This window comes from Ursus americanus, chromosome 2 (assembly GCF_024610735.1).
Source record: "Ursus americanus isolate L20-20 chromosome 2, mUrsAme1.1.p, whole genome shotgun sequence".
Classification (NCBI taxonomy): domain Eukaryota; kingdom Metazoa; phylum Chordata; class Mammalia; order Carnivora; family Ursidae; genus Ursus; species Ursus americanus.
The window spans coordinates 3936677-4075230 of record NC_142128.1 but is presented as its reverse complement, the minus strand read 5'-3'; the positions used below and the strand labels follow the sequence as shown (position 1 = coordinate 4075230).

Genomic DNA, 138554 nt, shown 5'->3' with positions numbered 1-138554 from the left:
CTCGGCACTGCCCTGGAAAGGCCTGGGCGCGCCCTTGGAGTTGACTTGGAATTGACTGCGTCGATAGGCTGAGCCTCCAGCATTTACCTTTCCTGGTGGTGGAGGAAAGCATTGCGGAACCCTGACCTTGCAGGGCGGAGGGTCTTCTGGGAGCTTCTGTGGCCGCCCAGGGCCCCCGCAGCGGTCAGGTGGCGAGTGAGTGAGTGAGTGAGTCTCCTGCCGCAGATCCCAGGCCAGGGGGTCCCTGGTGTCAGGGAAGCTGCTTTCCCTTGGACCTTTCCCGTTCCATCTGGCGCCTGAGCCACGTGAAGTTGCTGGGAATGAGTTGCCCCTTCTCCCCAGCCGTAGAGGCCGCACCCGGCACCGCATATGGAGGTGGGCCAAGCCAGGAGCAGGGCCTCGGCGAAGCCCTGAGGACCAGCCACCCCAGTGAGGAAGGAGATGGGGGCCCTGCAGGAGGGGTGCAGCCTCGGAACCCCCTGGGCTTGCTGGGCGTGGCCCACAGATCACTGCCCTCACTCCCCCCACCCCCACCTGCTCACACTTCCACCCCCTGAGGAGCACAAGCACAGAGTCACAGTGACATCCACACACACGGCCACTCACGCACAGATAGCCCCGTGCATTGTAATTCACACTCACACGCTCACACACGCGTACGCACATTACTACACACACATTCTCGCATACCTGCATCACAGCCCACCCCCCAGCCATCACACCCGCGTGTCACACCAGCGCTCACACCCTCACACCCGCCCACACGCACACTGTATTTCACGGTGTCGTGCTCACAGCCACACTCTTACACATTCCCGTTCACACCCTGACGCACGATTGTGGACACGTATGCTCACGCTCGCACAAAGGGCGGGGCTGCTTTGACACCCCAGTGACTTAATACAACCAATTCAATTCAAGGTAAACTTTCCTACTCTGTTTATCCCAGAAAATTTGAAGAATTCGGGGAAGTAGAACAAAGGGGAAAAGCAGCGACCCACATTCTCGGCAGCCACAGAGAACCTCTGTTGATATTTTAGCTAATGTCCTTGGAGTCCTTGTTCCGTGCTTTTAAAAAATGTCCTTTGGCTGCGATCATGCGACTTAGGGTCCTGCTTTACACTCACGATGATGAAAGGATCCTGTGTCCTTCCAGGCGCGTCAGTCTAACGATGCGGTTCACTGTCACATGGACGCTGGTCCCCTGTCGTTGGACAATTAGGTTGTCTCTAATTAGCCACTCTTCCACAGAAAGCTGCCCTGATACCCTTGCGCTGGAGTGTTTCTCTATATTTAGAATTCTTTCCTTAGGAGAGACTCTCGTTAGTGAAATTTCTGGGTCTACATATGAATTTTTTAAGGCTGGGAGGCGCCTTTAGGGGGCTGTGGAAGTGGAGTGGTATTTTGGGTGCGGGCTGAGCCTCCTTCCACAGGATGGTGTGGCTCGCATGTCAGTCCCTGGCTTCCGACTCCGAGGTCACCTCCAAATGCCAAGTTCCCTGATTCCAAATGTACTAATTACCCAGGACGTTGATGATTATTAAGGCATATAAAGTAGCAAATGCAGATAAACTGAAATGAATAAATGTCAGAGGATGTCAGTGCTCCCAAGTGGTGTTCCCCCCCACCCGCCAGGTTTGCTTTTGTGTCCAGTGGAGCAGTACCCTCCAGCTGGCCGTTCCCAAATTGAGGGGTGTGGTCCCTCCCTCCCACAGACCACCTGCACAGGGCTGGGCCCGGGGCCTGGCAGTGTCCCACCAGGCCATCTGTGGACGTAGAATAAGGGCTCCCAAAGGTGTCTATGCCCAAATCCCCAGATCCTGTGAGCACGTTAGGGTCCATGGCAAAGGAGAGGTAAGTTCACCCATCGGCGGGCTTTGGGACGGGGAGACTGTGTAATCTCGAGGGTCCTAGAAAGCGGAAGAGGGAGAGCCTCCGGCGTCACTGGAGGAAGGGACCAGGACCCGAGGACTGCGGGTGGCCTCCTGTCGCTGGGAAAGCCAGGGAGACGGGTTCTGCCCTACAGCGTCTGGGACGAGCCAGCCCCGGTGACACCTGGAATTGAGCCAGTGAGATTCGGGTCAGACTCCTGACCTCCAGAACCATACGAACATTAACGCCTGTCCTTGACCACAGTGTTGGCAATAGGCAAGGAAGTCCCCGCTGCCTCTCTCCCCCGCCCCGACTCCTGACCCGTCCTCCCTGCGCGCCGAGCGGCCGGCCAAGGCATGTCCGCCAAAGGGAAGGATTTCTGGTGACTTTGTTTATTTTAATTCTTTTCGGTGCTTTTCCAGATTTTCTACAATGGTCACGGAGGAGCTTAATTCTGATATGTAAACAAAACAAGACACACACAGGGAAACAGAGTGAATAAAAATAATTTCATGAGAAACATAGTATGGAGCTCTTAACAAGAACAGATCACAGCCCTGTGCGGTAGGACGAAAGGTTGTTCACAGAACATTGACCCCAAACCAAAGGCAAGTTGCGGGGTACTACGCAGCTGTGATAACCAGATCAGGATAAGTTTGTGCAGAGCAAAACCGGGACCCACACAGGTACACGCTGGCCTTCGGTGGAGGGGTCTTGGTGGGGAGTGGGTGACCCACCGTGAGGTCGGGTCCAGGGTCCTGGGAGCTGGTGAGAGGCAGTTTGGGCCCTTCAGACCCGCCTGAGGTGGACATGGGCTCTCCTGAGGATGGGATGAGGGGAGCCCAGAGCCAGCCCTTGGGGTGGGCCCAGGAGCCCCTGTCTGGGTCCAGGAGGTGGGAGCCGTTCACAAAGCCTTGGTGGGGCTTTGAGGAAACCCTTCGAAGGCACCAGCTGGGTTTTCTACTCTGTCTCTGTAATCTGACTGCTCCTGGGACCTCCTAGAAGAGGAATGATTCAGTGCGATGGTCTAAATGTTTGCGTCCCCCCAGATTCATGTGTGGAAATCCTGCCCCCTACTGTGATGGTACAAGGAGGTGACTAGCTGAGGGAGGAACCCTTAGTGCCCTAGTAAAGGGACCCCAGAGACCCTTCCCCAGCAAAGATGTAAGATCCAACTCTGTAGGTGCTTTTCAAAGCCCCCATGGACCTCTCAGCCCCCAGCTTCTCCTTTTGGATTGGTCTGCTATTTATTTATCTATAATTTTGGTTAGTCTATTGTTTGCCCTGACTGTGAATTGATCGCCTCAGGCCACCGCTACACTAAAACACTTGTTCGTAAATATTTTCAACAGATGCCCCCCGAGGGAGAGGCTTTTAGCAGGAAGTGAGCTCTGAGTCAGGTCAAATAAAGAGAATTTCTCCAGTGGGGGCTCCAGGGACCCAGCAGCCGTGTCCGAGGTTGCCGGTTCTTGGAGAACGAGGCTTTGGAGCCCCTCTGCTCCTCCCGGCTCCTCCGGGATTGGGAACATGGGCCGTTGGTGTTCAAGGCTGCTTCTGAGCTGCCGAGCAAGAGATGGGACAGGGCAGTCAAAACCCCACAAAATGCTGTTCCTATCGAGATTCAGTCCTTTTTCTGGAATAAACATTCCCCATGCTGCAGGCCTCTGGCTGATTTCCAGAGTTCTGAAAAAGTGGATTCTGATCATTTTTTTGGCCAGTTTTTTCCATGGTTTCTGTGAGGGGTGAGTTTTCAAAGGTTCCCACTTGGCCATTATTCCTCCTGTCACCTCCTGTCACTTTTGACAGCTGGGTAATATTCCACTGTTGCCGTGTTAGGACTTCTTCAGCCCATCCCCTATGGCTGAATTTTTGACGGTTTTCCGTCTTCTGCTCTTCCATACGGTGCTGCATATTAACAATATCGCTTGACTATCACTTTACACGTGTGCAGGGGTCTGTAACAAATTCCCGGGAAGGAACCGCAGGCTCAGAGAGCATATGCACTTGTCATTAGAAAGGTACTGCCCACGTTGTTCTCCACAGGGGTGGGTTAAACCAATTTACATTCCCACTAACGATGTCCAACAATCTCTGCTTCCCACCATCTTGCCAATAGAGGGTGTTCTCTAACTTTTGAATTTTGCCAATCGGGTGGTGAAAAATAGCATCTAAGTGTGATTTCACCGAGTATTTCTTTTATGAGCGAAGTTGAGCATCTTTTTATATATTTTAAAGGCCATTGAGAGTCTCCTTTCTATGTTGTTTTTTCTTTAAAGATTTTATTTGTTTGAGAGAGAGCGCACGCTCGCATGAGCAAGGGTGGAGGGGCGGAGGGAGAGAGAGAATCTAAAGCAGACTCCACACTGAGCGCGCAGCCCCACGTGGGGCTCGATCCCACAACCCTGAGATCATGACCTGAGCCGAAACCAAGAGTCAGCTGCCCAGCCGACTGTGCCCCCCTGCCACCCCTATGTTATTTTTTTTTTACTGATTTATAGACACCCTGTCTATAAGAGAGATGAGAGACTCTATATCCTTAAGAAGTGCTTCGCCCCTGGGACGCCTGGGTGGCGCAGTCGTTAAGCGTCAGCCTTTGGCTCAGGGCGTGCTCCCGGTGTTCTGGGATCGAGCCCCACATCAGGCTCTTCCGCTGGGAGCCTGCTTCTTCCTCTCCCACTCCCCCTGCTTGTGTTCCCTCTCTCGCTGGCTGTCTCTCTCTGTCAAATAAATAAATAAATCTTCAAAAAAAAAAAAAAAAAAGAAGTGCTTTGCCCCACTTCTCACTGTGCCCATGTCTTGCTCTCAGGGGACCTGGAGACCGTGGAAGCATAGACTCCGTAAGCAGTTCCTGCCCTCTGGGGGCAAGGCCAGGGCCCTGGGCCCTCTTGAGGGCCTCGGCTGTCTGATGAGCCAGCCTCAGGGACCCACCAGGTGTCTCCTGCCCGTCCCTGTGCTGTTCCCTCCACTACTGTAGCCCTGCTCTGCCCGTGACGGCAGAGACTCCCCCGTGTCCCTCAGCATCCAGCTGCCTTTGACATTAGCCTCCCGGGGGACCCTCTCCGCCTGACCCTGGCCCTTCCAAACAGAAGCAACCCCCTCTCGTCCTGCGTGACTCTGGTATCTTGTGCAGATGTCCCTGTTAATTGCCATTATTGTCCTGCCTTCTTTTTTGCAAGCAGTCTTTCTCTCCTAATAAAATAAAGCTCATTCGAGAAACAGCCAGTATAAACAAAGGAACAATAATGTAATCCCAACGTTAATATTTCAGAGTACAATGTTTTCAGCCTTTGTCTTCAGGCTGTGGAGATGTGGACGTAGGTATCGAAGAGGTTAAAATGGGATTATATTCCACAAACGACTTTGCCCAGTGCGCCTTTTGCTTCTCGTGTATGCGGTGCACCTGTTTTTGCCCCCTGTAATCTGCTACACCACGACCCGTGACAGCTTTATTTACCTGAGCTATTTAACTGTTCCCCCATGATTGGGCAGTTAGGTTGCTTCTAGATTTTTTGTTTTTATTTTTTATTTTTATTTTTTAAAGATTTTATTTATTTATTTGACAGAGAGACAGCCAGCGAGAGAGGGAACACAAGCAGGGGGAGTGGGAGAAGAACCAGGCTCCCAGCGGAGGAGCCTGATGCGGGGCTCGATCCCAGGACTCTGGGATCACGCCCTGAGCCGAAGGCAGACACTTAATGACTGAGCCACCCAGGTGCCCCGATTTTTTGTTTTTATAAACAGACCTGCAGTGAGTGTTCTTATAAATGGAATATGTGTATGTCTTTTTTTTTTTTTAGAACAGAAGGCATTCCTAGAAATAAAATTTCAGGGTCCGAGGTGTTTAGAAGTTGAAGTGTCTGTACAGCTGCAGGAGGAACAGGGACCGGCCCCCCACTAGCGAATACGAGTGTGGCTTCCTATCTTGCGGCTCACGTGTTCCCTCCATAGGCGAGGACATTCCCCGGGGAAGATGCTGGCCCGTCTGCCCTGTGCAAGCACCCGGTCTGGGCGCGGGCTTAGACCCGCTGTTGAATGTTTGGTGACGTGCATTCAGTCCAGAGAGAGAGAGAAGGTAGAGACTCTACCTTCTGGTTTGGTTCAAGTCGGTCTCCGTGGAACACTTGTGTCTGGGGGGAAAAAAAATCTGAGGCTAAGGATTTTTGTTCCTAAAATGTGTTTAAAGCCCTAAATGTTAAAAAAAAAAAAACAACCAACAACCAAGAGCAGCAGCGAACTCTAGACACGGTAAGGCAGTTGTCCTTATGCACGACCGCCTGTCTTGACACAGCTGTGGGTCCTTCTGGGTGGAGACGCCCAGGTCAGCTGTGAGTCACAGACCCGTGGGGCAGCCGAGAAAAGAAAGGGTCCAGACCCAGCAGTGCTGACCCCCTCAGCAAGGACAGGGTTGGTGCAGGGCCGGGTGTGGCCGCCGGGCTGGGCAGCATGATTTCCAGGCTCCCACCCTTGTGGGGATCTGAGGCCCCCACCCAGGCCTCTCTCCTTCACTTGCCCTTGGCCTCCAAAGCAGTCTGAGCTCCTTTTATGGCCCCGGGGGCCCAGCCCCACGGTGGGTTGTTAGTGACCACGTGAGGCTGGGGCTGGTAACCATACATGTGTGGTTTCCCCTGAACAGCTCCCGAGCCAAGTCTGTGACCCCCACTTCGGGCTGATGAAACCGAGGCCTGGAGCAGGCCGAGGGGGCCTGGGGCTGCATGTCTAGCCCCCGGGGCCTCAGCAGCCCTGGTGAGCATGCAGAGCGGCCCCTTCCCCGACCCCTCCTGGGCCCCCAGCCCAGTCTGGCTTCCCCACCTCTCCCACCTCCCTCTTCCTGGACCAAACTCCCGCTGGGACAGGATGGTCACCGGGAGAGAGGTTAGGCTGAGGACGACCGTGCACGAGGGGCGATTCACACATAAACACAGCACTCGTGTGTGGAGTAAGGACAGTTTCTTTGCAGCAGCAAGACTCTCGGCTCTGGTTCCAGACGCGCCACAGCTCAGAGCATCGCTGCTCCTGATAAAGAAAGAAAAAATAGGCGAGGGAGAAGAAAAAGCCTTTCAGTGGCCGACCAGTTGTTCTGGGGCTGCTTCGGGGCTGGGGGCTGTGGGGAGGGGGGGCGCAGGAGCAGAGGGCAGGGCTGGCATGGCACGGCAGGCTGCGGCCCCTGCCTCTGCCGTCAGACTGGGCCACGCCCTGCTGCGGGGGCTTCGAGCCCCTCACAGACACATCTGCGGACGGGGACCAGCCAGGGATGCTGATCGGCATCTGCCACTCTGGCGGAACAGGCTGTTTTGAAGCAGAAACAGACATACTCGCCCAACAAAAACCTAGGAAACACACACACACACACACACACACACACATAACACATGCGTGTACACGCAGAGTTATGTCCGTAACCGTCCTGACACACACCCACAGGAGTAAAAGCCCCCCTCCTCGCCTGGCCTCCCGTCACCTCCCTGACCTGTTGGCTACGGTGCCACAGGCCTTTGTGAGCCCCACACGTGCCCTGTGCACCCCGCTGGCCACACTCACCATCCAGTCAGCTCCCCCCCAGGCTGCAGCCCTGTTGGTCCCACATGTCCCCCCCCCCGCCCCCATGAAGACAGGTGGGGTCTGCCGTGTCCCCCAAGCTGGGCACAGTGCCTGGCATGTGAGGACAGCCACCACTGTGCAGGGACTTGAGTGTGCCCTGCTCTCTGCTCCAGGTTCCTGGCAGTGGCCCCTGGTGACTCGGCTGGGCATGGCGGGTCAGGGTGAGGCCCTCCCTCCCCACGGGACCAGCTCCGGAGGAGACACGGGTAGGTCTGGGCTCTCTTCCCAGGTGTCCGTCCCTTCCATTCGCGTATGTGGCCCCCAGAGTCTGATGGATGGCAGGGGGCTCAGCAAGCCCGAGGCAGAGCGTCTGAGGGTCCCAGTCCTGACCTCTGTCTGCTCAGAGGTCACACCCCTGATCAGGTATGTTCACCTGCCTGCCGCCGGGTGCCGTGCACGCTCCCTCTGGGTCCTCACTGGGGCTCTGCCATCTTGGTCCTCAGCCAGTGGCTGGATACCGCCCAGGCCTTAGCTCCTCTGCTTGCCCCCCTTCAGCACGTGAGGACCAGCCTGGCCCAGCCCACAGCCCCCTCCTCCGGGCAGGCAGCGGGATTCTGGGAGAGCCTAACGGAGACACTACTTCCACTGAGCTCAGGGGCACCGTCCCTTCGAAGGTGTGCCCTTCAAGTCCCAGCCTAGGGTCTCCTTTACCGCCGGGCAGCTGCGGGCCCCGAGGGATGCAGGACAACTGTGGGGGACGGACTGGGGACACCCCCTGGGGTGTGGTCACACACGTTCATCTCCTGCTCCTGGCAGACCCACAGGGACACCCCGTGACCCCCACTTTTCAGACGAGGCTCAGGGAGGTAAAATGACTGAGCCCCGGGCTGGGCAGGGTGGACTTCAGGGTCTCCAGGCCCTACAGCTGGGGTCTTGAGCCCTCTTCCCAGAAGCCGAGTCCGTGCAGCAAAGACAGTCCTGCACCTCTGGACGACTCGGGGGACGGGGGCAGTGCTGGGTCCCCCACACTGAGGAGGGTCTCCAGGCTGCCCGTGAAAGGCCTTGCTGGGGGTGGGTGTGTGGGTTCTTGCCCTGCTCAGTCCCACGGTCTGTCCCAGTGCAGGGCCTATGGGGCCCCTAGTGTGCACCACACATTCTCTGGGCCGACCGAAGCCCACACCCCATGTGTCCGCCCCGCGGCACGACGGGCTCGCTGGCCCCAGGGCTGCGGCCTCCTCGTGTGGACTCTTGTGCGCCCCTCAGCCAAGCTCCCGGTCACTTGGGCACCCCTGGACTGTCCCTTCAGGCCTCACTCGGCACCGTGGGGGTTGTGGGGGGCAGCACTGTGGGTGTCCCCCCCCAGGAGCCTGTGAGAGCACCTCGTGTTTGTCACACTTTTCTTCTCCCGGATCCCCAGTAAGACTGTATTTGACACCATAACCTGGGCCGGAGAGCAGAAGACTAGTAACCCGAACTAGATCGTCAGGAGGCAGGACTCACCCTGAGCACGAGGGACGCACACTCATGTTTTATCTTGTCGTCTCTTGTCCTATTATTTTGTCTTTCACTGAAAAGCTAAACTTTGGTTGGATGGAACCCACTAAGTTCATTTCATGGCTTCCTGGTGAATTTTCCACACTGGCTTTTGGGAAGGACGGTTTACCACGTGGGGTGACATCTTATGCCCTTGGGACGTTAGCTTCCCTGCCCCCCCGCCCCTGCTCAGTGCCAGGGATGCACCACTTGCCAGGAAAACCAAAGCCCCCAAACATTTCCAGATTCCCCCCGGGTGTGTTATCGCCCCTGACCCCCTGAGCAGAAAGTCGGCTGCCCGTCCTCAGGCTCCTCGGGGGGTATGTTGGGTAAACTAAGGTTGTCCACATCCTCGTCAACACTTGGTAGGGTCCGTCGTTCGTTTTAGCCATTGGTGTGTGTGTGTGTGTGTGTGTGTGTGTGTCTGCTATGAACACAAGCGTACAAATCTTTGAGTTCTTTCTTTCAATTCCTTTGGGCATCTTCTTTACTGAATCATAGGGTAATTTCATGTTGAAAAACATTTTTCTTGGGGCGCCTGGGTGGCACAGCGGTTAAGCGGCTGCCTTCGGCTCAAGGCGTGATCCCGGCGTTATGGGATCGAGCCGCACATCAGGCTCCTCCGCTGGGAGCCTGCTTCTTCCTCTCCCACTCCCCCTGCTTGTGTTCCCTCTCTCGCTGCCTGTCTCTATCTCTGTCTAATAAATAAATAAGATCTTAAAAAAAAAGAATTAAAAAAAACCACAAAAAAAAACATTTTTCTTAGTACGCTCCATACCTAACGTGGGGCTCGAACTCACGACCTCGAGGTCAAGAGTGGCATCCTCTACTGACAGCCAGCCAGGCGCCCCTGCGTGTTGAATTTTTGAGGACCCGCCATAGTGTCTCCCGCAGCGAATGCACCATTTGCGTTCCCCCCAGCAGTGCACGGGGTTCCGATTTCTCTGCGTCCTTAGCTGCGCTTGGGTGTGAAGTGCTACCCCATTCAGTTTGAATTTCCCTGATGCTGAGCGATGCTGAGCTTCTTTTCACGTGCTTATTGGCCATGGGTATGTTTCTCTGGAGAAGCGTCCATGCAAGGTTTTTGTCAGTTTTTGAATCAAGGTGTCTTGTTGTCGGGGTGATGATCCTTTCTTAGTCTCATTCCTCACAGCTTCCAGCTGTCCGGCTCCCCGAAATCGTCTCCACTGAGTGCCATGTGAGCGACCCCTCTTGGAAGGGGAGCCTCCGGTCTAGTTGAGCCTTTTGATGACCGAAGCCCCAGCCAACAACTCGACTGCCATCTTGTGGGAGGGCCACTGGGTTAAGGGGCTTCTGGCTGCCTCCCCCCACCGGAACAGTGTGAGATCATCCATGCTGCTTGTGTGGAGCTGCTGAATTTAACAAGGAACTCGGGCAGGTGTCTATGGAAATATCCATCCCCAGGGAGGCAATGATGAAGGCCACTGGAGACGGACAAGGAAGTCCTTATAGGATCTGAGAGGAGGGGCGGTGATTTCCACGCGCAGGAATCAGGGGAGGCTTCATGACAGAGGCGAGATCACTAACTGCCCTAAAGCCAAGGACGGCAGGGTCACTGGGAGGGGGGAAGAGGGTGGGCGGGGACAGAGGGGAGGACAGAGGCGTACAAGGGACAGATGTCATTGCGCGTGTGTCTTCAGCTCTCCGCCTTTTTATTTTAGGAATGTTCTTATGATTCTATTACATTCATGAAGCTGGAATCGTAAATTTGGTAGTAGTAGCTTGTGTTTGTGGGTTCCTCACTATGAATCGGGTGCCGTTTGAAGCCCTCTCTCCATGAACTGGTTTAACACAACCACATGACCTGTGAAGTGGGTGGTGTCATATTCCCCAGTCTAACCAGTTGATCCCCAGCCTGCGCGGTCACACAACCCACAGAGGGACGGTGGACCCCCACCCGACACCAAGCGCCCTGGCGGGTTTCCTCGGTTGGGTTGGGTTGGGGGTGGTGGCAAAACGAATGTTTTAATTTTTCTGTCTCTCCTGGCTTTTTGGATCGGCTGTACATTTCATCAGGCAATTTCTGTACTTTGTGCCAGTTACCGATGAATTCGTGGACCAGAGCTGGGTCAAGGCAGAGCCCTGTAGCCTACCTCTGCAGACCTGCCTCCAGGAGATCCATCAGCCAGTCGGGGTTCCCAGGTCAGACGTGCATTTGCCTCTGACTGCTTTCAGGGTGCCCCGCCCCGCCCCGCCCCCCGGGGCCGTCGCTGTTGGCCCTTCTGCCCCATGAACACGTTGTTTCCCACCATTTCCACACAGGCAGGCTCCTCTCTTCTGGTCCTCGTCCGTCTGGGCTCCCGAATACTTAGGGATGAAACCTCTAGAATGAGAAAGGCCCTACCGAGCCCTGGGCCTGCTCGTGCCCAGCTATCTTTGTGGGGGGCAGTGGGGGTGCCCCGGAAATGCCGTGCACTTCTCTCCTTCGGCTCACTGCCGTGTTGCCCGGCAACTGGCTGCTCCTTATCAGCTCCCAGACAAGCTCCAGCCAAATCCTGAAACGGCCCCACCTGTTTTTCAGTTTGTGGTTTAGGGTTTTTTTATTTTATTTTAGGAAGTGAAATGAACAGCACTCATTCTGGAAGGGGAAGATAAGGCTCCGATCCGCCAGAGCGATGTCTGCTGGAAAGAAATCTCTTTTAACTTGTGGGCAATTTTCCAGCATGGCTCGGGTGGTGCGGAGGCTGGCGGCACAGTCGCCGGAGAATTGGATGGCGGACCGTGGGCACAGGCCAGCCAGGCGTGGTGGCTGGGGTGGCATTTCACCAGGACATGACTTGGAGATCCGCTGAGCATGGGGTCCTGGACCCCATCGCCGAGCCAGCCACCTCCCCCCTCCCACCCGCCCACTCGAGCATTACAGTGCTTTGCTCTCCAAGGGTTAAATTTCCCAGACCTTCTGTTGCTTTTTAAAATATAGCTTGGTCCTCCTTGACACTGGAGAGGCATTCCTTGCTTTATTGCCATCTGGAAACTGTTCTGTCTGGCTTCTGAGGTGGCCTCATTGCTACATTGAGTCTCTGGGAGGACACATTCCCAGGATGTATTTTGGTAGCAAATACTAGAAAATAATAGAAAACCTAGTGCAAAATGGCTTCATAATAAAGGGAATTTATTTCAATAAAGAAACGGTATGGGTAGACTTCAGGTCAGGATTGATCTAGCAGCTTAATAGTGTCTCCAAGGACTCAGTTTAGGATGGTGACTGGCCAACTGGGCTGTGGGATTCCTTGTTTATTCCTACCCCTGAACCAATTACGATGACCAGGAAGATGAGAACACCCTGATTTGCTTAGACCAGTTAGGACCAGCCCAAACCATGGGGGCTACTACAGAATGCGGGTGGGACAGATTGGATTTTATGGAGCACATGGTGTCCACTAGATCCTTTTCTGACCCACAGGTATGATGACTGTTGTGGATCTGACCTGAGCTGATCTGATCTGATCTGAGTCGCAAGTCTGTGTTCTTAGAGGGGCTGACCGTGTTCTAGGTCTCAGCATCAAGTGCTGTCCCTTCCGCATCTCACACCCTTGCCTCTGTATATCCTCTGCCACACCTGTCTCCCTTCAAGCCCTCTGTTGCACTGTGCTTGGTCTACCACAGGGCCTTTGCACAGGTTGCTGTCTCTGCCTGGGGTGCCAGAGACAGAGAGAGACAGAGAAGCAGAGAGAAATCAGACGAACAGATTAGCAGGGGCAGGGCGCCTGGCCAGCTCAGTCAGTAGAGCATTCCACTCTTGATCTTGGGCTTGTAAGTTTGAGCCCCATGTTGGGTGGAGAGAGGACTTAAAATCTTTAAAACAAACCCAAACCAAACCAATGAACGGGGTGGAGAGAGGAGGAAGAGAGGCCCACAGTGTGTTAGGAGGCTAGATTGGTCTGCTGAGCAGTCCGTGGGGCCTCCCCGACCCTGACACGTGGCTCTGGTCACCATGGCCATGGCTATGGCCAGACTTGGCCAAGATGCCCTGACATCCTGGCTGTCTTTCTGGGTCAGGAGGGCCAGGAGGCACTCAGTGCTGCCGTTGGAGGGGCATGCGAGGCGGGCCCAGCCTCCCCTTTAGGCCCAGCTGAGCCTTAGGGAGCTTCTGGGCACCGGTGCAGGGGCTGCCATCAGCTTTCTGGGTGCAGGACTGGGAGCAGGCACTGGACCAGGCCTGCAGGGTCTGAGCGGTACCCAGGGCATGGTGGGCATCTGAGAAGGGCTGGTTTCCCCCTCGGCCACCACGGTCTGCCCAGGCATCACCAAGTTGTCAGAACCAGATGGGCCCAATCTGTTGAATACAGATGGGGAGACTGAGGCCCTGGAGGTGGGAACCAACCCAAGACCCCAGGCCACCTTGGGGCAAGACCAGGGCTCTTTATCTTCGTCCTTCTGGCCCACTGCCCCATCCTAAGGGACCAATAGAGAAGGTGGCCCATTGTCCATCACCAGCCCCCACCACGGAGCGGCCGTCTCAGAAGGCCTCCAGAAGGGTCGCTGCAGCTCCCCATTTCTATGTATTGAGGTCCAGTGCAAGGCCCTGGGGGCAGGCAGCCCCGGGTAGGATGTGCTGTGCGTGTGGTGTCAGGCTTGTGTCATCCCATATGGCATGGCCAGCAGGGGCGGGAGAGGCCAGGAGGCCCCCAAGTCAGCAAACACTTCCCAGTGCCGGCACTGGGCTCAGCCCAGGTACCATGGGGACCCCACAATCATGGCAGCACCACTGGGGCACCATGGTGAGGGGGAGACACAGTCCTCAGGTAACGGCAGGGCCCAGAGAGGTCACAGCTGGTGGAATGTCCTGGAAGGCTTTGCTGAATAGAAATAGAGGGAACTGGGGAAAACATTCTGGGAAGAGGGATAGGCTGCTCAGAGCCCCCAGGTGGGAAAAGCAGGTCTGTGTGGCTGGCCTGAGGGAGGCTCTGGGACTTTCCCTATGGGGCACACACACATGTGGCTTTGGAGGCCACGGAAGAGCAAGGGCCCGGGGCTGGGGTGTGACAGCCGCCCAGGTGAGGGGTGACAGCCACCTAGGTGAGGGGTGACAGGCACCCAGGTGAGGGGTGACAGCCACCCAGGTGAGGGGTGACAGGCACCCAGGTGAGGGGTGACAGCCACCCAGGTGAGGGGTGACAGGCACCCAGGTGAGGGGTGACAGCCACCCAGGTGAGGGGTGACTGCCACCCAGGTGAGAGGTGACAGCTGCCCAGGTGAGGGGTGGCTGGCCCGGGCCCAGGCATAGAGGAGATGGAGTGAGGTGAATGCAGGCCAGCAGTATGGAGGAGGGAAACCCAGAAGAGTTGGGATGGGTGGGAGACCCCCCTGCCTACCTTCTGGTGGTCCAAGTGGGATGGGAGGGGTCATGGTGCCCGACATGGGAACCCCTGCAGCCTGCACCCCTGGACAAGTCCTGAGGTGAGGACTGGGGGCTGGGTGCAGACCCTGGCTCTGGGGAGTCTCTGGGGCGGAGGGGTGTGGAGGAAGGAGAGATGAGGCCAGGCAGGGTGGGGGCACAACATTTTGTGGGAATAATGGGAAGCTGCCCCTGGAATTGGCATGCCATTCCTGATGGGCCCCACCCTTGTGTGTCTGTGCACACTGTCCCATCGGCCCTGGGCCACCCCCACCCCATTCACTCCTTGCTGGGGGTCGGGAGGCACGGCCAGGGTTGCTATGGTGATGGGACGCGTGGCCAGCAGGTGTCAGCAGAGCCTGCAGGATCTGGAGGAGCAGGCGGGGGGGGGGGGGGGGGGGGGGGGGAGGTTTGCAGGCGGGGCGCCCTTGGCCCCTCTCCCGGGCTTCCTCCAGCCCTGGGGGTGGGGGGTGCTCAGAGCTACCCCTGCCAGGAGCCTTGGGCAGCTGCCCTGCAGCGGCCGTGGGGTGCACCGCCAGGGATGGTGGGGCCCCGGGGCGGGGCCGTGGGGGGCCTGGGAGGAGTGTCTCCCCTCCATAGGCCAGTGAAAACCCAGGCTCCACTGTCATGGGCTCTGGGGTGAGGCCCGGCTCTCTCTGAGCTTCGGCTCCCGCTCTGTAGCGTTGTGCCACGGAGAGACGTCAGGGGCTGACCTGGAGCAGTGGCCCATGAAGAGGTTCTGCCCTAGCCTAACCCTCAAACCTGGAAGCATCTGTGTGTCAGAAGCCACTTTGTCCCAGGAGTCCAAGTGCATGCTCGGCACACACACCCCTTCCCACACGCCTGTGGCCACGTCCACACCTCACTTTGCAGTCCGTGACCCTGTAATCCCATTGTGCAGAATGGTCACTGAGGCCCAGGGAGGCAGGAGCCTGGGGCAGCCCTGGCTTTGCTGCTCCCTGCTGTGCCCCCTCTCTGAGCTTGTGGGGGGGGGGGCGGCGCAGGTCTCCTTGGAGGGGGCCCCTCGGGCCTGCCCTCAGCCAGGCCACAGGACCAAGACTGTGTGGCTCAGAGCTGGGGGGCTGGAGGCGGGCTGGGCCTCTGGTGGGTGATGGAGGGAGCCGCCGCCGGGGAGTGATGCCACACAGGAATGAGACGAATCCACACGCTCCCTCCTCCCGCTCCCCTTCCCAGGCACGCTGCCAGCGCCGGGAAATGCTGAGGCCTGCTCTTTTTTAAACAAAGTCTCCGCTGCCTCCCTTAGCTTATTTTCTGCACAAATTAAAGATGCTGCAAAGGGGCCGAGTTTGGGAGAGGGGGGTGCTGCTGCCACCGAGTGCGTGCACCCCTCCAGCGTGGGTGCTCTGGCCTGGTGGTCTCTGGGGACTGTGTGGGGCCCCATCTGGGGCAGGGAGGCCCCAGCCTGTGTAGATCAACTTGTAAATGCCAAGCCCGAGACTTGGAAGAGGAAGGAGGACGCCCTCCCCTCCCCAGCCTCTCCGGAGGGCTGATAGCCTGGGGTCGCAGGCTCCCAGCTGTTACCTGCCTGGAGCAGCCCCCCTCCCCAGCACCCAGCACTCAACAGGGGGGCAGCAGGGGCAGTAGCCGAGTGCGGGCACAGCGTCCTGCCCACCCTGGGGAACCTGCTACCTCCCCTCTCTGCTCCCCTGCCCTGGCTCCCTGGTCTCAGAGCCGCCGGGGGGCAGCAGCCCACTCTCAGAGGCCCTTGCCCACGTTCATTAGAGAAAAATCAGGAAGGACAGAGAATGCCAGGAAAAAAAAAGGAAAAACCCTCAACAAAACACAGAATATCCTCCTCCCCCTTTCCTTTCCACCCTGAGAGTCTGGGCATTCTCTTCCAGACGCTTTCCTTGGGTGAGAAAAATGAAATTCGGTTCAAAAGAGTGTTTATGGAAAACAGATCCTGTGCCCAGTGCGGGAGCAGCGGGAGCTTAGCCCTTGGGAGCCGGGAGCCGCCCTGTGGATGCAGGCAGCGAGGAGGCCCCTTCCTCATGTCCACCCCCCAGGGCTGGCCAGGGCCCCCAGCACAGAGTGGCCGAAAACAACAGAAATCTCTTCCCTACCCCGTGGAGGCCAGAAATCTGCGATCCAGGTGTCGGCCGGGAGGTTCCTTCCCGAGGCTCAGGTGGGACTCACTCCAGGCCTCTTTCACATTCTGGCGGCTGGGGCTTTCCTGGATCGTTGGCGCTCCCCGGCTTGTGAAGGTCTCCCTGCGACCTCTGCCCCCACCGGCACACACCCCTTGTGTGTGTGCGTGTGCGCGCGCTCCCGTGCTCTGGTTCTTTATAAGGACACTCATTGAATCTAGGCCCACCCTAATCCAGGGTGATCTTTCACGTGAGAATCCTTACCTTTACTGTATCCCCAAAGACTATTTCCAAATAAGGGCATATCCTGAGGTTCCTGGTGAATGTGTCTTTTGTGGGGGGACAGCGCTTAACCCACTACACCACTTGGTTGTGGTGGCAGGGCGACCAGCGGGCTGGGCTGAGGGGCTGCCTGGACGCAAGACGTTGAGCGATAAAAGTGGGACAGTCTCAGGCCGACACTGGCAGGGAGTGGGGGTCTGGGATGGGGGATTTTGTACAGTTGGTTGCTGGGCCCCTGACCACCCAGCAGCCCCTCCTGGAAGGAGCGGTGGCCACTCACCAGTCACGGTTGTGGGCGCCCCACACCCCACGTGAACGGGCCGCTGATGGGGCCGTGGGGTCTCGGAAGCCCGAGCCTGGAGCGGGCACATGTCTCTTGTCCCCGGGGGTACAGTGGGGGAGGCTCGGGACTTTGGAAACCTCCCGTTCAGGGCTAACACGCTCCAATTAAAATGGGAAGCTGGCATCGCCTCGGGCCAGGAGCTGGCCTCTTCCTTGGCAAGTTGGAAGCTTTTAAATCCCCAGAAGGGATTAGGTCTCCAGGGACAACCTGGTTCCAGGAGAAGAACCAAATTAAACTCCCCACGGAGCCCTTTCCAGGCAGCCGGATTCCTGTAGGAGCACAGCCTGCCCCCGCCCCCACCCAGCTGGGGCCGGCCCACGGCCCATAGCCCATGGCCACGGCCACAGCCACGGAGCTCCTCTGCCCTGCAGGCCACAGCTCCGTGACGGCGGGTCGGGCAGGGGCGGACGATGGGGGCTGTCTCTGGAGACCGCGGCGGTGGCAGATGTTGATGGGCTCAGCCGTGGGTGCTGGTGGTGTTTGGCGTGGACTGTTGTGGGTGCTGGGGGTGTCCCGGTGATGCGGTGCTGTTGAGGCTGTCAGGCAGATCGTCGGTGCCCACCCGACCCCCTTAGAGTCCACCTTTTGGGTTTTGTTTTTTACATTTAAAGAAATTCTGGTAAAATAGGCACAAGATAAAATGTACTATTTTAACCATTCTAAACGGTCCGGTCCAGGGGCGTTCGGCAAGTTCACACCGCTGTACCTCCAGCCCCGGCGTCCTTCTCCAGAAGAACTCTTTTCATCTTCCCAACCCGAAACTCTGGCCCCATTACACAGGCTTCCCACCCCTCTCCCTTAGCCCCAGTCACCTCCAGCCTACTTATGACTTGGAGTCTGACCTTAGATCCTTTTGACACCTGCACCTTTCTCAGAGGCCTGCCTTGGGGTCATGGTGGCTGCCTCGCGGGTGTGGCAGAGCTGGAGCCAGATCCCTGGAAAGAATCCCCCCACCTCGGGGCAGCCCCGAGCCATGACCGGCTCAGCCTGGCTTGGCTTCTCCCCCTGCCCCCTTGCCAGTACCCCAGGGACCCCCCTTAATGAACTGGGTCAGGTCCCCAAACAGAGTAGTCACTCCTCTCAATGCCCCCCTCCCCCCGGTGGCTTCCACGGCCCACCCAGCCAACTCAAGCTTCCAAGCCCTGACCCCCAGAGCCCCCAGAGAACCAGGTGGCAGGCCAGGGGGACTTGGGTGGCCAAAGAGCTCCAGAGACCGGCCAGTGAGCCTCAGGGTGTCTGAGTGGACGTGAGGTCCGGGATTAAGGCTGCCCACCTGCTGTGTGTGACCTTAAGCAGCCTCCCCTCCACTGGGCCTCGTTCCGACAAGAACACTAGCTTCTCATCAAGCCCAGGCCGCTCTGGGCGGTGGGTGATTGTAGTGGGCCCTCCGGGCATGGCAGGGGGCATGCCCCCAGGCCTGTGTCCTGCGGCTCCTCCCTGCAGACCATGGCCCTTGAGGGGAAGGACAAGAGGGTCCTGCCCACCGCTGCATCTCCCCCCACCCCCGACCCCTGGGGTCAGAATAGGAGCTTGACACATACTTGCTGAGTGTGGGACTGACCCCAGAATTTTCTTTGCTCCCAGATGGTCCCCTTTCTTGTCTCCACTTACAGAGAGGGACACTGAGGCCCAGAGCCTCAGCGAATCCGTGCATCAGCGCAAGGCCTGTGCAGCCCGTGCCCCAGGGTGGAGTGGAGAGTGGAATTTCAGGAACGAGAGGGCAGCTGAAAGGCATTTTTAGAGGGAGGAGGAGGTGAAGGAGAAGAAGGAGGAGCGGGGTGAAGAGGGGCGGGGGAAGAGGGGACCCTGGTGCCCCTCAAGGCAGCCCAGGCCCCTCTACCTGCCCTGGCAGTCATCAGCACCCCTGGGGCCCCCCTTTATTTAGCGAGACACCTCCTCCTCCCCTGTCCCCTCCTCTGGCTGCAGACCTGTCTCCCAGGCTGAGAAATGCCTTGGAATCCCCTGGTTTCTTATTTGGGAGCCTGTGTTTTAAAAGCCATGGGATTTGGGATCTTTAACGAGCACGTTCAGGTCTCGGTGGAGATGGGGAGGCCACACAGATCCGGGGCTGGCTTGGCCGTGCAAGGTCCTCCCTCCCCGCCAGCCTCGGTCCCCCATCCAGGAACTGGCCAGCTGTAGGGCCTGGGCAGGGCCTGGGGCGGGGGGAGAGGGGCAGATATTTGATGAACTTCATTGGGGCCTCAGCCTGCTGGAACGTGCATGCAGGAGGTGCTCAATGTGTGTGTTTCCTTCCCGATTCATGCTACCCTTTTAAATGCTCACTGCCCCCCTTCCCCCCCGAAGCTCTCAGAGAGGAGGCTGGGCAGGCGAGAGGGAAGGAGGAACCAGCCAGCTCAGTTGTCAAAAAGTACGCAGCATTGACGTGGGGGCCAGCTGTTGCAGCCAGCCTCAGCTGACCCCTTGGGGCCGCCTGGGGGGCAGAGAGGGCAGGAAGGGCAGACAGTCGCTCTCCCTGCTCCCCTGAATCACCCCATGTCAGCAACATTTCCTGCATGCCCACCATGGGGTGTTGCTTCCAAGAGGTGGTATCTTCAGCCCCATTACAGATGACAAAGTCAAGTCCTAGGGGAGCCGTGGCCGGGCTGGGCTCCGTGCCCAGTGCTCCTCCTGCAGCCCTGGCCGTCCTTCGCGGGGACAGCTTGCAGAGCGTGGCCGGCTGCATCGTTCAGAGGTGGACATTGCTCAGGGAAGCAGGTTGGCATGCGTGTGTGTGCGTGTGAGCGCGCTTGTGAGTGTGCATGGGTCTCTGCTGTTTTTGGGCGGGCCCAGGGTCTCTGTGCCATGTTTAAATACCAATGTCAAGGCCAGCTGAGAGGAGCCAGGCGGGCAGGGCTGCACGGCAGACAAAATAAAGGCGTGGTGGCTGTGTTGTCACCGGGGCCCCTGGCCAGCCTGTCTCAGCCCCTCCGCCCTGTGTCTGGGATGCTGTGGGCAGGGCAGCATTCGGCGGGGGCCAGGAGGGAGCCCAGAGCCACGCAGCCCCTGGCTCCCATCGAGGCCCTGCCGGGGGCTCTCTCTCCCAGGAACGGCAGCCACGGGCAGCTCCGGGAGACCCTCCCAGAGGGCAGTCGGTGCTGTGGCTGGCCTCCCTTCCCTTCCGGGTCCGACTGGAGTGAATTCTCCCAGCCAGGGGGCGGGTGTGAGGTGCTCTGTCGGGCCGTCTGCGCAGCCCTGCATCCCGTTTTGAGCGTTATCCACACTGGGCCCAGTAGCTGTTCTAGTTACCACGGCTGTGTAACAAATCAGTACAACACGCAGCCACTTAGTACCAGCTTTTTTTTTAGCTCAGGATTTTGCGGGTCAGGAAATCAGGAAGATGCTCAGCACGGTTCCCGCCTGCCGTCTGTCACGTGGTCACAGTCAGATGACCCCGGGCTCTGCGGTCATCTGAGATCTTGGCAGGCCTGGATCCAGGGAGGCGGGTGGCACAGGCAGGTGACGCGGTGACGCTGGCAGGGGTGGGGAGCTCAGCCAGGGCTGCTGGCTGGGGCGCCTCCTGGTGCCGCCCTCGCAGCATGGTGGCCCTAGGCCGCTGGGACCCCTCACCTGGTGGCCTGCCCCCGAGCTCGCCAAGAACCGAGTGAAGTTACACCGGATGATGGCCTTTCCCCACCAAGCCCTGATATCCTATGCACCAGTTCTGCCCTGTTCTTGTGGTCAGGAGCCTGCCTCGGCTCAAAGGGCGGGGACTCAAGGTGCCGCTCTTGATGGGGTGTGTCAAGAAGGCGAAGGCAGGTTTGAGAACCGTCCATGGCCGGAAAGAACGTCTGCTCAGCGTGTGGATGGTGGTTTGCGCTGGTTGCCAGTTCTTTGCGCGGCTGGAGCCCTGGGGGGGACCCTGGGTGCCTGGGTTCCTCGAGCTGCCCTAATACCACAAAGTTAGTGGCTGAGGGATGTGTTTTCCCACAATTCCAGAAGCCAAAAGTCCTAGATTACATGCTCCCTCAGGCCCGAGGAGAGAACCCACCCCATGCCTCCCTCCCAGCGTCCAATGGTGGTTGGCGGGTACGTGCACCCCCAGCCCGGTGTCTGTCTCTGGTCACATGGCCCCCTTCCTCAGGGTGGGTGTCTGTATCCAAAGCTCCCAGTTCTAAGAATAGTAGTCACCGGATTAGGGCCTGCTCTAAAAGTCCAGTGTGTAAGTAACTAAAATAAAATAAAATAAAATAAAATAAAATAAAATAAAATAAAATAAAATAAAATAGATAAAAAGATAAAAATAAAAATAGGGGCACCTGGGTGGCTCAGTGGGCTGGGCATCTGCCTTCCGTGCAGGTCATGATCCTGGGGTCCTGGGCCTCAGCGCCGTGTTGGGCTCCCTGCTCAGCAGGGAGTCTGCTTCTCCTTCTCCCTTTGCGTGCCGCTCTGTCTACTTGTGCTCTCTTTTTCTGTGTCAAATAAATAAACTAAATCTTACCAAAAAAAAAAAAAAATCCAGTATGACTGCATCTTAACTACATTTCAATTATAATCTTTTTTTATTTTTTTTTTATTTTTATTTATTTATTTATTTATTTATTTAAAGATTTATTTATTTATTTATTCGACAGAGACAGAGAGAGCCAGCGAGAGAGGGAACACAAGCAGGGGGAGTGGGAGAGGAAGAAGCAGGCTCATAGCGGAGGGGCCTGATGTGGGGCTCAATCCCACAACGCCAGGATCACGCCCTGAGCCGAAGGCAGACGCTTAGCCGCTGTGCCACCCAGGCGCCCCTATAATCTTTTTTTAAAGATGTATGTATTTATTTGAGAGAGAGAGAGCGTGGGAGGGAGGGGCAGAGGGAGAGGGAGAGAATCTCAAGCAGACTCCTTGATGAGTGTGGACCCCGACGTGGGGCTCGATCTCACAACCCTGAGTTCATGACCTGAGCCAAACCAAGAGTCAGATGCCCAACGAACGGAGCCGCCCAGGTGCCCCTCAGTGGTAATCATCTTAATGACATCTACGAAGACTGTGTTTCCAAATAAGGTCCCATTCTGAAGTTCTGCAGAAATGAATTTTGGTGAGAAGCTACTCAACCCAGGAGGGAGGTGAGGTGTTCTCCACACCGTGGCCCCAGGAAGACGACTGACCTGGTTCCCGACTGGAGGCTTTTCAGGAGCCCCACCTCTGCAGCATCTGACGGGGCTCCCTGCCCAGCCTTCCTTCCCTGCCAAGTCACTTCCTCCTAGCATCCTCGGTTTCAGGGCTCTTCAGTCGGGGCCAAGCGGGTTACGCCTCTGGACCTCTGTCCAGGCTGTTCCTCCACGTGGAGGGGGTGTGATGGGCCGAAGAGCGTCCCTCAAGACGCATATGTTGGAGTCCTAACCCCCGTACCCCAGAATACGGAGCTGCATGGGGGGTGGTGTCTGGGACCTCTGGGGAGGGCCTTTAGAGGGGTAATTAAGGCAAAGTGAGGCCATTCGGGGGGACCCTAGTTCAGTCTGACTGGCGTCTTTGTGAGAAGAGATCAGAACACAGACACACACAGATGGAAAGCCACGTGAGGACGCCGGGACAAGACGGCCAGCTATGCACCGAGGAGAGAGACCTCAGCAGGCACCAGCCCTGCCGACACCTGGATCTCGGGCTGGTGAGGAGGCTGGCGAACAGGATGCTAGGCCTCTGTGGAGGCCAATGATGATGATTTAGGAGTATTTACACCACAGAGGCTGGCTTCCCCCCCAGCCACCGTGGAGAGCCCGTTGAACATCTGCGAGTTGACCACCGCAGGGCGGCAGACAGGGCAGGTCTGGGCAGTGGCTACACGGGGGGCATCGGGCCCCCACAGGAGCATATGTGACGTAGCCTAAGAAATGTTTCACCGGGCGTCTGGGTGGCTCCATCGGTGAAGCGTCTGCCTTTGGCTCAGATCGTGATCCTGGGATGGAGCCCCACCTCGGGCTCCCTGTTGCGTGTTTCGCGGGGAGCCTGCTTCTCTCTCTCTGCCTCTGCTGCTCCCCCTGCTTGTGTTCTCTCCCTCTCTTTGTCCCTCATGAATAAATAAATGGAATCTTTAAAAAAAAAAAAGGACATTCTTTCCACCTGAACCCCGTGTTTTACTTAAACCACCCCAGTACCGATGGCTCAAAACCAACGACAGTCATTTATCTTGCTTGTGACTCTCGTGGGCGTGGATCTCGGGAAGGACAGCTCCGCCCGGGCCACGAGGCGCCCACCGGGGCGGGTCCCAAGGTGGCGCCCGGCCCAAACGTGCATGCAGGCTGGCGACAGGGGTCACCCTCCGTGCGGCCTGCTCCGCGGGACTGCTTGGGCCTCCTCTCAGCATGGCGGCTGGGTTCAAGGAGTGTCACCCCAAGACACAGGAAGCAGGAGATGCCGGTTTGGGGAGGCCTGTCTCGGACATGGCACCCTTGGTTCGGTCACATTCTGTCGAGCCGTCGTGGAGGCCTGACTGCCTCAAAGGGGTGGTAGAAACCCCACCTTTCAGTAGGAGGAGTGTCAAAGGCTCCTAGGGCCATGTTCTCACATAGTGCCCCAGAGGAGCAGAGGCTGAACCCTTCTGCGTTCATTTTTCTTTCAGCATCTCCGCCCCCCTCTTTAGGGCTCACAGACGGCCCCCTGCATGCGACACACAGCTGGGCATGGGTGGAAGGCAGCGTGGTTGGTGTCCTGTACTAAATACTCCTGTCAACACCCATTTTTCATATGGGAAGACTGAGCCCGAGCAGGCTCATGGAGGGGAAAGGGACAGAGGTGGGATTTGTTCCCTGGTCACCTTCCTTGTATCCCTTCCCTGTCCCCCCTGTCCCTGGTGACTCCGGGGACCATGACCCACTCAGGCCCTTGCTGCTCCAGCCAGACTTGGCTTCTAGAGTATTCCGAGCCTCCATTGCTTGATGCTTGGGAGCAGCCTCCGATTGACGGTGAATTGAACTGACACATAATTTGTACCTTGTGTACAAAGATGCGGTCATTGCCAGAAGAGAACCGAAACCAGCCGTGAATAATTCCTGGGCTTTCAACAAAAGCACCAATAAAATGCAAGTTTGAATAAATAGTGCTCAACCCACCCAGGCATGAAGGGGAAAAGAGATACCTAGAATCATCTAAGCTGGGCTCCTGTGGGCGGAGGTGCTGGGGCCTTGCTCCTTGTGGAGGCTGGATGGGCCGTGGCTCAGGGGTGGGAGGTCAGCAGGTTGCCACAGGGCCACCGTCACCTGTGCTGACCTGGGGTGGCTAGTCACCTGGGGGGGTGTGCCTGGCTCTCCCCCTCCCCCAGGCCCAGCATGCTACTGGGGAGCCAGGCCGACCCTGCTGGGAGGTCTCTAAGCCTCAGCATAGGCTGTTCCTTCAGCCTGGAATGTCTGTCTCTGTCTTCTCTGCCTAGCAAACTTCTATTCATCCTTCAAAACCCTACCGGGATTATGTCATTTCATTTGTTCATTGGGTGGAAGTCCACTGAGGTCTACTGGGTTGGACATGAGGGAGAGGATGATGATAAAGCAGGGGCCTCTGGTGTGGGCTGTATTATGGACTGTGTGTGTCCTCCCAAATTCATATGTTGAGATCCTAACCTCCAATGTGATGGTATTAGGATGTGAGGCTTTGGGGAGGTGATTAATTCCTGAGAGCGGAGCCCTCAGGAATGGGATTAGTGCCCTCATAAAAGAGGCCCCAGAGAGCCCTCTTGCCCCTTCCGCCACGTGAGGAGACAGGGAGAAAACAGCCACCTATGAACCAGGAGAGGTTCTCACCAGACGCCGAGTCTGCTGGTGCCTTGATCGTGGAATTCCAGCCTCCAGAAGAGATACATGCCTGTTGTTTAAGACCCCTGGGCTCTGGATTTTTGTCCAGCAGCCCAAAGAGGCCCAATTACATCCCCCGAAATGTGTATGTTGAAGTTCTAGCCCCCAGTACCTCAGAGCGCATCTGCATTTGGAGACAGGGCCTGGGAAGGAGGTAATTAAGGTAAAAGGGGGTCGCGAGGGTGGGCCGCCATCCAACAGGACTGGTGTCCTTATGTGAAGAGGCGGTTGGGACACAGACACGCACAGGGGGATGACCACGGGAGGACACGGGGAGAAGACGGTGTCTACACACCATGGAGAGAAGCCGCAGGAGAAGCCGGCCCTGCGCACGCCTCGATCTCGGACTGAGAGAGACGAGCGCCCGATCCTCGTTACCGTGGCGCGAGTAGACTGATGTGGGCTCCCGGGCTTGTAGGCTGACTGACCCGTGGGAGGCAGTAGCCGGGTCAGGAGGATAGAGATTCAAGACCTTCTCATTGCCATCCCGCCACGTGACCTTGGACAAGTCACTTCCCCCGCCTGGGCCTCCGTTCCCGCTTCATGACAAGAGCCCCAGCTCCATGGCCCCCCTGGAAAGGAGAGGCAGCCACACCATCCCCTCCAGACACCACACCCAGACAGGTCAGCACAGGCCATGCGGGCGGAGCTCTGGTCCAGGCGCTCTCTGCCGAGCCCCGGCTCTGCCAGCCGTGGCCTGGGTGACATGGATGGAGGCAGCCTTTCCCGGGTCCCTGCTGGCCTCTCTGGGGTGGAGACCATGTGGCCAGGGCAGTGTTTGCAGGAACCGGCTGCCGGAGGGGCCTCCAGGAGCAGATGGGAGGGCAAGTGCTTTATTTGGGGGTGACCCTCAGAAAGCAGGGTAGGGGAGGGTGACAGCAAAGGGAAGGCAGCCAGAACATGGAGTATCATAGTCCAGCTACCACGTGGCCAGCGGGGGCCCAGTTCTGCCAGGGTCCTTGCAGGGTGTGGGACACGCAGGGGGAGGATGGCTCGACTTGACGCAGTCACTGGCCGAGGGTTGCTCAGGTTCCTGGGCCTCCCCAGGCGAAGCCTCCAGAGTCACAGTGGCTTTGGGCTGGGATCCCCCCCAGTGAGGGCACGTGCCAGGGAACGTGTGCCGAGGGGAAGTGGGGGGTTGCCAGACCTGTCCCTCGTGCACGAGGCCTCAGTCTACCCCTCTGCTTCACGGAGGGCTGGAGGACCCCATGCCTTCTGAGGGAGGGGCTTCGGTTGTGTCCTGGTGGTAGGAGGGGGCGGAGGGGCAAGGCCCCCAGGTCGGGATGGCGGATTGAATTTTGTGCCCCAGAAAGACAAAGTGCTGACCTCTGGAAGCTCAGAATGCGGCCTTATTTGGAAATAGGGTCACTGCAGATGTAATCAGTGAAGATGAGGTCCCACTGGGGTACAGCAGGCCCTTAATCAACTATGACTCTTGTCCTTATAAGAAGGGGAGAAGAGGCACAGAGACTGACCCATGCAGAGCCGAGGAAGCCACGTGAAGACAGACCCAGAGCGGAGGCCGCCTTGTGATGGGGGAGGCAGAGGTCGGAGGGGCTGGGACTCAAGCCCAGGAGGGCCGAGGAGCGCCGGCCTCCACCAGACACCTGGAGACGCACCTGGAGCAGACTACCCACCACAGCCCCCAAGGGAGAACCAAACCTGCCGACACCTTGCTTGGGAACGCCTGGCTTCCTAGACTGTACGAGAAGTGTCTGCTGTGTGGAGCCACTTCGTGCGTAGCCAGGTGTTATGGCAGCTGCGGGAAAGCCATACACAGGCTTCCGTCCTGTTCTGGTCAAGAAGCATTGGGACAGTGGCTTGGGGACCGGGCTGTGCCAGCGTGAAAGCACCCTTCCCTGGGCACCTGCTTGGTACCCAGGCATCACTAGTGGCAGGAGCGAGGCGCTGGTCACCCTGGGGCTCGGGATCCTAGGCCCCCGTGACCATCTGAACATCTGCTCGTGATCAGAAAGATGAGCTCATCGGCCACCATCCGCCACCCAAGACAGGCACACACGCCGTCAACTGATCCCAAGAAAGGAGTGATGTTCGCCCCACTTCGCAGATAGGTAAACTGAGGCTCAGAGAGGGGAAGTGACATTGCAAACATCATACATCAAGTGGGTGGCAGAGCCAGGACTGGAACCCAGGCCGGCTGGCTCCGGAGTCCAACCAGTTTCCTTTGGTGGTCATTCCAGCACCCACCAAGGAGGGCAGCTGGGTGGGGCGGGGGGGGGCAAACAGAACTGGGTTCCAGCCCCTGCTCGGCCACCCTGTGCATGACCCGGGCTGTCACAGAGCCCCCGAGCCTCACTCGTGCAGCTCTGAGGAGGCTTCTTTTTCTCTCCTGCTCACACACAGGAGCAGGTGCTGGCTGGGGGCAGGACCTCACCCAGGCGTCTGTCCCTTGGAGAGACTACACAGGGCCTCAGCATGTGGGAGGAGTTTCTTAAAGCTTGGTGGCCTCGGGCAATCCAGCTTCTCACCTGCTGGCTCAGGGCTCCATGTGAGCCCCTTAAGACAAAAGGGTGACCTGTGTCTCCTCTTCTGACCTGGCCTTGGAAGCCATGCGGTGCCACTTCAGGCATCTTGTTTTAAGACTCCACGTTGAATGGGAGGAATGTCAAGGTCACTCTGCAGCAGGGAGAGACCGCATGGCCATCGTCAGAGGTCACAGTGGGTGAAGACAGTCGCTTGGAAGGCCGGGTCCCGTGCCCCATAGTGTGGTATGTTCTCATCTGGAGTGGGATTGTGACCTGGTGTGCAGGTGGGCGGGGTGTGCAGAGACACAGGGAGGGAGAGACAGGTCAGCAGGCACACTGAGGCTGAGACAGGGAGGTGGCTTTGCAAATGTCACGGTCAAGCAGGTGGCAGAGCCAGAACTTGGACCCAGGGAGGGGGGAAGGGGGAGGAGGAGGGGGGAGAAGGAGCACAAGGTTGGTGGCCACTGCAGGCCCCACGGTGACATTCTCCTGAGCAAGGCCACACGATGGAAATCTGTCCGTCAGTCATCCCTCAGGTCTGATTCGATCTTGCCCCCAGAGAAGCGCTTGATGGGGGGAGCGCTCACTACAGTCTTTCTGCCCGGCGTTCCTCCTTTTACTACCAACTCTCCCCGTGTCCCTTTGGGGAGGTCCCTCTTTCTTGCTGCAGATCTGAGGTTGGCCATAGCCCACCGCACTGATGTTCCAAGGAGAGAGAAAGGCCAGTGGAAAGGGAGGGAGAATGGAGGGGTTGGGGGAGAGGGAGGGAAGAGGAAGAGAGCGAGTGAGCTTGGTCCAGCCATCCCCACGGGTGCTCTAGTTCCGGGCCTTTTAGCTGTGGGCCCCAGTATTTGTTTTATTTAAGGAGGTTGTGTACTGGCTCCTTCTAATATCTCTTTCCTCCTGCGGGCAGAGGGCCTGCCTGGTCTCGCCCCTGTCCTCCGCTCCTCCTTGCCCATGCACACCACACTCTTTGTGGGCAAAACCGTCCCACTCCCTGGACTGCAGGCTCCCTGAGGACGGGACTCTGGGCCACTCTGTACCACTTTATCTGGGCTTGACCCGGGGAGTATTTGTGAAACAAACAGGAGTGGGTAAATGCGAGGAAGTAAGTGTGTGGCTTCAGGAAAACACTGACCTTTAGCAGTGTCCTGATGATTGGGGTGGTCTGAGAACTGGGGACCCGCAGGTGGCCCCACTCAAGTGTTCCACTTTGGTCAGCATGGTGTTAAAAATAGGGCCAAAGACAGAAAACAAGACAAACAACAATTGAAAGCATTGAATACGGGCAAACTTGCACAGACTTTTCTCTAACGAAGATCTACAAATGGCTAACGAGCACACAAGAAGGCGTCCAACATCACTGGTCATCAGGGAAACGCAAAATCAAACGACGAGATACCATCCCACACCCAGTAGGATGGCTACAAAAAACACCCCCGTACCTGTCAAACGGCAAGCGATGGCGAGGATGTGGAGAAATTGGAACCCTTGTGCCCGGAAAACAGCATGGAGGTGCGTCCAAAAATTAAACGTAAAAATGCCATCAGGATCGGGCAATTCCAGTTCTGGGTAGAGACCCCAAAGAACTGGGAGCAGAGACTCGAGGGGTTATCTGTTTCTAGCAGCGTTATTCACAGGAGCCTTAAGGTGGGGGCAGCCCAAGTGTCCATCCACAGACGAATGGATCAACAAAACGTGGTCCAGCCAGACAATGGGACATTATTCAGCCTTAAAAAGGAAGGACGCTCTGACGCCCGCTGCAACACGGGCGAACCTTGGAGACATTATACAAAGTGAAATACGCCAGACACAAAAGGGACAGATACTGTAGGATTCCACTTACATGCGGTATTCAGAGGAGTCCCATTCACGGGGACACGAAGCAGAAGGGTGGGTGTCGGGGGGCTAGGGAAGGGGTGGGAGCTGCTTTGTGGGGAGGGAGTTTCAGTCTGAGATGATGGAAAAGTTCTGGAGATGGATGGTGGGGCTGGCTGCACAGAAACGGGGGTGTACTGAATGCCACTGAACCCCGCACTTACAAATGGTCAAGATGGCAAATTTTATGTTATGTGTATATTACCACAATTTTTAAGAAAGTGCTAAGGTTAGGGGCGCCTGGCTGTCTCAGTCGGTAGAACACGAGATGCTTGATCTCAGGGTTGTGAGTTCGAGCCCTGAGTTGGGTGTAGAGATTACCTAAAAATAAAATCTTGAAAAAAAAAAAAAGTTAACAGATCGGGAGAGGTCACATTCCAGCTGCGGTGGACATTGCCTGTGCTCACCCATCTTAGGTTTTCCTGTCCCTCCTGGGCACGGGGTGGGGGGGGAGGGGGAGACCCACGTTCTAGCACTGTTTCGTTGGGTGCGGTCACATGGGTGGTGAGCACAAGTGACGTAACGCTTCTGGGCTCTGGCCGTCAAACCCCCGGTGCGATGATCTTCCCTTCCCTGTGATGGTCTCACCCCGAGGTCCACAACTCGTGGATTCCAAGTGGCTTGGGTGCTGAGGAGTGTCGTCACGTGGGGCTCAGAGCAGACGATGCATCAGGGAGAATACATTTTTATGTGTTGTGCTAAGCCTCTGAGATGTTGGGGTTTTTGTCACTGCAGGATAACAACAGAAATTTACTGCCTCCGTTCTGAAGGCTAGAAGCCCAAGATCAGGGTGTGGCCAGGGTGGGTTCCTTTGGGGGCCATGAGGGGGTCTGGCCCACGCCTCTCCCTTTGTCTCCTAGATGGTCGTCTCTGTCTGTCTTTTCAGGCTTCCCCCTGTACCTGTCTGTGCCCCCCTTTTGTAAGGGCCCCGGTCATATTGGATTAAGAGCCCATCCTACTCAATTAGGACCAATGTCATTTAACCAATGATATCCACAAGGACGCTGTTCCCAAATGAAGTCACACTTTGAGGTACTGGGGCTAGGACTGGAACATAGGAATTTGGGGGGTATTCAGCCCACAACAGGGGGCCTCCCAGAGGAGGGTTGGATGGAGCAGGGCTGGAAAGGGGAGCGTGAGGGAGAACCCAGACAATTCAGCAGGAGGAACTGAATGAGCAGGCCTTTCTGGCAGGGGTGGCTCTAGAAGGTTCTTAAGAGACTCCCTGCGGCCACAGAAGGTGTGGGAGTGCATTTGTGCATGTGCTGGGGGGCTGCCTCCTGTTCATCTCCAGGGTGGAGACAGGCTAAGACATGCAGAGAAAGTGGAGGGGATGCAGAAGGGGGGGCTGTCAGGTTTGATCTTCAGGGTTTGTTTTTGACTTTCTGCTGACTCTAGAAATGGACCCACATGGGGGTGGGGGCGAGAGAAAGGCAGAGAGAAGAAGGAAGCTTTCAAAGCTGTAGCCATGGGAAATGTTTTTATTTTCTGCTTGAAAGAAAATGCCAAAGAAGAACAAAAAAAAAAAAAAAAAAAAAAGAGGGAGGGAGGGAGGGAGGTGAAGAGAGACGCATTGTGTGTGTGTGTGTGTGTGTGTGTGCACGCACACGAGCGTGTGTGTGTGTGAGAGACAGAAGTCCTGGGACCCTGTGGGTGTGGGAGACTCCCAGGACACCTGGAAAGGAGGTTGGGTGCTGCTGTCCTCTCTCTTGAGATGCCAGCATGGGCCCCGGAGCACCAGTGAGGAGCCCGGAAGGTGGAGGGCTGCGCAGAACTGGGTTCGGTTGTTTGTGGCCACGCAGGCTGGGTGACCTTAGGAAGACCACCCCATTTCTCTGGGTCGCAGGGCCCCTCGTGACGAGTGTATGTGACAGGAGCACAGATGCACGGGACAGAACGCATGTGCACGTAGCAGCAAGAACACTTACAAGAGCACTCAGAGATTGTGATTGTGTGTGTGTGTGTGTGTGTGTGTGTGTGAAACCACATGACCCCGATGGAGATGGGAAATGTCATTGTCCAGGTGTGTCCAGAATCTATAGCAGGTGTGGGGGACCCGGGATCCACTCCCCTGAACTCTTGCCTGCAGCCCCCTCCAGCCCTGGAGTGTGGAATGTGGGCCCTGCTCCCAGGGAAGGCCTGACCTCACCTGCCCATACCCCAGGCCCAAAGGACTCCCACTGACCTCTGACCTCTGTCGCCTCCCCCTAGGTGAGGGCAGGAAAGAGGCGCCAGGGAATAGAGAGGATTGATGAGGAAGGGCTGTCAATGTGGCAGGGGGTTAGTGTAGTTCTCTAAGCTGGTCTTGGTCGGGCTGGGGGCTCCCATGGATGCTGGGGCTCCACATTTGTATCCCCTTGCCTGGCTTAGTTGAGGGTGTTTGCTGCCACTTCTGAGCTGTGTGAGCTTGTCACCTCCCCTTGGGTTTCTCGTCCGTCGAATGGGCACTACGGTACCACAGTCAGAGGGCTGTCAGAGCTGGCATGAAGCAGGAGCCAGTTTGCATCAAAAGAAATTTCCAGCCTGGAGAAGAAGAAACTGGGAGTTGTCTGCCGTGGATGGGGAAGGGCCAGCTTGGATGTGCAGAGGCAGAGTGGGTCAGGGGAGTGGAAGGGGGCAGAGGTACGTTGCGGGCCAGGGCTGTGCTGGAATTTGCTCCAGAATGTCGGCACATACAGGCCTGCGGGGGGGGGGGGGCTCACTAAACAAAGCTAGGAATGGGCGGCCAGAGAGGTGAACCCCTAAAGACCAGGCAGGAGGCAGCCTCCTCCTAGAGCCGCGACTCCCCACCTAGGTGCACCCCCTCCTCCCCCAGCACACGTGCTGCCAAGCCCTCCATTAGTCACCCTGGCACTGACATACATAAATCCCATTAGTCACACCCGCACAAACTCGCCTGCGAGCACACCCAGGCACACCCAGACAAAGAAGGAGGCCCCCAAAGAGGCCGTGTTCATCCTACAATAGTGTGGGCACCCCAGGCACTTAATGGACATGCGGTCAGCCTCCCCCAGAGCAGCCAGCTCCCACAATAACCCCTACCAGCCGGACACTCCCAGCACCCCCCCAAACACTCCCACGGCCCCCCGATTCCAATCCTTCCAAGCACCCTCTGGGCACACAAGCGCCACAATAACCGCCCACGAATGCCCTTGGCCATCCCCTCTCCTGCCTCTCTCTGGAGGGGGGCACAGGGGGCGCAGGGCACTGTGGCCCTTTCCCCACCGTCGGCCTCCGCGGGGGTCTGAGCAGGAAAACCATTCCCCAAGGTCAGCAGAGCTCTTCAGCAGGCGGCCCGGGAGCTGATTTATTGGCGGTTTATTTGGAGAAATGCTATCGCTCTTGGATTCCGGAGAGGAAAAAAAAAAAAACACGCTGGTGGTGGACTTTAACCTTGGGCCGAAACCGCAGCGCTTTGTTTTCGGAGACGCTGCCTGGGGCGCTGCGGCGGGGCTGGGGCCAGCGGGGAGGCATGGCCGGAATGCGGCTCTGCAGCCTCTCCGCTCCCGGGCGGCGGGGCGAGCGTTCCATTTCTTCCAGGCCCTGCCGGAGCCCTCTCAGTCCCTCCAAACGGGCTTCTAGAAATTCTAGGAAGGAGCCAAAGCTCCTGCAGTAAGAGAGTCTCGGGGCGAGGTTTACAAAACCTTCCGCCTCCGGCATCTGCCACGGGCTGTTGCAATGGTGTCGCTGCTACAGCGAGAGGGAGGCGCCTACGAGGGGGTGAATGCCTCCCCCTTCCGCGGCGGGTCCCCACCGAAGTCCTGAGCAAAGAGCAAAGACCGTTCGGAGGTGCTTGCCCCGATCGCACGCACGGCCGACTCGGCTGCTGCGAGGTACCAGCGTGAAGGCCTGTTCCCCGCCCCTCTGGCAAAGAGGCACACAAGGCTGGCGACATTAAGCGTTATTCCTGCAAATGCACCCTTTCTGGGTCTGTCCCCCAGGTGCTCCGTGACTATTGAGGTAGAAAGACTGAACTAGCGCTCGGCTGATTCCTGGCTCTCCCGATGGTTCGACTCTGCGCCAAAGCCGGTGGCAGATGCGGGTGCGGACACCGGGCTGGGGCGAAAAGTTCGGGGTATCCCTGGCATAGAGGAAGAGATGGGCTGGCGCCGGGTGCGGAGCTATGAGCCCCCGCCTCCCGGCACCGCTCCCATACACACCCTGCATGGTCCTCATCACGCAGGGGGAAAAAAAAAAAAGGGAAGGAAGGAAGAAGGAAGGAAGGAAGGAAGGAAGGAAGGAAGGAAGAAAAGAATAAAGAAAAAAAAGCCCACCTCCCTATATCGGGCACTGGCAGAGGACTCTGAGGGCAGAACGATGGCGCGGGATTAAAGCAGGGTCTGCGGAGAAGGGTGGCTGGCTGAGCTCTGGAAAGACGCTCTGACCTAACCCTCGTGTCGTTCCTTAATGGCGCAGGAATTGGGCTCAAGCAGGTGGCCGTGAGCCCATTCCCAGCCTCACCGAGCCTTCCTAGGAGTAAGTGCCTGGCCGGTGCCCCTACCCCCAGGCCGCGATCCGGTGAGGCCCAGCAACCGCCGGGATGGAAGGTGATGGCACTGAATGGGCGAGTCGGTTCCTCTCTTTGGTGAACGGGGAATCTCCTGGCTTGCCTCCCTGCACCATCTCAGGGGCCCGGGCTGTGACCGGGAGAGCAGAGCACCCGGTGAAGCCCGGGACGCCAGACCGGCCAGGAGCACCGGCCTGTGAGCAGCGGGAAGGAGGACCCGCATGGAGATTTATGGCCGCATCCGGCCCCCTGTGCACCGAGCACGTCTCCGACCTCTCCGAGCCAAACAGTGGAATGGAAGACCCGACCCGGGGCCGGGAAAAGGGGCCAGGGCCGGAGGCGGAGCCGAGATTCGCCGGGATCCGCTGGGGCCGAGCCCGGTGCTTCAGCCCGGGCTCTGCCCACCGATCGAGCGCTCTTGTCCCTGTGGCGTTCCAGCTTTGGCGCTGCGTCCATGATCTTTCTGGAGGGTTGGGACCCCTCTTGGCTGCGCTGGCCGAAACTCGACTCAGCGCCCAATCGTGGCTGAGCCAGTCGCAGAAAAGGGATGGCGAGAATGGATGTCCCGGGCGCAGCCTCTCCGGGTTTTCGCAGTGCCCGGGCCGGGAGCTCCCTGGTTGCCAGACCTGGGACCTGAAAACTGGCTCTTTTAAGCCCCAGATCTGGCCGGGGCTTTCCGAGCGGGCCACAGAGGCCAGCGAACGCTCAGGGCCCGCTTCACCGAGAAGCTGGCACAGCGTGGGGACTTATGTCCCCACTGGGAAAGGCGGTTTGGGGCGATGGGTGGAGGTGACTGAGGTGTCCTAGCCAACGAAAGGATGCGAGTTTTCTCTGGGGAAAGGGTATGGGGAGAATGTATCCACGTGGCCAGCAACACCAGGGTTCCAGAAGCGGCGGGTTCAGCCCCGAATAGAATAGGGCAGCGTTCGCTGAGGCGCAGGGCTGAGCAAAGGCACAGCCGGGGAGAACCGGGCTCAAAGTTGGCCTGTTCTTTGGGTTTAAAACAAAAGGGAATAATTTTGTCAGTCGGGTTGCGTGCACGGAGCCGGAGGCCTAGAACACACAAAAGGCCTCCGCTCGGCGGCCCAGGGTGGCCGCGGACGGCAGCGCGGGCCTGGGCCGGTTCTCCCGGAACTGAGGTTTGGGTTGCAAGGAGGCCCCCCTCCCCGGCCGATTTTCCGCCCAGTCAGTACAAAACACACACATACACACACTGCGTCAACACACTTTTTGGCCACAGATCCCGCCGGGTAAACAGAAGTATGCGGGGGGAGGGGGAACTGAAGATGGCGGCCAAACCCGGGCGGACCGCGGACCGGCGCCTCCTCTCCACCCCATGCAGGGCGCCCAGGCCTGGCTCTGACAGCTCAGTGTAGTCCGCCAGAGCAGCGAGGGTGCTTCCCCAGACCCCGAAGCTTGGCAAGGGATCCCCAGAGGTGCCCTACGAATGCCAGAAGTCTCGGCAGGAGCCCGGGCTGCGCCCACCACTGGGCCTGGGATCCATCCCCCCCGCCCCAAGATGGCTCCCGGACGCTGTTTACCCAGCGAATGCGGGGGCACCGGGGCGCGGGGCCCAGCCGCGAGGGGGGGGACGTGCAAGGACTAGGGTGCGCACAGGTCGGCCAGCTCCTCGGCGGGGCCCGCTGCTCCCCCACGCACTCTGCGCTCCGAGAGCCGGCGCGGGCAGGCTGTCCTGGGTACCGCGCGGCCAGGACCCGGGAGCAGCCGCCGCCGCCGCCGCGTCCCCAGGCCCTGCGCCCGGCTGGGCTCCGGCGGTGACTAGGGCGGCCGCGGGCGTGAGTGTGTGCCGAGAGGGCGGCGCGAAGGGGCTGGGGCCCACAAAGGCCCAGGAGGAGGAGGTTGGGGGAGGGGGGTCTCGCCTGCCCCGAACCGCGACCCTAATGAAATGCAGGCTCGGTTCGCCACGCAGACAAGGCACATACTTGGAAAATGCAAACGCCATTGGCAAATGCAGGGCAAACAGACAGAATTTTTATTAGCAACTAAATGATTTATGGCACACATACCCCGCCATCACAATTACGGCGTCTTGGAGCATCCAGGGGTGAAAACATTAAACATTTATAAAAATAGGCTCCCCCCCCAACCCTCAAGTCCTTTGTATTCCCCACCTCAACTTTCTCAAGATACGTATTGTTTGCTTAAGCTATACGAAAATTAAATACCCCCCCAAACAAAAAATCCATTCCAGATCCAGGGCGGGGATATTGGGGTGGGGGGTTCAGGGTCTGGGCTCCGAATACGGGAGGGCAACCAGGGGGTGGGGAAACGATGGGGGCTCAGGCGTGGGAGGGCTTATTAGGAACCCACAAAGGCCTTCGGATAAGGCTCAAGGGTGCTCGGCGCCTACCAGAGCTGCGCCCCCACGCACAGCCCCTTCCCCTGCCTCGGCTTCCAGCAGCCCCGCGCACTGCATTTACTTTATTTCTGCAGTCAACCCCCTCCCCCAAGGCACACAAGACACAATACCTCCTTTCTCTAACCCCCCTCTCCTCTCCGTCTTTGCTCCTGGCCGTCCCGGGGCCGCACCGGGAACCTCCCGCCGCCCCAGCCGCCACTGAGACCTGCGCGCCCTGCTCCAAGCGCGGACACCGCCGCTGTTCCCCTCGGCTCCGGCTATTTTCGTTCCTTTCTTTACTTCTCACTCCTCCCTCCTCCCCCTGCGGAGCTCCAGCTTCCAAAAGAGGGCAGCCTCGAAACCAGCGCAGAGGCTCCTGGAAGGGCAACTTGAAACTGCCCTCAAGAGGATGAACTTTTTTCCTCAAATTTATACTGGAATTAAATTAGACACCCCCAGTTCGCTTTTTCCAAGCCTGTCCCCCCTCCTCGTTTTCTTCTAAAAGTGGAGAAAAGAAAATAGAACGAACGGGCGCGCTAACTAGCTCATTTTTCCCCCTCCAGAAAAGTTGCTTAAAAATGGATTAAAAAAAAAAAAAAAAAAAAAAAGAACCAGCCAGGCGAAAACGCTGAGTCCGCAGCGCGGGGCGAAAGAGCGGGCTTCTCTTGTTTTAATTAAAATCTAATCACCGCGGTTGCTCTCCGAGGCAGGATCGGCAAGGATTTCTGCCCCTCCAAGCTTCCTTTTGAGGGTACGTAATGGCCAGCCGGGCACGGGTCCCTGCGGGCTGCAGAGAGGGTGCGGGGGCCCCAGGGCGGCCCCTCGGACCGTGTCCGCAGTCCTCGCGCCCGCAGCCAAGTAGGTTGCCGCGGGCAGCTCCCGGCGACTCAACCCAGAAAGGATTTTGCTGAAAGCGCAAAATAAAAGTACAAAGTCTGGGGGATTGGGGCTCCCCTCCCCCTCCGGCCGCCGCGGCCAGCCAAGCACTTTTTGGGCTTGGCTTCTGCTTCCTCTGAGCTCAACAGATTTTTTTTTTTTTCCCGGTCTCGCCCTCCCTGGAGGGGGCGCGGCGGATGGAAGGCGAGAGAGGCCCCCAGCCAAGAGGTTTTTAATATTACACTTTAATAGGTTTCAGAAGGCCCCGTGGAGAAATGCTAATAGGCTGAAATGTCAGAATCGAGAGGGAGTCAGTTCGCGCTCAGCCGATCTAATCCTTTTTTCTGCTCTGATTTTTTGAGGGGGGGGGGGTAAGGGGAGGGGAGCGCCCACGCAAAGAAAGGCTTTGGGGAAGGGCGCGCGGTGCAAAGCGCCACAGCCCCGACCGGGGCCGAGCGGGGGGCGCGCCCCGGCCCGCGTTTCTATAGGAACCCCTTTTAGAAGATTAGAGACTCACCCGCTACCCGCCGCCGCGGCCTCTCCAAAATATTAATCAGTAACCATCTGACACCGCGTTTCAGGGAGGGACCCGCAGGCCGAGGCTAGGAAAACGGCCTTCACGCCTGCCCATCCCACCCAACCGCGCTGCTGGGGAAAAAGGAATGAATCGCTGCTTTGTTTTAAAAGGGGGAGTTAAAAAGGGAAAAAGCAGCCCTTGTCTGTTTTGGCGTCTCCACCGCGCGTTCTAGAAGGCGCGCCCCAGGGGAGGTAGGGGGCCGGGGCCCGGGCGCGGGGTGCAGTCCGCCGGGCCCCAGACCCTTCCCGGCTCGCTCGGCTTGTCACCTCCTCCTGCGAGCAGGAAGCTGACAGGCGGCCCATTAAACCGCGCCTTGCAAAGCCCTGGATTGCGGCGACAACCATCTTCCTCTATTTTGATCACTCAGCCTAGACGCCGGGGGAGGGGGTAGGAAGAGGGAGGAGAGGGAGGAAAGGGGGGGTCCGAGCTGGTGGAGGGGGAGGGCTGCCTAGAAACGGCCGGGAAAAATTCTCACCACCAGTTTTGATCATTCAGCCCCGCCGTGGGGAGCCTGGAAACTGCTGGAGCCCCTTGGTCCGTAATTGGTTTTATAGGAATGGCTGAGGGCCAAGGTGTTTACATGCGCGTGATTGGCGGTGCACGCGGCCAATGGACGGAGGCCGGGGGCCGGCCTGGGGGGGGAGGCGGGCGCCCGGGAACAATGCGTGTTTCTTCGCTGGAGAGTACTCCCCTCCCCCAGCCACCCCCTCCCCCCCCCGCTGGCTTTTTTTTTTTTTTTTTTTTTTTTTTTTTAGATCCAGCGAGAGGAACTTGAAAGGGGGGTTGTGTAATGTACCTTTTCCAATCCCGGGCTGTATATGGAGATTTGGGATTCTTTAAACCGGCGCTACCTGGATTTTATTAAAAAGCGGGGAGCTCGGCGGGAGGAAAGCTGGCTTTTCCGGGGGCTGCGGGAGCCGGGCCGCGGGAGGGCGGAGGAGTTGGCGCGCCGAGCGCTCGGCCCGGGGAGCGGTTTTCTACCAAAAAAAGGAAAGGCGGGCAAAAAGTGTGAGGCGGCTGCGGGTGGCGAAGGGGAGCAGCAGCCGCGGGATGGCGGGCAGCACGGGCGCCTAGCTGCGCCGGGAGCCGGGGCCACCACCGGAGTCGCAGTCACCGGAGCTCGGAGCCGGGAGCCCCGCAGCGCCAGGTACGCCGCCGGACCGCCAGTCCGTCCCTGGCCGGGCGCGACGGTCTCCAAACTTCTCCAGCTGACCCCCCACCCCGCCTCCCCCTCGGGGTGCGCGGGGGGATCCCCGCAGCTCTCCGGCCCTCTAGAGCTGGATGGGGGACCGGCGTCCGCGAGGTGGGGGCGCCCTGGGAGGGGTGGGGGCGGGCCACGGTGCCTGGGGCGCCCACCTGAGCCCTTAGCCCAGCTCCAGCCCGCCCAGCCGGGCTGAGGGGCGTCGGTTCCCTTCTCCGTTCCCGGCAGGCGGCGGGGGAGCCAGGGACGCCGAGACGTTTTCGATTATAGGCTGTTTTTAATTAAAAGCCGGAATTCAGCCATTTTAACTGCATTTAAGAGGGGGAGAAAAGTAGAGAGAACGCAGCGGAGCCCGCAGATGGCCGAGCCAGCTTCTCTACCAGAGCGAGGGTGTTCCGGGGGCCTTCACCTCGACTTCCCCAAAGTGGGGCGTCGGGGCATGCTCCGAAGCATTAGCTCTTAAAAGAAAGCTACACAAAGAACATTTTTAAAAAAATCACGGAAAGCTCATCGCCTGCTTAAGACATGTATCCTCGGATGTGGCGATCTTAGATTTTTCTAAAGTAAACGCGGATCTGGTAACCAGAGCCTGATGGGAGTGAGCGAGGGAGGGAGGGAGGGAAGGGGGTGTTTGTAACGAAAACCGGGTTAAAATAAGCACCCTTAGCAAAGTTGGGGAGGGAGGCTGGAGAAGGAGGTCGGGGGGTTTGCGGCTGAGAGGGTCTGCAGCTCTGGGGGCTGGGCGCCGGTCTCGGGGCGCAAGGCGGGCATCCAGAGCCCGTGGCTTTTGCGTGGCTCCGCGGCTCTAGGAGCGCCCGGGCCTCCCGGAATCAGGAATCCGAGCTGCTGCGGGCTGACGGAGAGCGAGGGCAGGGTTGGCTCCAAGACCCCCTCCCGCCCCCATGGGAATCGGCAAACGACAAATCTTTTAAACAAACAGCTTTAAACTGGAACTACAGGGGGGTTTACCCAACGCTGGGGGAGGCGCCCCTTGGTCGGCCCGCGCTGCGAAGGTTTTCTTTGTAGGTTATTTTTGGGTTGGGGGGGGGGAAGCTAGTGTAGGAGTAAGACCCTCGAACCCCTTGCTTCCCTTCTGACCGCCCCCCTCCCCCCAAACCCCCCGCGCCAGGCCACGTCCTCGGGCCGCAGGATTCCCAGGCCAAGGCGTTGGAAAATGAAACCAAAGCTTGTTTTGAAGGATTCTTTCCAGTCCTCGGGCGAGAATGCCACGTCTCGGGTCTTCGGACTCAAACTCTGCGACTCACAGTGGCCCGAGGGGGGCGGCAGGAGGAGGCACGGAGTCTCTTTAAAAATAATAAACCGGCTTTGCACCCCCTTTCCCGAAAGAAAAAACAAAACACTAATTGGCGGCTCAGGGCGACCTTAGGGAAAGCAGACTCAAAAAAGGCAGGCCAGGGGCCAAAAAGGTTAAATATTAAACTTTCCGGATCAGATAGTGACACAGTGTTTAGGGAGACATTTCGAACTGCTCATGGAAAGGCTTCACGGTTTGAAACCCCGGAGCATGTGACGCCCAGGAATCAATCCCACTTGGGAGGTTTTGTATTTATGCATCCCGGGCGCGGCTGAGGGGCCTTCCCCAGTTTCGGGAGGCCCCGTAAGCCGCCGAGCCAGTCTGGGCTGGGGCGCAGCGCGCGCCACCGGCCACTTCCCGAGCCGGGTCCCCGGGAGCCTGAAGCCGCGGGAGGAAGGAGGATGGATTTTTACTTTTTATGGAAAAGGGGTTACCCCCGATTTCATTTCTGGCCACCCGATCCGCAGTCCCCGACCCCGAACGGCAAGACGACTTTCTGAAACTTTGTTTTTTCCCTCCTCCTTTTTCCTCCCCCCCACCTCTGTTTCTTCCGCGGCCGGTCTCCTCTCCCCGCCAAGACGCCGTGTGCGCCGCCTCGCGCAGCTCCGCCTGGCCGCCCGAAGGGGCCCCACCGCCGGCCGCCTGTGCGCCCCGGGCCGCGGGCCCGCAGCCGAGCGCAAGCCCCGCTGGCCGCCGCCGCCATGCACGCCGCGGAGCCCCCGCCGCCCGAGGACTCTGGGACTACGCCGAGGCCGAACTTTTAGGTCCCACTGAGCGAGGCCCGTGGGCCGGGTGGGGGGCTGGCTGCGGCACTCCCGCGGAGGATGGATGGCCGAGACTTCGGGCCTCCGCGGTCCGTGCACGGCCCCCCGCCGCCTCTGCTGTCCGGCATGGCTATGGACAGCCACCGCGTGGGCACCGCTGCGGCCGGACGCCTGCCCGCTTCTGGCTTGCCCGGCCCGCTGCCGCCCGGAAAGTACATGGCCGGCCTCAATCTCCACCCGCACCCGGGTAAGTGCCCTGCGCCGTGGCCGCCCCCTCCGGTCCCCCCGGGATCCTGGGGAGGGAGGCCCGGGAAAAACTACTCGGCCTATTCCTGGGCGTTCTCGGCAGGGACGCGGCACCTCCCTTTCCCTCGGCGGGTCCTCGGGAGTGCGGGCAGGCTTAGCTCCCAGAGCGGGGAGATTCCCGGGCCCGGGACAGAGGCCAGTCCCGAGGACCCGGCGGAGAGGGCTGCGCGGCTCGGCTGCTTTCCTTGGTGCCAGTGCCCTTCCAGAGCACACGCGTCTGCCGAAATCGGAGCCACCGGGGCGATTCAAACCCCCGGACCCCTGCGGCTCCAGGTCAGGCTGGGGTTTTCAAAATCTGGGCAAGAAAAGAATAAGCCAGCTCCACACCCTCTGAGACACCCGTTGCCCGAGCTCGAGCTCGAATCCTTTTCTTGGCAAACGCCCTTGCCCGGCGTCCGTGGGCCCGGGTTCCTTTCCTAGCTCCTCCACTCGCACCGCGCGGGCTCTCCAGGCAGCCTCAGAGCCTGGGGCTGTGGGGAGGACGGAGATCTCGGCCTCTGGCCGGCGGGTGGAGGCCCTCGGGATCCCCTTCGGCCTGCGGGAGGAGAGTGGCTGTCCCAGGACTCACACCCGGGCAGGAGCGCAGCAGCCCTGGCCCCAGGAACCCCGTGTTTTCTGGCGGGCGGGCGCGCGGCGCCGTGGGGCGCAGAAACTGGGGCCGCCGCCATCCCGGAGCTAGGGGAAGGAAGCGGCGTGGGAGCGGGTCTGGCCGGCCCCGAGCGGTGGAGGGAAAACCTTGGGTCTGACATGGAACCGCGGGGAGGAAATGGCCGAGAGAGGGCCCGGAGGCCTCTGCCGTTTCCCCGAGACGGGCCGCTCAGGCTCACTAGGGACGGCACCCGGGCGGGAGAAGCTTGTCCTGGGCGGGCCGAGGCCGCTCCAGTCGGGCAGGGTGGGAAGGGAGACGAGGGGACCTCCAGACCTGCCGCCGAAGGACACCCGGTCCCTCCTCCCCGGCCGCCTCCAGCTTCTGTGCCTGGCCTCCTACGCTGCACTTAAAAAAAATCCACCTCTCCCACTCCAGAGTGTAGTCTGGGACTCTTGCGATTTCTCGGGGAGCCGCCGACTCTCCCTTCGGCCTTGGAAGGGACACCTCCGGCCACCTTGGCTCTGTCCCACCGATCCTGCCCGCTCGAGCGAGGCGCGCTCGCCCGGTTTTGCCTCTCTCTTTGATTTTTCTCATGGAACTTTTCAGGAACCGGAGTCCCGGGGCTCGGCGGGACAAAGGGCCTTTGTGAAGCGCAGGGCAGGGGAGGGGCACACGCCGGGCGGCGAGCGCAGACATCCCGCCCGCGGGGGCGCGAGGACTGGGTCTTGGCCTCGGGGCGCGCGTGCGTCCCCCGCAGGAGCTGGGGCCGCATTCCGCCCAGGGGGCCGTGATGGGGGCTACGGTTTTCTCTCAAAAGGTGCTCTGTGGGCGAGGGAGGGGTGCCGGGATCCTGGAGGAGGGGTGGGGGCGGCCCGGGGGTACAAAGGGCCGCTTGGGCCATCCCCTTTTGCGCGCCCCCAGAGGCCACGGTAATTTTTGTGTTTGCGTGTCTTTTGAGCTCATCCGGTCACTCAGTCCGAGCCAGGGTGGAGGACAGAGTTCTTCCGCCTGGGAGTCAGAGCCTGGGTCTTCCTGGCTGGCAGGGCCTTCGCTGGGCTTCTGCCTTCCCCGAGCCAGGGAGAGGGTGCTCCGTCTCTGGTCTGGTTCTCTTGCCCGGCAGAGGCCAAGTGCCCTAATGAGCAGCAGTGAAAACAGCCCCTATCAAGGAGTGCCTCGGCCTGCTTGCCGTGAGCCAGGGCCCTGCTGAACGTAGCTGCAGTGGGCCGACTGCCTAACACCCATTAGGTAGATGGGGAGGCTGAGGCAGGAGAGGTGAAGCACCCCCCCCCCCCGGGGGGCGGCAGGCAGGAGGAGGAAGTCCAGCTGGAGGTGGCTGCAGAGGCCCATCTTCTGTGCCTCCTGTCTTAGGAGCTGCCTGATTCCTGCGTGCTTGGCAGTTGAGGTCATGGAGGAAGTAGCAGGCAGGCTCTGGGAAGCGCTGGCTGGCCTGTGCTCACCTGGGAAGGAAGGGCGGGAGGGGGCTGGCTCTGCCCCTTGCTACCCCCACCTTAAGTGGCCCCTGGGAGACCCTGGACCCTAGGCCAAAGCCCAGAGCCCAGCCCTGTGCTAATCCCATTAGCCTGGAGGTAGAGAGCTGCTCCCCATTCACTGCTTGGGCGGGGTGGTCACAAATTCCTCAACCCAGCACCCCTCCCCCTCTTTCTTTGCTGGGTGCAGGTGCTAAATTTTCTCTTTCAGGCGCTTCTCCTACTTGGCTGTCAGCAACTTAGGTCTGGCCAGCGTTATCAACCCTATCTTTGTTTGTTTTTCTTCTGGGCAGCCCGGAGAGGCTGAGCCTTTTGCCCTGGGTCACACAGCAAGGCGGTGAGAGGCCAGGTTACCCCTGGACCGCTTCCCAGTCTGCTCGGCAGAGTGGATGGGAGTGCCTGTGAATCCAGCCCTCCTAGACAGAGGGAGTTGCCCCACTGGGAGACTCAGAGAGAGCTCCGGGGCTGGAGGGGGACCCTGACTAGGGCTGGGCTGGGACCCCATCCAGGCAGGTGTTGGCAGGGGTTGTAGTGAACGAGGGTCTCCAGGAGATGCCTTTTTTGCAGGTTGGGTCTAGGCTGAGGGGTTTGGCTCTTTCCTGTGCAGCAGAGGAGGTAAAGAATAAATGGGATTTGGTTGGCCATTACTTTCCCCATAACCTTGAGTATTGTTGCAGTGTGAGCCCTTAAATGTTTGCAGGAGTCAGTGAAATGGACAAGTGACAAGCACCTGGTAGGCTTGCCTCTTGGCTCTGGGGTTGGGAGGCCTGGACTCAGGTCCTCCTCAGGCTGCAATTAAAGACCTATTAGCAGGATTTTGTACTTGGATGTTTATTCTCCCTGCCCCCACTCCCTGGGCGGCTGGGCCCTGGAAGATACGTGAATAGGGGGTGGAACCCAGGATGAGGACTGAGAGGCCGTGCACTTTGGACTGGCCGGTGGACAATAGGGGGCCACGGGTCTTCTCCAGGGTCCATCAGCTCTATCTCTGGAATCCAGCCCATCGGCCTACTGGGATTGATTTAAAGAGATTAATCAGTGGGACTGGCTGGTGGAGTGATGCGATCCAGAGATAAAGGAGATTTGCTGGGTGCTTCCTCCTCCAGCCGAGGCACAGCCGAGGCCTGGGGGAGGTTCTGGACTCCGGAGGGGCCTCCCCGGCCCCCTGGCTCTCTGAGCCTGCTGGTTCTTTGGCTGTCAATCCAAGCACTTCCTTTCTTGTTCATTTACTCAGCAAACCATTTCCAAGTGCCTCCCGCGTGCCAGGCACTGCTCTGGCTCTGGGAGTCCGGCAATGACCAGACAAAAATCTTTGCCCTCATTGGAGCTCCCATCCTAGCGTGGGGCCCAGGCACTAGGCACGCAGATCAGCAAAGGAAGTAATTTTAAATAGAGATACAGGCTGTGAAGGAAAGAGAATACCCAGGTTCTGTTTGGGCTGGAATGAGGGGCACTAGGAGCAGGGGAATGGGGGGGCGATGACGGGAGCTGGGGGAGAGGGGAGGAGGGGGACGCTGCAGGTCCCTGAAGGCCAGTAATGAGGTCGAGGAATTTCACGCTGAGGAATGAGCAGGCAGTTGAGGGTTTTAAACGGAGGGAGTGATTCGAAGTGAGGGGCGTTTTTACAGAACTGGGCTGGACTCTTAAAAAGTGTCCGTGGCGTACAAGACAAAGGAAGGCCAACAACTGTTCCTGATTAAAAGGTAGAAAAAAAATGTGACAGCAAAAGGCAACGTATGGCCCTCGATTGGATCTTGGATCAGGGAAGGAATTGCTCTAAAGGACATCCTAGGGGCAATTGATGAAATTGGAATATGGGCTGTAGATTAGCTGATAGTATCAAATCAATAGTGGGTTTCGTGAAGTTGATAACTGTACCGAGCTTACGGAAGAGAATGTCCTTGCTCTTCGGAAGGAAGAACGCTGACATGTTTAGGGACAGGGGACGCGATGGCCACGACTGATTCTCAGGAATGGCTCGGGAGGAGAAAAAGTAATACCTGTAATTTATATATGTATGGGAGACATGGATAAATCACTGACCCGGAGTGACATAGAGGGTGAGAGAGTTCACAGCGCTGGCCCCGGGCAAGGTCATATATGGCAGGTCATGGCACTATTTCCAACTTTTCTCTGAGTTTGAAATTATTTCAAAATAAGCATTTAACAAAATCAGTCTGGGCTGCCAGGTGGAGACTGTCTGGTAGATAGCGGTGAGGAGGCGGTTAGGGAGGTGATAGTGACCGGGGAGGGAGACTGGAGGCAGCCAGGGTTTGGGGCCTTGCAGAAGTTGGGCTGCTAAGACCGCCGTGGAGGGGCAGAGAAGGAGGACGAAAGCTGGATTTGGGGGGAGTGCTACTTGTGGGGGAATGTGCAGTGATTTTGAGCACTCTTGATTTGGATGTGACCAGCTCGGGGTGCTTTTGCTCTGGCGTGGAGCAAACTTAGCTCCCTTCCGGTCACACGTAGCCCTGTCTTCCACCCAGACTCCAGCCCCATCACTGTGACCACCCCTGTCCTTGACTTCCAGCCCAGGTTTTGAGGGGACCCGTGGGAACTGGTGTCTGGACAAGTCTTGGGCCTCCCCAGGGGCTGCTGGGAGCCCTGGCCAGCGGTTAATCCCCGCCCCCCCCCCCTGCTGCCGCCCGCCACCAGCATCTGACTCGGGAGGATGTCAAGGCTCTTCAGTGGGAAACACCAAAGCCCCATGCCACCTTTGCAGGCCGCAGACTCCCCCATCATCTATATCCGAGGCTCCTTCATGAGTTAGTGAAAGTGAACAAAACATACTTCCCATGCACGCTCACACATTTGCACATTCTGGGCCTTCTCCAGCCAGCTGAAGATTCCACCCTGCAGTCTCTGGATAAGGAACTGTTTCACCTGGAGGCAGGTTGGCCTAGGGGGCTGAGGTTAGATTGCTGAAGCTTTCCATCTTGCTCCTCCACTTACTGGGTGTGCCATCCTTCTCTAAGCCTTGATTTTCTCATTTATAAAATGGGGCCATTTGTGGTACTGAATTCATTTGGCTGTTGTGAAGTTTGAATGAGCCAAGTGCCAGCTAGGTGCGTAGCATAGGCCCAGCCCTCTGCAAAAGTTACAGTAAAAGTGATTGCTGTAATTACTGTTATCATTAACGATGACTCAAGTCAGAAGCTAACAAGTTAGTTCCCTGTTCTAGTCCAGTCCTCTTCGGGGGGCCTCTGGAATGGTGTGTGTGGCCCGTGGGCTCCCGAGATTCCAGGGTCCCAACCTGAACCCATCAATTTAATGTCATTTTTCTCTTTCTTTTCCTTTTTCTCTTTTCTTTCTTTTTCTTTCTTTCTTTCTTTCTTTCTTTCTTTCTTTCTTTCTTTCTTTCTTTCTTTCGTTTCTTTTCTTTTCTTTCTTTCCCTTTCTTTCTTTCTTTCTTTCTTTCTTTCTTTCTTTCTTTCTCTCGGTGTAACAGATACTGTAAAATGCTTCAATCGTGAGCGTTTAGAACATTGCGTATTTATTCAGTCTTGAGCCTTGAGAACGTCGCATATTTACGAAATGAACACACCCATGTAACTACCAACCAGCTCAACATCAGGATGTTTCCAGCATCCAGAAGGTTCCCTCACGTTTTCTCCTAGTGACTATCTGCCCCACCTCCAATATCATCCCAATTTCTGCTACCTTGGATTCGTTTTACCTATTTTTGAACTTTCTATAAATAGAATCATACAGCAAGCCCTCTTTTATTTCTGGTTGCTCTCACTCAACATTTTGTGTGTGCGATTATCAATCTTACGGTGTGTGCAGTAATTGATCTTGTTGCTGTGGAGTATTATACGTAAAAGTAGCACAATTCATCCACGCCCGTCGATGGACATTCAGGTTGTTCCCAGTGTTTGCTGTGGACAGTGCGGTTACGAAGCCGGTCTTTGGTGCACGTGCGTCCACACGTCTTTGGATACAGTATCTAGGAACGGATTGCTGCTCACAGGGTCTGTGGATGTTCAGCCTTAACGCTTGTGATTTTTCCAGTGGTCGCACCATTGTTCATTCTCCGCCGTGGCATTCTGGTGCCCCCGTGCCTTTGCCTTTAGTAGGATATTGTCAGTTTCTTCCGCTTCTATTCATTCCGGTGGTTGTGTGTTAGCGTCTGATGGTGTGTGCATTTTAAAACTTTTTTTCCTCTTTTATTTTTTAAGGTTTTATTGAGGAATATTCTTCCTACTGGGAAGTGCCCCCCCTTGAAAGTGTACAGTTCTGCTTTACGCTTAATATAAACCTTAGAGTAAAAGTTCCGCATCATTTTAAAAGTCAAATGGTGTTATAAGGATTATGAAGAAAACCAGCCATTCCCTGCTTCCTGTCTTCCTATTCTTGATTCCCTAATTTAAATCTTTTGGCTATTTCTTGTGGCCTTTTCATCCATATTTCTGTGTAATAACCTGCTTCTACTACTGGTTATTTTTCTCTATTGATTTGTGTGGAAGATGAAGATTTGGCATGGGCTGTCTGAGTCTGAGGCCTGACTCTCCCGTTTATTAATGTGAGACCGTGGGCAAGTTTCTTTCCTTCTCTGTACCTTGGTTTCCTCATCTGTAAAATGAGGGAAAATAATAGTATCTACTTCATGAGATTGTTGTGAGGATTAAATAGTGAATAACATGAAAAACATTGAGAACAGTATCTGGAATGTAATACGCACTTAGGAAATTATTATTCTTGTTATATCACCAGCACCCCCACCCCCCACCATGTTTATTTTCCTTATCCTCCCAGTATACATGAAATACAGTTGTGTTTCAACCAGGTTTACTGTTCTGGCTTTGCCTTTGTAAATACTGTTCACATTTGAGCCAAGTAGTATACTAAAACTCACTTTTGTATTTCCTGGAGTTATTAATTGCCTTTAAAAACATTGCTAGAATTTCTTAGAATCTTTGTCTTCTAATCACTTAGAATACTTTTCATTTGGGCAACTCTACTGCCTGAGCTGCTTCTTTTCTTTGAGATTTCCTTCCTAGAGTTTTCCGTCTTCCTGTTCTAGTCTGGCTTGCTTGGTGCTCGGGCCTGTTGTAGAGCCATTTATCCTTCAGACTTTTTTATTTCTGTGCTGCGTTAGATCTCCTGTTTCCTGACTCCCTTGCCTTCTTTTTTTCTGCCTTACTTCCTTGTTTTGGTGGAGCACATCCTATAGTAGCTTTCTGTGAAACAGTCTATGGAAGGCAAGTTTTTTGGAGGCCTAGTATGCCTGAGAATGCCTTTAATTCTACCTTTGTACTTGGCTGGCATTTTGGAAATAATTTCCCCCTAGTATTTTGAGGGAATTGCAACATCACCTTTTACAATCCAGTGTTACTGGAGTGTGATGATACTTTGATTCTTGACATTCGTTTGTGAGCCTTTTTAAAAAAAATTCTTCTCCAAATGCTTAAAATCTTTTGGAACTACTAAAATTCATGTTTTACCACATACTGGCCATGTAGTCTTCGACATGCTTTAGTTTTGTTTTTTTGTGAAATGAGGAATAGTGCCTGCCTTTTCTATGAAGACTAAATGGGCTTTTTTTTTTTTAATATTCTTTTTTTTTTTTTAAGATTTTTTTAAAATTTATTTATTCGACAGAGATAGAGACAGCCAGCGAGAGAGGGAACACAAGCAGGGGGAGTGGGAGAGGAAGAAGCAGGCTCATAGCAGAGGAGCCTGATGTGGGGCTCGATCCCATAACGCCGGGATCACGCCCTGAGCCGAAGGCAGATGCGTAACCGCTAACCGCTGTGCCACCCAGGTGTGCCCTAAATGGGCTTTTTTATGTAAAGCCCAGAACATTGTTTGGCACAAAGTAAGCTTGGTAGATAGATACTAATACTGCTGCTCTTCCTTTCATCACTGGTGTTCTGAGATTTCTCATGGATGTGACTTCCTATGGTTCTTTTGTATCCCTGTGTTGGGTGCTCCTTAGGCCGTTATTAATCTGGAAACTGAGGTCCTTCAGGCTGAATTTTTTTTTTTTTGTAATTTTTTGGAATTAATATTAATTCTGTTAGTGGTTTGTAATTTTCTTCCCACCACGTTTGCTGTTCTGTCTAGTACTCCTGTAGGTTCAATATTGGGTCTCCTAGACTGATCACCTTCTTTGCTTATACTTTTCTGTTTTCTATCTCTCAGTGTTTCCTCTGATTTCTAGAAGATGTTCTTAACTGTCTTCTAACCTTCGATTTAATATTTTTAATTTCTAGGAGCTCCTTCTTATGATCTGGATAGTCCTCCTTTTCTTTTTCTTTTTTTAAATAATTTTTCAAAAAAATTCGAGAGAAAGAGAGCATAGTGGGAGAGTGAGAGGGAGAAGGAGACTTCCCACTAAGCAGAGAGACTGATGCGGGGCTCAATCCCAGGACCCTGGGATCATGACCTGAGCAGAAGGCAGATGCTTAACCAACTGAGCCACCCAGGCACCCCTCCTCCTTTTCTTTTTTCTTTTCTTTTCTTTCTTTCTTTCTTTCTTTCTTTCTTTCTTTCTTTCTTTCTTTCTTTCTCTCTTTTTTTTTTTTTTTAAGATTTTATTTATTTATTCGACAGGATAGAGACAGCCAGCAAGAGAGGGAACACGAGCAGGGGGAGTGGGAGAGGAAGAAGCAGGCTCATAGCAGAGGAGCCTGATGTGGGGCTCGATCCGAGAACGCCGGGATCACGCCCTGAGCCGAAGGCGGACGCTTAACCGCTGTGCCACCCAGGCACCCCTCTCTTTTTTTTCTTAAACATTTTTATTTGTTTTAAAAAGCATGCAAGGGTGAGCAGGGGAAGGGTGGAGGGAGAGAGAGAGCGGGTGAGAATTTTGAACCAACTCCACGCCCCAGCATGGAGCCTGACACGGGGCTCGATCTCACAATCCTGAGATCCTGCCCTGAACCCAAATCAAGATTCAAGACAGTCAACCGACTGAGCCTCCCAGAAGTCCCAGGAATTGCTTGTTTCTTGATAATGTCCCCTCCCAGGTTTAGGTTCCAAGTCCCTCGGCTTCCCACCCCGCCAAGGTATACCTCTGTGGTCCCTATTTCCCTGCTTCCAAAATGTTGTGAGGGTCGTCTCCTCTTGTCTTGTTTTGTTTGCTCTCTGTTGTGAACCCGCATGGCGTTTTCGTGAGGTTCTGGCATTTGGGAAAGGGTTTTTCTTGACAGATCTGTGTTGCCCCCACTTCTGGGATCCAGCCCACTCTCCTTCCTCTGCCCCCCCTCCCCCCCCATGCCTGGGGAGGGGGGTGGAGACCGCGGTCCTCTGTCCCTGACATTCCCGCTCTCAGGTTTCCTAACTTTTGTCCCAGTGGTTCTGGAAGGCGCTCCTTAGACCTCAGTGAGGGGGAGGAGAAAATCAATGGGGAAGTCCTCTGTAATTGCTGTAGACGTGAGACTGTCTGGAGCCCTGGGGCCATGCTGGGGTGGACGCATTTGCATATCACGGGCCGGGGTGAGGCCTTGACCCCTCTGGGCGGCTTCAGGATTCCCTTTATTTAGACTTGAGTACCTACTTTGTGGGCTGGGTTTCCGGTTGGGGCCGGGCTAAGTCCCAGCCCACTGGGGTCCCTTATTCGGGGCTGGAAGTGGGACTGGAGTTAAAGCCAGATTGGCCTTTTCTGGTGGCAGGGAGATAAAGGTTGCCTGTGAGGGGCTCAGGGTTGGCTCCCAGCAGGAGGGGAGGGAGGCCTGGTAGCCCTAGGCTGAGAGGGAGGTGGAGGAACAAAGCCCAGTAGCAGGGGCTGGAGAGGAGGGGGGCTGGGGAGGGGAGGTGGGGTGGGGCGGGCCCAGTTGGACTCCTCCCTTTCGGGCAAGACAGGGCTGGAGTGGGTTGATCTGGCCTGGTGGCTCCTGCAGCTCCCAGGCCTCTGCTTGGTTTGGGGGGACCGCTGCTACTCGAGACTCAACAGCGGCCTCTGCCACACTGATGGGAGCCTGGGGACAGTGGCAGTGGCCACAGGTCCCGCGGCCCAGCCACAGCACCAAGAATATGCAGGGTAAGCCCCCTCGTCCCCCCACCCCAGCCTGGAGCTCTGTCCCTCAGCCTTGCTTGCCTCCATCCAGCTGGGGAGCGCCGCAGTCACGGCTTCTTTCCTTTCCTGCCACCTTCATTTTACTTTAAGAGGGAAGTAAGGCACAGAGAGGTTGTGTGACCTACTCAAGGCCACACAGCTGGGAAGTGAGGGGCTCCAGGAGCGAGGCCGGAGCTCTCTGCTGGAAAGCCGGGGTTGAGGAGAGCTAGGCCCTTGGGAGGAATTGCTCTTTTCTCTTTCCTTTCTCCTTTCCCTGCTCATCTTAATTTCTTTACTTGCTTCGGTTTGTGCAGATTTTGTCAATGTGAGCGTTCATAAAAATCACTCAGAATGTGATATTTACTGCGTGAGGGTTCAGATTGGCCTCTCCACCCCCACTGACCTTTCTTCTGCGGTAGTTGTTATTGGGGTAAGATACACAGAAATGAGCACAGATCATAGATGTATGGCTCTATTATTTTTTTCACCCCCCCCCCACCGCCGCGGCGTAACCCTGGGTCACTTCCCCCTCCCCGTTCCCAGGGGACCCCATCGAACCCCCAGAGATTTGAGCTGCCTGCCCGCACCCTCCATGTGCCGTCCGAGGAAGCGCGCAGTGTATCGTGTGTCTTTTGTCACGAGACTTCCCACAGCCCTGGTCCGGTTGGGTGGCCGTCTTGCTTCTTGCGGGAGGTGCTCACCAAATGGCCATGTCACAATGTGTTTACGCAGCTGTTGATGGACGTGTGGGTTGTTGTTGGGTTTTGACTATTACTGGTGGTTAGACTCTTAAATTCGGACTGGCTGTGCGCATTTCTACGCCTCGCCCTTGGGTGTAGACCTGCGAGGGCACGGCTGGGTCAGAAAGGTTTGAACATTCTGCCAAACTCTTCTCCGGAGCGGCCGTACTAGTCTACGCCTCCTCCAGCCGTGTGTTAAGAGTTGATACTGTCCATCTTTCCTTGCTGACGTTTGCCCCTCTGGTGGGCGTGCGGCAGTTTTCATTCACGTTTCCTCCCTGGTTGGAGATGCTGAGTACTGGGGCGCTGGGAGCATGGGACTCTTAATGCTGGGATCCTGGGTTTGAGCCCCACGTTGGGTGTAGGGATGACTAAAAAAAAAAATTAATAATAATAAACTAAAAAAAATGCCAAAAGAGGCCGAGTAGTCATTTTACTGGCCATTTGGACAAATTTCCCCCTCCTGGTGCCCATTTCTACATTCTGTTGTCGTCTTTCTCTTACTGATTTGCAGGGGCTCTTCATATGTTCTGGGTACAAACCCTTCCCTGCTGATGTGATGTGCACAGATCTGTTTCCATGGGGTGGCTCACCTTTTCTTTCTCCTAATGGTGTCTTGTGATGAATAGACATTTGTCGTTTTTTTTTTTTAAAGATTTTATTTATTTACTTATTTAGAGCCCAAGCAGGGTGGGAGGGGCAGAGGGAGAGAGAGAATCTCAAGCAGACTCCGTGCTGAATGCAGAGCCCAGTGCAGGGCCCCGAGACCATGACCCGAACGGAAATCAAGAGTCAGACGCTTACCCAACTGAGCCCTCCAGGCGCCCCTAGATATTTCTCGTTTTAATACAATCCAGTACAACAGTCTTATCCTTTTGGTTTGTGCTTTTTATATGGTCTTTAAGAAACCTTTGTTTGCCCTTCGGATGTGAAGGTATTTTCCAGTGTGTTCTTCTAGAAGCTTTCCTGTTTTGCCTTTCACGTGGAATTCCACCTGGAATTGATGTTTACGTGTGGTGTGAAGTTAGGGGGTCCAGACTCAGGGCTTTTCCCGCGTGGATGTCCAAGCTGGCCAGCAGTGTTTATTCACGGCACCATCTTTCCTCTACTGTGTGTGCTTGTGGGGCTGTTTGTGGACTGGCCTGTCCCAGGTCTGTTCCCACGTATGCTGATGGCGCTCCAGCCTCGCTGTCCCAGGTGTATACGTTTGGGTATTTGATAGTAAAGGCCTCCCACGTTGTTCCTCATCTTCGAGGTTGCCTTGGCTCTTTTTTGACCCTTTGTGTTTCTTTTATTTTCTGTGTAAGAATTTATTTATTTGGGAGAGAGCAAGACAGCACAAGCAGGGGGAGTGGCAGAGGGAGCCGCAGAGGGAGAGGGAGAAGCAGGCTCCCCGCAGAGCAGGGAGCCCGATGCGGGACTCAATCCCAGGACCCTGGGATCATGACTTGAGCCGAAGGCACATGCTTAACCGACTGAGCCACCCAGGTACCCCAGTCCCTTGTGTTTATATAATTTATTTTTTTAAACTGGTGAAATGCATACAGATTTACCATTTTTACCATGTTTAGGTATCCAGTTCTGTGGCATTAAGTACACATTCACACTGCTGTGCAACCATCCCTGCGACATTTCCATCATTCCAGTTTGAAACCCTGTCCTATTAAACAATAACTCCCCACTCCGGCTCCCCCAGCCCCTGGCACCTGCCCTTCTACTTTCTGTCTCTATGAACTTGGCTACTCCAGGGACTTCATAAAAGAGGCATCCTACTTTCGTCTCGGTTTTTGTCTTTCTATGTCTGGCTTATTTCACTTAGCATAATGTCCTCAAGATTCATCCGTGTTGGAGCACTTGTCAGAGCTCCCTTTACTTCTAAGGCTGAATCACAGCCCGTTGTATGGATGGACCACATTCTGTTTACCCAGTGGATCCTTGGGTGGCTCCCACCTTTTGGCTCTTGTGAATAATGCCACTGGGAATATGGGTGTGCACAGACCTCGGAGGCTCTGCTTTCCGTTTGTATGTAATATTTGTGGACTGCGCGCGCACACACACACACACACACACACAACTGTCGAGATTTGGGTGGGAGTGCATTGAATCTCTCCATCAATTTGGCTGCAGTGAGAATCCTAGTAAGTACATCTGGTGATTTCCTTGGGAGGGACCCCCAGAAGTGGGTCTGTGTCTTTTCCTGGCCTTGAAGAGTTCTGCTGATTTGCTTTCCAAAAGCTGGCGATGGGTTGGCCCTCTACTCACCCTCCCTGGGCTGCTTCCCACCTCGCCCCCGCCCTCCCCGCAGCCAAACCCCAAATGTGCTCATTCGATAGATGAAAATGACATCATCCCGTTTTAATACTTCTTTGTAATCCTAACGACACATTTTTCACTGGATTCAGCCATTTACTGTTGTTGGTGATTGGCTTGGGATTCTTACTGAATGATAAGACTCTTTCTTTATACAGGGAGGGCATTAACCCACTCCCTGGCTTAGATATTACAGAAGGCCCTGCGTCTCGGGATCAGTGGGAGTCTGAAGGTCATTTCATCCGGAGGGTCCTCACACTATTTTCAGCTGTCATAGCAACGCCTTAGTCACATGTCGGTGCTCTGGGCTGGGATGAGCTCTTTTCTGGGTGATAACCCTGATCTGATCGTGCTGATGAGATGCTCTGATAGCCTTTGGTGACACCGTAAAGGATGCAGCTCCTTTCCGAGGCCAAAACCTTTTAAATAGAAAGGTGGTTGGGGGAGGGGCCTTGTGGAGCGAAAATAGGAAAATAGGGGCTAGCGTCTGGGTGGTGTGGCTGAGTGGAAGAGTGTAGATTTTGGGTCAGAGCCTCAATTCCTCATCTGCAAAAGGGTTAAGAACCCCCCCCCCCCCGCCAGGGTTGAGGGGGGTGGGGAGACAGAATGAAGCAAAACCTTGAAGTCTGTAGCAAGCCCTGTGGTGGCTGTGAAGTTGGGTCCCAGGAAAGGCCCCCCTCCTTTCTCCTTCCTTCAGCCCTAGCTGATCATGACCTTGCCCATCCCTCCCACCCATAAATACTAATCGGGAACCTACTGTGTGCAGCCTAGAGGGCACTTGGGGTGGAGTGAACCCACATTGTAACGCAGGGGCCTGCAAACTGGCCAAATTAGGTCCACCTCTTTTTTTTTGTTTTTTTTTCTTAAAGGTTTGATTGATTGATTGATTGTGCTAGCCAGGGGAGGAGCAGAGGGAGAGGGAGAATCTCAAGCTGACTCTGCGCTCAGGACGTGGGCTTCGATTTCAAGACCCTGAGGTCAGGGCCTGAGCCAAAATCAAGGAGTCAGCAGCTCCACTCCACCCCAGTGCCCCACCTCCTGTTTTTGTAAATAAAGTTTTATTGGAACAAAGCCCAGTAGTTGAAGTGGTGTCTGTGGCTGCTTTCCCTGTAGCAGGCAGAATAGGCCCACAGTGCGTAAATGATTTATTATCTGGCTCTTTCAAGAAAAAGTTTGCTGCCTCCTGTTCCAGTGGGTGGAGGGGGACAATAAACAGGGAGCTACAATAAAGAAGGAACTAATGTGTATTTGGTATGATAAATGGTGATAAGCACTATGGAAAAAAATAATTCAGGAAGGGGTGTGGGGGTGGGGTGGGTTGTGATCTAAAATAGCATGGTTAGCAAAATAAATAAAACAGCGCGGTTAGGGAAGGCCGTATTCATCACGTGTTATTTGAGGTGTAAGAGAAGGGAGTGAGGTATATACATGGATGGGAGTTTACAGATAATTTGCCATATCTGGAGGGAGGAATGGATTCCAGGCTGAGGTGCAAAGGCCCTGGGGTGCAGCCTGTGGGGCTGTGTTGTTCCATGTTCCAGCCCAGCCCATTGGCAGTGATTAAAGTCCTTTACTGTTGACTAAACCTTTGTACCCACCCTGATCTCGCCAAGTACCCCTCCCTGCTCCCACCAGCGAGGTGCCCATTATATAGTGAGCTTCTAGAAGGGTCCCCAGTGACTTTATCTTTATAGAGGCAAGATGCCACCAGCCAACTGAGGTGGCCTCACTGTTACTCTGGGGGGCGTCTACCAGCAGATGGACATAGCAACAACCCCTTACAGAACACGTCTGGATGGGCTTCAGTCCCCAGCGCTTAGCACACGGTAGCCCTGCATAAGCATGAGTGCTCTGCATAAGCCTTCAGAGAGGGAGGGAGGGAGGCAGGGATGGGCAGATGGAAGGATAGACCTTGTCTCGATTCGAGTTTTGCCTTCTCGTGACCTTGGCTAGCCTCGGAGTCGGAAACTCCTGAAGCCCTTCTTGCGTTCCAGGTGTCAGTGAGGGGGTGGCGATGGCTGAAAGCAGGCTTGCCAGCACCCCCAAATTCATGGCTCCCTGCTGTATCCCTGAGGTGCTTGTCCATGGCTGGCAGTATGTGGGGTGGGAGGGGTTGGGATGTTGGTGGGTCTCAGCTTGGGGAGGGCCTGTTAACTCAGTGCAGGAAGGGGCACAGACGGGGCTAAGGTCCCCTTGCCCAGCTCCCTGCCGCTTATGTTCCCAGAGGGACCCTGAACCCCTCCCCTGGCACAGTGGAGGGGGCCCACTGCCCCGCAGTTGAGCCTCCGTGCCCCCTTTCTTGCCTCTCTGCCCTGGGGCACCCTTGCTTTCTCCCTGGGCGCTGGGGACCAGAGAGTGAGAAGACCACTTTCTAAGCACCTCCTGGGGGGGCTTCCCTCACTTTCCCTCTCTGAAGGCCCAAGGAACAGTGGCTGGACTAGAGCTAAGGGCCCATGGCAGGTGGGACTGCCAAGCCGAGGGCTTGGGAGTGGCAGTGTGCTGGTAACATTGTCTAAGCAACACCGTCCCCCAGGCATCAACCCCTGAGCCTCAGTTTCTCAGTCTGTAAAATGAGGGTAACAAGGTTCCTGTGTTCCCAGGGCTCCCGCTCTGCCTGTGGCGCCTGCCTCACTCTGGGCTTTGGGGCACCTACCTGGCCCGGTGGGGGAGGCTCAGTGCTGGCATCGGAGGCAGAGAGCAGAGCTTACCTGTTGTTTTTCAATTCAAGGTGAAATTCACACCGTGTGCAATTAGCCATTTGAAAGTGTGTGTTTCAGTGGTAGTCCGTGCATTCGTAATGGGCTATCACCAGCTCTCTGGTTTCTAAATTAAAATTAGATTTTAGGGGCGCTTGGGTGGCTCAGTCGGTGAAGCGTCTGACTCTTGGTTTCGGCTCAGTCATGGTCCTGGCAGTCGGTGGATCGAGCCCCGAGTCAGGCTCTGTGCTCAGCGCAGTCGGCTTCGGGTTCTCTCTCCCTCTCCCACCTGCTGTGCTCCATCACTCTCTCTATCTCTCTCTCAAATAAGTAAATAGAAAGTAAAGCTTTAAAAAAAAATAGTACAAATAAAATTTGATTTTAAGGAAGGACAGATGGAATTTGGGTAGAGGGAGCAGTCCCTCTCAGACCCTGACCTTGAGCAGTCTCTCTGCTTCTCTCAGCACCAGGGTTTGTCCGTATAAATAAAGAGTAAACACACTAGCCCAGCACTGCCCGGCCCTTCACAGAAGCATTTTACGGATCACCTTTTACTCTGTGGTCCACTTCACACAGCCCGGGGGAATTCAGAAATCCCACCCAGAGTCACAGAGCAAGTGGGCAGTGGAGCCAGGGATGGTCTTTCTGTTGTCCCTGGGGACCCCTCTGTCACCTCCTTTCCCATGGTGGAGGGGCTGGCTTGTCAGAGGCCCCATTCCTGCCCTCACTCCGGTTTCCAGCAAGGAGGAGCCTTTGCAGACCGTGGCTAAATGAAGCCTAAATTAATTAAAATTTAATAAAATTAAAGATGTGTTTCCTCACCAGCCACGCTTAAGTGCTCCGTGGCCACAAGTGGCCCGTGGCTACTGTAGGGTCCGCACAGATACAGAATGTGCGTCCAACACTGTTGGTTACGGGGCCAGTTACCTGGTCTGTTCGGGAACTTGCAGGAACACTCTGATGGATACCCCGGTGGCCCTTGCGTGGCCGCCCCAACTGCTGGACTCCCGGGGTCCAGCTCTGCTCCTGGCCCAGTGCTGTGTCATTTGGGATTGTTGGTTGTCCTCAGGTGGGCGAGAAGATTCTGTAAATGGCAGGTATGGCAGTGAAGTGGTTTAAGCACATGTGATGCCCGGTGCCTGTCCGTGTTGGTGGAGTGTTCGCCGTTATTCTTCCAAAGTGGTCATTTGTGTGTTGTGGGTCTCGGTGTTCGCTTCCCAGGCGTCCGGAGAGCAGGTGGCACCCTTAGCCACCAGGGGGCAGCCTGGGACCAGGGTGGGGGCAGACCTGGCGCTCCGCCCGGGGTGGGAGGGAGCGAGACCCCTCCCATCTCAGGCTGTGTTGGAGGATTTCCAGCCAAGTCTAGGGAGAGCCCAGTGGGTCCCCAGGGGTGGGTGTGAGGAGCAGCAGGGGTGCGTAGCTAGACTGAGAAGAGCACCAGGTTTGCTGGGGTGGGGGCGGGGCCGCACAAAGCCTCCCGGAGACTCTGGTGTGGGGTGGGGGGGGCCAGCAGCCTGTCCTCCACCCCAGGGAGCCCAGGCAGGATGTCCTCGGGGGTCAGGGGCTGTACCGACCCTCCCTCCTAATCTTGACATGTGTCTGTTTGCTTTTGCCCCGAGGGGATTAGAAACAGTGCTCACGTAGTCCGTCCCAAAGTTGACACCTGCTGCATGCCGGGCAGGTCCTGGGCACTGGGTGTGGCGGGAAGTGAGGCTGACGGAGGGATCTGCGTTACCAGGTGTCATTGGTGGAGGCTTGGATGGGGTGGCTGGGAGGGCCCCACCTGGCGTGGAAAGGAGCCGGGAGGGGTCTTCGGGGAGACCTGGGGGCTGGTCTGACATGGCGCTGGCGTGCCCTTTGGACAGAGTTATGAACCTGCTGTCTGGGAGGGCACACTGGCCCACGCTCTGGCTGGGGCACTAGCATCCCGAGGGAAGGGAGTTTGGGCACCGTTGAGCCTCTGTGGCGGGCGGGAGCCGTTGGTGGCATCCGGGCACCAACGCCCCACCAGGCCTTGGGTGCTGCTGGGCGGGTTTCACAAGCCTGGGCAGGGGCAGGCCTGGGCCACCCGGCTTCCGTGCGGCCCGAGGCAGGAAGAGCTGGTGGCTGATGTAAGCCCTTGCGCAAACCTCTGGCTGCTGGCTTCCGGAGCCTTCTACCCGCCTGCCTGCCAAGGAGGAAGCCTGGGGCCTAGCAGGGCCCAGAGGCCCTGCCGCCCGGGCTGGGGGCCACATGGGTGTACTGACCGGCCACCATGGCTCTGGGTCCCGAAGGCTTGGCGCTGGAGTCTGGTGAGGGGGCTGGATGAGGCTGGGCTGGAGTTTGGGGGGCTCCCCAGATGCGGGGTGCTGGTGATGGCACATGTGGCCAGAAGGTGTCCTCCTCCTGCCTGCTGCTGTCTCCGCTCCGGAGGACCCAGGCGGAGGCCCTGCCCCTTGCAGCCTTGGTTCCCCCACATGTAGCACAAAGGGAGTGGGTGGACATTCTGGCATCCTGTGCCCCCGGGAGGTAGTGAGTGAGCACCTATTGTACACGGACCCCGCATATGGGGCTGCTGGGGACCCAGAGATTGGACAGTGGGCTGGGCCCCCCTCCCCCCGAGTCACTTCTCTGGGTCATTGCAGACAGTACCTGCTTCACAGGGACGCGGAGACGGTGGCCCGAGGGGGCACACAGAGAAGCCCTTAGCTCCGGCTGGCCAGGGCGGGCTCCCGCTGGGTGCCTGGTGACCCTCATGCTGAGCTCTGTGTGTGGGCCGCTGCCCCTCCTCCTGGGGCGTTGGGGGAGGGTTCAGAATCCCCACAGACAGTGCGCTGCTGCTCTGTTATTCTTGTTCAATGCGTGCTTCTCTCTTCACTAGTTCTTAAGGGAGGTGTTAGTGACCCCATTTTGCAGACGAGCAGACTGAGGCCAGGGAAGGGACGTCCTTTGCCCAAGTATCACAGGCCTCCCTCTGGCCGGTGACCTGGAGGCCCGCTGGGATCTTCCCCTGAAGGGTGGGGTGTGTGGCTTTTGAGGACCAGTGCCCCTGGGTGGTGACAGTGAGGGGCTGTCCCTCCTGGCGTGGGGCTGGCCAAATGGGGCGTGGCAGGGGTAGGTGCTTTCCAGCCAAGCCCCCAGCACATTGCTCTTGCAAGCAGCAGCTGGGCACCCCCCCCCCCATCTGAGCGACCTCAGGTAGGAGGCCCCGTGCTCTCCTTCTTGCTCTGTTTTTCTCGCTAATTCGCTGTAGTCCTGGGATGTTGGCTGGGTGTGTATTCTGGATCGTGGCTCACTGGCTGTGGGACCAGGCACTCCCCCCCCACAACACCCCAGCCTCAGCTTCCTCATGCCTTAAATGGGTGCATGGTTCCTCCCTCACCAGCTGGCTGAGGCTGGCTGAGCACTCCTCAGAGCTCAGCACAGCTGCTCTGGGGTCCTCAGGGGGGTCATTCTCTGACTCTTGGGATCCTCCCTGATTCAGAAGCTCAGAGACCCTGAGCCCCCCACCCCCACCTCGCTCTGAGGCCTCAGGAGGTCCTTGCCCCCAGCCGTGCCTCAGCTTTCATCAGCACATTGGGGGACCGTACCCTCCTGCGGAGCGCTGGGTGGCTCAGAGGCTAGGGCCTTCCATGGTGGTGGGCTTCCTTCTGGCTGTTCCTCTGGGGCTGCACTTGCACGTCTTTCAAGTACTGGGTCTGGTCGAGGTGACAGATCCATCCTGAGCCTGAAGGTTTGGGGTGGGTGGGGTAGAAAGCTTTCTTGGGTGTTCCTGCCGGTGTCAGCTCCTAGAAGTGGGGGAGACATGGGGAACTCGGGGCATTGGGCTGAGCAGTGGGGCCTGGTGAGTGCCTGACAGCCCCCCCCCTTCTCTCTGCAGGCGAGGCCTTCTTGGGCAGCTTTGTGGCCAGCGGGATGGGGCCCTCAGCCTCGTCCCATGGGAGCCCCGTGCCCCTGCCCTCTGACCTCTCCTTCCGCTCCCCTACCCCCAGCAACCTGCCTATGGTGCAGCTGTGGGCCGCTCATGCCCATGAAGGTAAGGAGTGTGGGGCAGGGCTGAGGGCTGTGGGCCACTGTCCCTGGCACCTCTCCATCCTGCCCACTCCCTTCCACCTCTAGTCATCCCTCCTGCGGTGGCTGGGGGTGGGGGGCAAGCCCTGATCATTCAGCCTCCCTGCTGTTGTTCAAATGCTCAGTGCTTCCTCTGGTCCCTGCCACAGGGCCTTTGTACAAGCCAGTTCCCTCTGCTGCAGCCCCTAAGTCACCCACTGTTCATCCTTTTTTTTTATTATTTTTTTTTAAGATTTTATTTATTCATTTGACAGAGAGAGAGAGAGCCAGCAAGAGAGGGAACACAGGCAGGGGGAGTGGGAGGGGAAGAAGGAGGCTCCCAGCAGAGGAGCCTGATGTGGGGCTCGATCCCAGGACCCCGGGATCATGCCCTGAGCCAAAGGCAGATGCTTAATGACTGAGCCCCCCAGGTGCCCCCCACTGTTCATCCTTTAGGGCTCAGCTGACACCCCCCCACCCCCAGCCATTTCCCACTTGTGAAGACAGATATTTTCTTACCAGGGTGAGTGCTGAGGGCAGGGCCTAGTTTGTTCTGCTTACCACTGTTTCCCTGGGGGCCCTTGATAATCACTGTTGGAGCAATGGGACCAGGGCTGTAGGGCTCTCCTGTGGCAGTTCTTTCGTGGAGCTCCTAAATGTGGGTTTCTGAGAGCTCTGAAAATTCTGGACCTCCCTGGAGCCTCACTTGCCCCTCTGTCGGTGAAGAACAGGCCTGGGGGACCCTGAGCTCCTTCCCCGCCTCTGGTGGACTTTGGATGCTGGGTCCTGGGAGCACCCACTGCAGGCTGATGGCTTTCCTGGGCTTTTCACAGCACACTGTCTGCCCATGTCCTCCTCTGTGCCAGAGTCTCCCCAGTACCCGCCATCATGTGTCCCCCCACGGGGGGGGGTGGTCCTGCCTCTCTAGGCCTGGGATGGTGGGCAGCCCTTTGGGGCTGGGGTCCTATTTGAGCCTCCCACTTGAGCCAGCCAGGGCAGAGCTGGAGGGGCCTGAAGAGCAGGGGCTGCCTGGTGTCTCTGTGCCACGAGCTTGCGCCTCTGCCCTTCCTGACTCCTTTTCCTTCTGTGTTGCAAACACTAGTAACCTAGTAACGGTTCCGAACCCAGCGGAGCTCACTGTATCCCCACGACCAGCTGGGGGAGAGGGACTGCTGGGTCTCTTTTCCCGATGAGAAAGCACAGGGACCCCGTGCGATGTTTCGAGGGCATCAGCTGGTCTTGATTATTCAGTGATTGTTGTTTATGCCATTCTCAGGTGTCGCATGGGTCCAGTGAGGACCTGGCCACACAGGGCCCTGGGTCCCTGGACTCACAGGGAGCAACTAGGGGCATGCAGGGCCTGCGTCTCAAGGTCCTCCTATAGGCCTGTGGTCCGGGAGGACCCCAGCCCAGGCAGAGCATCAGGACCATCCCCCAGTGCCCAGCGCCTGCCTGCTCGCTAGTCGGCCTACCTTTCTGGGCCCTGCTGAGCGGCTCTTGGGCCTCCATTCCCCGTGGACCCTCTGAGGAGTCTCATTTCTTTCTCTGTGGCTACCCTCCTGTCTTCTCTGTCCCACGAAGTCCTGGTTCTGGGCAGCACTGGTGGGGAGAGACTGGGAGGCATTCCTTCCTGGCCAGGGACACCCGACAGCTGCAGGTGCTGGGTGGGCTGATATTCAGAGCAGGCAAGTGACCTGCTCGGGGTCACACAGCAGAGAAAGGACTCGTTAAATCAGTAAACTGCTCCACGGGGGGTCTGTGTTGGGCTGAGGGTTAACAGTCCCAGTAACCTCCGTTCCAAGTCAGGCTCCTCTGCTGTGTGACTTTGGGCCCGTGGTCCTCCTGAGCCTGTTTCCTCATCCAGAACGTGAGGATATTAAGAGTATTGCCTCACAGAGTTGTGTTTTGTTGAAGTTTAAATCAGAATCACAAAGGCAAAGCCTCCAGGCAGTTTGGCCTGTGGTTAGAGCCATCACCACCACCACCACCACCACCACCACCACCACCACCACCACCTTCCCCTGCCTAGCTGGATCCATTCTGATTTGAGAGCCCGAGCTCCTGGGGGCTGCCTGGGCCTGGAGGGAGGCCTGAAGTGCCAGGGTCTGGAATGGGGGGACAGGCCCGCCCTGGGGAGCTGGCCGTAAATCTCAGGGCTCCCTGAACCAGGGGGCTGACAGAATATTTTATTTTCCAGAAAAAGAGAAGGATGGAAGGAAGTTCCTCGTGGGAGTCCATGCGGTGGGACGGTTCAGTTTTTCTCTTCTCTTTTCCAGGCTTCTCCCATCTGCCCAGTGGGCTGTACCCATCCTACCTCCACCTGAACCACCTGGAGCCCCCCAGCAGCGGGAGCCCCCTCCTCAGCCAGCTGGGCCAGCCCAGCATTTTCGATACCCAGAAAGGTATGATGAGGGGGCAGGAGCAGGGAGACTGGGCTTGGGGGGGGGGTAACTTCTGAGGGGCTTGTCTGGGGCCCCCACCACTACCCTGTATTCCAGACAGCAGCTAGCTCCCTTTTCTGAAACCTCTGCCCCTAAGCGCCCCCCCCTCTGGTGCCTTTTAGTGCTGTGCTCCCCTGACCCTCTTAAGGCCCTTAAAACAACGCTGGCCTCCACCCCTTTCACAGATGACGAAACTGAGGCTCAGGAAGCTTAGTCATTGGCCAAAGCGAGATTGTGAACTCAGTACCCTCCATTTCCAGAGTCTGCCCCCCAAGGGCTGCGCTGGGCACGGCCCTCCTTCTTAACCCAGGGGTTGCGGGGCTCCCCTCAGGGACCCCGCGGCTGGCTGGCTGGCTGGCTGGCTGGGGGGAGGGGGCACTCACGCCCATACTCTTTTCCCGGCAGACGGCTTCTACCTGCCCGCCACGGGGGCTCCGGGTGCCCTGCACTCTCACGCGCCCTCGTCCAGGACCCCGGGAGGCCACTCCTCCAGCGCCCCGGCCAAAGGCTCTTCGCGGGAAGGTCCAGCCAAGGAGCGGTCGGGCCGTGGCGGGGAGCCGCCCCCACTGTTCGGCAAGAAGGACCCGAGGGCCCGCGAGGAGGCCGCGGGAACGCGCGGCGTGGTGGACCTGACCCAGGAGGCGCGGGCGGAGGGCCGCCAGGACCGCGGGCCCCAGCGCCTCGCCGAGCGCCTGTCGCCCTTCCTGGCCGAACTGGGGCCGCCGCGCGGGCCGGGCGCCGCCGCCGAGTGCAAGGGCAAGAACCCGCCGCCGCCGCCCCCGGCGCTGAGCCTCTGCAACGGCGCGGGCGACGCGGGACTCCCCGCGCTGGTGGCCAAGGAGGCGGCACGCCAGGACGAGAGCGCGCGGCTACGGCGCGCAGAGGCCCTGCTGCCCGGGCCGTGCCCCTGCCCCTCGCCGCTCCCGCCGCCGCCCAAGGGCCCGCCCGCGCCCCCCAGCGCCCCGGCCGGGGCCTTCGCTGCGCCGCAGTCCGCGCCCGCCGGCGTCTACACCATCTTCCCGGCGGCGGCCGCAGCGGCAGCAGCGGCGGCGGCGGCGGCGGCGGCGCGCGAGCCGGGCCGCGAGCACCGCGTGGTGGCGCCCACCTTCGTGCCTTCCGTGGAGGCCTTCGACGAGCGCCCGGGGCCCATCCAGATCGCGTCGCAGGCGCGCGACGCCCGGGCCCGGGAGCGCGAGGTGGGCAGGCCCGGCGTCCTGCAGGCGCCGCCCGGGTCCCCGCGGCCGCCCCCCGATCGGCCCGAGGCGCTCCGCGAGAAGAACTCGGTCATCCGCTCGCTCAAGCGGCCGCCGCCCGCGGAGGCCCCGCCGGCGCGGACCGCGCGCGCCTCCCCGGACGCCCGGGCCTACCTCCCCGCCAAGGAGCTGCTCAAGCCCGAGGCCGAGCCGCGGGCCTGCGAGCGCGCCCCCCGCGGGCCGGCCGCCGCACCCCAGCAGGCCGCCAAACTCTTCGGCCTGGAGCCCGCGCGGCCGCCCCCGCCCGCCGGCCCTGAGCCGAAGTGGAAGCCTTTTGAGCTGGGCAACTTCGCCACCACGCAGATGGCGGTGCTGGCCGCGCAGCACCACCACGCCAGCCGCGCCGAGGAGGAGGCAGCCGTCGCCAAGAAGGCCTACCTGGATCCCGGGGGCGCGCTGCCCCGCACCGCGGCCGCCTGCGCCAGGCCCGGCGCCGACGTGCACGCCGCGGCCCACGGGCCTGGGGAGGCCTCGGCCATGCAGAGCCTCATCAAGTACAGCGGCAGCTTCACCCGCGAGGCCGTGGCCGTGCGCCCCGGCGGCTGCGGCAAGAAGAGCCCCTTTGGAGGCCTGGGCACCATGAAACCCGAGCCTGCCCCCACCACCGCGGGCGCCCCGCGCACCCAGGCCCGCCTGCCACACCCCGGGGGCCCTGCGGCCAGTGGGGGCCGGCAGCTGAAGCGGGACCCGGAGAGGCCCGACAGCGCCAAGGCTTTCGGGCGTGAGGGCTCTGGTGCCCAGGGAGAGGCAGAGGTGCGACACCCGCCAGTGGGCATTGCGGTGGCTGTGGCCCGGCAGAAGGACAGTGGCGGCAGTGGCCGGCTGGGGCCGGGGCTGGCAGACCAGGAGCGCTCCCTGTCGCTGAGCAACGTCAAAGGTGGGTCTTGGGTCCCACCTTCTCCAAGCTCCGCCCTGGCCTCCCAAATCCTGTCCACCTTTGCTTTCCATTTCTACCTGTCTCAGCCTCCTCGCACCCCCTCTGCCTGCCCTCCTGCTACCATTTGTCCTTTATCCGCTTGGGGGCTGCGGCTACTGTTTTAAAGTTTATTGCTTTTTCCATTATACACATAGAAAAATATGGAAAATGCAGGAAAGGAGGAAGAAGGGAAGGAAGGGATCGTGCTGTGTTCCCAACACCCTGAACACTTTCAGATCTTTACCTGGATTCATTTTCCTTTGCGATGTGCTTGTTCCTGCAGGGTTCCTAGAGCGCACCCAATTCTGGTCCCTGCGTTCCCCACGCTTACAGTGTGGGTTTTCTCCTCTCCCCCCTGTTGTGAAATCTTTATATAATTTTTTCACGACCTCTACTGTTCTGTCTAGAGCACACACCGTAGTTCAGCTAACCATCCCTCTCGTGGGCATTTTTTTCTCTTCCCTGATGTTTTTGTGTTTAGAACGTTGCATTGAATATTTTTGTGCGTTTTACCTTCCTGATATTTTGAGTCATTTTCTAAGAATAGGTTCCTAGGAACAGGCTGGCTTTAAGTACTCAGCCCTCGGCCCTTGAGGGAGTAAGTGCCTTACTTAGTTCATTGTTCCCTGTACCTAGTGTGGGACCTGGCGCATAGTAGGTGTTTGGTAAATGAGTGACCGAGTGTGATGATAGAAACTGGGTCCCAGTGTTCTCATGGGTCTTGACGTTCAGTACCTTGGCGCCTAAAAAAGACTATGCTAATTTTGGTGGGGAAGAATGGTGTGTTTCTTTCAATGATTGGTGAAGTTGAGTGTTTTTCCAGAACTTGGTCAACTGTGTTTCCTTTTGTCCCTTGCATATGCGCTGTTGGAATGGGATTTTGGAGGGTTGATATTTGTGTCATTTTGGTTGGAACTGTGGACTTGGTCTGCCCGTTGTTGAGCCAGCGACCCTTCCTGTAGGTTGGGTGGACACTGGCCAAACCCCCCACCTGGATGGTGTTTAGTGTGTTGTGGTGTGGGGTTGGGAGACTGGGGTAAGGGCCCAGGAAGGCTGTGTCCCACTGGCCTTGCTCTTGTGACTTTGCAACAGTAGACCTGGATTTCTTCCCTATGCCTCTGTTTCCAGTGTCCGACCAGCTTCCCATATTCAGCCAGTTGCGAGCTTAGGCGTCACCCACGCCCTGGGCGCCTGTCTCTGGCACCCACATGGCCCCCTTCCCTGCACCTCCCAGACTTTACTCCTGGAGGTTGCGTGATGATAGAAACTGGGTCCCAGTGTTCTCATGGGTCTTCACGTTCAGGCATCTTGGGTGAATGTCTCCTGGGACCCTGTCCCTTTCTTGGTCTGGCCCACCTGTGCCCACCTGTGCTGACGACTGGGTTTTAGCCTCGGTCCATGGTGGGTGGCCACTGTCCTGTCCCAGCCTCCCAGACCCACTCTCCTAGCCCTGCTCTCCTGGATGAGCCCAGTAAGGTACAGGGCTGCGCTGGGACCCCTGCTGGCCTCGCCCCACCAATTTGCGTGCACACTGTAGTGCTAACGATCTTCATCCGGCCTAGAGGGAGTGACACTTCCTGGATGTTTGTTGAATGACTGAGCCCATGGTTCTTTGTGGAGCCTGAGCCAGGGAAGCCTGTCCTGTGACCCGGGGCGGGGGGGGGGGGGGCTGGGCCATGGCACTGCCTCATTCTGGGATTGAAGGAGTGGATGACAGCTCTTGGTTAGAGGTGGCCGGCTTGGTGGTGGACAAGCCCTTCTGCTAGGACAGAGGTTTGCCACCTGGGACCCCTCCGGGAGGCTGGAGATCTCTTTGGGTCCTTTCCCTGGAGGAATGCTCATGTGACATGGTGTTTCACCCATGTTGGGGGCTCATAGTCCCCTGAGTACCTACTCATGTCCAAGGGACATGTGTCCAAGGGTCCTGTGTGAGAGAGAGAATGTGTGTTTGAGGGTGTGTGTGAGAAGGTGTATGAGAGAGTGCCTGTGAATGTGTGTGAGATGGTATGAGAGTGCATGAAGGTGTGTGTGTGACAGTGCGTGACAGGATCTGTGTGACATGGACAGAGTGGGTGACTGTATGAGTGTGTGTGTGAGAGAATGTGTGTGACAGTGTGACCGTGTGAGATGGTGTGTGAGACAATATGTAACTGAGTGTGAGAGAATGTGTGTGTGGTGCCGCACGTGACAGTATGTGTGACTGACTGTGTGAGAGAATGTATGACTGTGTGAGAGCGACCGTGTGTGACTGTGATGGTGAATGACAGTGACTGTGTGTATGAGTGTGTGAGAGAATTGTGTGAGACAGGGTGTGTGTGAGAGAATGTGTTTGAGTGACAGTGTGTGTGACTATGACAGTGCTTGTGACTGGCGATGACTGTGTGTGACTGTAGGAGCGTGAGAGAATGTGTGTGATGTGTGTGACGTTATATGTGACAGTATGTGTGACTGTGAATGTGTGACCCTGACTATGTGAATGTGACAGTGACAGTGTGACAGTGTGTGTGATAGTATGTGTGAAAGTGACAGTGTGTGACAGTGTGTGACTGAGTGACTCAGAGTGACTCTGTGTGTGTGTGTGTGTGTAACAGTGTATGTGTGTGACAGAATGTGTGGAGGGAGGGAAGACCTGACGGGTTTGGGATGAGATATTCAGGCATTGGGCTGTCCCTGCCACCCATGGAAAAGTAGGCTGTGTTCTTTTCCTTAACACCATTCCCATAAGTGGTGGTTTTTCCAATACTGGCGCCCTTGGGGGAGGGCAGGAGTTGGGGGCACCCCCTGGCCAAGTGGGTGGTCATCAGCCTGGGTCTCGGTCTTTTCCCGTCTTCCCCATCTCCTTGAATTTTTGGAGCGAGCCTTCTGCCGGTCAGTTCAAATCTGGTCTTTGCCTCATCAGCGGTGTGACCTTAAACAGGAGGCCTGAGGCTTCTGGGCCCCGGTGTCCACGTTGACCGTGCGGCTGTCGCTGGGCACGTAGTAGGTGCTTCACAAACAGGCCTGCCTTGTGTTTGCTCGCATGCAGCGTGTTGGGGTCTGAGAGCTTCTGACAGTGCCCATGAGTCCTAGATCTTCTGGGAAATGTCCCCGGGGGCCCACACGGGCCAGAGGTGGACTAAGGACAGACGTGACCTACAGCCGTGAGCCCCAGTGCCCATGGTGCGTGTGCTCGGAAGCCCAGCACAGCGGCTGCTACTCAGCGGGAGAACCCAGTCATGGGTGGAACCAGCTCAGGCCCCTCGCAGGAAGATCTGTTGTTCTCGCAGCTTCCCCCATGAGGAGAGCGGGCCCTGCAGACGCGAAGGCCCCTGGGCTGGAAGAAGCGGGCCGACCTTGAACCCTAGGCCCAGGCCTGTGGCTCCTACCTCTTCCTCTTCCCCACTGGCCTCACCTCTGTGATGGAGGCATGGCGGGGGAGGGGGGAGCTCTGGTGGGAGGGACCACGGGGGTGCGCCCACGACGCCCCAGGCAGAGCTGGGGTCTTGCAGGGGTAAGCAGCGATGATGGCCCCACCTCCTAGAGAGAGCTCAGTCAGCCTGAGCTGGTGGCGGCTGGATCTGCCGGAATGTTCCTGGAGGCTGGGGTGGGGTGGCCGTGGGAACCAGGCCTCCGCAGGGCCTCTGCCCAGATTGGAGAGGCTGTGGCCCCATGGCTTGGGGCCCCGGGGCAGGCTGCAAGTACTTGATGAACTGCCGTTTCCTGAGCACCAATTCCTTGCCGTCTCTGTGGGAGGTGTGGAACCCTCGGCGCCTCAGCGGTCAGGACGCACTCAGACCCTGATTCCAGGCAGGACAGCCTCCCGGTCAGTCAGGGGTGTGACCTGGGCAGGTCGCTTTGCCTTCCTGTGCCTCAGTTTCCTAATCTAGAGTGGGATGAGGGCTGGGACCCACCTCCTGGGTTGATGACCCCTGAGTGAGTGAATGCATGGAGATCTAGGGTCCTGTTGGGCACAGAAGGGCTGGGGTGAGGTCTTGCGTCTCTGGGAACTGCCCCACATGCCCGGCTCATGGCGAAGCTGGTCTCCTGCCAGCCTGGAACTCAGCATTGAGGGGCGAGGGGCCCTCTGGTTCACTCTTGCTCTGGCTTCCCCTCGTACCTTGAACAAAATCTAAACCACGTTCCCTTCCACAGCCTCCAAGACCCTATAGTCTGTACCACCCACTTCTTCTGTGGTCTCATCTCCTGTACCTCTCTTGTTTATTATTCTGTCTAGCCGCCATGGTCTCCTTGATGTTCTTTGGCATACTTCTGCCCCAGGGCCTTTGTAATTGCTCTTCTTGCTGCATAGCTCATTCTTCCTGTAGATACCCACAGGTTCCTTCCTTCCTTCCTTCCTTCCTTCCTTCCTTCCTTCCTTCCTTCCTTCCTTCCTTCCTTATTGAGCAGCTTCTGCTGTGCCAAGTGTTGTGTAGAGAAGAGGTACACAACCAGGAGTGGGACTCCTTGAACCAGAGCGGTACATAGGCTCATGGAGGAGGCAGATTGGTGAGCAACCAGCAAGCAGGATAGTAGCATGTTGTCAGTGCTGGGAGGGAGATAGATAAGGGAGCTTCATCGGAGAGAGGTGGTCAGGGAGGGCTTCCTGGAGGAGGTGGCATTTAAGCTAAGCTCTGACAGGAGAGGCTGAGTAGCCTAGGGGAAGGGCACTCTGGGTAGATGGAACAGCATGTGTGGCCCTGAGTGTGACGAGTATAGAGAGCCGTGGTCTCAGGGGCATGGTTCTGTGGAGCTGGTGTTCTGCGGGCGGGACAGGTCTGAATAGGGGATAGAGGTCACAGGTTGATGCGGAAGGATCTGTAGAGAGCTGTAATCCAGCCAAGCCTGGGGTGAGGTAGTGGGAGGCATGTCACATTTCTTCAGAGACTAATCAGACTTGGAGGGAGCTGTCTCGGTCTCTGACTTGAGTGACCTTGGGGTTGGTGGGTGCTCCAAGATGGGTGGGTCTCCAGACAGGTTTGTGGCGGGAGGTAGGGCCTGCAATGGGAAGCCACTGATACCCTGCGTGGTGACAGCCACAGCAATGGAGAGGCATCGGGCTAGAGGACAAGAGACTTGGAGCCAGGCTACCCTGTGGGTACTTGTCCCTTTAGGGGACTCCAGGAAGTCGTGCCAGAGCCTGTCCCTGAATCCAGGGTGGCCCGGGGAGTGGGAGCCATCTGAGATCTCTGGGAGAAGGAAGCTGGGGCACACACGCTGATTTCCCAGCCCAGTCACAGGACTCCGGGTGGCCCTCCACACCTTGGTCCTGCCTGAAGCCTGGGCTGCCCTTCTGGACTGTACTATCCCGGGGGATCCCTGCACAGGGCCCCTTCCAGTCCTTTAAGTGGGCAGGTGGCTCAGGGTCCCTTTGATATGGGAACCACATTGACACTGGAGGCCAGGGGAACCCTGGCTGGGTCTCACCCCAGCCTGGCTGTGGCAATCATCTCCCACTGAGGACCTGTCCTCTGCCTGCCACGGACCGGGAGGGGCTGCGGTGACTTTGAGCTGGCATAGACGAAGTCTGCTCAGTGCCTTTGCCGTCCGCGGCCTGCGTGAGTGGTTTAGCAGGTGGCCAGGGATGTGCCTCGGTGTCCCACAGGGGTGGGTTGTGAAGCCGCTCGCTCCCTTGCCCGCTCACACTCCTCTCTGGCTGCTGGATGTCCCCGTTGTTGGCTTTTCCCTGCTGAGTGCTCACTGTGCTTCCCTGTTGTCCTGGCCCACCTCCGAACTTCCGGGCCACCCTCCCAGGTGCTCTCGCTGTCCTAGTGTCTCCAGCTGCCTCTGGGACCCGGCCTCTCCCCACTGCTCGGCTGCTTGCTGCCCCCCTGTGGACCTGGTCCATGAGCACGTGGGCCTGGGTTGCTGCTGTGCCCTCTCTCTCGGAGCTCCTGCCCTTCGTCTTGGGGCTGGTAGGCTCCTGCCTTCGCAAAAGGACAGGGAGAAGCCCCTGCACCCCTCAGCCTCTCCTGGGGGCTCTGTTCGTTGCTGGCTCCTGGTTTTGGGGGTGCAGAGGGGAGAAATGAAGGGGAGATGCTCTATGGTAGCATTCCAAGGGGGGGAAGTCCTTGCCCACGAGGGTCATGAGTGTGGGGGCCGCTGCTGGACCCCTTGTCTCCTGCAGAGTGGTAACACCTGCGTGCCGGGGGTGCTGGGCGTGGCCCCCTCCCTGAGCACGCCTCCCAGCGCTGCTGGGTCTCAAGATGCGGGTGAGAGAGCCTCAGCTGCAGTGAGTTTCTCTTTTGAGAAAAGTCTCAGGTGCTTTCTGTGTGGCCTCTGCTGCCTCCCATGCGCTGGCTGGCCCCGGGCTGCCGCACGTGTCCTGAGTTCTGGCTCGTGGTATAGAAAACACCGAGGAAGAGGGGATGGGGCAGGAGCTGGAGGAAGGTGGCAGGGCAAGGAGGGACAGAGCACACGGTGGGTGCCCTTCTCGGGCTCCTGCCTTGCCACCCCCCTTTAGTTAACTGGCTGTGTGCCGGGCTGGACTTGGGGACCCGTCTTCTCTGCTCTGAGGGGTCTCGGGGGGCCGGGCGGCTGGTGCATGCTGAGCACCAGGGCAGGGACGGGGGAGCCCCAGTGGCAGCTCCCACGTTTTGCACTCACCCCCACGTGGATCGTGTTTTCTCTGGTTTTATTTTCCCGTCTTGATTCTAGAAAGATGAGCCGCACGTCTGTAAGTGCCAGAACCGTGACGGGGCCTCAGTGGGGCTTGAGGGTGGCTGCTGATTCCCTGGGACCTGGGTCTGCTCTGCTGCTTTTTTGGCTTGGGGTTTCCCCTCTGTCCTACCCACTCCGCCCCCAGAACCTGGCCTCCCGGCCATGAAGTGGGAAAGCCTTGTCGTGAATGCGCTTGGCGTTCTCATGTGACCGTCTCCCGGCGTTTGGCTGCTGTGCCGACAAGTTACAGATAGGCACCTGTGGAGGGGCCTGGCGCCCAGGACGACTGGCCGGGGGCGGGAGGGGCTTGCTGGGGCCCCGGGCTCGGGGCTCACCGCTTGCCCGCTCCCCTCAGGGCACAGCCGAGCCGATGGTGACTGTGGGGACGAGAGGACCAGGCACCGGGAGGAGCGGCTGCTGGGGGCGCGGCTGGACCGAGACCAGGAGAAGCTGCTCAGGTGAGGGCTTGGGGGCAGCCTGGGGGCTGGACGTGGCCTCTCATCCCCGACCCTGATCCTAGGCCAGATGGCCCCACGGCCCCTCTCCCATGAGCGTGGGTCCCCTCTCCTGGGGAAGGCCCTCGGAGCAATTCTTTTCTGAGCCATAGCTGGTTCCTCTTCATGCTGGGGGCCCGCTGGGCATTCTGGGTGATACCCCTTTTCTCCCACATCTCCCAGGCCCATGGGGCTGTTGCCAATGCGTGCTTCCCTTCCAGAGAAAGTAAGGAGCTGGCTGACCTGGCCCGCTTGCACCCCACCAGCTGTGCTGCTAATGGCCTGAACCCCAACCTCATGGTGACCGGTGGCCCATCACTGGCAGGCTCTGGGCGCTGGTCCGCCGACCCCGCAGCCCACCTGGCCACTCACCCCTGGCTGCCCCGCTCGGGCAGCACATCCATGTGGCTCGCTGGACACCCCTATGGTGAGTGTGGGGTGACAACTTCCCCCTTATCTGGTGGTTGATGACAGAGTGGGCCCGATGGGTTTCTTGCCCGGAGCTCGGGGCTGGGGGCTGGTGCCGGGGCAGGACTGCGGGTGGAGGCCAGTTGTTTGTGGGACCCACGCCCGGATCTAGCTCCTATCTCCCTTTGGCTAGGGCTTGGGCCTTGCTTCCTCTCCCCACACCTCGGCTCCTTCATGTGTCTGAAGAGGGCAGTTACTAGGACACTCGCCTTGTGGGGGTCCCTCTGCTGAGCCATTTGGAGGTGGTGCCCAGGGATGGGTGGCTGTGGACATGCTTGCAGCCTGTCACCTCTCAGTTTCCTGCATGGAGGCCCCAGGAGGTGGGGGTCGGGGGACCAGACAGAAAGGGGGTGGGCCTGGGCCCCCAGCCCCTGGCATTGACACGGGCCTGGGTCTCCCCTAGGCTTGGGCCCCCCACCTCTGCACCAGGGCATGGCACCTGCCTTCCCGCCTGGCTTGGGGGGCTCCCTGCCGTCAGCCTACCAGTTCGTCAGGGACCCCCAGTCGGGCCAGCTGGTGGTCATTCCCAGCGATCACCTGCCTCACTTTGGTAAGTGGCGGCCTTTGGGTGGAGGGCAGTGGTCGTGGTAGCCTCACCTGGAGAGACTGATCCAGATGCTAGGGGCCTTCTTGGGGGGGGTGTCCATCTAGAATAATGGGGTAGGAGGCAGACCGGGGCTTCGAGGATATTTTATGTCCGTGGTTTCCCCGTGTCATAAAGCCATAGGGATCCTTGTTTTGATGAACTCCTACCCAAAACCAGTGCAGACTCTCCTCCCTGGGGCCTGGACCCCCCACCCTGGTGCCTCCGGTCCCTCGGGAGTCCCACTTGGCAGACCACTGGGGGTGGGGGGAGGAAGGCTTGGAGTCCCCATGTTGGCACGCTGCCACTGTGAGGGCCACACCTGGGGTGTAGGCAGGGCCCGTGTCCCCTGGGCCGGGGAGGCGGGTGCAGAGGGAGGCCCGGCCCAGCCCTGCCCCCCCTCTAGTGGGCCGACAGGGGCGCTGGGCGGCGGGTGCAGCCTCACTGTGCGTCCTGCCCCTAGCGGAGCTGATGGAGCGGGCCGCGGCGCCCCCGCTCTGGGCCGCCCTGTACCCGCCGGGCCGCGGCCCCCTGCACCACGCCCAGCAGCTGCAGCTCTTCTCCCAGCAGCGCTTCCTGCGGCAGCAGGAGCTCCTGTACCTGCAGCAGCAGGCAGCCCAGGCCCTGGAGCTGCAGAGGAGCGCCCAGCTCGTGGTGAGTGAGGGTGGGGTGGCCTCAGGGGGAACTGCCCCAGCCCCCTGGGGACGGAGAGGCAGATGGGTCCACAAGCAGAAGCTCAGCAGTGACGAACTGGGAGGGAGGAAAGATGGCGGGGGCTGGTGGTCAGGGAGGGCCACCTGGAGGAGGGAGCGTCTGCCCACAGACCGGAAGGAGTTGACCATGGACGGTCCCTTTGGGCAGAGGGAACAATGTGAGCAAGGCCCAGAGGTGGATGGAAGCTGGCAGGGGGCAGGGTGCGGGGAGCAGCGGGGAAACCGAGGCAGGAGAGGCAGCCTGCTGGACTGGGGAAGTTTGCATTGGATGCTGAAGAGATGTCAGGGATTCCCGCTGTTTCCTGAGCCCAGCCTGACCGCCTCCTCGAGCCTGCTGGCCGGGCTGCCTGCTCCGTGGTCCTGGCTCCCTTGTCAGGCCGGGGTGGCCTCTGACTGCCACATCGACCAATCCCATAAGATGGGAGGCACGAGGGGTTCCCTGTGTGGGTGAGCTCCGCAAAGCCCACAGCCCTCTTGCCTCCTTGTGGGCGTTCCAGGACGTCTGTCCTCTGCTTGGCCTTGTCCCTTTTCCTTTGTGCAGCGGCCACTCCAGACGAGGCCGCCGACGTGGGCCCAGGCAGCAGACAGGGCCCGGGCTTTGAGCCTTAGCTCTGGCATACGTGGCTCTGTGCCCTTGGGTGGATGACTTCACGTCTCTGGGCTTGGGTTTCGTCCTTTAGAAAGCAGAGATGGTAGTATTCGCGCGTCATCAGGGTTGTTCAGTGAGATTTAATAATCAGGAGAGGGGCTGGTGCCGGGAGCATTTCTTCCCTGTGTCTTTTTTTTTTTTTTTTTTTTTGTGCTGACTGCCTGGCTCCCTGCCCCCCAGCACTGGCTGTCCTCAAGCAGCCCCCTCCCATTGCCTCAAAGGCATCAAATGTAGGAAGAGGATCCTCCTCCCCCACAGGTATTTCGAGACCCAAAGGTGATGAGGTAGGAGAGCAGTCAGGAGGTAGTGAGTTCTCCATGAAGGTAGCTATCCTAATGCCGTCCGAGTGTGGGGAGTGGGGTGGCTCCTTCATCATCAGGAGCCTCATGCCTCCGGCCTGCCCCCCTTGTCCTGACTGCGAGGCTCCCAGCAGGGCCAGGGTCTGGACTGGAGGCCCTCCCCGGCCCCGTCTGGGGTTCCACAAGGAACGCTGTGCTTGTTACACGCGAGTCCTGACGGAATGTCTGTAGCAGGGTGGGCAGCCTGCACCCTGGACCCTGCTTGAGGGGACCCCGGGGACAGGGCAGGTGCTGGGTGATGGCTCCTGCTGCGCTCACCCTGCCTGCCTGCCCCGTCCCCAGCAGGAGCGGCTGAAGGCCCAGGAACATCGTGTGGAGATGGAGGAGAAGGTGAGCAAGCGGAGCCTGGAGGCTGCAGGCAAGGCTGGCCTGGCTGCCGCGGGCCCTGGGCTGCTGCCTCGGAAGCCCCCCGGCCTGGCCGCCGGCCCCACCGGCACGTACGGCAAGGCCGTGAGTCCGCCGCCGTCTCCCCGCGCTTCCCCTGTGGCTGCCCTGAAGGCCAAGGTCATCCAGAAACTGGAGGACGTGTCCAAGGCGCCCACCTACGCCTACCCCGCCACGCCCAGCTCCCACCCTAGCAGCCCACCGCCCGCCTCCCCACCGCCCACTCCTGGCATCACACGCAAGGAGGAGGCTCCTGAGAATGTCGTGGAGAAGAAGGACTTGGAGTTGGAGAAGGAAGCTCCCAGCCCCTTCCAGGCCTTGTTCTCGGGTAGGAGTGTGGCTCAGACCCCTGGGGGCTGCGTGCTTTCCAGACTGGAGTTGGCCTGGCTCTGGCAGAACTGATCCCCGCCGGTGCATTTACCATCCATCTGTCCAGCCCTTCCTTCCTTCCTCTGTCTCTGCTGGGCACCTGCTGTGCACCGGGCCTGCCGCCGGACACTGGAATGAACGCATGAACGTGGGGCAGACCCGGCCTCTCCCACCGCACCTCAGGGGCACAGTCAGGGAAATGGGTGCTACATTAGACCCTACCTCGGGGGTGCCTGGGTGGCTCAGTCTGTGAAGCCTCTGACTCTCGATCTCAGTGTCATGAGTTCAAGCCCCATGTTGGGCTCCATGCCGGGCTTGGAAGCTACATTAAAAAAAAAAGATGCTGTTTCTGAAGGACTTGTTGTGAGGGTTAAGTGAATGAAGTTAAGAACCGTAAAAGCACACTGTGCCTGGCCCATGGGAGGTGCTGAGTTGTCACAGCAAGAACAGTAGCACGGGGACTCCCATTCTGGGTGCCCCCTGGCCCCCCCCCCGGGGGCACAGGTGCTCTCGGCCCAGCCTGCACCAGTGAGATGTGTAGGCGGGTGGCCCTGATGGCGTCCCTCCTCCTGGTGGCTGTTAGGAGTGAGAGAGCGTGCTTGGGAGGATGTGAGTTCGCATTCAGGTTCTGCCACCAGAATGCTGTGTGACCTTGGGGCAAGTGGCTGCCCCTCTCTGGGGAGATTGGATGCCACGCGAATGTCTGGCACTGAGCACGTGCCTGGGTCCCGGGGCTGGGTGTGCACCCATTTCCCCCTGGTCAGGTTCCTGTGGAGCACCTGGAGCTTTCCCGGGAGCACTGCAGAGATCCGCCCGCATACCATCCTGCTCTTGGGAGAGGACACTGAGGGTGGGAGTTTAGAGTAGGAAAGTGGGGGGAGGACAGCACTGTGTTACTGTTACTTCTTGAACAACCTGGAGGCCCCAGCTCTGCTTTAATGGGCTGGGCCGAAGTGGAGGACCAGAGATGCCCCCCGGCTGGGGAAGACCGTTTGCGGTCTACTGAGCATTTGCTTCTGGGCCAGCCTCGTGCTGGGTGCTGTGAGGTTGGGGGCTAGAGAAAGAAAGCCATTTATGGTGTCTGCCTTTGAGATCTGAAGCCCCTTGGGGACAGGATGGTGGCTGATTTTTCTGTCTGTGGTTTGGGCATGCCGAAAGGCCCCAGGGGTCCTCAGATGCCCTGGAAGAGGTCCCAGCTCTCTACACTGGCCGGGACAAAGGGTGGCCATGGGACTCCGTCTTGGCTGGTGGGTGGGGGTTGATGGAGGATGTCAGACATGACAGGTGACTCTCCGTGTCTTTGGCAGATATCCCACCCAGGTACCCGTTTCAAGCCCTGCCGCCGCACTACGGGAGGCCCTACCCATTCCTGCTGCAGCCCACAGCGGCCTCTGACGCCGACGGCCTGGCCCCCGACGTGCCACTCCCGGCCGATGGGCCCGAGCGCCTGGCGCTCTCGCCTGAAGACAAGCCCATCCGCTTGTCCCCCTCCAAGATCCCGGAGCCTCTGCGAGAGGGCCCAGACGAAGAGCCGCTGGCAGAACGGGAGGTGAAGGCCGAGGTGGAGGACATGGACGAAGGCCCCGCAGAGCTGCCCTCCTTGGAGTCGCCTCTGACGCTGCCCCCTGAGGAAGCCCTGGCAGCCCCAAGCCCCACGGCTGGCTGTGGAGGTGGTCTGCTGGAGGCCCAGGCGCTGAGCGCCAGCGGGCAGGGAGGCGTGGAGCCCCCTGGGTGCCCGGACTTCGCGGACAAGGCCGAAGCGCGGGTCGATTCACCCGGCCGGACAGAATCGTGCACAGCCGCCCCGGACCTGGGGGCGCGACTGACGCCAGAGACGCTGGTCGAGGCCAAGGAGGAGCCAGTGGAGGTGCCCGTCGATAGGCCCATGGCGGTGCCCCTGGTGGAGGCGGTGCCCGAGGAAGGCCTAGCCCAGGCGGCCCCGAGCGAGCCCCGGCCCAGCCTGGAGTTGGCAGACTGTGGCGTGCCCGCCGGGGAGGGAGAGTGCCTGAGTCTGGAGGCCCGGGAGGCCGCACCTGTGCCCGGTGGCACCTGCTTCCTGGAGGATGAAGGCTCTGACTGGTTTGTGCCCGGCCTGGAGGACCCGTTGGCTGGCATGAACGCCCTGGCGGCGGCTGCAGAGCTGCCCCAGGCCAGGCCTCTGCCGTCCCCGGGCCCCGGAGCGCAGGCCCTGGAGAAGCTGGAGGCAGCGCAGAGCCTGGTCCTGGGGCAGAGCGTCTTGCACGGCATCACCCTGCTGAGCGAGATCGCCGAGCTGGAGCTGGAGAAGAGGAGCCAGGACGTGGGAGGTGAGCCGCGATGGGTGGTGGCTTTCTATGGCATTTCTTGTGTTTTTAATTTTTGTAAGAATTTAAACATTTTGAAAATCCCCAGGATATGGTTTATTCGCGTCCATTTTTTTAAAAAGTTGAGGCAAAATACACGTAATGAAATTTACCATTTCAACTGGCTGCAGGTTAGTAGTGTTCCGAGCCCGTTCCTTTTGCCGCTCTGCCGGTCCTTGGGTTTCTTAGTGGTGACGTTTCTCCTTGTGCTGTCAGTGCTGGGTTTTCTAATGGCACTGTTCTTTGGCTTGTGGTGGACAGAAACTCTCCTCTGAACTGGCTTAGAAAAGGGTGGGGGAAATCGATTGTCTCTTGGAACCTAAGCGCGACAGTAATTAGGTAGTAAGTTTCAGGTATGGCTGGATCTGGGCATTGCAAGTCATCAGGAGTTTCTTTTCGTTCGTACCCTTCCCCATCTCTCTCTCCACCTGCTCCACTTTTCTCTCTGTTGGCCTCATTCACGGCAGGCCCACTGCCCTTATGGGGTCACCGGCACTTCCTCGCAGGCCCACAGGCCTGCCCAATTCAGCAGCCTCTCAAAAGAGGCCACCTCTTCCCTGGTAGCTCCAGCAGAAGTACTTTGATTCCTTCTCATTGGTTCCCTGGGGTTCACGCTTTCTGCAGAAGCAAACCGTGCGGCCGGGGGGATGGGAAGGAACAGGCTGCTCGTTCCGCGCCCCTCATGGGGCTTGTCCCCTCTGGGGTGCAGGGAGGGGTAGCCCTCAGAAGGAAACGGGTGCTTTCAGCCGGAGGGCAGTGAATTCTGGGCTGGGCACAAACCCACTGGTGTTCAACACAGAAACTCAGGGCATTCCAAGAAATGTGTACAGAAGGGGCTGTGGGCCAGGAGAGCCTCACCACCCCACGCTCGGCCCAGAGCTGGCACGACGGAGGGAGGGGCCCAGGCGACAGCTGTCAGGGTGGTAATAATAGTGTTGCCAGTGTTTCGGTGCGTTTGTTTTCTAGAACTTTTTCTACACACATACACTTCTAAAATTAAGATCGTTTTGTAAACAATGTTCTGTGAGCTGCCCTTTTCACTTAGCATATTCTTTAGGAAATATTTTTCAAAGCTGTGTGTCTTTAAAAATTTTTTTAGGGACAGTCGAGTTTCCAGCTAGTGGAGGCCCCAGTCTTGAGGGACCTAGTCCTAGATTGTCAGGCACTGGCTTCTGTTTTGTTTTGCTGTTGGGTAAATAATGTCATGATTATGCTTGAGGAAAAATCCTTGGCCGCACCTCTGATTTTCCTGGGGGTATATCCCAGGGGTGGAATTGCTAGGTTGGAACCAAGGCCGCATTTTCAAGGCTTGTTCATTGCCGTGGTCATGTGGCCTCCCGGAAGCTTGGACGGGTGCTGCCCACTCCCCCACAGGGGTCTGTTGTTCGGTTCTTGTTGTTCTAAAGTTCATTTTCTCTCACTTAGTTTTGTACAAAAAATTGTTTTTCAGAAGAAAATGAAAGCCCTGTTGAGTCCTGCCAGTGGCTGGTGGGTTTTCAGTGGGGGCCGCAGAGGGCCGGCGGCATCTGGGAAGGAGGGGCTGAGGGTGGATTGTCTGGTGTAGGGATTGCTGCCCACCTTTGCTCCTTTTCACATCCCTGCATCGTTTTCTGTTTGGGTGTCCTGCTTGCCCTCATTTAACTGTGTGCCTGGCACTGTTTTTGGACAAGGCTGTCCACGTGCAGCCCTTGGCACTGTCAGGTGGTGACAAGCAGTAGTAGGTGAAAACGGTGGGAAGGGGACAGGGTAGAGGTGGGAAAGCCAGGGAAGCCCTTCTTGATAAAGTGACCCGAGGAAGGCCAGGGAGGAACTCTTCTGGGGAAAGCATTCCAGGCCGGTGCAAAGGCCCTTAGGTGAATGGTGTGTGTGGCACTGTGTGTGGTGGGTTGGACCGGGAGCAGAGAGGCTGGGGGTAGAGGGGAGTGGAAGGAGGAGAGTCATGGCCAAAGAAGGTTGGCCGGATGGGGAGGGGTGGGTCCCTGGGCAGTCCTGGAAGAGGGTTTGGAGTTGCAGTGATAGTATCCAATTTAAATAGGGTCATTTTGGGGGCTGTGTGGACAATGCTGCTGGGGCAACGGTGGCGGGTGGAGGTGAGGAGCAAGAGGATTCTGAGTGGAAGTTAAGCTGCAGCCAGCGGGCTTTGCCAGACTCCATGCAGGTGTAAGAGCGGCTCCCGGGTTCCTGGCCTGAGCCCCTGAAGAGCCGACTTGCCAGGAAGTAGAGGGTGTGTGTGTGTGTGTGTGTGTGTGTGTGTGTGTGTGTGTGTTTGTGTTTGTGACCTGCAGCTGCTTTCTGCAGTGGAGGCGTGGCCCGGGGCTGGATTTGTGACCCTGGGCTGGCAAGTGCACTTGGGAGGTGCTGGTGTGTAGGGGTGTGCCCTGTAAGCGTGAGGGGGTCCTGGTGGCTGTCTAGTCTTCTCAGCGGCTGCTGCTGGGATCCTGAGCTTCAGTCCTCTGCAAAAGGCCCCAGGTCACATTTAGAGCTTCCCCGTGGCCCACGGGTCACGTCCGTGCTGGTACAGCCCCAGGGCTGGTGTATTAGTTAGCCGGGGGTGCCGTCACAAACACCACAGGCTGGGGGACTCAGATAACAGAAACGTGTCCTCTTACAGTCCGGGGGCTGAAAGTTCTAGATCAAGGTGTGAGCAGGGTTGGGTCCTGCTGAGGCCTCTCCCCCTGTGTCCTCGCGTGGTTGCCCCTCTGTGCCTGTGTCCAGCGTTCCCCTTCCTGTAGGGACACAGCCCTCCTGGATTAGGGCTCCCCTATATGACTTGACTTTAACTTGATTTCCTCTTTAGAGACTCCAAATAAGGTCAGTTTCTGAGGTACCGGGGTCAGGACTTCGACGTGCGGATTTGGGCGGACACGGTTCATCCCGCAGCAGCTGGCCTGGAGTCGTCCAGGCTGCCCTGGGCTGTCAGTCATGAGAGCCCCCAGCAAGACCGCGTTTGGAGGGTGAAGGAGGTGACAAAGCTGCACCTTGGTCCCCTCTTCTGTAATGGAGTGGCCCTCTCCTGCCTTACCCAACGGCTAGGAATCTTACGGCTCGGGGGACCTTGGGGGGTGGGCTGGCGCACCCACCTCCCCTCATACCATCCCCTTGTGAGCTGATGGGGTTCTCCGCTTTGCAGCCTCCTTTTCTGTAAGGCTGTGAAAGCAAAACCCGTGGCGCCCACTCGCAGGGTCACGCCTGGTTGTCCCTGCCTGGGGGAGTACTGCTGACATCTAGTGGGTAAAGGTAGGAGGTGCCACTACGCCTCCTACAGCGCATGCGCGGGACGGCCGCGCCGGTGGCAGAGGGTGAGCTGACCGCAGCGTGGGTGGCGCCGAGGTCGAGCAGCCCTGATCTGTGCGGATCATCATTCATGTTGATTTTATGGAACTGTACACATCGGTAGTAAAGAACAGACTTTTTTCCTCAGGTACATGTGAAAAACTGGTAACACAAGTACATGCACAAAAATCAATTGCATGTTAGATCACAAAACACCGGTTTAAAAAAAAAATTAAAACTCCTTTTACTTTGGGAGAGACTGCAGGGGACATGGGCCCCCATGAGCCTCTGCTGAGATTGAGCTGGTGCCCTTTCTGAAGGGTAGCTGGAATTTTTATGAGAGGGAGAGATGCACGTACCTTGCTCACGTTATTCACACAGGTAGGAATTCTCCTAAAACACGTGTGTCCTGACTTATGCCTATCCACCCACCACCAAAAAAAAAATTTAGAAATGAGCAAAGTGTCGTTATGGAGGTTTATTAGATTAACTAAAACTCAGCAGTGCAAGAGAATTCTAGGCAGTGGTTCCTGGGTTTGGCCACATAAGATTGCGGATATTCTGGTGTTTTTGAGCTGCAGAAAGGACAGTTTTTATAAGGTTCAGGCTGATAACATGGTAGATCTTCGTTACGCGGTACTGGGATCAAAGGTGAAGTGTGATTCCGTGTGTGTGGGTTTGTGACGTTTCTGTATTTATCAAGGATGCCCACGGATGTCACGTGTGTTTGAATGCGGGCGACTGTTTTTGGGGCCTTCTACCAGAACGTCAGCAGTGGCACTTCCAGTGTCAGGGGCCACTTTGCCGGGGAGGGGAAGGTTTTCGTTTCTTCCCACCTTTCTGCCTGGTTTGTATTTTCTGTGTTCTCGTAACTACTTTTACAGTTTGTAAAACTTAACTCGGGCTCCTTTTTTTCTGTAAATGAAAACCATGCATATTCCTCATGGAAACTTGAAAGGGCCGAAAAGCAGAAAGAGGCACACCCTGGAAAGTACCACTGCCGATGCTCGGCCCCTCTCAGTGACTTTGTGCAGCTGTGGACATTTGGAACAGGGCCGTGCTCTGTGCCCCGGCTCTCGCTCATTCTCCTAGCTTAGCACCATTTCTTTCTTCTTGGAAAGACTGCGGACCAGTCAGCATCCTGGGGGCCGTGTGGCCTTGGACAGGCCCAGAGCTGGTCCTGGGCCTCATTCTCCTCCCTATGCGGGGTCTGAGTGGGGTTGGGGGCAGTGTCCGTGAGTCCTGCCCCCAGGCTGCATGGTGGGGCGGGCACGGAGGCATGGGCTCACCTGCCTTCTGTGTGCAGGTGCAGAGCGGGGCCTGGCGGTGCGGCCCTCGCTGGAGAGCCTGCTGGCAGCCAGCAGCCACATGCTGAAGGAGGTGCTGGACAGCCCCTTCGTGGACCCGCTCAAGAACCTGCGGCTTCCACGGGAGCTGAACCCCAACAAGAAGTATAGCTGGATGCAGAAGAAGGAGGAGCGGGTGAGGTGTCCTGGGCCTGGTTGTGCCTGCCTGTGGCCTGGGGGGGTGGCAGTGGAGGTGGGTCGATGCCATCTTGCTGGGGACATGACTGGCTTCGGAGTAGGAAGGGCCTGATCTGAGTCCAGCTTCCGCCACTGACTTGCTGTGCAATCCTGGGCAAGCTGTTTCCCCTTTCTGGGTCTCAGTTTATCCACGTGATAATGGGTGACAGCCTGATGGGTTGGCAAGGGCAGGCCTGGCTGTGCCCCTTGCTGCCTGTGGGCCCCGGGCAAGAGCATCACCTCTCCGAGCCTCCATCTGTAAGTGATGGATAACACGATGGCCCACACTGCTAAAGCAGCTGTCTTGGGCCATTCTGCCCTTGACTCAGCCCTGCAGAGTTGGGTTTTGATCTCTGTCCTGCGTTCTGCCCACGGCCTTGGCTAGTAAGGGGTAGAGATGGGGTTCGAGCTGGGCCCTCGTCACCATCAAGCCTCGCCATGTCTGTCTGGGCAGACGCCTAGTCAGGTAGTGGGAGCTGGTGGGCGTCGGCATCCTCACCCCGCTCTCCCCGCAGATGTATGCCATGAAGTCCTCCTTGGAAAGCATGGATGCCATGGAGCTGGACTTCCGGATGCGGCTGGCCGAGGTCCAGCGGCGGTACAAGGAGAAGCAGCGAGAGCTGGTGAAGCTGCAGAGACGCCGCGACTCCGAGTGAGTGTGCACCCCAGCCATATCCCGCGGCCCGGGCCAGCCGGGTGACAAGGCCACAGCAGGTGGCGCCCTGGTTGGGCTCTTGTAGGCGCTGGCGCTCAGTAGGTTGGCTGCGGTAGGCCATTAGAGGTGTGTGTGGACCCGAGTGACGTGTGCGTATCGTGTGTCCTTCTCCGCGCCCCCTCCAACCCCCCAGGTTCACAGCCAAGCGTGTGATTCTTTTTAAGGGACAGGCGCGAGGAACCCCATAGAAGCTTGGCACGCAGAGGCCCTGGCAGGCCGAGGAAACGGACCCACGCCCTGAGCGCCCTGTCGCCCCCCCGCAAGAGAGGGAAGAGCCGCAACAGTAGCGGAAAGTAAGGCTGGCCCCTCGGTGGGTCGGGAACTGGCACAGAGCTCGGAGGGGAGGAGCACGGGCCCGCAGAGGGCCTGCGTCTGGGCACCGGGGACCTCGAGTCCCTTGGGCTCTGACCCACCTGGTTTGGTAGCTCTCGGGGAGCACGGTGCGCGCTGCCCGGGCCAGGAGGGTGAGCCAGGCGAGTGGCGAATGGACAGGCAGACTCATTCACCCAGCACCGAGTGGGCAGATGATCCCAGGGAGAGAGGTGTCCGTGCCATCAGCTAAGCGCTTCACACATCTTCCTGCCACACCTGCTTCCTCCATGGTTAGGGACTAATCCCCGCTCTTCTCCACGTACCTCCTCCCTGCAAAGGGATCTGCTGAGCTCCAGCCCTGCTGGGATGGGCTCTGACTTGTGCTGTCACTTGGTTCCCTGTGTGACTGACAGTGTCATTCCTGTCCTCCTGGCCTGACCCGTTGGCTAGTCGCACCTGAGCCTGCGACCCAGGGCTGCTCCTTTGTGTGCTCCTTGAGTGGCGGCAGAAGCTACGTGGGGCACCTCTGGAAGTTTTCTTGAATGGTGGCTGGACTGAGAGCTCTTTCTGCAGGCGGGGGCACAGATGGGAACGATGCTGCGGTCTTCCTGGGTGTCAGGGAGTAGCGTGAACCGAATGAGGCCCATCAGGGGAACGGGGTTGGAGTGCGCCTCGGCCTGGGACATCCGGGCTGGGCAGACATAGGCGGCCCGGTGCTTGGCTTGAGGAAGCAGAGGGGGCCGCAGGGTGGCTTCAGAAGGCATAGGAGCAGCAGAGGGTTGGCTACAGGTCTTGTCAGAAGACCACCCCAAGGGCCCCCGTGACTTGCATTTATTCTCCTTGGATGTTCCTGTTGGAGGAGAGGATGGAGACGGGAAGAAATCCCCTACAACCAGCCAAAGGAGGGTAGGGAAGCAGTTCCTGAAGACAGCAGAGGCTGGGGCCTCCAGCAGGCAGCCACTGGATCGGAGCACAGGCCCCGGAGGTGGGCGCGCTTTCTCGCTTTTGAGTCCCGGCTCCGTCCAGCGTTTATCGTGACCTCGGGCTGGGTGCTAGCCTTTTAGAGCCTCAGTTTCCCCCTGTGTAAAAACCAGTACGTAGAACATTGTTTTGTGGCTGAAATAACGAAGCGCTGACGTGGAACAAAGCACACAGCACCAAGTAAAAATTAGTTGCTGTTATTACTTGTGAGGGCTTAGCTTAAAGGAGGCAAGAGCAGCCTTCAGCCTGGGACCATATCCTGACTGCCTTAATCCCGGGGGTACAGGAGAACAGCCAGTGACTCTTAATCCCCCTCCCATCCTGGGAGAGTTCCTTGACATTTCTGATCCTTGTTCTTGGCACGTTTCGATAAGGCGTGTGTGTGTGTGAGAGTGTATGTGTGAAGAAGCACGAGAGAGAAAGAGGCCAGCAGAGGGTACTGCCTCAGAGAAGTGTTCTTCTTTCCTGTTAAACTCCCATTCTGCCCCATTCACAAATAGAATCCCAGCACCATAGCTTCACAGGCTCTGTCTCCCCAGATCTGTCACTCTGCCATCACTGTCTGTGCTTCAACGTCCAGAGCCCACCCTTCAGGGCTGTGAGGGCGACCCCCATGCCTTGAGTCTTTCCTGGCCAGGGTGTTGACCAGCAGTGCATCTGGGTTTCAGGCTGAGCAGTAAGCCCCTGCTGACGTCGGAGGAGTACGAGCTTGGAGCAGGGATGAGGAAGAGACACAAGGGACCTGAGGAGGAACATGATGCCCTCGTTGGAACGGGGAAAGCGAGGGGCAGGAACCAGCCTTGGGACGAGCACGAAGCCTCATCAGACTTCATGAGTCAGGTCAGTAAGCCTGTCTTCCAGGTGTGCTGCCATCTTAGGGTGGAGGGTCTGGAGGATACGCCAGAGTTCACGCTCCCTCTACAGGTTTCTTGACCCTAGTCCTGCACAGAAACTGTAGAAATGATTGCCTTAGTGCCAGAGGGACTGTCCTCCAGTCTTCCTTATTGCACAGAGGGAGAAATCAAGGCCCAGAGAAGGTCAGAGACTTAACCGAAGTAGCACGGCCTCAGGTAGAGCTGAGACTGAAAGCCACATCCCCTGTGTGTGCTCCATGACCCTTTGCTGAAGCCACGAACAGAGACTGCAAGTTCTTAACCAAATAATGCAATTACTGTTGTTTAATAGTATAATTGTCTAACGAGCAGCTTCACCATTCTGTAGTTCTAAGAAACAAGGGCTTGATGCCATTGTAATTTCCTTGTGAACTCTCAGGGGTAATGGGGTGCGAGCCAACTCCTTGATTTTTCTTATTTCTCAGAGCATTGAAATGGTCCACTTAAGGTCTTTGTCTCTAAATACTAATGTACCTTGTCATCCCTCCTCGTAAAGCTCCACACAAGGGGACTGTTTCTGTTGATTTGGCCATCAGAGGGAAATACTCACATAAGGGAGACTGGATCTGGGAGGAGGGAACAAAGCCAGTCTGTGTATTAGGATCCTTTACTTGCAAATTGTGAAGGATACTTCTTGCGGTTTCAATGACTCTATCCCAACTTTCTCCCCCCGTATAAGTTACCTGATAAAAGAAAATAGAGCTAAAACATTCAAGTGAGGGGCATTAATGGCTTTGAAACTGCACATTTCCCTTTGACAACAAATGACTATCGCAGACGTGCAACCAGGAATTTAATCTGTGAGATCTCCAATAGCTCTTTCCTGCTTTGGGCATCCGAGGCACACTCGAGGCATTCTCTTGGCAGCTTCGGCCCATTTAGTTGGATGGGCCGATTTAGGCTTTGCTGCAGTCTTCCTGGGCTGCTTTAGGTGGTCGAGTTAAACAGATCAGCCATCTAGGATGTGAGGTTTCTATCTTGGTTCCGTGTCTCCCTCCTCACCACCACCCCTCAAGCATCAGCAGGGCTGCTTGCTTGAAGGGCTTCCCTAGGAGGCACCAGAGAGCATCGGGGAGAGCCGGTGGCAATGCCAGCGTTAGTGATCGCTGTACCCGCAGTAACAGCACCGTGATAAGACTTTGTGGGCCTAATCTCGGTTCACCTTCAGGACAACCCCAAGAGGCCTGCCCATGATTATCCCTGTTTTACGCAGCAGGAAGAACTGAGGCTCAGAGGGGTTCAGCCACTTGCCGGAAGCCACAGAGGCAGGGAGAAGGGGCTGAAACCCACTCTCCTGTTTTGCCAAGTGTCTTAACCCGTGACTTCCCTCTACAGCTGAAGATTAAAAAGAAGAAGATGGCCAGTGACCAGGAGCAGCTGGCCAGCAAGCTGGACAAGGCCCTGTCCCTCACCAAGCAGGACAAGCTCAAGTCGCCCTTCAAGTTCTCGGACAGTTCTGGGGGGAAGTCAAAAGGGAGCGGGGGCTGCAACAGGTACTTGACGCCCTACGACAGCCTGCTGGGCAAGGACCGGAAGGCGCTGGCCAAAGGCCTCAGCCTGTCCCTCAAAGCCTCCAGAGAAGGTAAACACAAAAGGGCTGCCAAAGCCAGGAAGATGGAGGTGGGCTTCAAGGCCAGAGGCCAGCCCAAGTCGGCCCACTCCCCGTTCGCCTCGGAAGTGAGCAGCTACTCCTACAGTAAGTAGCGGACGCCGCGCCGCCTCCGGGCGTTTCCTCTTGCTCCTCAGTCTCCTCTTTCTGTCTCTATCGTGGGCGCTCGACGGTCTCTCTTCGCCGTGCGCGGCTCCACACCGGAAGTGTGTGCGGGCCGGGGGGGGGGGGTGTGTGCGGAAGTGCCTGTGATTGGCGGGCAGAAGCGGAAGTCGGCCTGCCGTCTTGTACCGGTCTTCCGTTCGTTTGTGGGAAAGTGGTGGGTGCGGAGGCCTTTGCGCCACAGTCGGCGGCTGCTCCGCCTGGAGCGGCGGCTTGTGACGACCGTAGAGAGGAGCCGGCCTGCCCTGTCCACGGGCAGCTCTCCGGCCAGGGGTTCGGAGGAGCGGCGTCTGTCCGCAGAGCGCATGCCGTGCTGGGCAGCGCACTGAGGGCTGTGCAGGCCGCGCTAGCCTTTGTGTTTCTGTCCCTCCGGGTGGCTGCCCCGCCTTGTGCCGGAGGATGGACCGCCCGGGTCGGGAGCGTAGAGCAGCGAAGCGCAACCGCTGCCGGACCGAGGGGGCTGCGTAGCCACTCACTGGCCGGAGTCTGCCGCACGGGAGCTCCTTCCCTGGGCACTCGGGAGCGCAGTTTTCCTGAGCCGGGGTCCCCAGCCTTGGGCCTGGGATCCGCCCCGCTGGCTCTCCGTGGCCTCTGGTGGCGCATAGTAGGTTCTCCTGGGTGTGCGTGCGCTCACGTCGGGCTCTCAGTGGCGTCTTGTGGGCCCGGGTTGCCGCATCGCACAGTCGGTGCTCCTAGGCATGTGTGTGCAGATGGCTGGCCCTTCACAGACTTTGGTGGCTTGGTAGGTGCTCCTGTGTGTGCGCCCACGGCCAGCTCTTGGGGGATCTCTGGTGGCCCCGGGACGCTGTATGGCACCTAGTAGGTGCTGTGTGTGCAGATGGCTGGTCTTCTACAGGCCTCTGGTGCGTAGTAGGTGCTCCTAGGTGTGTGTGTGGGTGGATGGCTGGCTCTAGGGCTTCTGGTGGCGTGTAATAAGTGCTCCTAGGTGTGTGTGAGTGGAGCCCCTAATGCCCAGGACCCACACGCGTGAAGCCTGTGGCCACTGTAGGAAGGCCAGGAGGGGCTTCATGGCTCCTGGCAGTTGTCAGCAGGGTCTGTTGCTGGAGTCCCCAGGCCCTAACTGGGGTGGAAGGCTTTTTCATTGGGACTGCCTGGACGTGTGTGTCTGGTCTTTTGATTGGCTCTGCGTGGTTCATTGGAGAAATGGTTGAATGTGAGGTACAAGAAAGTAGACACCTGTAATGTGATTAAAGTTTGTTTTCTTGAGGAAAGGGAATAAAGTTTTTATGGACTTGGAGTTAAATTATCATTGCCTGCCTCGCAGGGCTCTTGTGAGCTCCAAGTGCTCATGTTGGTAAAAGCTGGCAGTCGCGCGAGATTAAGCTGCTGCTGTTGTGTTTTGTTTTGTTTTGTTTTAAACATTCGTATGTGTGGTTGCTCAGGGCTAATGGGTCTCTAGGGCTGATGCAGAGATGAATGTGAGGTAAACAGCTCCTTTGTGCCTTAGGTGTTGAGGACATATGTGATTGCCATAGCTTTTGTGGCCCTCAATTCGGATGGGTATGATCTGAACAGCAGTGCCCAGGCCCATGGCCACCATGAGCTCATCTCAGAAACTCATAGCTCTGGAGGAGGAGGGAAGGAGGACTTTTCCCGTGATCTTTCCATCTCTGCAGGTTTTAGAATGACGGAGTGGGGAGGATTGCTGCTCCTTTGACTGCCAGAAGAATCCTGTACTCCTCGCACTTATAGGGGGTTGGGGTACTAGATCTAGAGGCTAGAGATAAGCTCAGTCCCTGAGGTCTTTGGAGTGCTCTGAGCCAGTGAGTCTACTGTGTGCAGATGTTTGCACCCACAAAGCCATGTTCAGATTGCTAGTCTGTTAAACCTGTGTTGAACATTCCACTGTCCAGGTGAGAGAAGGGAGTTAAAGTTGCAAGAAAGAGATCAGAAGATCTGTGTCCAACTAGATGCTGGCTATGTTACGCGGCTGGCTCTGGAGAGAGCTCTTGCTTTTTTTTTTTTTTTTTTTTGAAGTAGGCTCTATGCCCAGCGCAGAACCCAACATGAGGCTCGATCTCATTATCCTGAGATCAAGACTTGAGCTGAGATCCAAGAGTCTGTTGCTTAACCGACTGAGCCACCCAGGTGCCCCTTGTTTGTATTTTTCATGTTGGCTTTTCTGTAGGTAAATGAGAGGACGCAGTCACAAAGAGGTAAGAGTGTTTTCTAGCACAGAGATGGCTGGCAGGACATGGGAAGAGAGAAAGCTGCTTTCTTTCTCACTTTGGGTTGTAGGGGTTGGGGGGCATGCCTGGTGGGAAGCCAACTTGGTTGTCAGCACCCACCGAGCCTGGGATGTGGCCTTGGAAAGGATGGACAGGGGCCTGATGGGGCTTGTCCACGTCACCCCTATCTAGAGTTTTGAGGCGATCCTGCAGTTGGGGTCTTGGTTGGAGTGGAAAGGATAGATGATGGAGGAGGCAGCCAGAAGACACTACCTCTGCCTCATCTCCCGCCCCCAACACACGTACACACACATTCATGCACACACGTGTAGCTTCTCATGGACTTGGAGATGGCAGGTGCTTCCAGAGCTGTAGCTCTGTTCCTTACTGTTCCTCATGTTCAGAGTGGATTTTATCAGATCAAGGGATTACAGTCTTCGGCTATGGAGCCATCTTTTCCAGTGAAATCTTGCTTGACAGCCCCATACATAAAACGGATCAAAATGGTGTGAGGATGTTTAGGATGGGGTTGGAAGGGGCCAGAGTGTGCCTGCTTGACGGCTCCCCTCCCCAAAGCTGGGTGATCCTCTCCTAGGAAAGCTTGAGAACCCTGGCCTTCCCCCCTCCGGTGCAGTAAGGTGGGAGACTCGGGAAGCCAGCAGCAGTGTGCTGGTAATGTGGCCTTTTGATAGGAAAATGTTTGGGGGGAACCCTTGAGTTGGAACATCACTTGCCAATTTCCTTGGTGTAACTGCTTTCACGATGGCCATTGTGATGCCGCTGGGCGGGGAGTTGGGACGTGCGTGCGTGATTGCTCTCATGAGGCTGCGCCACTGGAAACTGGTCTTCTGGGGCAGAAGAGCTTTACCCGAGCCCTTCCTTTCTTGGGTCTTGTTCCTCCCCAGAAGGAGCCTGTGGGCTGGGTGCAGTGACCTCCCTGGCCCTGGGTGAGACCTTCCTGAGAGTGGGGCTCCTGCCTCCCCCTGGGGTCTGGAAAGGCTGTTTGCAGAGGTGGCTGTGTGGGCGGCCGCCAGCCTGGAAAGGATGAGCTCTGTGAGGACTGCAGCTGGGGGGCCTTCTGGGCGAGAGGTGAGAGTTCAGGCAGGGAGAAGAGGTCCAGGTGGTGGCTTGTTGCATGGCCAGTAGGCATTCGGACCTCTTTGCCCGGGCACGCGCCAGGGCGTTCTCAGAACCACTAACAAGAGACAGCTCCCCCCTCCCCTCCCAGCACTCTATGACTTACTTTATTAAAAACTACTTTGACTGCAGATACGGACTCAGAGGAAGACGAAGAATTCCTGAAGGACGAGTGGTCTGCCCAAGGCCCGTCCAGCTCCAAACTGACGTCTTCCATCCTGTGTGGCATGGTGGCAAAGAATAGCAAGCCGGCTGGAGGCCCCAAGCTGACCAAGAGGGGCCTGGCGGCCACCCGGACTCTGAAACCCAAGCCGGCCGCCGGCAGGAAGCAGCCCTTTTGTTTGCTGCTTCAAGAGGTCGAGGCCCGTTCCTCCTTCAGCGATTCTTCGGAGGACTCGTTTGACCAAGGTTACTAGCTCCAAACACAAAATACCTTCCGTGTTTTCTAGCGAGAGAGTGAGTGAGAGAGAGCGCGAGAGAGCGAGCGCGAGCGAGCGAGCACGCAGGAGATGGCAAGGAGATGGCGGGCAGAGGTGGCCCGTCTGGGACACCTCGGGAAGGGCGGCCGTCTAGGTTCTCGGCAGCGTAGCCTGCCGTATCCGCTGAGTCCTTCTATTTTTGTTCTTATTTGTACCTGTATCATTGTGATAACGCCACGGCCTGGCTCTTTTTGAGCTTTTATACGGACTGTTTTTAGTCTTCACCCTCCTCTGCGCTCCCCGTCTCCCCCTCCTCGCCTCCTCTGCCCCCCTAGACCGCAGGCCTGGGTCGGGTTCTCTCGGGCGCGGCCGGAGGAGGCCTCCCGAGGGACATTCTGTAAATGGAATTCTGTCGTGTGGGCGTGTGACTTGATGTTTGTACCGCGATTTTGGTAATACCAAGCTTTATTAAACATACCGAGTTCATTTTTAACTAAACCCGTGTGCCTTGTCTCTCTTGCTGTGTCCTTACTAGACCATTAGGTTGCCGCCCCTCATTCGTTCCTCCTCCCCCCCCCCCCCCCCCCGCCTTCTCCCCGCCCCACAAGGGGTAGAGCTGGGATATGCAGTCTGGCGCTCTTCTCTATTATTCAAATATCCCTGGTAGCTGTTGGCATGTTCATGCTTCAGGTTTAAAGTCAACTGCGTTCACCTCCAGCTTCATCTTTTGTTTTTTTGGTTTTATTTTTTTTTAGCTGCTTGTTTGTTTGTTATTTTCTTAAAGCTCTATTTCTATGTAATAGTGGTTTAAAAAATATAAACGCTTGTTTTCTAACACATATTTCTGTTTTAAAGGGCGTGTAGGCAGTGCAGGGTCAAGACCATTTGCTGCCCCGAGTTTTGTTGTGAGATTTGAAAGCGTGGGCTTCGTTGCCATGTTGAGCGGCGGGGCCCAGGCTTCAGAGAGAGCACTGGTCTCTGAGCCCACAGGCCTGGTCTGTTGGCAGCCCCGCCCCGCCCCCTCATCCGCCTCACCTGTGGAGAGAGGGTGGGGTTCAGTGATCCCTGTGAACATCCTGGCTCCCACTTCCCGGGTTAGAAGCGTCCCCCGGGGCAAGTGGGGGAGCCAGAGGGTCGTTAAGTGTTTCCTCACCATGGTTTAGGATTTGCTTCAGGGTGGACCCCCTTCGGGGATTCCCAGAGCCAAGACCCCATGCCCCCTGAGTGAGGCCCAGGCATGTAGAGGCCAACCTGGATGGGAACCGGCTCGGGCCCTGGGACCGATGCTACCCTGATTCAGGCTGTGCTCCCCATTCCTGGTCTGCCTTCTCCCTGCCCACACCTCCCATCCTGACTTGCCCAGATCCATTTTGGGTGACCAGGAGATGACACAGCAGGGAGCCAGGTGCCCTTGGGACCCACATTCTCTTGGGCTGCTGCCACACCTGAGCGAATGGAGTCTGGCCAAGGAGGGGGGAGGTCACTAACTCCCCAGTCAGCCTCATTTGCCCCTAGCTCTGGCCTCTGTGAGACCAGTCTGGCTGGTTCACCATTCTCCTCCCTCCCTGACCCTTTCCTCTCCCCCCTTGGCTCCTCCCCTTTAAAGCCAGAGTTCCAGCTTCCCCGTGTTTAAATTCTCCTGCCCCAGCTCGGACCCCATAGAGAAGCAGGAAGCCCCTCCGGTTGTCTTTGCACAGGGCCATTTGCCCCGAGTGGGCAGAGGGAGCCAGGGGGCCCTCAGACCAGGCCGGACACAGCAGAGGAGAGAGCCCAGATAGGGGGAGGGGAGGGGCCCCGCTGCACACGTGTGCTGGTCAGGTCTTGACAGGGATATTTGGGTAATAGGGTCTTCCTGACATCCGGTACTAAAACACCTGACTGCTTGGCTTTCTAGTGTCTGCTCTCTCCCCCAGCAGCTTGACCATACCTTCACCCTTGATCCCTACCCATGATGCTTTGAATGTCTGTTTTGGTCTCTTGCATTTGCTCTCACGCTGCACTCTGGACGCAAAGCGAAGGCTGGGAGTAGGGCAGACGGCGCAGCGGGTCACTGAGCTTGGGTCCGAGCCTGGCTCGTTGCTCCGTAGGTAGGCAAAACCCTTTTCTTTGTGTCCCCTCTGCACCTCCCCTCCTCGGGGTTTGCCCCCATCGGCTATGGCAGCAGCGGATTGCTTTGGCATTTATTGATCGGGTTTTGGAAAACCAAATCAAGTTACAACAGACAACCCCACGCACTGAGCCAAGAGTTTTTTTGGTGTTTTTTTGTTTTTGTTTTAATAAAAAAAAGTTTTTCTGTATTGCCTTGGCCTTCTTTGTTGGGACTTTTTCTCCCTCTGCCCTTGGCAAGCTCTGTTGCCTCAGGTGTGGACAGCTCCAGAAAGGTTTTCTTGGTCCTGAGACCTCCCCCCCCTGCTCCCCCGCCCTGCCCCACAGTCCCCAGCCTGAGCAGACCAGCCACTGTGGGAAGCAGCCAGTGGGGGCTTTTCAGGCTCGCAGCAGCCGGAGGCGGGGATGGTCTCCTTAGACCAATCTTGCTTTATGGGAAACAAACCCTGGTTTTGGCTTTTTCCTTCCAAGCACTTTTCCATGTCAGGGTGCTGGGATTGGGCTGCTGCTGGCCGACTGGTATCCGATGTAGACATTCCGGGTATCCAGAAACCCTAGAGCCAGCCCTCCCCCACCGGACGTGGTTGGTAGGGAATCCTTCTGGATGGGAGAGAGTTCTGGAGTCTCCACACCTGAGCAGTCAGGGAAGGCGTTCTCTAGAAGGGAAAACTGGCCACACGTCTGACTCTGTGCCCCCACCCCAGCCAGCACCCCCTCCCACCACCCTGCTCGAATTGGCCAACCCCAGGGAGGCCTGATGTGGGGGACCCAGGCGCTGCCGAAAGTCTGCCTACACTTAGCCTGCTTTGCCGCTGTGGCCCACTGGGGCGGAGACAACCATGTGATGTCCGCAATGTGAATGGATCGCAAGTGTGCACTGCCTGCTTGCCGCCTGCCTGCCCCGCTGGCCTTCATCCTGCTTCATCCATTGCTCTGGGAGCCGGGCCTCCTCCTCCTCCTCCTCCTCCTTTTCCTCCTCCTCCTCCTTTTAACAAACCTCTGTCTCTGCCTCCTTCCTTTCCTAACTCCCTTCAGGGATTCCTTAAGCTTATTTCCCCCTCCCTCACCGAGGGGTCACTCAAGAGACCCAGGCTCCCTTAGAAAAATGGGTAGACAACCCCTGCCCCCGCTGGCGCACCCGGGGCCACCACTTTGGGCTGCTAGTTGCACGCAAGCAAGCAGGTGGCTTGGGGCGTGGCGGGAGGATGTGGAGTTAACTGTGTCTGCCCCTCTCTATTCCCTGAGCCCAGGCGCTCCCTGCCCAGGATAGAGCATGGGGGGTTACTGGCCATGTCTCTATGTCCCTTCCTTTTTGTTCTGCAGAAAGTTGCCTCCAGCCTTGCCTGGCCCTGCCCTTGGTCAGTGGCCCCAGAGCCACCTTCATGGTCCCAGCACTCCAGGCAGACAGGCACCTTTGGGCAGGTATCCCTTGGGCATCCCCTGGGCAGTTAGCCCCCGACGCTCTCGCCTGCCCGCCCTTGCGGTGTTAGGCTGTCTCCCTGGGAAGGTCAGAAGCAAGCTTGTTACCTCCCTGCAGTCTCTTCTCTTGGTGGAGAGCTTGGTTCCTGTGCAGGGAACACGGCTTTCCTTGGCCTCCCTGCTGGCCTGCTCCCTGCCCCACCTTTGTTCCTATGGCCCTCGCTGGGCTCAGGGCTGTAGGTCCCCGGGTGGCCGGCCAGTTCCTGGAGAGAAGCACTAAGTCCCTATTCACCAACTGGAGAGACAGGCTGGAGCATCTTCAGATTCTTTACCAGACTGGGTGACGTGACGGCCAGGCAGCCCTGGGTTTGAGCTCTGCTTGAGCGCTTGGCCACACTGAGCCTGGGCTGACCTGCATGCCCGCTCCTTTCGCAGCCCCCCATGGGTCAGGAGGTGGAGCCAGCTTGTGGCTCCCTTGGCCCTGGGGGACGGTGGTTTCTTTTTGAAGAACAGGCTGGGGCTGTTTCTGTTTGGTCCTTGTTGAGCCTGCAAAGTGTTTTCTTCTAAACACTTGTGATCCTGTTAGGAGTCTCCCTTTAGCTGGGTCGCTGGGCTGGGACGGCCACCCCATGCCACAGAGGAGCAGATGCTCACAGAAAGTGCTCACAGAGGGCCAGGATTTGCCCCAGGCTTCCCAGCTCGGGGGTGTTGCTGGGAGTCAGCTTTGGACCCCAGACCGTGCTCGAGAAGAGCTCAAACTCCACTTCCTCCTACCACCAGCCCCAGACCCCCAGGCACCTGAGTCCCTGGGGCCCTCCCCCGCCCCCCCTCCGCCCCTCCCTGGCCTCCTCTTTCCTTCTCTCCTGCCTCCTTTCTCAGCCTTCATGTCGTACGTCGGGGCGTGTGTGTGCGTGTGTGTGTGAGATGGTGGAGAGAGCTGTCTCCAGTCCTTGTCCGTGTGTTTGTCCCCCTCCCCACAGCACAGTGCATGTTGGGTGTTCCCCTTACAGAAACCCTCTTGATTCCCAAAGCCGCTGCCCACCTCCGGGCTGTCCAGGATGCCCACGTCTTGGCCTTGCTTCGATGGGGGCACTGGGCCATCAGGGGGGACTTAACGGGCTGGGATTGGATCCACCCCGGCCGATGAGGAGTGAGGAGCTAGGCTGGAACTGCGGCACCCCTCGCTGGTGCTCTGGCCGAGTAGGGGCGGTGGGGGGCGGTACCTGCCTAGGTCAAGGCTCTGACTCGCCCCCTGTTTTCTGCACCAGATGAGAGCTCCGAGGAGGAGGAGGACGAGGAGGATGAGCTGGAGGAGGAGGAGGACGAGGCCGCCGGCGGCTATAGGCTGGGGGCCCGGGAGCGGGCCCTGTCGCCAGGCCTGGAGGAGAGTGGGCTGGGCCTGCTGGCCCGCTTTGCAGCCAGCGCCCTCCCCAGCCCCACAGTGGGGCCGTCCCTATCAGTGGTGCAGCTGGAGGCCAAGCAGAAGGCCCGGAAGAAGGAAGAGCGGCAGAACCTGATGGGTAAGTACCTACAGCGAATGCAGGGACACCGCTGCCCCATCCTGCAGGCCGGAAATGGACTCGGAGACGGGTAGGAGCAGAGCTGGGGGCCAGTGGAGCCCTGCCTTGTTGTCCAGCCCCATCCGGAGCAGAATGGTACTGGTGATATGGGCCTGGCCTGCCCCAGGAGGGGGCTCCAGAGCTGTGCAGGGCGACCTTCACTGTTCACGCTGCTGACTCCCCCAGTCATAGCCTGACCCCCCCACTTCAGGTGCCCGGTGATAGGCAGCTCTGGGAAGCAGAGAGGCCTCAGATCTGCACTCTGGGGGGCTCTCGAAGCCCAAGGGGAGGCCTCTGCAGATAGGTGGCACCCAGGCTGAAAGGCCTGAGAGAGAAGTGGGGACTGGCTCAGTGTGTACACAGAAGGAATAGAGGTACGGGCTCTTCAGATCCGGGCATTCGAGGTGGTTCACTTAGTGAGATGGGCATGTGGCCTGGGGTTGGGGCCTGGAGAAGGTCATCACCGGGGTTGTCGTGTGCTGTGTCACTCTGTTAGCCAGGCTTACCGTCCCACTTCCGTGATGGGCAAAGGGAGACAGCTGGTTCTAAGGCTCGGGCCGGAGCCTGGGCCTTGTCCTGGCCCCGCTTCCTTCCTCTCTGCATCTCCAGTCATATGCCTGCCTTCTTGAGACAAACAGGGGACCTTCTCCTAGGCCCACCCCCATTCTCACCGGGCCAGGTGTCCCCTCCCGGACCCAGCCCCACTGCACCTGGCGTGCTGGGGTCTGAGATTGCCCTACATGTGTTCGGGCTGTGAGCTCCCTTGCCCTCAGCCGGGCCAAGTCCTCGGCCCGGCCTTCCTGCCCTTTTCTGAACCTCTGGGGTCCACGTGAGGCCCTCTGGCAGGAGCTGGGACAGGGAGAGTGGGCACTGGGGTGCTACCCTGCTCTACCCCCGGTCTCCCCCAGCTGCCCCTGGCTTCATGCCCTGCAGGTTACCGGACAGACAGAAGCTCCTCCTGTGGCCTGTACTGCCTTGTGGGCCCCCATCTGGGGACAACTCTACAGTCTCCAGGCCCCGACCCTGCCTCCTTCCTCTTCCTTCTCCCTCCCTCTCACCCCCACCACGTCTTGCCATTGTTCCCTGGGGACTTGGGCCTGACTCCCCTGGGCAGTGGCACTGGCCTCCCTCCTGGCTCACCCCTCTCAGGTATTCTTTATATCTAAGCAGCTGGAGGGCTCTTCCTCAAAGCTCAAACTTGATCAGACCACTTCTCTGCTGAGAACATCTGGCTGGTTCCCTGTCGCCCCATGGTCACATTCCACCTGTCTGACCCCCCACCATCAGGCTGTGACTACCCAGACATCATCGTCCTGTCCACAACCCCCATCCTCATCCCTAAATGCACCAGCCGTCTTAGGCCTGGCAGGCTTCTGCACTTTATCCAGGTTGTCAACTCTATTGGCAGAGAGGACCCCCCTTTATAGTTTTAACTCTGAGGGGTCTGTAGTGATGTTTCCTTTTGCATTGCCGATACAAGTAATTTGTTTCTGTTCTATTTCTTGATCAGTGTGGCTAGAAGTTACCAATTGTATTGACTTCCTGCTCTTTATTATTTCTTTCCTTCTGTTTGGATATAATTAGCCAACTATTTCCTATCTTTTAACGTGCAGGCTTAGGTTGTCAACTTGGGATGTTCTTTCCTTGTGGAGACCTTGAAAGGTCTCTCTGAACATTGCTTTAGCTGCATGTCACACATTTTCTGTTGTCCTATTTTCGTTATTACTCTTACTTCAACATATTTCTTAATTTATTTTGTGATTTCTACTTTTCATCCAATGATTATTTAGAAGTATTGTTTATTTTCCGAATATCGGTGGGGGATACCTGGTTATTTTATTATTACTGATTTCTAACTTCATACCATCTTGGTCAGGGAAAATACTCTGTATAATTTCAATCTTTTAAAACTGAAAAAATTTGAGGGTCTGTGGTATTTCGTAGTGTGCACTTAAAGAATGTGTATTCTGATGTCATTATATACAGTATTCTGTAAATCATTCAGTTCTGTCAGGCAGGGCAGTGCGATTGAAAGTGTTAAGATCTTGGGGCGCCTGGGTGGCACAGCGGTGAAGCGTCTGCCTTCGGCTCAGGGCGTGATCCCGGGTTATGGGATCGAGCCCCACATCAGGCTCCTCCGCTAGGAGCCTGCTTCTTCGTCTCCCACTCCCCCTGCTTGTGTTCCCTCTCTCGCTGGCTGTCTCTCTCTCTGTCGAATAAATAAATAAAATCTTAAAAAAAAAAAAAAAGAAAGTGTTAAGATCTTGGGAATCTTTGCCACTTTTTGTCTAGTTTTATCAGTTGCTTACAGCTGGGTATAAAACGTCCAGCTGTGATTGCAGGATTTTCTTTCTCCTTGTAATTTAATTCTGTGGATGTTTGCCTCATGTATTTGAAGCTCTGTTATTAGGTGCATATATGTGTTTATGATTTCCTGTTAAATTGGTCCTTTTACCATTATAAAGTATCCTTTTCTCTTAATACATTTTGTTTCGAAGTCCCTTTTATCTGATAGTGAACGGTCACTCCACCTTTCTTACGCTTCCTGTTTGCGTGGTATGTCTTTAACTGGTCATTTACTGTCATTTTACCTTTGTCTTCGTATTTAAAGTGAGTCTCTTATAGTTGGGTCCTTCTTTTTTTTTTTTTTTAAAGATTTTATTTATTTATTCGGCAGAGAGAGAGACAGCCAGCGAGAGAGGGAACACAAGCAGGGGGAGTGGGAGAGGAAGAAGCAGGCTCCTAGCGGAGGAGCCTGATGTGGGGCTCGATCCCAGATCGCCGGGATCACGCCCTGAGCCGAAGGCAAACGCTTAACCGTTGTGCCACCCAGGCGCCCCAGGGTCCTTCTTTTTAATCTGTTCTGTAATCTCTGTCATTTCACTGAAGTGTTTAATTTATTAATGTTTAATGTAATGATTGACATGGTCAGGCTTGAATCTACCCTTTTTCAGAAATAACAGCTTTGTTGAAATATAATTCACGTATAAAATTCACCATTTGAAGTGTACAATTTGATGGCTTTTATTGTATTCACAGAGGTGTATAACCATTACCACAATGTTACTTTAGAACATCTTTATCCCCCCCCCCACGAAGAAACCCCATACCCATTTATATTCACTCTTCATATTCTCCCAACCTCCCCCCCCAACCCTAGGCAGCCATTACTCTCTGTCTTCTATGCATTTCCCTGTCTTGGACTTTCACATAAATGAAATCATACAACATGTGGCCTTTTGTGTCTGGCTTAATTTGTTACAATTGTTTGAGGGTTCATCCATGTTCTATCAGTACTTCATTTTTTTAAATAGACTTTATTTTTTAGTGCAGGTTTAGCTTCATAGCAAAATCAAGAGGAAGATGCAGAGATTCCTCTATGCCTCCTGCCCCCAACACATGCACAGCCTCCCTGATTATCGACACCCCCCGCTAGAGTGGTGCATTGGTTACCACTGATGAGCCTACATTAACACATCACCGCCACCCAGAATCCACAGTTTGCATTAGGATTCACTGCCGGTACTTTCTGTGGGTTTGGGCAAATGTGTAATGGTGTATAGCCTCCATTTTGGAATCATCTAGAGTAGTTTCACTGCCTAAAAATCCTCTGTACCCCACCTGTTCATCTGCCTCCTCTCCTCGCATGCCTGGCAGTCATGGTATTCTGACTGTCTCCGTAGCTTTGCCCCCTCTGGAACGTCAGGTAGGTGGAATCCTACAGCATGGTGTCTTTCCAGATGGCTTCTTTCAGTTAATAGTATGCGGTAGAGGTTCCTCCATGTCTTTTCATGACCTGGTAGCTTGTTTCTTTTTAGCTCTGAATAATATTCTGTTGTCTGGATGGACCACAGTTTGTTTATTCATTCACCTACTCAAGGGCGTCTAGGACATCTTGGTGGCATCCAACTTTTGGCGGTTTTGACGAAAGCTGCTGTAAACATCTGTGTGCAGTGTTTTTGCACGTGGACGTAAGTTTTCAGCTCCTCTGGGTAAATACCAAGGCGTGTGATTGCTGGATCATATGGTAGGAGTCCGTTTAGGTTTGTTTGTAAGAAATGGCCACAGTGTCTCACGAAGTGGACGCACCATTTTGTATTCCCAGCAGCAATGAATGACAAATCCTGTTGGTCCCCATCCCTGCCAGCCTTTAGGATTAGTGTTTTGGATTTTGGACATTCTACTAGGTGTGCGGTGGTATCTTCCTTTAACTTGCATTTCCCTAACACATGATTTGGAACATCTTTTCGTATGCATATTTGCCATCTGTGTAATTTTGGTGACGTGTCTGTTAGGATTTTTGACCCACTTTTTAAATTGGGTTGTTTTCTTAATGTTGGATTTTAAGAGTTCTTTATCTATTTTGGAAAACAGTCCTTTATCAGGTGTGTTCTTTTGCAAATATTTTCTCCCAGTCTGTGGCTCGTCTCTTCATTCTCTTCATGGCGTCTTTCACAAAGCAGAAATGTATCATTTTAGGGAAGTCCAGCTTTTGCGGATTGGGCTTTTGGTATCGTCTCTAAAGATTCTCTGCCAGACCCAAGGTCATCTAGATTTCTCCTACATTATCTTCTAGGGGTTTTTGAATTTTGTGTGTTACCTTTAGGCCTGTGATCCATTTTGAGCTAATTTTTGTGACGCGTGTAAGATCTGTGTCTACATTCACTTTTTTTGCGCGTGGATCTCTACTGGTTCCAGTACCATGTGTCGAAAAGACATATTCTTTCTCCATAGTATTGCCTTCACTCCTTCGTTAAAGATTTTTTGACTACCTTCATGGGAGTCTACTTTTGGGCTCTTTTCTGTTCCATTGATCTGTTTGTCTTTTCCTTTGCTGGTATCTCACTGTCTTGATTACTGTAGCCTTACAGTAAGCCTTGCAGTCAGGTACTTTCCAGTCTTCTGACTTTGTTCTTCTTGCATCTTGAGTTGGCCATTCTGGGTCTCTTGACTCTCCATATAAATTTTGGCATTAGTGTATTGATATCCACTTCCGGGATTTTGAGTGGAATCGTCTTGCAAACATAGCTCAAATTGGGAAGAAACTGCCATCTTGACAATATCAAGTCTTCCTATCCATGAACATGGAAAGTCCTCTTTGATTTCTTTCATCAGAGTTTCATAGTTTTCATCCCATAGATCTTGTGCATTTTTTGTTAGATTTAACGTAAGTGTTTCATTTTGGGGAGTACTAATGCAAACAGTACTGTGTTTTAAATTTCAGATTCCACTTGTTCATTGCCAGTATGTAGGAAAGTGACGACTTTTACATATGAAGGTTGTAAAAGCAACCTTGCTACAATTGCTTATCAGTTCAGGAGATTTTTTGGTTGATTCTTTCAGGTTTTCTACATAGACACTTATGTCATCTGTGAACAAAGGCAGTTTTATTTCTTCCTTCCCTATCAATATGCTTTTTTTCCGCTTGTCTTACTGCACTAGCTAGGACGTGCAGTGTGCTATTGAAAAGGAGTGGTGACTGGACATCCTTGCCTTGTTCCTGGTCTTAGTGGGAAGTCCTCTAGTTTTTCACCAGTAAGTATGATGTAGGGTTTTTATAGATGCTCTTCATCAAGTTGAGAAAGCTCTCTTTTATTCCTGGTTTACTGAATTTTTATTATGGATTTGTGTTGGATTTTGTCAAATGCTTTCCATCAATATCACGAGATTTTTCTTCTTCGGCCTGTTGATGTGATGGATTACATTAATTAATTTTTGATTTTTGAATGTTGAACAAGCCCTGTATACCTGGGATAAATCTGACTTAGTTGTGGTGTATAATTTTTTTTCATACATTATTGGGTTCGATTTGCTGATATTTTGTTGCGTATTTTTTGTGTTTATGTTTATGAGAGATACTGGTCTGGTTTTCTGGTAGTGTCTTTGTCTGGTTTTGGTATTAGAGTCATTCTGGCCTCATAGAATGAGTTAGGAAGTATTCCCTCTGCTTCTATCCCCTGGAAGAGATTGTAGAGAATGGTATAATTTCTTCCTTAAAAGTTTGATCACATTCAGCAGTGAACTCATCTGGGCTTGGCATTTTCTGTATTAGAAGGTTATTAATTATTGATTCAGTTTCTTTTATAGATAAGGGTCTATTCTGATTGTCTCTTCTTGGGTGACTTCAGACCTTATGGCTGAATAATACTCCATGTTACGAATAGACCACATTTTGTTTATCTACTTTTTTGTCTCCATTTTTGGGCTACCCTGGATAATGCAGCGGTGAACATTCATGTCACGTTTTTGCATAGACATGTTTTTTGTGCCGGCGACAAGCCGAAGGGTGAAATTGCTGGTTTATTTGGTAACTTTGTGTTTCACCTTCTGAGGAACCGCCCAACTGCTCTCCCAAGTGGCTGTACCATTTTATATTTCCACCAGCAGCCTGTGAGGTCCCAGCTTCTTCCCCAGTTCCTCCCCAGCACCTGTTACTGTGTGTCTTTTTGATGATGCCTTATTTCTTGGGGAGGAAGCCGTTCCAGTGGGTACACAGCGGTGTGTCACTGTGGTTTTATCTGCGGTGCGTCACTGTGGTTTTATCTGCGTTTCTCCTGATATTGAGCGTCCTTTCATATGCTTAGTAGCCATTGGTATGTGGAGAGATGCCTATTTCAATCCTGATTTCTTCATCCGGTGGTTTTGTTTGTTGTTGTTAAGAGTTCTTTGTATATTTAGCTAGAACTCTCTCACTAGAAACATGGTTTGTAAGTATTTTTTCTCCCATTCTGTAAGTTGTCTAAAGTTTTACATTTTGATGAAGTCCAAAGATATAACTTATACTTCTGGTGTTTATGTAAAAAAAAGTAGTGCCTAACCCAAGGTCACAAAGATTTAGTCCTGTTTTCTCCTAAAAGTTTTATGGTTTCTGACTTATATTTAGGTCTGTGATTCATTTTGAGTTAATTTTTGCTTATGGAGGGGCGCCTGGGTGGCTCAGTCGTCGGGCGTCTGCCTTCAGCTCAGGGTGTGATCCCAGGGTTCTGCGATCGAGCCCCACATTGGGCTCCCTGCTCCGCTGGGAGCCTGCTTCTTCCTCTCCCAGTCCCCCTGCTTGTGTTCCCTCTCTCGTTGACCGTCTCTCTCTCTCTGTCAAATAGATAAATAAAATCTTAAAAAAAAATTTTTTTTTTTTGCTTATGGAGTGATGTAGGGGTCTTTTATATGGAGAGCCAGTTGTCCCAGTATCCTGTGTTGAGAAGTCAATTCCTTCCCCACTGAATGCTCTTGGTGCCCTTGTGGGAAATCAACTGAACATAAATATGAAGAATTATTTCCAGACCCTCTGTTCTAGTCCATCAATCTATATCTGTTCTTAGACCAGTAGCACACTGTCTTGATTACCGTAGAAATCATTGTAGGAGGCTCTGAAATTGGAAAGTATGAGTCCTCCATATTTGTTGTTCTTTTTCAAGACTGTCTTGGTACCTCAGAGACCCTTGCATTCCATGTGGATTTTAGGATTAGCTTGTGAATTCCTGCAAAAAAGCCCACTGGGATTCTGATTAGGAATTGTGTTAAATCGATAGATGGTATTGGGGAGTACTGGCATCTTAACAGTGTAAATTTTTCGATCCATGAACACGGACTGTCTTTCCATTTATTTGTGTCTTTAATTTTTTTCAACAGTGTTTTATAGTTTTTGCTGTACAAGTCTTGGCACTTCTTTTAAGTTTATTTGTAAGTACTTTTTGATGCTATTGTAAATTGAATTCTTTTCATTTTTGGAGTGTTCATTGCTAGCGTGTAGAAATGCAATTGATTTTTGTATCTTGATCTTGTATCCTGCAACCTTGCAGAACTCATTTGTTCTCGTAGGTGTTAAGTAGATTCTTTAGTATATTTTCTGTAATATGAGATGATATCATCTGCAAATAGAGATAGTTTTATTTTTTCCTTTCAGATGTGTATACCTTTTCTTTTTCTAGCCAAATTCCTTGGCTAGAAGCTTCCATATATTGTTGAGGGTATGTCTTCTGATCATAGGGGAAGAACATTTAGCCACCAGTAAGTATCATGTTAGCAGTGGATTTTTATGGACGTGTTTGTCAGTTTGAGGAGATTTCCTTCTGTTCCTGGTTTGAGTGATTTTACCATGAAAGAGTGTTAGGTTTTGTCCATTAGTTTTTCTGTCCATCAAGGTATTCGTGTGGTTTTGTCCTTTATTAATATAGCACATTACATCGATTTTCTTACACATCGAACGAACCTTATATTCCTGGAATAAATTTCACTTGGTTACAGTGTATAATCTTTTTTTATATGTTTCCCGATTATGTTCATCTATATCTTCCTAACGGATTGACCATGTTACCATTTAAATATGTCCTTCTTTGTGTCTGGTAACGGTTTTTGTCGTAAGGCCAATTTCGTCTGGTATCCAGTGTAGCCTCTTCAGCTCTTTCTCGGTTGCCATTTGCGTGGTATGTCTTTTCATCCTTTGACTTTCGGTCTCTTTGTGTCGTACCCTTCTGTTTTATATCTTTTGTGCTTTTCCTTGTCTGTTCCTCCTTTACTGCCTTATTTCCTGGGGAGGAGGCAGGAGCACAGGAGGCTGGGCGGGAGTCAAGGACACAGACTTGACTCCCTGCTGTGTCACCATGTGGCAGTGAGGCCTCAGCACATGCTCCCCGCTATCTGGGCTTCATGCCTGTCCTCACCCCAAGACCTTCCAGAGAACCCCCCCCCCCCCGCCCGGGCACTGTTCCTGCTGCTTCACTGGCCTCATCAAGCATTTATCCTACAACAGGACCTTACTCACGCAACTCCAGCTTCCCCTCTCCCAAGGAAGTGTCCACCGTCCGTCACTGCCCTGTCCACCCGGCGCTCCTGCGCCCTACACGCTGCCCCTGCAGTGTTGGATTGGACCTAGGTTTTCTGATGGTTTTCTGCGGGGGGCTGCTGTCAGGTGGGGCCTCATTCCATCACACCCAGCAGCAGAACTCCAGCCTGTGTTTTACGGCCTGGACCCTAATCAGCCATGAAAGCCCCCAGCTGCCTCCCTGTGCAGTGGAAAGTCTGTTAACAAAGATTAATTAATGGGATCGTTAAGCTTTGCCAGTGGCTCCCTCCCACAGAGCGTGCCCCCTCCCAGCCCGGCTGCGCTGTAGCGGCTGCCTCTGTTGGGCGATGGGGCTGGGCCTCCCAGAGGAGCCCTGGAGGGCAGGCTGCTGGCTGCCCAGGGGTCAGTAGGCCTGGGGTAGTAAAATTGGGGATCTGCTTCTGGGGGGGGGGAGCAGGACAGGATGGGCAGACATGGGCGGGAAGCTAACAGCTGGATATGTGCCTGTGGTGACGGTGATGGAGGTGTTGACAGAGGGTGCCCCAGGGTGCTGAGCGGGTCTTCTCAGATGGGAGACTGCGGGTTTCCAGGTGGGGGCCAGGAGAGATGGTGCTCCAGGCAGAGGGGCCATGAGAAGCAAAGGCCTGCAGGTTTGAAGGGATGGAGCACAGCTGGGTATTGGAGAGAAGTTTGTGTGTGAAGGAGCCCAGCAGCTTGAGGGTTTGGATCGAGCCTGGGCCCTTGTCTGTGGGATGGGATGAGCCTCAGGGGTGGCAGAAGGGGGCCAGGCCCCAGGGCTGTGTGAGTTGTAGTGAGGCCTACCCTCTGAAAGGGGGTGGGTGCCAGGGACCTCCCAGCTCTGAGAAGCGGCACGAGGAAGTGGAGGAGAGGCCCCGCCAGGCTTGGGGATTTCATGCGGGCTTTCCACCTGCCTCCCCTGGACCTGCTGCCCCCGCGGGCCTCAGGCCTCCCCAGCCTGCCCTGGCTTCTGGGATTCCCACGGGGCACATAGGAGGCAGAGGGGAAGCTCACGTGGGGCCGGGCAGGAATCTTCACATAACGAGATAATGTTCTTGGGGGGAGGGGGAGGGAGCAGAGTCTGGGCAGCCACGGGGTGGGGTGGGGGCGGCTTTGGGACAGCGGTGGGGCCCGCAGGACCTGCCACTCACAAGCGTGTGGCCGGGTGAGTCCTCCTCCTCCTCCTCTGGGCCTCAGGTGCCTCTCCTGCAAATGAGAAGCTTCCATTGGAGGAGGGGAGGGACTGTGGCCTTCTGCTGGTGGCCAGGGTGTCTGGGTGGGTGGGAAGTGGGGGTCCCGGGAGCCCCTGTCCACAGCCCCTGCCCTCGTCCCGCACACAGGCACGGAGTTTGAGTACACTGACTCGGAGAGCGAGGTCAAGGTGCGGAAGCGGTCGCCTGCCGGGCTGCTGCGGCCCAAGAAGGGACTGGGGGAGCCAGGCCCCTCCCTGGCCTCGCCTGCACCCAGCGCCCGGGGCCCTGGCCCCACCAGTCCCGACAAGGCCAAGCTGGCGGCAGAGAAGGGGCGCAAGGCCCGCAAGCTGCGGGGCGCCAAGGAGCCCGGCTTCGAGGCGGGGCCCGAGGCCAGCGACGACGACCTGTGGACACGGCGGCGCAGCGAGCGCATCTTCCTGCACGACGCCTCGGCCGCCGCTACCCCCGGCCCCCAGCAGCGCAGCGCCCGCGGCCACCAAGCCCAGCCGCTGCGGCAAGGGGGGCCCACTGAGCCCTCGCAAGGACACCGGCCGCGCCAAGGACAGGAAGGACCCCAGGAAGGTAGGGGCTCCGTGCGGGGGTGGGGGTGGCCCACGGGAAGGGACCCCGACTCCCGGGCCCTGCTCCCCCCAGCTGCAGGGGCCCCCCTTTGGGCGGCAGGCACGGAGACCTGGCCTGAGGCGCTGAGCACCCCTCCCTTACTGAGGTGCCCTCACCTCCCGTCTCTCATGTGGAGGTGAGGTGCGGGGACCCCAAAGGAGAACAGCCAGCCTGACATGCAGTTATCAAAATACTGAACTCCCCGCGTGTGATAGGGAGGACTTCCGTGTGCTCCTCGAGAAAGGTCTCCCACACAGGTGCCCGTCGCCGGGTCAAGTAAGTGCTGTCGCGTCGAGTGATGAGCTTGGACCCTAGGTCAGGGTCTCTGTGGTTACGGCCACGTGCTACGTGGTAGTGATTCTGTTGGTGACAAAGTCTGACACTGTCGGTCCTACTGTGGTGCGTGGCCTCCACCCACACCTGGAGGAGAATCTCAGTTCTCCAGAAGCGAGTGGAAGTCATAACGCCCTGAGTTCTCTGCCTGGGCTCCCAGCTGGAGAATGCTTGCTTTCTGAGCACTCCAGGACATGCAGACCTGCTCCCCTCCTTGCTCGGGCTGCTAGGAAGCTCATGGCCAGTCGTCCCCGCTTTGAGTGGTTGCGTTCAGACCTAACAGCCAGCGCTCGGCAGTGGGCTCCCCGCCCCCGACCCTGACGGAGGATGATCTCTCGGATAACTAGGACGTCACGATGGGGTTGAGACTCAGCACTGATTTCCCGTAATGGGGGCTAGTGAGGAAGGGGCCGCATTTGTGGGTCTTCCGCGGTGATTCGTGGTCACCTGTTTGTCCACGGATGAAGCCCTCTCAGCTTTCCCAGGCCTCAGAGGGAAGGTGTTAGAATAGTACGGAATGCTCGTGATGATCTCACCAGGTGGTCCGCGATAGGGCCCAGGCAGGCTCTCACCCCTTTACCACCCATACGTCCTTTATTGGTAAAGGGAAACCTGTTTTGTCCGCCCATGACCCTTCTAGCAAGGACTCCCTGGAGTTGGCGGAGGGCCGCGTCCCACAGGACCGTCCCCAGCCCACCCCCACTTCACACACCAGTCCCGGGGCTCAGGTTGTCCCTTTGCTTCTGACCGACGCACTGGCTGCGTAGTGGGGGGTTCCCAGGACCCGCTGCTCAGGGTCGATAATTCCCCGGAGGGACGCACGGAACTGGGAGGCACTTTCCTTACTCTGACCATTTATCAGGAAGCACACAGTTCCGCAACAGCCAGATGGTAGGGACGGGGCGGGGGGGAGGATGTGGTACTTCCCTGCCCTCTCCAGGTGCTCCCGACCGGGAAGCTGCCCGAGTCCCTCAGGTAGGGCCTTAGGGGGGGCTTCATCACACTGGCACGATTGATGATTAACTCAGACCCTGGACCCTCTGCGCTCTCCGGAGGATGTGGGCTGGAGCGCAGAGTTCCCGGCTTCTCCTCCTGGCTTGGTGTTTCTGGTGAGCGGCCCCCATCCCGAGGCTAGCTAGGGACTTCCCGCAGTCACCTCATTAGGACAAAAGACGCTCCTGTGATCCAGGAAATCCCAAGGGGCTTAGGAGCTCTGGGTCAGGAACCAGGGGCTGAGACCAAGTATATATTTCTTACCATGTCCCTGTATCACGAGACTCTGTGAGGTGGGTTACTCATATTAACTGCGCTTTGCAGGTGGCCTTGTCACCCCCCTCTGCCACCAAGGTCATGGCAGCTAACAGTCATCCAAGCTGAGCTTTGAACACCCCTGGGCCACACTGGCCCCTGGGCCCTTTGCCAAGATGCAGCACCTTGTGTCGGGGAGGGGAGGAGGGGCTCGCCCAACCCCAGCCTTGTGGCGACACAGTGAAAGACTAGAGCAGAACAGGCTAATTATCCACGAAAGGAGAGATACCAGATAGCATGAAATCACTCCAGGAACAACCAGCGTTCGTAGTTTTGTGAGATACACTTTCGTATCCTTTTTAGACTTGTACCTTCCCGTTTGCCATCAGCCTTATTTTACTTTTTCTTAAAAAAGATTTTTATTTCTTTATTTTGGGGGGGAGGGGCAGAGAAAGAGAGAGAGAGAATCCCAAGCAGACTCCCTGCTGAGCACAGAACCTGAGCGGGGCTTGAACTCAGGACCTTGAGATGACAACCTGAGCCAAAACCACGAGTCAGATCCTCAACCAATCGAGTCACCCAGGCGCCCCTGGAGGTCTTTTCTTAATAAAAAAAAAATAAGGTTCCCAGAAAGGGGCTTTCTGGTCAGCGGGAAAGACACAGTTATCAGCGTTGTGTGATTAGAACAGTGATTTGGAGGATGCAGAACAGGGAAGAAAACACAAGTCCCCTCAGAACTTGGCTTGCCGTCCCCCCGCCCCATGTGCACAGCTGCAGAGACGGACGCCGCAGGGGGAGCTCTGTATTCACAACAGACGCTTGGGGGAAAGGCAACAGAACCACGTTACAGACGTTCCTTCTGCCCCCGGGGTGCCTTCCGATCTCAGAAATGTGAACAGGATGAAGGCACACGTCCGAAACGAGAAAGCAGAATTATATCTATTCCCCCCGCAAATGGGGATCCACGCCGAGTACCTCCTATCCCTGTACCGTCGTCTGCTTTGTCCCTTACGATGCCATGTGCTGGGGATGTCACTCGTCTGGTGGGAAGCCGTGACTTTCGCTGTGGTCTTTTTTAACATTCGCCTGGGATTCTCTTTCTGTTTCTTCATTTCCCACATCCTCTGGTCCCTGGACTTGGTGGTTTTGTTTCAGGAATGTGTCTTTTCAAAAGCATAAAGTGACCCCCCCCACCCCCGCCCGACCCTGCCGCCTGCCCATCGCCCCTGGGTCGTGCAGACCATAGCCTGAGCTTGCTTCTTGCACCAAGTACCCCCACTTGGTTCTTCCCGCAGCCGCCCGCCTAAAAGCTTGTAACTGGATCTGTGATGGTTTCCCTAAGGTCCCAGGATGGCAGGCTGTTGGCACTGCTCTGCTCCGAAGTGCAAAGCCGGTGGGCGCTCTGGGACCAGTTTCCAGGCCGCTGGGGTGTGTGTGTGTGTGTGTGTGTGTGTGTGCCCACACGCATGTGGCCCCTCCCACCCCACCGTCCCTGGGGGGCTTGGAGCTGGGGTGGGCGTGGCTCTCCCCTCATTGCTGGGGCCGAGGCAGTCGAAGGTTTCCGCCTGCTCCTTCTGGAACGTGCCCGTGGAACTAACCGGTACTGTTCTGTTCTTGCGGCGTCACTTGGAAGAGCAAAGTGGGGGCCGCCTGTGCATCCATCGCTGGGCGGTGGTTCAGTGACCTGCGCCCGCCCCCAAACGCACACATAGCAGCCGCTGAAGTGAGGCAGTCTCTGTGTATATCAGACATACTCGCGGTGGGGGAGGGGGTGCAAAGCAGGAGTTTTGGTAAATTCCCATCTGTGTTTAAAAAAAAAAAATACCGTGTGTGTGCAAATGTGTCTGTGTAACCTGTTTACGTGGTTGTAGTGCTGGTGGAAAGTTCTGGAAGGATGCGCCAGGCAGCCCCTAGTGATTCTGGTCAGTGCTGTGTACTTGATAGGGTACGCTGGACAGGAAGTTGCGCCTGTATGCACTTTGGTACTTCTTTTTTCCTTTTTACAGCAAGCAACATATAGTGGTAATAAAACAGTTAAGATGAAGAACAGACATACTTGCGGAAAGGGAGGGGAGGTGTCTCGTTCCCCTCCCCGGAGGGCGAGTGGTGGGGGAGGACGGCCTCTGATGGCACCTCTGTTGCTTCCTCACCCAGAAGAAGAAGGGGAAGGAGGCCGGCTCAGGGGCTGCGCTGCCCCCACCCCGTGTTGCCGCCCTGCCCCCCGAGGCCCGGGCTCCCCACACCAGCCCCCCGGCCACTGCCAAGAGGAGCAAGGCCAAGGCCAAAGGGAAGGAGGTGAAGAAGGAGGTAAGGCTCGCCGTGCCTGAGAGCGAGGTCCCCGTGGGACCCCCCAGATGGGGGCAAGCTGCCCACACGCCGTCTAGCCCCCGGCCAGGCTGCTCATGCTCCGACCCGCTTGTGTCTGCAGGTGCGGGCTCCCCACGTGCAGTCATGGCCATCTGGCTCACGGGCCCGTGGTGCCCTCCCTCTGGCCTGCGGGGTGGGGCCGGCTGCACCCCCGCTGCCCGTGTGGCAGGTGCCCCTGCGGCCTGTGAGCCTGGGTTCCCAGGGAGGGTCCTAAGCCGCAGGACTGGGCATGGCACGTACCGAGCCGTTGGCCTGCTGTGCTCTGTCCCCAGAATCGGGGGAAGGGGGGAGCCGTGAGCAAGCTGATGGAGAGCATGGCTGCCGAGGAGGACTTCGAGCCCAACCAGGACTCGAGCTTCTCTGAGGATGAGCACCTGCCTCGCGGCGGGGCCGTGGAGCGGCCGCTGACTCCGGGTAAGTACCCGCGATGCCATGTTGGCTCCAGCCGGCGGTGTGGGGGTACAGGAGGTTCCCCTGCGGGGGGAGGTGGGCGGGGGCTGAGCTAGCACGAGGAGTGGGCGCCTGCAGGGGCCTGGGGTTGGGTGGGGCCTGGTGTGTGCGGTAAACCGAGAGAGGCCCATTTGGCTCTGATTTGGTAAGCTGGTGGGGGCGGGAGCACAGCCGTGGGGGAGGAGGAGGCAGAGGCAGGTGGCGCAGGCTTGCGGGCCGTGGGCAGAGTCTGGTCTTTGCCCTGATGAAACTAAGATGCTGTCAGAGGTTGTAAGTGGAAGGTCAGTGCGGTCGGGTTGGTTTGGAAAGTGCTCTCTGACTGGATTGTCGAGGACGGATGGGAGGGGCCTCGAGGGGGACAGGGAGTCCAGGGAGGAGGCCGTTGTGGGGATCCCAGCGAGAGATGATGGGCTGCAGCGCCATGGGGCAGCACGGAGGGAGATGCGGTGGGTTTGGGCTAATTGGGAGGGAGAGGGGGGCTGTGGGGTGGGTGGGCTGTGTGAGCAGATGAGAGGGGGTGCGGATGGGTGGTGGTAGGGTGGGCACGGAGGGAGCAGAGGGAGATCCTGTGCCGTGCTTTGCTGACTGGAGTCTGGGGTGCCTGGAGTACGTCCCAGGGAAGCGATGTAAGCCTGGCACTTGGACCCAGGGGTCTGGAGCTTGGACGAGAGGCTGAGGCTGTGAATTGGGTGGGGCAGGTGCGGGGCAAGAGGATGAGCCTGGCCGAGGCACGTCTTCGCCTGGTTGGGAGTGTATCAGTCAGCTGTTGCCGTGTGACAAACAGCTCCTTGGTGGTAGACGGCAGTAGGTATTGTGTGGGCTTGTTCCCACAACAGCACAATGGCTTGAGGGACTGCTCTGCTCCTTGACCATGCTGCTAGAGGCCCACAGGGCAAGTGGGAGCTGATGAGGCCTCTTAAGGCCTAGGTTCAGAATCGGCACTTGATCAGTCCTCCCCTCATGCCACTGGCCAGAGGAAGTCAGGTGGCCACACTTAGTGTCGAGGGGTGGGAAGTCCATTGCACCCACGGTGGGGCTGTGGTAGGGGGGTGGGTGCAGGCAGCGATGGACAGGTGGGCTGGCTGTTCTGTCCACCCCGGCGAGCTGTCTGGATTTCTCTAGCCTGGTCACAGAAGGGTGGGGCCGGGTTCAAGGTCCCCTGGGGCAGGAAGAGTGGGTCTGGGGGTCCAAAGCAGTATGGCTGAGGCTGAAGGAGGAAACTGAGGAGCGTCTGGATTTAGGGTGCCAGGAGTAGGTGGCTTTTAAGCCAAGGGTAGAGGCAGCTTTGGGATGAGGACAAGTGAGGAGGTGGGCCGGGACCAGTGAGGGCAGCCTCGCCGGGAAGTTTGGCTAGGGGGGTTTGGCTTCCACCGGAACAAATGGCATTCCAGGTGGAAAGTCGTGGCGGTTTGGCCAAAGGGGTAGCAGCGGGGGGCTGATGACCTGGAGCCTCCTGCCTGGACCCGAAGGGTGGTGGTCTTTGGGGTAGAGGAGGGGCAGCACGTGCAGGCTGTCACCCCTGGTTCTTCCCCACTTGGAATCTTTCCAGAGGCCTGGGTCAGGATGGGAGGGGCTGGTCGTGGCCCCACTGCATGTCCCTGCACGAGGCCTGTCTGGGCACATGGGGGGCACACACATGGCCTGCAGAGGGGGAAGGGAGGCTCCGCGCAGGGAGGGCGGGTCTCCTGGCTGCCCCCTGGCTCCAGCCCTGCCTCCCCGCCGACCCCCCTGCAGCTCCGCGCTCCTGCATCATCGACAAGGACGAGCTGAAGGACGGCCTGCGTGTGCTCATCCCCATGGACGACAAGCTGCTGTATGCCGGGCACGTGCAGACCGTGCACTCACCGGACATGTGAGTGGGGGACCTGGGGGACTGGGCGGGGGGGCAGCACTGGCCTGAGCCCGAAGACCCTCAGCCAGTCCCGTGCCCGGGGTGCCGGGCCTCTGTGGGCAGGTGGCTTTGCTTCTCTGAGCCTCGGCTTCTGTGTAGAACCAGGCAAATGGCCCCGGGGGGCCGGCGCTCTCTGCGCGAGGGCCGAGGGGGATGTGCTGGCCTCTCTTGGACCCGCAGCCCCTCGCTTTACAGCAGAGGAAACCGAGACCCGGAAGGGGAGAGACTTGCCCTGGGTCTGTATAGGGCGTCAGCAGACCCCCGGCTCCGACGTCACAGCTGGGTGGTCTGGGAGGCAGAGCTGGCGCTCGGGCGGGTGGCCAGGAGTCGAGGGGCAGGGGTCCCTCTGGGAAGGTCCACGGTGCCTGTCCCCTCACCCCACATGTGCCGTGGCCTTGCAGATACCGTGTGGTGGTGGAGGGCGAGCGCGGGAACCGGCCCCACATCTACTGCCTGGAACAGCTGCTGCAGGAGGCGGTGAGCCCGGGCGGCGCGCCCCTGGGCGGGTGGGTGGGGGCCGGTCCTGGTCACCCTGCTGCTCAACTCTTGGCTTCCCCAGATCAACGACGTGAGGCCGGCCTCCACTCGCTTCCTGCCGCAAGGGACCAGAATCGCGGCCTACTGGAGCCAGCAGTACCGCTGCCTGTACCCGGGCACCGTGGTCCGAGGTGAGGTCCCCCCGGCTTCCTCTTGCCTCTTTCAGTCGCCCCCCCCAACCCTGATGGGTGCAGACACGAACGGCAGTGCCGGCTCGCATAGCTGAAGGCTTACAGGGCCTCTGGGCCGGCGCGGTTCACGCAGTCCTCAGGCCCCAGTGCTGAGTGTGCTCCCGTCGGTGCTGGCTTCACACCCAGTCCTCGGGGATCCTGCCATCTTCACAAATGCCGTTGTGGGGGGAGTTCCCTCGGTTCCCACGTGAGTCGTGCGATGGAGCGGTGGAGCCGGCTCGTTTCGTGCGGATTTCGCTCAGCGCTGTGGGTCTTATCCCCGACACTGACGAGCGAGGTCGGCTGTCCGATTCCACATGTGGACTGAGAGAGGGGACCGTGGCTCCCCGGTATGGTTGGGGTGCTGTTAGCAGAGTAAGAGATCGAGAGCTAGGCAGACGAAAATAGCAGGAGCCCCAGAAGATGTAGGGACAGTTGTCAGACACCCAGACAGCGCCCCCTTAGCTGCTGCGGGCCCAACGCTTCCGGGAGGCGGGGATGTGGATGTTCATTATGTCACAGAAAACACCCCCCCCCCCGACCAGCTGCCCAGTACAGCGCTCCCCGCAGCCATCTGGCGTCCGCATAGACGCAGAAGGTGGGATCGGGGGGGAGCCGGGCAGGAGGGCCTCTGACTGTGGTAACAGTTCATTGTGATTCAGGTCCCCTACGGCTTTCTGGCCCCCGGACCACGATGGGGTCACTCTACGGACTCCCCCTGGTCATCCCTCTGAGAACCCCATCTCTCCGGCTTCCGGGCCGCGTCCGTGCCTTTCTCTTCCTTGTTCCCATTCCCTCGTCGCTTTCTGAGAAGGGTGCAGGAGGCAAAGCCCTCCAGCACGCGCGTGCCTCAGCGCTCTCTCCGAGCCCGCGCTTCCGAGATCCTTGAGCTGGGGATAAAGTCTGGGTTGGAAATGATTTTCCATTACTGCTTCAAAGTCACCAGTCTGCTGTTATCTGGCTTCTGATGTTGTTGGAGAAGTTCGATGCCGTGATTATAGCCACGTCTTTGGAGGAGACTTGCCTCTGCTCTCTGGAAACGTTAGGGTGTTCTCATTCCTAGATCTGGAATTTCATGTGGGTTTGCGTGTATGTGTCTGTCTCCGTGTGCGTGTGTGTGTGTGTGTGTGTGTGTGCGCGCGCGTGCGCATTGCTGGGGATTTTGGGGGCGGAGGGCTCTGTGAAGCAAATGTCCTCTGTTCCTGGCCGCCCGCACTGCCCTGAGAGCCACTCCCTGGGGCTTTCACTCCCAAGCCGGGCTGCCTGCAGTGCCTGTATCTTTCTTCCTGTCAGTTATCTGTTTCTTCACCATTCTGTTCTACCTCCCCGGAGCTTTCCTCCGCTAACCCTGCCCTTCTGGCCCTTCATTCTCTTGAATTTTTGAAATTCCTGCTGTCACGTAAGAATTCCTAAGTTTTTTCTCAGTCTTTTTTTTTTTTTTTTAATGTTTGTGTCTTGTCTTCTTGTTTTTATATTATTTTGTTTCATATCCTGTTGCTTGTGTTGTGTCACCTTTTTCAGACTTCTCAGTGAATCTGCTGTTTCCGTGTCAGGTTCCCCCAGCTCCCTTGTCTCCTGAGGCCCCCTTCTCCCTCTCGGGGTCCTGTTCTCTTCTTTAGTGTCCCCTGACTTCTCTGGTCCATGTCTGCCTCTCCTGGGAGGATGTCCTTTTGGCCCTGGCATTCCGTAGGAAGCAGATCGGAAACCGTGTGCGTGGCAGGCGTGTTTTGTGGGGACCCCCGGTTCCAGCACCCGCGGTGCACCTGCTGCCAGCCAGCATACCACCCATGGCCCTGTCCTTGGGGTCTGGCTGGGCATCTGCATGTGGAAGCTGGGTGGGGGTCACCGCCCAGCCGCCCCAGGTGTAACCCTCAGCCTGTCCAGTGTTGGGGTCCCCTGACCTCTGCCTTTAGAGGTGCGGGGCACCTCCTGGGCCTGAGCCTTGCGGGGCTCCCTTGTGAAAACTGGCCTCCTTCCAGGTCCCTGAGAGCAGCTGGTTGTCTGTGAAACGCCACGCTCCCACCTGTGCCAGCCCCTCGCCCGCTCCCTCTGTCCCTTGGGGTGCCTGCCCTTGCCTCGCCCCCTGTTGCTTTGGGGAGGCTCTTGGGGGAGGGTATTGGGAGTGAGGCAGGATGCCGGAATGGGAATGCTGGTGCTCCTGCTGGGACCACACGATCTGAAGCTCACATTCTGCACCACTGTATACCTGTCCTTGCACATCTCAAGCCTAGGGCTGCTTACCGTCTGGTTTCTGACCCCCTTGTGCTCCTCAGAGAGTGGGGTCCACTGGCCTCCCTGACCCTGCCCCTCTGCCCACAGGCTTGCTCGGCCTCGAGGATGATGGGGACCTGATCACTGTGGAGTTCGATGATGGGGACACGGGGAGGATCCCCCTCTCCCACATCCGCCTCCTGCCTCCTGACTATAAGATCCAGTGTGAGCCAGCCCTGCTGCCCTGGGCGGGGGGAACCCCACATCCACACCTGGCTCCCCTCTGAGCCTAACTCTGGGCTCTGGCCACCGTTTTACACCCATGGGATGGCAATGGCAGGAACCATGGGTGGGGCTCCCAGAGTGGGCGTTGGGCAGGGGCTCTCGGGGCTCCCCAGGCTCCCCAGGCCTGCATCGAGGCTGGCCAGTCACCATCACTGAATGTTCCATGCTTCCTATGTCCACAATAGCACCAAGTTCCCACCTCGGTCTTGAGTGTAATGCAAAGCTCAGGTTCCAGGTGGGGAGTGACTTCCAGGGCTCCCGACTGGAGGCAGGACTGCCTGACTTCTGGGGTTCCGTGGTTTTGAGCATCTTCCGGGGGGAGGGGGAGCCTTGGCTCATTCGAGGAGCCCCCATGGAGCTTTCTGTGCCTGCAGACACCTGACTGCACCCCTGCCACCCTCCCCAACCATGCAGCCCCTGCAGCAGGCCAAGCAGGGTCCGCGGCGGGGTTATCCAGCCCCTGTCCCCCGTGACAGATGATGCTCGGGGGACCAGGAGAGCAGAGACCGGGCCTGAGCCACCGTCTGTCCTGCCCTGCAGGTGCGGAGCCATCCCCCGCCCTCCTGGTGCCAAGCGCCAAGCGCCGCAGCCGGAAGACCAGCAAAGACACCGGAGACAGCAAAGATGGGGGCACACCAGGGTCCGAGGAGCCCGGCGCCAAGTCACGAGGGCGTGGGCGGAAACCCAGCACCAAAGCCAAGAGTGGTATGTCGGCCCCAGCTCGGCCTCGGCCGAGGCACAAGGGCAGGTGCGGGAACACCTCTGTGGGGACTGGGCCACACAGCCACTGGGACCCGGTGACAGATGGGGAAACCGAAGCTCTGGGGGGCACGTTGGTCTGTCGGGGGCAGAGCGGTGGTTCGGTCTAGCATCCAGGGACAAGTGCTAGGAGCCGAGACGGCCAGGGACCGTGCTGGGGTGACAGTGACTTGAGAGCCCAGAGCAGACGCTGCTCAGGAACGGGCAGAGCCGGGCTTGAAACAGGGCTTTCTGGCCTGCGACCCTGGCCTCACATAAGCTTTTCCCTTCTCTCTTCTAGATAGAGCTGCCGTCTTAGAGGAGGGAGGCCCAACAGAGGAGGTCCCCAGTACCCCGTTGGCCCTGGAGCCCATCAGCACCCCGAGTTCCAAGAAGAGCCCCCCAGAACCCATGGACAAGCGGGCCAAAGCCCCCAAGGCTCGCCCAGCGCCCCCACAGCCCAGCCCGGCGCCGTCGACCTTCACCAGCTGCCCGGCTCCTGAGCCCTTTGGGGAGCTGCCGGTCCCCGCCACGGCCCTGGCCCCTGCCCCCCTCGTCACCATGCCTATCACCATGCCCGCCACCCGACCCAAGCCCAAGAAGGCCCGGGCTGCAGAAGAGGCGGCCCCCAAGGGCACCCGGCGGCCCGGGGAGGAGGCCGAGCTGCTCGTCAAGCTGGACCACGAGGGCGTGACGTCGCCCAAGAGCAAGAAGGCCAAAGAGGCCCTGCTGCTGCGGGAGGACCCAGGCGCCGGGGGCTGGCAGGAGCCCAAGGGCCTCCTGGGCCTGGGCGGCTACCCCCCGGCCGCAGGCGGCGGCGAGCCCAAGGCCGCCCGGCCCAAGGCCACGGATGGCGACCTGGCCCAGGAGCCCGGGGTCGGGCTCGAGTTCGAGGACTCGGGCAACGCCAAGAGCCCAGACAAGGGCCAGGCAGAGCAGGACGGGGCCGAGGAGTCGGAGAGCGGCAGCAGCAGCAGCGACAGCGGCAGCAGCAGCAGCAGCAGCTCAGAGACCGAGGGGGAGGAGGAGGGCCAGGGCGGCGGCGGCCGGAACTGCAGCGCCTCCAGCTCCAGGGCCTCGTCGTCCTCGTCCTCCTCGTCCTCGTCCTCGTCGTCCTCGTCGTCCTCGTCCTCCTCCTCGTCCTCATCCTCCTCCTCGTCCTCGTCCTCTTCCTCCTCTTCCTCGTCCTCGTCCTCCTCGTCCTCGTCCTCCTCCTCGTCGTCGTCCTCGTCCTCCTCCTCGTCCTCCTCCACCACCGACGATTCTTCTTGCAGCTCCGACGACGAGGCAGCTCCGGCCCCCGCGGCCGGCCCCTCCGCCCCGCCGGCCCTCCCCAGCAAGGCGCCCAAGCCGGCGGGCAAGGCTCGCTCCTCGGCACACTCCCCGGGCAAGAAGGCCCCGGCGCCCCCGCCGCAGGCGCCCCCGCCGCAGCCCCCGCAGCCTCTGCCGCCCAAGGCGCAGGCCGGGGCGGGGGCCAAGAGCCGACCCAAGAAGAGAGAGGGCGTCCACCTGCCCACCACCAAGGAGCTGGCCAAGCGGCAGCGCCTGCCGTCCGTGGAGAACCGGCCCAAGATTGCCGCCTTCCTGCCCGCCCGGCAGCTCTGGAAGTGGTTCGGCAAGCCCACCCAGGTAGCCGAGGGCGGGGCTCTGCCCTTGCGTGCCCGCCCGTCCGTCACCTGCCCGCCCAGCCCCTGCACCGTGAGGGTGGGGGTGAGCCGTGTGGGGCGATCGCATTTTATACTCGTGTCCCCTGAGTCTCAGAGCGCCCGAGAACGCCTGCTCTGCTGGGTTCAAAGCCGTGTCCCCCCCAGAGCAGTGCTGCCTGTGATCTCGGGCCCAGACCCGCCCCTCTGTGGAACACAGGCCAAAAAGCAGGCAGGGACAGGCCCCTTGGGTAGGCGTCTAGTTACCGCACAGAGGGGCTCTCAGAACCCCACAGCCTGACTCTTGGCGTGGGCTTCGTGCTCAGCTGTCCTCTAGCCTTGCAGCAGAATAGCCCTCGGCCTCTGGCTGACCGGGGTGGCGACCCCAGCAGGAGGTGCTGCTTTCCCGGTGTTTGCCAGCAGAGACCTGGGGCTGGATCGGGTGCCCACCCACCCACAATCGAGCGAAGGGAGAATGTTCTGGTTGCCCAGGTCCTATAATAGAGGGTGATTCTCCAGAAGGAGCCCTCCCAGCCCACCCTGTGCCTGTCTGCCCTGTGCACATGCCGACGTGTACCCCGCATGTACACGCACCCGAGAAGCTTCCGTGTGCGGGCGGGGAGCAGCCCCCACAGTCACCAGTCCGTCCCATGCCCTTGGACAGGAAGACCGGCTCCTTGTCCGCAGGTGCAGCTGGACAGCTTTGCCCACAGAGCCCGTCCCCCGAGTCCCAGGCCCCCTGGGAGGTGGGCTTGGAGGAGACGCCCTACTGGGTCTGTACCCCCCCCCCCAGTGCCAGTTCGTGCCAGGGCAGGCATGGGGACTTGGGGGTTGACAGGGATGAGCTTGTGGGGTCTGACAGCGCACTTCCTAAGACCTTGAGAAGCTGCTGGGGGTTTGTTGCATCCGCTCCCTGGGGCACGTCAACAAGGCCAGAAAAGTGGGGGAGAGGTTCCGAATCAAGACCCCAGCTTGGGGGTTTCTGTCTTAGCAGTGGCTCTTGGGGGCCCCCTCTGCCAGTGCCACTGGAGGGCTCTGCGGAAGGGGTGCAGAGCAGGGAGTCGGGGAGCACTCCGCACCCCGCCCCCTCTCAGCTCCTGCTCTCCTTAGGGCTTCCCTGCCTTGGAGGCACTGACTTGAACCTGGGGCAGATAATGTGCTTCTCTGAGCCTGCGGGGCACGGGTTGTCTGACTTCCAGCCCGCAGGGGTTGCTGGCTCCAGGATGAGAGGACCTCTCCTGCCAAGGCCACCGCTGGGGACAGCAAATTGGAGCTTATAGGATCTTCCCTGCCAGGCTGCACTCAGACATTCCCCACCAGGCCTCCTGGAGCTCTGGTTCCAGCAGGTGCCTCCGAGCCGGAGACTGACACAGCCTTGCTGTCTGCCCTCCACCGTGACTGGCTCTTGCCCTGCGTTAGCCTCGGGGCCCTCACTGCTGCGGTGACAGAGCCCAGGGCCAGACTTACTGGCCGCTTTATACGGAAAGTCCGGGGAGGTGCGGCTTCAGGTGCAGCTGCATCCAGGGGTTTGGAAGGCTGTCTTCAGACCCACTGGTGGGTCCGTGTTCCAGGCTTCAGTTGCGCCTTCCTACCTTCACACTGGTCTGCTCGGACAGCTTCTTCCCTCTGGGCAACAAGCAGCCCCAGTAGCTTCCAGCTCCTGTTCTACCCGCTCGGAAGTGACAGGAGGGAGGAAGGGTCTTTTTGCAAGGGATTCGAGCTAAAGTTGGTAGCGGTCCCGAGCCCACCTCTGAGCCAGTAGGAAGACAGGCTGTTCAGATTGGCCAGGCCAGGCCCCGTGCTCGCTGCAGGGGCGGGATCGGCCCCACCGGGGAGCCGCGTGGATGGAGCCGCAGGATGCCAGAGACAACGGCTGGCAGAGATGGGCTGGTGCCAACATTGTAGCCGTGCACCTCACCCTGAATTTATTTTCCCCCTTGAGCTGAAAGAATTTGTGGTTTGTAGCACCTCCAAGAAACCAGTGACAAGAACATCCGAAAGTCTGTCCCCACTGGGGTCCGAGGCTTTAAAAGTAGGAAAGGTTGGACATGAGCGTGCAGGTCTCCCCTGTTGAGGCGAATTGGCCCTGAGTCACCGGCAGAGTGAGTTTTAGATCTTAGTTCGAGGAGATCATGCGCCGCTTCCGTGGGGGGGGCCGTGCTTTGCTGAGGTCTGGTCTCTCTGCGGGTTGCCCCCCACCCCCGAGCTCGCTAGGGCTGTGGTGGGTTTTGGTGTGTTCCCTCCTCGGACCTCTGTGTCTGTCCCGTGCCAGGCCAGGAAATGTTTGTTGAGTGACTAAGAAAAACCCAGCACGCCATGGGCCTGGGAGATGTGCTCCTCGTGCTGGATCCCGCGGGCCCCGGGCTGACCTTAGTCAGGGGCTTCCCCTGGGGGTTGACATGGTCCCAGGGACAGCCCTCGGCCCATGCTCCCCACTCCCTCACCCCTGATGAGGCCATGTGGCAGCTGACTCCCAGTCCCATGCTCAGGTGTAAGAACCAGGCCGCACAGCCGGTGACCTGTGGCCCCAGGGGATGTTGAAGGGCTGTGTGACAGCTGTGGGGGTGGAGCCCTGTGCTCCGTCCAGAGGCAAAGCTGGGAGCCTGCCCTGTCCCCCCACTGGACCTTGCTGTCCCTACCGGGAAGTTGGGGTTCAGTAGGGGACGGCAGGGCCCAGCCGTGCGAGCCTTGCAGACAGCAGGTGTGGGGTCTGCGGGCCCTCCCAGGCGTCCTGTGCCAGCGCCGCTTGGGGACAGGGAACGGAAGTCCCCCTTAGTGCGGGTCCTTGTGTCCGGGAAGCCCCCGTTGGACACCCAGTGTGCAAAGAGATGAAGAAGGCTCCCCAGCTGGAGCCAGCAGGGGGTCTGCTCCTCCCCAGCCGCCCCTGCAGACCCCCAGAGCTCGGGGATCGGGCTGCGGGCGGCCCTGTGACGCACCGTGTCCCGCAGCGCCGCGGCATGAAGGGCAAGGCCCGCAAGCTCTTCTACAAGGCCATCGTGCGCGGCAAGGAGATGATCCGCATCGGGGACTGCGCCGTGTTCCTGTCGGCCGGCCGCCCCAACCTGCCCTACATCGGCCGAATCCAGAGCATGTGGGAGTCCTGGGGCAGCAACATGGTGGTCCGTGTCAAGTGGTTCTACCACCCCGAGGAGACCAGCCCGGGCAAGCGCCTCCACGAGGGCCAGGTGAGGCTGGGTGGCCCGCAGTGGCCCGACCGGCCCAAAGGTCGAGGCCGGGGTGCCTGGCTCTGGGGTCGGGCGGGGCCGCGCCGGGCTCACCACCATCCCCTTGTCTGCCCCACACGCAGCACTGGGACCAGAAGTCCGGCCGCAGCCTCCCTGCGGCCCTGCGGGCCTCCAGCCAGAGGAAGGACTTCATGGAGGTAGGGCCCGGGGTAGAGGCTGGGCCCCTCACACCCTCCGCACACAGCTTGGGGGAGGGGGTGGGGCTGGGCTCCAGTGGCGTCGGGGCCCCTGCCCCGCAACCCCATGTCTGGCTCTGATCCGTCCCCCGCGCTGTGTCCCCGGTGCTTTGGGGCCCTTAGCCTTCAGGCCTCTCTGTCTTGGTCTGTGTGTCTGTCTCGGGATCCATCTCGGTCTCTGCGTCTGAATCCCAGTCTAGGGCTCTCGGGCTCTCTGGGGCGGGGGCGGAGGGGTCTTTGTCCGTCTCTGCCCTCAGGGTTTTCCCTGGTCCTTCTGGTCCGGGAGGGGGTGCCCCCCCTCCCCGGCCCCCCTGCCCTGACGCCCGCCTGCCGTGCCGGCAGCGTGCCCTCTACCAGTCCTCCCACGTGGACGAGAACGACGTGCAGACCGTGTCGCACAAGTGCCTGGTGGTGGGCCTGGAGCAGTACGAGCAGATGCTGAAGACCAAGAAGTACCAGGACAGCGAGGGTCTGTACTACCTCGCGGGCACGTACGAGCCCACCACGGGCATGATCTTCTCCACCGACGGCGTGCCCGTGCTCTGCTGAGCGCCGCGGGCGCCGACGGGGGCCCCTCCCCATCACTGCCACGTCTTGGGGGCCACGTGCGTTGGTCGTGTGCATGCAAGCGTGCCCGAGTGTGTACATGTGTGTGCCTGTATGCATGCACGTGTGTGCACGCATGTGCACACGTCCCCAGCCCCCTTCCCCTACCCCTGGGGGCCCCTCCAGACGGGGCTCCTCTCAGCTATCAGGGTATGGCTCTGCTGGGTCCCCTTCCGGGGCCTCCCCTCTAGCACCTTGTAAGCACTTGGCCGGGCCGGGCCCCCAGGACCCAGGCGCCTCCCGGCCGGGGCCCACCGGGGATTCAGAGGGGAGGGGGTTTCCAAGGAACCAAACTGACACTCGCTCTGGGGTTCCCGCTGCTTGAGGGGCCTCCCCGCGGCTTCTCGTGCCCGACGCCCCCCCTCAGCACGGAGCCCTCCCCCAAGCCTCCCACCGCGAGACGGGGTGGGGTGGCCGGACGCCCGCCAGCCTCACCGACCAGGCCAGGCCTGCTCTGGGCACCGGTTGGGGGCCCGGCCTCCGCCCTCCCGGGATGGCCTGGACTCGGGCGCGAGAGCCAGGTGAGGGGGAAGCCCGGGAGCCCCGGCCGGGTGCCAGGCAGGGGGGGCTGCTCGCCCCGAGGCCCCCGGGGAGGGCCCACCCGTCCCAGTCTGGCCCTGTACACTACTCCCAACCGCAATGGTGCTGACGTCCTGGCCCGGCCCCGCCCGGCCCTCCCGCCCAGGCCTCGGGCAGCCGGCAGGGAGACGGCGCGCTTGGAGCCTGTACAGTTTTATTGTACCGAGACTCTCCCCGCCCCTGTATCATACGCCTTTAAATGGAGTCAACTTTTTAATTATATATATAAAGATAAATATATATAAATATATATAAATATAAACTTTTTAAAACTGTGAAAAAATAGCTATGAAATTATAAAAAAAAAGCGAACACATTCTGACGTGCAGAATATTATTTTTTATTTCCTATTAGATTGTGAGTGTCTAGCACCCAGCTTCACGGGCCCCCCTCGTCCCGAGCACACCCTGCCTGCCCCACCCCCCGGCCCAGGTGTACTGTATTCGCCCCCAGAACGGAGAAGCAGTTAGGGAGAGCAGAGGCGGAGGGAGGGAGGGGGCGGCTGGGCACAGCGGCCCCGCTCCCCGGCTCGGCCCGACAGCACTTACCAGCCCCCACGCCTTCCAGGGGGACGGGAGGCCTCGTCCAGACAATCTTAAGGGAAGGAAAAGCCAGACTTCGGTTTTGTTTTTTGGGGGAATTACTGTTTTCCTTTTTTTTTTAAGTTTCTTTTGGAATTTTGTTTGTTGGCGAATTCTGTGTGATCTTTTTCATAAAAAAAGAAAAAAGAAAAAGCTATAATCGGAGAACTGCCATTGTCTGGAGTGGTTCATTTTGGGGGCTGGCGGGGTGCATGGTGCTGGGCAGAGGCCGGCGGGCGGGGGGCGGGGGACGGTGCTAACCTTCCAGGGCCAGGAGCGACACGCCACCCCGCACAGCACCGCAGAGCTGTTCACACCCAAGCTAAGGTAAATTAAGGGAAATGCAGAGTTTCTCAGTGGCCCCAGCCATGTCCCCGGTGGCCAGCAGCCAGAAGTGGCCAGTGGCTCCTGTATTGGGTGGCCGAGGTGTGGGACATGTCCATCAGTGCCAAAAGCGTTCTTGGCCCGTGCGAGGCTGGAGGGTTTGCACCTCCTGTGTCCCCCCCCCCCCCAAGCGCAGAATCTGCACTCCCAGCCACGCCCACATCTGGAGACCACAGAACAAAGCTGGTGCTATGGTCTGAGTGGTCCTGGGCAGGTGTGTGGGGACGTGGGTCTGCACCCCTGCAAGGTTGGGGGAGGCTGGGCCCTGCTCCTGGTGCTGCCAACCCCCCTCCCGCCCTGAGGTCAGCTCTCGCTGACCAAGAACCCGCCAGCGACCTGCCAAAGGAAGGACCCTGATGGGCCTCCCGTATGAGACACACGACACAGGACACACGGCGGCACTCCCACCTGGAGCAGTGCACTGGCGCCACCTGGTGGCCCCTGTGGTATCGCCTCGAGGTCTCGGCTCCCATGGCTGTTCAGGGCGCCCACCTGGGTCTGGGGGTGACGCCTGCCCAGTGGGTCCCGGTGGGTGGGTCCCTGAAGCCGCAGGCCTGGGGCACAGCCCCCTCTGACAGCCAGTCCTCCTCCCCGACCCTTCTCCAAGGGACCCACGTTGAAGAGTGGACCAACACCACTCCTTGGGGAAACTAAGGCACCAAACCGTACAGGAAGTTGTTCATATCAGACCAATCAGCAACCCAGCCAGGACTGGAGCCCAGAAGCCTCAGCCCCAGGTCCTGGCTCCATCCCTGTGGGCAGGGGACAAGCTCCCTCCCCCTCTTTGCCTTTCTCCTGGTTCAAATGGATGGGACACAGCCCTTTCCCCTGACCTGAGCACCCTTCACGCCCCAGTGCCCAGCTCACACGCCGCCGTTCACCCCCCACTGCGTGCACGGAGACCCTCCTGCTGCCGGACTGTCACCCCTGCCCACCCCCTAGGAACTTCAGGCCTGGATATGGACAAGGCCGCTTTACAGATGAGAACACTGAGGTCCCAGCCACGTGGGTGGCCCTGTCCCGCCAGGACCCCTTCCCCCGCCGCCAGTGAGCGGGGTGGCGAGCACAGCCCCCACGTGCACAGACGCTCCTCGGAGGCAGCGGCTGGCAGATCTCTGCCTTTATCTTTTAATGGCCAGTGCGGTACACTTAGTGGACAGACGGCAGGGACAGGACACAGAGGGGTGGGGTGGCCTCCCCCTGGAAAAGCCTGTCTTTGGCAAGATGCTCCAGAATCCCCTCAGCTCGAGGGTCCCGCCCGGGGAGGGACCCCACACCCCTCGCTCCCTCGCAGGGACTCCCGTCCCTCCTTGGGCCTCGCTGGATGAAGATCAAGGTCTCAGTCAAGTGATGACTTTGGCTGGGACATGTCCCCTTGTATCACACGGAGGAGCCAGAGATGTGGACAGGGGTCCCCGGGTGGGGGCAGACCCCCAGGCCTGTGGTGTCAGGTGGGTGCCCAGGTGCAAGGAGGGGGCGTCTCGGTGTGGGGAGGGGCACCCAGGCCGGCGCAAAAGCCATGGTCGTAGAGGGGCTGCTGTTCCTTCATGGCAAATGCGTTTCGTTTGGGAGAACCAGTGCTTAGGAACAGGGAGAGGGGAGATGCTCTCTCCTTGAGGACCTCTGATGTCCATGAGGAGGGCTCCCCGGTGAAGGAGGGCTGGGGTCGGGGACCACGGGTGGGGGTGGTCTGCTCTCCTGGCCAGGGAGGGCTGTGACCCCAGGGGCCGCCGCACACAGAGGGTGAAGGGCAGGCATGAGACAGAATGGGGAGCACAGTGCTGGGTGGCCCTGGGTGGCCGACGGCTCAGCATCACCCTGGGCCCAGAGGGGTCGTGGCTGGCACGGGGAGGAGGCCGGGCCCCGCAGGCACTGCAGGCAGGGGTGGGGAGGGGGCCTTGGGCCTCGGTTGGGGGGGGGCCCAGGCCTGGCTCAGGGGCCGGTGGGGAAGGAGGAGTTGGTAGAGGCGTGGAAACAGCTGCTGGGAGCGTCCCGGGTGAGGCTGTAGGTGCAGTAGGCCACGGCGGAACCCAGCGTCAGCCCCGTCATGTAGGACACGGTCATGGTGTTCCCTGCGGATGACACTGGACCTGAGGTGGCGGGCCGGGGAAGGCAGGGCGGCGGGGGGCGCGCAGAGGACCACCCTGGTGGCCTTGACACCGGGCTAGAGTCCAAGCCGTGGCTCCTCGGGCATGGAGCAGTGACCACCGCCCGCTCCCGGAGAGGTGGCCATCCGGGGACTGTTACACCCCGGCTGAACTCACGGGGTGCCCCGGGCCCTGCCTGCTTCTCTGTCTCCAGCCCCCCATCTCCACGTGCTTCCTTGTCGTGGACAATCCAGGATGTCTAAGGGCTTCTCGAACCACTGTACCCAGAACACACCCCAGGGCCCCATCCCCCCAGACCCTCCCTCATCTCAGTGGACGGCGATCTTGGGACAGCCCCCACCTGGGGACTCCTTCTTGACCCCCGATCCCTGTCTCACACCCAGTCTCCCAATCCACCAGCTGGCCCTGTGGACTCTACCATCAAAACAGATCCAGGATCCGCCACTTTGTCGCGGAGACGCCGCACCTCACCCTGTCAGAGCCCCCCACCCCCACAGTCTGGACAAGCGCAGTAGCACCTCCCTCCCTGCCCCTGCCGTTCCCTCCTCGCTGTCCAAGCAGCAGTGGAAGGCATCTTAACACACGTTTGGGTCCTGCCCCTCCTCGGGCCTCCCACCCCTACCCTGGCGGCCTCCTCCCACTGCGGGCTCTGCCCCTGGGCTTTCTCCAGGGCTCTTCCCTTGCATGGCCCCATGGCTGGTTCCCTCACCACATCCTCCAGGTCTTTGCTCAAAAGTCACCTCCTCAGGAAGGCCTTCCCAGACTGCCCTGCTTACACTGCAAACTCCCTATCCCAACAACCCCATCTTCTTTCTCTGCTTGGGTTTTTCTCTGTCATTCTTAGCACCACTCCACACATTACACGTATTGTCATTTGTCATCTCGGGACTGTGAGCCCCACAAGCACAGGGATCATTGCCTCGTGTCCCTGGAGCCTATAACAGGGCCTGGCACACAGTCGGGGCTCACCGAGTAGTCGCGCGACGCATGGGAATAAGTGACGGATGAACGTCCTGCCCCTATGAGCTCCCTGAGGTTGACTTGACCCTGGAACAGTCGCGCCTGTTTGCTACGCGGCCTCGATTTCCCTGCCGGGCAGCGGGGTGCCAGGCCTTACCTGCCAGCTCGCGCTGCTTGGGGCTCACTTTGCCCGCCGCCAGGATCATGGGCACGCTGCCAAAATAGCCGTTGCTGATGCCCATGAGCAGAGAGAAGACGCAGGGCCAGGCTGGGTGGCGCAGGGCAGGCGCCCCACTGGGGTAGACGCACAGGATGAAGAGGGGGATGAAGACCATACGCAGGCAGGAGCAGGCCAGCAGGTGGGTGCCCCGCCAGTCCATGGGCAGGGCTGCCAGGATCTGTGGGGAGCCGGGCACGTTGGCACCCCGTCTCTCCCGAGCCCGCCGCCCCTCCCCGGTCCCTGTCCCCGGATGCTCCCAGCTCTGGGTGTGTCCCATCCTTGGCTGGCCGTGACCACGAAATCCACCAAATCCCTTGTTACAGCAACACCCGATCCTTGCCACGGGCCTGGCATCCATCAAAGACCGCACGCCCCCCACCCCTGCCCCGGTCGATCCTCAGCACACCCTCCCAGGTGGGGCTCCTGACCCTGATTGAGAACTGAGGCACTCGAGGCCCCGGGGGGCAAGCCCACCGGCAAGTTGTGTGGCAGGATTAGGAGTCGAGCCCACTGATTTGGCCTCGATGCCTCGTGAGCCAGGCACGTTTCTCAGACCGCTCTGCTGCGTGACCTCGGGCAAAGGGCTTTCCCTCTCTGAGCCTCACGTTCTTCGTGCCTCCGAAGAAGGCCCGCGTCAGGCCTGCCCCAGGGACGGCCGCCTTGATCTCGCTCCAGCCCCGAGCCCTGACCCGGCCCCGCGCTCCTAGCTCAGGGCCCTCTGCCCACGTTCTTCCGCCCCGGAGGTGGCTGCTCCCTGGGAGAGCTGTCAGTGGCCGCCCGCCCCGGAGGCCCGTTCACTGTGCACAGACACGAGGATGATGCCGGCACCGGCCTCTGGCGGAGCGGGGAGCTGCGCTGCGGGGTCGCCGGTGGGGGGGGGGGACGCGGTCTGGGATGGCGCCGTGGCTTGGCTGTCCCCTCCCCACTCGGGAGCCCGCGGCGCCGTCTCCTCCCCGGGGGGCTGCAGGCTCACCTTGCCCACGAAGTCGGACAGGTTGAACACGGCCATGATGAGGATCGGCAGCCACTCGCCCAGGACGCAGTGGCGGACCTCGGACTCGAGGCCGGGGAACAGGCACAGCGTGATGAAGTAGGTCACGGCGATGGACAGCATGTCGGCCCAGATGGCGCGGGCCACGGCGTAGCGGTGTAGCAGCAGGGCTGTGGGCGGCGGGCCGGGGGTCAGGGGTCAGGCATGCGCGCCTGCGCGTGGCCCACGGGGCAGGGCCCCAGCAGCAACGCCCGGAGGACCGCCCTGCCCGTCCCCTCCCCAGCCCCACCTCTGAAGGAGGGCCAGCTCCGCGTCACCCTGGGCTGGGGCACGTCAAAGCGCGTGTAGGCGCCCCTGCTGCTGCTGATCACCTCGTGGGCCGGGCTGTCCTTTGGGGACCCGCTGCTGGCCAGGCCTGGGCCTTGGTGCTCCTGGAGGGAAGATGGAGCCGGTGGGGTGCGGGTGGGGAGGGGCCCCCAGGCCTCCCACCCCCCACAGCCCCTCAAACACGCAGAGCTCCATCCAGCCCGAGCCTTTGCACTTGCTTTCCCTCGGCCCCCGCTGTCCGTCCTGGGGATCTTCACACCGCCCCTCCACACGCCCCTCCCTCAGCCCAGAGGCCACTTCTCAGGGAGCCTCTCTGAGCACAGAGGGGCCCCGTTCCCACGGTGGGCCTGTCCCAGCACTGGGACACAGCATGTCACCTGGCGGCCCCTCTCCGTGTCTCCGGCTCACGGCGGCGTTTCCCCAGCAGAGCCCGGGTGACTCTCTGGGCCCCATCTGCGAGGACTTGGCTGCCAAGGACACTGAGGGGCCCCGGGGCCCCCCCAGGGGAAGGGATGCTGGCTCCTCCCACTCGGGGCTCCCGGTGTCATCCCACAGGCGCCAGGGCTGGCCCCACCTGTCACCCTGGTCCCTCCGGGGCCCGTGCAGCACTGCTGCCACCAGAGGGCGCCCTGCCCCCCAGGATGGCTACGGCCTGCTTGCCAGCAGGGCCTTAAGACCACAGCTGCGGACAGTCGAAACCTGGGTCCACTGATCTGAGGAGGGTCCCCCGTGGAAAGACGCCCCAGACCACCGCGTGACGGAGCCCCCGGCCTGAGGAGCTTAGTCAGGACCTCGCGGTGGCAGCGCCTGGGGGACTCACAAAGTGGATGTGTCCTGCGGCGACGTCGTGGTGCACGCGGTAGCCGGTTCTGCAGCCCGGGCGGCTGTCGCGGGGCCGCGCCGTGTGGTAGAGCACGAAACGGCTGCGCCGGACCAGCAGGTGCAGCAGGAAGCAGAGCAGCTCCAGGCCCGCCGACACCAGGAAGAAGATGAGCGTGCTGGCCCGCTCGTCCGGCAGCAGCAGCTTGGTGAGGATGCGGCTCAGGGACACCATGACACCTGCCGTGCCTGGAGGGGGGAGGGTGGCCTGCTGGGCCTGCACCGCAGCCCCCACTCGGCGTCCCCGGCCCTGCCCCAGCCCCGGCCTGGTCTGCCCCCCTCCCTGAACCTGCCCCAACTCTGGCAGGGTCTGCCCCCCTTCCTGCACCTGCCCCAGCCCCGGCCTGGTCTGCCCCCCGTCCTGCACCTGCCCCAACCCTGGCAGGGTCTGCCCCCCTCCCTGCACCTGCCCCAGCCCCGGCCTGGTCTGCCCCCCGCCCTGCACCTGCCCCAACCCTGGCAGGGTCTGCCCCCCACCCTGCATCTGCCCCAGCCCTGGCAGGGTCTGCCCCTGCCCTGCACCTGCCCCGCACCTGCCCCAGCCCCAGCCTGGTCTGCACCTCGCTGGGGGCTCCCCCCGGGGGGCTGCAGACACTCACTCTCTCCGGTCATCACGCCCTGGGTGTATCTCTTGGGCAGCATCCCCGTGTACCCATAGAAGCTGGATTGCTGCACTTGGGGGAAGAGACAGAGGAGTAACCGTGAGATGCCACTATCACCGGGTGGCAAAGGGATTGGTCCACCCACCCTGCCCACCAAACGGCACGTGCCAGGGGCCACGGGCCTGCCGCGCTCCGTGACTGGCTCTGGCCAATGAAACACGAGCAGAAACGACCTGCCCGCTTCTGGCCGAGGCAGGGAAAAGCCCACGTGGACTTCCGGGGTTTCTTCCCCCAGCGGCAGTGACCAAAGGAGCTCCGTGTGACAGATGGGGGCCGCTGCAGGCCGGCTCCCAGCAACCGTGTGGAGCATCGCCCAAACCACGTGTTGGACACGCAGAGAGAGCCAGAAATAAGTCTCGTTCTATGAAGCCATGGAGATTTCTGAGCCAGCTGGTCAGCACCGCCTCCCCGCTCTCATCCTAACACAGGCAGAAACGCCCCCCGGATCTAGCGGGGAGGGGTGCTGGTTGCAGACCCTGCGGGCTTGAGAGTCCGTGGCCTCCACGGACACCCCGGTGCAGTCACACTAGGAAAAACAGGCTCTCCCGCTCCTTCCCGGCATTTGCTGTTTAACAAAATGGAACAGAGCAGACCTGAGGACACTGTTTCCCAGAGCCCTGATTTCACTGACAAACACATGCAAATGCATTCACGGGCTCATGGCGTGCAGTGTATTTCTTTCTGCTCAAAGAGAGTATGAAAGAGTACAAAGCAACTGGCCTGGACCTTTCCAAATGTCACTGCCACGAAAGAGGAAGGCTGAGGACCACGAAGGATTAAGGGGGATTAAAGACATGACAGTGAGTGCAGGGCACGATCCCGGATCAGATCCTGGGTCAGAAACAGAATGCTATAAGGGACATGATGGAGGTGACTGGGGAAGCGGGGACACGGTCACGCAGAATAGCGCTGTGCGGTGTTATGCTCCCTGACTCGGGCAGCCGTACACGGTCATAGAAGAGATGTCCTGGCTTCTAGAAAACACACCCTTGAGAGCTAGTATTTGGGCAAGACAGCTCCCAAATGGTTTAAGGTGAAAACTTAGATTATTTTATATTTGTATGTATTCAGCGATGAAACGTATGTATACACGTATGTATCTACGTGTATAAGGGGGACAGAGAGAAAGCCCGTGTGACAAAATGTCAGCAATGGGGGAGCCGGCGCGAAGGGCTTACACTATATTCGTGCAAGCTCTCTATAGCTTTGAAACAGTTTCCAAATAAAAAGTTAAAAAAATGTTTCAAAGCCACTGTCCAAGAGAAAGGTGGTGGCGTGGCGGCGTGGGCAGGTTAGTTTTTGAAGCGCAGCGTAGGCCCGAGACAGCCACGGGATTGCCTCAACGTCCACACGGAGAGCAGTGGGTGTGCGGACGTGTGAACAGCGTGCGTGTGCAGATGCTGTGTGTGCTCAGTGCTCACGTGGGTGTGGTGCGGGGCGTGTGCACGTGTGTAGGATGTGTGGGCGGACGCAGGAGGCGGGGTGTGCACTCACAGAGCATGCGTGCGGGGCACGCACGTGGCTACGACCCGGCGCCGAGCCCCTGTCCCCCGTGTGGTACACCCCCGGCAGGCGGCGGGGCTAGGGTGGGACAGCCCGCAGACGGTACCCAGAGTCTCGGCGCCAGCCCCCCACCCTGCCCGCGCCCCGGCCCAGGGTCCTACCTGTGCAGCCTAAGGCCACGGTGCCCACGGCGGCCAGGTTGATGGCGTAGGCCTGGTCGTGAGAGAAGAGCTGGAGCCAGACGTCACAGATGCTGATAAAGAGGAGGGGGCCCAAGGCCAAGAGGTAGCCTAGGGGAGAGGCCAGAGAGGTGGGCAGTGGGCTGGGGTCTCCCCTTGTCCCACCCTTCCTGTAGAGCCCCGTCAGAGGTCCCCTCTCTGTCTGCCTTTCTCCTTAATACTGGGAGGGCCGGGGACACTTTGGAGGTGCCTGGAAGGCTTCCTGGAGGAGGCACCGTTTGAGCTGGGCCTTGAAACTGGATGTCGCCAGGAAGAGGAAAGAGACAGGAAGAGCAGATGTGGGGGTCCACAAAGGCCTCCCCAGGGGCAGGTATCATGCTGGCCCGTGGGGCCTCTGCCACCGGCTTGACCCTGTTTTCACACACTGAACCCTGTCACATTCTTAGGAGGCGGGCCCATTGCCCACGTGGGGAGACTGAGTCGCCGGGAACTGGGGAGGTGAGTGGCCGGTCAGACACGCGGAGCTGGGAGCCCCGTGGGGCAGCGTACCCGCGGTGATCCTCGTATGCAGGCTCAGTCTCTCCACCAGCACGTTGTTCAGAAGCACGGCCACCAGCGCCACCAGGATGTAGGTGAGGCTCATGTCGAACACGATTGAGGTCCCTGCGGCGGGGGGAGGGGGGAGCACGCGCTCGGGGGAGCCCCACGGCCGGCACCCACCCTCGCCAGGTGCCGCTTCCTCGCTCCGCCTGAACACGGCTGACAGCCCAGAGAGGGGGAGCGGCTGAGCGAGGATCCGGGGAACACGGGCTCCAGCCTGTGGCGGTGGCCGGGCGTGGCCGCGGGGGACCCACCTGGGTACTTGTGGTGCAGGTAGTCCACGTCGGTGATGAAGCTGTTGTACGGGAGCAGGAAGCCCACGCCGGCCAGCAGCATCGCGAAGTAGATGGCGTGGTAGCGGTCGTCGGGCGCCGGCTCCTCGACCGCTGGACCCAGAGGCAGCAGGTAAGGGGGGGCCAAAGCCCTCGGAGCCACGGCCACTGTGCCAGGACCGGAGTCCACCGCAGCAGCGCCATCCCCATGTCCGCGGCCCGTCAGCACCACGGTCACCGCCACCCTACCCACCGGCATCGTGGCCACCATCCCCCTTCACGGCCAGAGCTGTCATGGCAACCACCCACGGCCGTCACCGTCACGGCCGCAGAGCAGCTGGCTTGACAGAACGGTGCGACGGCCGTTGGCAGACTCAGCCAAGGCGAAACACCCCGGGAGGCTGCCTGTCCCCGGGCACTCGTGTGTCCAGGGAGCGCACACGTGGACGTGGCAGTGGCACCACTCCCTACGCCCTTCAGACCCCCGCCAGCAACGTGGCTGCTTCCCGCCCTGTGACTCGAGGCTCCTGGGCCACGGGGCGGGGGGTCCAGGTTCCCAAGGGAGAAACGCTTCTACCCGGAGACACGACAGTCCCATTGACCGGGAAGCAAGACAGGCACCGGCCAGGTCGGGCTCCTCCCGAATCAACAGCAGAGAAGAGGGTTGCCGTCCCGGCCGGGCCGTTCATCCTGACTACCAAGGGGAGACTGGGGATGGAACAGAGTATGAGTATCTCTGCAAAGCAAGAGGCTCCTCACGGCATCTCTTACGACTTCTGCTCCCTGGGGCTGAAGTCAATGGAAAACGGTAACGATCCGATTGTAGGCTTTAGAAATGAAGGGCTGGGTCACCGCACCGGGCAAAGCAGCGTGACCAGTTGAGAGCGGAAGGCAACAGGGAAGGGTAGTTATAAGTACCAGCCACGGCCACGTGACCCCCTCAGACCCAAAGAGAGCGTTGTTATGCGTCTTTGCCCCTTACCTCGATAGGACTATGTTTGTGTATGTGTACAAGCTTGGGTTTTGTCCCCTTTATCACCTTACCGCCTCACGGGATGCCTTTGTGTTTAAAACCTCAGTATTTAAATCGTGGGCGACAGGAGGGAGGTGGGATCGAGGCGGGGAAGGCGTCCGCATGTTTTTGGCTGTAGAGGGGTTCTCTGTGTCGCGCCCAGGGAGCGCGATGACTTTGTCAGTGCCTTTATTTGAAGGTTAAGTATGGTTATGGAGCTGTGTTTGGGAGCCAAGCTGTGAAGGGTCAGTCTTATGGGTCCACTTGGCAGGCTGAACTAATCCCTTGTTCAATCAGACACTGACTGAGCCGCTGCTGTGAAGGGATCGTGTGGATGAAAGTCCCTCCTCAGTGGACTCTCAGTTAGTCAAAAGGAAATTGCCCTGGGTGGGCCTGACCTAATCAGGCAAGACATTTAGGTCTTCCCAGAGCTGAGACCCAAAACGGCTCAGGCCCCTGGGGTTTCCTGAGCACCTGCCTTATGGACTTCAGACCACTTGGCCAGGCTCCACTGTAGTTGCTTCTGTTCTGAAATAAATCCATATGCACGTGTGTATATCTATGCCTGCATCAGGTCTACAAATCTGTCTACTCTCCATCTATGCATCTCCTACTGGCTCTGTTTCTTGGCTGAACCCGAGTGACCCAGCCCCTGTCACCACGGCCACTATAGTTAAAACCACTGCTACAGCCACCATCCACTTCTATGGCCATAGCTGCAAGGGCCACGGCCACATATTAGCTAGTGCCACGCCTGGCCAGGGGACGTCTGGCACCTGGGGGACGGGCCCAGAGCTGGCTCTGCCCAGGCACAGGGGAGCAACCCACTGCAGGCCTTGGCCAGCAGCACACACTGCCCATGTGCAGAGAGAGGGGGTGGAACCAGAGAATAAGCCCGTTTCTGGGCCCGGAGCAGTGCTAGGGTAAAGTACAGCCACCCCAAAATGAGCTATCACAGGGGGCCTCCCGAGCGCAGGGACAGCCCCAAGCCACGTTTTGGGGCTTTCATTGCAGCCACATTGACTGTGGCTCCTGAACCGTTCGCCTTTCATTGAGGATATAACCAAAGACCAGAGAATGGTAACTTGCCCAAGGTCCCCAAGCTGGTGAAGGGACGGGGCTGAACCCAAACCTGTCCAGTGTCAGCCCCGCATGCAGCCCTCTACCCAGCAAGTCTGGTCGCAGAGGCAACTGGCCCGTTTCCTCGAGGTGGGGTCCGAGGCTCAGAGAGGTTCAGGCCCTTGTCCAAGGTCACACAGCCAGGCCGAAATCAAGTCTTTGCACCTCACATCGGTCCTCGCTTCAGGCACTTGCCCGTCTCCACTGAAGGGAGGCCAGCGAAGGTGACCAAAGCGACAATGGGTCGCACCTCCAGATGGAAGTTCTACAGGGCAGCGCAGGATCCCCCTGGCGCCCTTCCACCCGCCCAGTGGTCATGGAAGCCCGTGGCCAGATGAGGGCTCATTCTGGCTCCGTGACCCACACAGACACACGGCATCCGCGTGAGGTCGTCCCCACGGCTGACGGACACTGCGCCCCGCGCTCAGGGACCGCCCAAGGCTCCCTGAGGGTTCCCACGGCCCCTCCCCCCTCACTCACCAGAGCCTGGGAGACCCGGGACGCCCCTGGCCGCCCCGGCCTGGCTCTGAGCCGTCCGCGCCGCCCCCTCCTCCTCCAGCTGGCAGCTGTCGGAGCTGAAGCTCATCACCACGCTGCTGTCCGGCGTGCCCGCCACGCTGGGCTCCTTGAGGCGCTGGCTGCCCACGGCGCCCATGGTCGCCGGCGCTGCGGAGAGGAGAGGCGGGCTGAGGCAGCGCGGGGACCCTGGGCTCGCCACACGGTGGCACGCCGTTCCCGTCTCGGGAGCTCGGGCTCGTGGCGCAGTGACGGGGACCCCCGTGACGGCCGCGCGGTGGCATGGAGGGCGAGGGACGGGCCGGGGCTCCAGGGCTCGCTGAGCGGTCAGGACAGCCGACAATCTGGAACGTGGGGTGTGCCGGCCTGCGCTCTGGGTCCCCGCACCGCTTCCCTCTGGGACGAGGCGCCTGGACTCACTTCACAGCCGGGGGGACACGCGCCTGGAGGGTGCCACCCCCACCCCCGGCAGTACGGGGGGCCGTCCCGACCCAAACCCAGGCCCGTGGGACACTCCGAAGCACCGCGGGCCTCCATCCTGGGGCCAACCACCTTCCGGGGCGGGAAGGCCTTCCTTTGGTCTCGCCTCAGTTTCTCTTGCTTCAATTCAAGTCTACTACCTTTGCCTAAGGAAGAAGCTAATTTACCCGTGATGGAGAGACACCCCCACTGTGGGGTGGGTCGGGATGGGGGGAGTCTTGTTTTTTTCTCTAAAAGAGTTATCCATTTTTCCTTTTTTTTTTTTTAGGATTTTATTTTTTTAAAGTAATCTGTACACCCAGCGTGGGGCTTGAGTGCACAACCCCGAGATCTCACGCTCCAGCGACCGAGCCGGTCAGGTGCTCCATCAATTTGTTTTTCTAACGGCTTTTATTCATTTAGCTCATTGCAGCTCCTCGCAGAGAATCTGAGACAGAGGGGGGACACCAGAGCATCAGGCGCTGAGCGTGGCCCCCAGAGCCGCCCTTGGGTGTGTGCGAGAGCCCACGAAGAGGCCGAGAAGGCCCGCTTCCCGAGGGATCCCATGTGCCCGGGACTGCTCCAAACTTCTCTGCGGTCGGCATACCGTCACCCCTCCACCTCCATCTGCTCTTGCTTTCTCTCATTTCCTCCCACACTCCTGCCTCAGTTTACCTGCTCCCAGCCTCCAGGCCCGATATGCTGACCGTCACCAGGCGCCTCCTGCCAGGCCGTGTTTCCAGCTTTCCTACTCTCCCCTGAGTTTTTACTGGGGCCTCGGAGCAGGGAGCCATCCTGCTTCCAGGCTGCTCCAGGGACCGGGGGGGATTGCCCCTGCCACCTGGGGGCAGCCCCGGCTGATGGACACCTACGAGCACGGAGAAGAGAGTCTGGGGTTCTCCCTCTGGGGACTGGGTAACCCCTCTGCAGACTCAGTGCTTTCCCTGAGTGTGCCCCAGCCCTGGGCATCCTGCCTCATCTGGAGCTGGGGGTACCAAGTGGGACTTAGGACAGAGCTGGGCCTGGTCTGAATGACCGTGGCCTTGGGCAGGATCCCACACAGGAGGCTCAGAGACCCTGGGCCCCACCCTCCCCGCCTCCCTGAGCAGATAGGAAGGCTGGGGAAGGAGCCGGGGGCAGAGCAGTGGTCTACAACAATGGAACACCCTCCCTTGCAATCCACTCAGGATGGAAGCCCAGCCCTGGAGGACGCCTGAACCCCGAACCCCTGACCCATGCTCTGCAAAGCTTCCCAAGACGCAGCGCCCTGGCCACGCCTGGCCACGCCACCCGGGAAGGCAAACGTGCTCAGCATCGAGCCAGGAGGCGGCCCCACTGCTCCCTCTGGCTCATCGGTGAGGCAGGCAGCTGCCACCCACAGTGCCAGCCTCAGCCACCGTCCCCACATGCTGCTCCACGGCCCTCCTGTGGGCAGGGGGCTCTGGCTTCCCCTGTGGCGGCCCCAAGCCCCCAGGCATGACCTCACTGGTGGCAGAGTCCGGGGGTGCACTGGGGTGGCTTGTTTCCACCTCTTCTGGCCTCAGCCACCTTGCTCCTCCCCGGACCCCTCAGCTCCACACCAACAGCCTGGACCTGAGATCGCCCCCAACCCATTCCTCCTCCTCTCATGTTCCACTTTACTTAAAATCTAAGGACATGCACATAGGTTTAACAAATCCAAGAGTGCACGGGCTCTTCTCGGCTCCCCCCACCCTGCCAGGACCCCTTGATGTCCACCCCTGGGGAGTAGTTGAGAAGACACAGTTCACGTCTTTGGCCAACAGATCACCAGTCACTGCCTCAATGGGCCACCCCTGGGCCTCAGTTTCCCTACCTCCCTATTGTGGACAAGAAGGGTGAGA

General features: G+C 58.2%; 2 protein-coding genes across 2 annotated transcripts; one reads left to right on the top strand and one right to left on the bottom strand.

Moving 5' to 3' along the window:
- The first annotated feature begins 38229 nt into the window (after positions 1–38229).
- Positions 38230–123433, top strand: TNRC18 (trinucleotide repeat containing 18). Its single transcript, XM_045813394.2, is given in 31 exon segments — positions 38230–38634; positions 40582–41014; positions 60754–60909; positions 63200–63325; positions 63770–65494; positions 72525–72627; positions 72885–73090; positions 73535–73681; positions 74178–74368; positions 75718–76147; positions 77496–78494; positions 83110–83285; positions 83842–83978; positions 84206–84334; positions 86003–86174; positions 87563–87923; positions 91457–91732; positions 96537–96788; positions 106968–107284; positions 107286–107402; positions 111177–111329; positions 111662–111803; positions 113574–113691; positions 114132–114207; positions 114290–114398; positions 116757–116873; positions 117474–117638; positions 117973–119300; positions 122263–122499; positions 122622–122696; positions 123078–123433. Coding segments are annotated over 30 exon segments (8934 nt in total). The 5' UTR covers positions 38230–38634; positions 40582–40827; the 3' UTR covers positions 123285–123433.
- Positions 123434–125255: 1822 nt separating this feature from the next.
- Positions 125256–136372, bottom strand: SLC29A4 (solute carrier family 29 member 4). Its single transcript, XM_045813350.2, has 10 exons — positions 136198–136372; positions 133569–133700; positions 133264–133377; positions 132697–132825; positions 130970–131044; positions 130312–130559; positions 129454–129595; positions 129147–129334; positions 128111–128351; positions 125256–126957 (listed from the first exon to the last, which is right to left on the bottom strand). Exons 1-10 carry the CDS (start codon positions 136370–136372, stop codon positions 126818–126820), a joined length of 1584 nt encoding a protein of 527 aa, XP_045669306.2. The 3' UTR covers positions 125256–126817.
- Positions 136373–138554: the final 2182 nt, after the last annotated feature.

Excerpts from the sequence above, each read along its gene's own strand:
- SLC29A4 (XM_045813350.2), bottom strand. The coding sequence starts at position 136,372 with ATGGGCGCCGTGGGCAGCCAGCGCCTCAAGGAGCCCAGCGTGGCGGGC. Across the intron at positions 133,378-133,568 it reads CCTGCACCACAAGTACCCAG|GGACCTCAATCGTGTTCGAC; the intron begins GTGGGTCCCCCG and ends CCCCCGCCGCAG. Across the intron at positions 129,335-129,453 it reads GAGCTGGCCCTCCTTCAGAG|CCCTGCTGCTACACCGCTAC; the intron begins GTGGGGCTGGGG and ends CGCCGCCCACAG.